Here is a 144,179-nt window from a genome sequence, read left to right as displayed (position 1 = left end):
TTCTGAGATATTGAGGTAGCATTATATGAGGTACTGAGGGAGCACTTTCTGAGGTATTGAGCGAGCGCTATCTAAGGTATGGGGAGCACGGAGGTATTGAGGGAGCATATTCTGAGGTATGGAAGACGCATTATCTGTGGTACTGAAGGAGCACTTTCTGCGGCACTGAGGGAGCACTTTCTGAGGTACTGAGGGAGCACTTTCTGAGGTTTTAATGGTGCACTTTCTGAGGTATTGAGGAAGCCCTATCTAAGGTATTAAGGGAGCAATTTTTGAGGATCTGAAGAAGCGTGATCTGAGATAGTGAGGAAGCACTATCTGAGCTGTTGAGGGAACATTATCTGAGATAATGAGGGAGCGCTTTCTAAGGTACTGAGGAAGCGCTATCTGAAGTACTGAGGGAACATTATCTGAGCTGCTGAGGGAGCACTTTCTGAAGTACTGAGGAAGCACTTTCTGAGGTATTGAGGGTGCACTATCTGAGGTATTGAGGGAGCACTTTCTGAGGTAATGAGGGAGCAATTACTGAGGTATTGAGGGAGCACTATCTGAGGTATTGGTGGACCTCCTTCTGAGGTATTGAGGAAGCACTGTCCGACGTTTTAAGGAAGCACTGTCCAATGTACTGAGGGAGCACTTTCTGAGCTACTGAGTGTGCACTATCTGAGGTATTGAGGGAGCACTGTCTGAGTACTGAGGAAGCACTGTCTGAAGTACAGAGTGTGCACTATCTGAGGTATTGAGGGAGCACTTTCTGAGGTACTTTGGAAGCACTATCTGAGGTATTGAGGGAGAACTTTCTGTGGTACTGAGGGTGTACTATCTGAGGTATTGATGGAGCATTTTCTGAGGTACTGAAGGTGCGCTGGCTAAGGTATTCAGGAAGCACTATCTGTGGTATTGAGAGAGCACTTACTGAGGTATTGAGGCACGTACTATCTGAGGTACTAAGAGAGCACTGTCTGAGGTATTGGGTGTTCACTAGCTTAGGAATTGAGGAAGCACTATCTGAGGTACTGAGGGAGTACTTTCTGAGGTATTGAGCGAGAACTATCTGAGGTACTGAGGAAGAACTATCTGAGGTATTGAGGGAGCACTTTCTGAAGTATTGAGGAAGCACTGTGTGATTTTCTGAGGAAGCACTATCTGAGGTACAGAGGGAGCACTTTCTGAGAAACTGAGGGACCACTTTATGAGGTATTGAGCAAGCACTATCTGATGTACTGAGGGAGCACTCTCTGAGGCATTGAGGAAGATCTATCTGAGGTATTGAGGGACACAATCTGAGGTATAGAGGGAACAATTTCTGAGATAGTGAGGGTGCACTTTCTGAGGTATGGAATGAGCTCTTTTTGAGGTATTGAGGGAGCACTATCTGAGGTACTGAGGGAGCACTATATGAGATATTGAGGGAGCACTTTCTGAGGTATTGAGAAAACAATTTTCTGAAGTACTGAAGGTGCACTTTATGAGGTATTGAGTGAACACTTATTGAGATATTGAGGTAGCATTATATGAGGTACTGAGGGAGCACTATCTGAGGTATTGAGGGAACATTATCTGAGATACTGAGGGAGCGCTCTCTAAGGTACTGAGGAAGCACTATCTGAGGTACAGAGGGAACATTATCTGAGCTGCTGAGGGAGCACTTTCTGAGGTACTGAGGAAGCAGTTTCTGAGGTATTGAGGGTGCACTATCTGAGGTATTGAGGGAGAACTTTCTGAGGTAATGAGGGAGCAATTACTGAGGTATTGAGAGAGCACTATCTGAGGTACTGAGGAAGCACTATCTGAGGTAATGAGGGAGCACTTTCTGAGATATTGAGGAAGAACTATCTGAGGTACTGAGGGAGCACTTTCTGAGATATTGAGGAAGAACTATCTGAGGTACTGAGGGAGTACTTTCTGAGGTATTGAGCAAGCACTATGTGAGATACTGAGGGAGCAATATCTCAGGTATTGAGGGAGCACTTTCTGAGGTATTGAGGAAGCACTATCTGATGTACTGAGGAAGCACTGCCTGAGGTACTGAGGAAGCATTATCTGACATACTGAGGGAGCACTCTCTGAGGTATTGAGGGAGATCTATCAGAGGAACTGTGGAAATACTATCTGAGGGACTGTGGGAACACTATCTGAGGTATTGAAGGAGCGCTTTCTGAGGTAGTGAGGAAGCACTATCTGAGGTACTGAGGGAACATTATCTGAGATAATGCGGGAATGCTTTCTAAGGTACTGTGGAAGCAAAATCTGAGGTACTGAGAACGCACTGTCAGAGGTATTGAGGGAGCACTCTCTGAGGTATTGAGGGAGCACTTTCTAAGGTACTGAGGAAGCATTATCTGACATACTGAGGGAGCAATATCTCAGGTATTGAGGGAGCACTTTCTGAGGTATAGAGGAAGAACTACCTGAGCTACTTATGGAGCAATATCTCAGGTATTGTGGGAGCACTTTCTGAGGTATTGAGGAAGCACTATCTGATGTACTGAGGAAGCACTCTCTGAGGTACTGAGGGAGCACTTTCTGAGGCATTGAGGAAGCATGACCTGAGGTACTGAGGGAGCACCCTCTGAGGTATTGTGGGAGATCTATCTGAGGTATTGAGGAACACTATCTGAGGTATTGAGGAACACTTTCTGAGGTATTGAGGGAGCAATTTCTGAAGGATGAAAGGAGCACTTTCTGAGGTATTGAGGGAGCACTATCTGAGGAATGGAGGGAGGACTTTCTGAGATATTGAGCAAGCACTATTTGAGCTACTGAGGGAGCAATATCTCAGGTTTTGAGGGAGATCAATCTGAGGTATTGAGGAACACTATCTGGGGTATTGAGCAAAACTTTCTGAGGTATTGAGGAGGCACTATCTGATGCACTGAGGAAGCACTCTGAGGTACTGAGGGAGCACTCTCTGAGGTATTGAGGGAGATCTATCTGTGATATTGAGGAACACATTCTGAAGTATTGAGTGAACACTTTCTGAGGTATTGTGGGAGCACTTTCTGAGGTACTGAGGGATCACTATCTGAGGTATTGAGGGAGCACTTTCTGAGGTATTGAGGAAGCAATTTTCTGATGTACTGAGGGAGCACTTTCTGAGGTATTGAGTGAACACTTTTGAGATATTGAGGGAGCATAATATGAGGTACTGAGGGAGCACTTTCTGAGGTATTGAGTGAACATTTTCTGAGGTATTGAGTGTGCACTGTCTGAGGTATTGAGGGAGCTCTATCTTAGGTATGGGGGAGCACTATCTTAGGTATTGAGGGAGCACATTCTGAGGTATTGAGGGAGTACCTTCTGAGGAATTGAGGAAGCAGTCTCTGAGATATTGAGGGAGCATTATCTGAGATACTGCGGGAACGCTTTCTAAGGTACTGTGGCAGCACTATCTGAGGTACTGAGAATGCACTATCTGAGGTATTGAGGGAGCATTACCTGAGGTACTGAGGGAGCACTTTCTAAGGTACTGAGGAAGCACTATCTGACATACTGAGGGAGCAATATCTCAGGTATTGAGGGAGGACTTTCTGAGGTATTGAGGAAGAACTACCTGAGCTACTTATGGAGCAATATCTCAGGTATTGAGGGAGCAATTTCTGAGGTATTGAGGAAGCACTATCTGATGTACTGAGCAAGCACTCTCTGATGTACTGAGGGAGCACTTTCTGAGGTATTGAGGAAGCACGACCTGAGGTACTGAGGGAGCACCCTCTGAGGTATTGAGGGAGATCTATCTGAGGTATTGAGGGAGATCTATCTGAGGTATTGACGAACATTTTCTGAGGTATTGAGGAGGCAAGATCTGATGCACTGAGGAAGCAGTCTGAGGTACCGAGGGAGCACTCTCTGAGGTGTTGAGGGAGATCTATCTGTGGTATTGAGGAACACTTTCTGAGGTATTGAGTGAACACTTTCTGAGGTATTGTGGGAGTACTTTCTGAGGTACTGAGGGATCACTATCTGAGGTAATGAGGGAGCACTTTCTGAGGTATTGAGGAAGCAATTTTCTGAGGTACTTAGGGAGCACTTTCTGAGGTATTAAGTGAACACTTCTGAGATATTGAGGGAGCATTATATGAGGTACTGAGGGAGCACTTTCTGAGGTATTGAGTGAACATTTTCTGAGGTATTGAGTGAGCACTATCTGAGGTATTGAGGGAGCACTATCTTAGGTATGGGGGAGCACTATCTTAGGTATTGAGGGAGCACATTCTGTGTTATTGAGGGAATACTTTCTGAAGAATTGAGGAAGCACTCTCTGAGATATTGAGGGAGCATTATCTGACATACTGCGGGAACGCTTTCTAAGGTACTGTGGAAGCACTATCTGAGGTACTGAGAATGCACTATCTGAGGTATTGAGGGAGCATTACCTGAGGTACTGAGGGAGCAGTTTCTAAGGTACTGAGGAAGCACTATCTGATGTACTGAGGAAGCATTATCTGACATACTGAGGGAGCAATATCTCAGGTATTGAGGGAGCACTTTCTGAGGTATTGAGGAAAAACTACCTGAGCTACTAATGGAGCAATATCTCAGGTATTGAGGGAGTACTTTCTGAGGTATTTAGGAAGCACTATCTGATGTACTGAGGAAGCACTCTCAGAGGTACTGAGGGAGCACTTTCTGACGTATTGAGGAAGCACGACCTGAGGTACTGAGGGAGCACTCTCTGAGGTATTGAGGGAGACCTATCTGAGGTATTGAGGGAGATCTATCTGTGGTATTGAGGAACACTTTCTGAGGTATTGAGTGAACACTTTCTGAGGTATTGAGAGTGATCCTTCTGATGTATATAGCGAGTGTTTCTGAGGTATTGAGGGAGCACTATCTGAGCTATTGAGGGTGCACTACCTGTGCTAACGAGGAAGCACTTTCTGATGTATTGAGGAAGCGCAATGAGAGTACTGAGGGAGCATTTGCTGAGGTACTGACGGTGCACTATCTGAGGTACTGAGGGAGCACTGAATGAGGTATTGAGTGAGTACTTTCTGAGGTATTGAGGGAGTACTTTCTGAGGTATTCAGGGAGTACTTTCTGAGGTATTGAGGGAGTACTTTCTGAGGTATTGAGGGAGTACTTTCTGAGGTATTGAGGGAGTACTTTCTGTGGCATTGAGCAAGCACTATCAGAGGTACTGAGGAAGTACTATCTGAGTTATTGAGGGAGCACTTTCTGAGTTATTGAGGAAGCACTATCTGAGGTATTGAGGGAGCACTTTCTGACGTATGAAGGAAGCACTGTCCGACGTATTGAGGGAGCAATTTCTGAGTTGTGAGGAACCACTGCCTGAAGTACAGAGTGTGCACTATCTGACGTATTGAGGGGGCACTTTCTAAGGTATTGAGTGAGAACTATCTGAGGTATTGAGGGAGCACTTTCTGAGGTATTGAGGAAGTAATTTTCTGAGGTATTGAGGGAGCACTTCCTGAGTTATTGAGGGATTACTATCTGAGGTATTGATGGAACACTATCTAGGTACTGAGGAAGCAGTTTCTGAGGTTTTGATTGAGCACATTCTGAGGTAATGAGGGAGCATTATCAGAGGTATTGAGGGAGCACATGCTGCAGTACTGCAGGAGCACCTTCTGAGGTACTTAGGAAGCACTATCTGAGGTACTGACGGTGCACTATGTAAGGTATTGAGGGAGCTTTTTCTGAGGTATTGAGGGAGCACTTTCTGAGGTATTGAGGAAGCACTATCTGAGGTACTGAGGGATCATTATCTGACATACTGAGGGAGCATTATCTGATGTACTGATGGAGCACTTTCCGTGGTACTGAGGAAGCACTTTCTGAGGTATTGATGGTGCACTATCGGAGGTATTGAGGGAGCATTTTCTGAGATATTTAGGGAGCACTATCTTGGGTATGGGGGAGCATTATCTGAGGTGTTGAGGGAGCACAATCTGAGGTATTGAGGAAGCACTTTCTGAGGTATTGAGGGAGCACTATCTTAGGTATGAGGGAGCACATTCTGAGGTATTGAGGGAGCACTTTGTGAGGTATTGAGGAAGCATGATCTGAGCTATTGAGGGAGCATTATCTGTGGTACTGAGGGAGCAGTTTCTGAGGTATTAAGGGTGCACTTTCTATGGTATTGAGGAAGCGTTATCTGAGGTAGTGATGAAGCACTCTCGAAGGTATTATCTGAGGTATGACGGAGCACTTTCTGAGGTACTGCGGAAGCATTTTCTGAGGTATTGAGGGTGCATTATCTGTGGTACTGAGGAAGCACTATCTGAGCTATGGAGGGTTCACGTTCTGACATATTGAGAAAGCACTATCTGAGGTACTGAGGAAGCACTTTCAGAGGTATTGATCAAGCAGTATCTGAGGTATTGAGGGAGCACTATCTGAGGCACTGAGGGAGCACTTCCTGACGTATTGAGGGTGTAATATCTGAGGTACTGTGGAAGTACTATCTGAGGTATTCAGGGCACACTTTCTGAGGTATTGAGGAAACACTGACGATGCACTACCTGAGGTACTGAGGAAGCACTATCTGTGGTATTGATTGAGCAATTTCAGAGGTACTGAGGGTGAACTGTCTGAGGTACTGAGGGTGCACTATCTGAGGTACTGAGGGTGCACTTTCTGTGGTACTGAGGGAGCACTTTCTGTGGTATTGAGGGAGCACTTTCTGTGGTACTGCGGAAGCACATCCTGAGCTATTGAGGAAGCATCATCTGAGTACTGAGGGAGCTCTATCTGAGGGACTGACGCAGCACTCTCTGAGGCATTGACGGAGCACTTCCTGCGGTCCCGAGAAAGCACTGCCTTCGGTACTGACGGAGCACTATCTGAGGTAATGAAGGAGCACATTCTCAGATATTGAGGATGCACTATCTGAGGTATTGAGGGAACACTCCCTGAGGTATTGGGGGAGCACTATCTGAGGTATTGAGGGAGCCATTTCTGAGGTATTTAGGGAGCTCCTTCGGAGGTATTGAACAAGTAGTTTCTGAGGTATTGAGGGAGCACTATCTGAGGTATTGAGGGAGCACTTTCTGAGGTATTGAGGGAGCACTATCTGAGGTATTGAGCCAGCCATTTCTGAGGTATTTAGGGAGCTCGTTCGGAGGTATTGATCAAGTAGTTTCTGAGGTATTGAGGGAGCACTATCTGCGATATTGAGGGTGCAGTATCTGTGGTACTGAGGAAGCACGATCTGAGGTATTGAGGGATCATGTTCTGAGGTATTGAGGGGGCAATTTCTGAGGTATTGAGCAAGCACCATCTGAGGTACTGAGGGAGCAATTTCTGACATAGAGTGTGCATTTTCTAAGCTATTGAGTGAGCACTCTCTGAGGTATTGAGGGAGCATTTTCTGTGGTATTGTGGGAGCATTATCTAAAGTATTGAGGGAGCACTTTCTGAGGTATTAAGGAAGCACAATCTGAGTTATTGAGGGCGCACCTTCTGAGGTATTGGGTGTGCACTATCTGAGGGACAGAGGAGGTATTATCTGAGGTATTGAGGGAGCACTTTCAGAGGTATTGAGGGTGCAATTTCTGATGTATGGAGGGAGCACTAACTGTGGTACTGAGGAAGTACAATCTGAGGTACTGAGGTAGCACTTTCTGAGGTATTGAGGAAGCACTGTCTGAGGTATTGAGGGATCACGGCTGAGGTATTGAGGGAGCACTATCTGAGGTATTGAGGAAACACTATCTGAAGTACTGAGAGAAAACTTTCTGAGGTATTGTGGGAACACTTTCTGTGGTACTGACAGAGCACTTTTTGAGGTATTGAGGGATCACTTTCTGATGTATTGAGGGAGCAGTTCCTGAGGTACTGAGGGAGCAATTTCTGATGTCTTGTGGGAAAACTTTCTGAGGTATTGAGGGAGCACCATCTGAGGTATTGAGGCAGCACATTCTGAGGCATTGAGGGAGCACATTCTGAGGCATTGAGGATGCACTATCTGAGATATTGAGGGAGCACTTTCTAAGGTATTGAGGGAACACTATCTGAGTTATTGAGGGTGCACTGTCTGAGGTATTGAGGGAGCATTTTCTGACGCACTGACGGTGCACTATCTGAGGTACTGAGGGAGCCATTTCTGAGGTATTATGTGTGCACTATCCGAGGAACTGAGGAAGCTCTAAATGAAGTATTGAGGGAGTACTTTCTGAGGTACTGAGGGAGTACTTTCTGTGGTATTGAGCAAGCATTATCTGAGGTACTGAGGATGTAATATCGGACGTATAAAGGCAGCACTTTCTGAGGTATTGAGGAAGCAATATCTGAGGGACTGAGGGAGCATTATCTGATATACTGAGGGAGCATTATCTGACATACTGAGGGAGCTTTATCTGATGTACAGAGGGAGCACTTTCTGTGGTACTGAGGAGGCACTTTCTGAGGTATTGAGGGTGCACTATCTGAGGTATTGAGGGAGCAATGTCTGAGTACTGAGGAAACACTGCCTGAAGTACAGAGTGTGCACTATCTGAAGTATCGAGCGAGCACTTTCTGAGGCATTGAGTGAGCATTTTCTAAAGTATTGAGGGAGCAATTTCTAACGTATTTAGTGAGAACCTTCTGAGGTACTTAGGAAGCACTATCTGAGTTATTGAGGGTGCACTATGTGAGGTATTGAGGGAGCCTTTTCTGAGGTATTGAGGGTGCACTACCTGAGGTATTGAGGGAGCAATTACTGAGGTATTGTGGAAGCATTTTCTAAAGTATTGAGGGAGCACTTTCTGACGTATTGAGGGAGAACCTTCTGAGGTACATAAGAAGCACTATCTGAGTTATTGAGGGTGCACTATGTGAGGTATTGAGTGAGCATTTTCTGAGGTATTGAGGGTGCACTACCTGAGGTATTGACAGAGCATTTTCTGAGGTTCTGAAGGTGCGCTGCTTAAGGTATTCACGGGGCACTATCTGAGGTATTGAGGGAGCACTTTCTGAGGTAATGAGGGACGGACTATCTGAGGTACTTAGGTAGCCCTTTCTGAGGTATTGGGTGTGCAGTATCTGAGGTACTGAGGAAGCACTATCTGAGGTATTGAGGGAGCACTTTCTGAGGTACTGAGGGAGCACTTTCTGAGGTTTTGAGGAAGCACTATGTGAGGTACTGAGGGAGCATTATCTGAGATACAGAGGGAGCACTTTCTGAGGTATTGAGGATGCACTTTCTGAGGTACTGATTGAGCAATTACTGAGGCACTAAGGGTACACTATCTGAGGTTTTGAGGGAAGTCCTTCTGTGGTATTGAGCGAGTATTTTCTGAGGTATTGTGGAAGCACGATCTGAGGTATTGAGGGAGCACTTTCTGAGGTATTGAGGGAGCACTTTCTGAGGTGTTGAGGAAGCACTATGTGAGGTACTGAGGGAGCATTATCTGAGGTACAGAGGGAGCACTTTCTGAGGTATGGAGGATGCACTTTCTGAGGTACTGATTGAGCAATTACTGAGGCACTAAGGGTACACTATCTGAGGTTTTGAGGGAAGTCCATCTGTGGTATTGAGCGAGTATTTTCTGAGGTATTGTGGAAGCACGATCTGAGGTATTGAGGGAGCACTTTCTGAGGTATTGAGGGAGCACTTTCTGAGGTGTTGAGGAAGCACTATGTGAGGTACTGAGGGAGCATTATCTGAGGTACAGAGGGAGCACTTTCTGAGGTATTGAGGATGCACTTTCTGAGCTACTGATTGAGCAATTACTGAGGCACTAAGGGTACACTATCTGAGGTTTTGAGGGAAGTCCTTCTGTGGTATTGAGCGAGTATTTTCTGAGGTATTGTGGAAGCACGATCTGAGGTACTGAGGGACCAGTTTCTGATGTATTGAGGAAGCACTGTCTGAGGTACTGAGCGAGCACTTTCTGAGGTACTGAGTGTGCACTATTTCAGGTACTGAGGGAGCATTTTCTGAGGTATTGTGAGACCATTATCTAAAGTTTTGAGGGAGCACTTCCTCAGGTATTGAGGGAGCACCTTCTGAGGTACGTGGGAAGCACTATCTGAGGTACGAAGGGAGAACTTGCTGAGATATTGAGGAAGCCTTTTCTGAGGTATTGAGGGTGCATTACCTGAGGTATTGAGGGAGCACATTCTGAGGTAGTGAGGGAACAATTTCTGATGTACCGGGGGTGTACAATCTGAGGTATTGATGGAGCATTTTCTAAAGTACTGAAGGTGCGCGAGCTAAAGTGCTCAGGTAGCACTATCTGTGGAATTGAGGGAGCACTTTCAGAGGTATTGTGGGAGCTATATCTAAAGTATTGAGGGAGCACTTTCTGAGGTATTGAGGGAGCACTTTCATCAGTACTGTGGGAGCACCTTCTGAGGTAATTAGGATGCCCTTTCTGATGTGTTGAGGAAGCACTATGTGAGAAATTTGGAGAACACTTTCTGAGGTAATGTGGGAGCACTATCTGAGGTATTGCAGGACCAGTTCAGTGGTACTGAGGCAGCGCGTTCTGAAGTATTTAGGGAGCACTTTCTGAGGAACTGAGGAAGCACTCTCTGAGTACTGAGGGAGCATTATCCAAGGTACTGAGGAAGCACTATCTGAGTACTGAGGGAGCACTTTCTGAGGTATTGAGGTTGTACTTTCTGAGGCACTGAGGCAGCACATTCTGAGGTATTGAGGAAGCACTTTCTGAGATATTGAGGTAGTACTATGTGAGGTATTGCTGGAGCACTACCTGAGGTACTGAGGAAGCACTTTCTGTGGTATTGAGGGAGCATTATCTGAGGTATTGAGTGACCACCTTCATCGGAACTGTGGGCGCACTTTCTGTGGTATTTAGGAAGCCTTTTCTGATGTGTTGAGGAAGCAATTTATGAGGAATTTTGGGAGCAATTTCTGAGGTAATGAGTGAGCACTTTCTGAGGTATTGAGGCAGCACATCATGAGGTATTGAGGGAGCACTTTCTGAGGTATTGAGGTCGTACTTTCTGAGGCACTGAGGCAACACATTCTGAGGTGTTGAGGAAGCACTTCCTGAGGTATTGAAGGAGTACTATGTGAGGTATTGATGGAGCACTATCTGAGGTACTGAGGAAGCATTTTCTGTGGTATTGGGGGAGCACTTACTGAGGTATTGAGGAAGCACTATCTGAGTCCTGAGGGAGCACTCTCTAAGGTACTGAGGAAGCACTATCTGAGTACTGAGGAAGCACTATCCGAGGTACTGAGGGAGCACTATCTGAGGTACTGCGGGAGCAATTTCTGAGGTACTGAGGGTGCACTATCTGAGCTATTGAGGAAGCAACACCTGAGTAGTGAGGGAGCACTATCTGAGGTATTGCGGGAGCACTTTCTGAGGGACTGAGGCAGCACATTCTGAAGCATTGAGGGAGCACTTTCTGACGTATTGAGGGAGCATTTTATGAGGTATTGAGGGATGGACTATCTCAGGATTGAGGGAGCAATTATAAAGTGTGTATTTTCTTAGGTATTAAGTGAGTACTATCTGAGGTATTGAGGGAGAACTTTCTGTGGTATTGTGCGAGCATTATCGAAAGTATTGAGGGAGCACTTTCTGAGGTATTGAGGGAGCACGTTCTGAGGTATTGGGTGTGCACTATCTGACAGACGTCGGAAGCACAATCTGAGGTACTGACAGAGCACTTTCTGAGGTATTGTGGGAGTACTTTCTGTAGTATCGAGCGAGAATTATCTGAGGTATTGAGGGAGCACTGTCTGAGGTAGTGGGGCAGCGCTTCCTGAGGTATTGGAGAAACAATATGTGAGGTATTGAGGGAGCAGTTTCTGAGGTACTGAGAGAGCACTTTCTGAGTTCCCGAGGGAGCACATTCTGAGAAATTGTGTTTGCACATCTGAGGTATTGAGGAAGCACTATCTAAGGTATTGTGGCAGCACTTTCTGAGATCCCTGACAGAGCACTTTCTGATTTATTGAGGAATCATTTCTGATGAATTGAGGGAGCCGTTTCTGAGGTGCTGAGAGAGCCCCTTCTGAGTTATTTAGGAAGCACATTCTGAGGTGTTGAGGAAGCACTATCTGATGAATTTGGGGAGAACTTTCTGAGGTAATGAGGGAGGACATTCTGAAGTATTGAGGCAGCACATTCTGATGTACTGAGGAAGCACAATCTGAGGTACTGAGGGAGCACTTTCTGACGTATTGAGGAAGCACTATCTGAGTAACTGAGGAAGCACTATCTGAGGTATGGAGGGAGATCTATCAGCGGTATTGAGAAAGCACTATCTGAGTTATTGTGGGAACATTTTCTGAGGTACTGACAGAGCACTTTCTGAGGTATTAAGTGATCACTTCCTGATGTATTGAGAGAGCAGTTTCTGAGGTACTGAGATAGCAGTTTCTGAGGTACTGAGAGAGAACTTTCCGAGGTACAGAGGGAATACTTTCTGAGGTATTGAAGAAGCACTATCTCAGGTATTGAGAGATCACGTCTGAGGTATTGAGGAAGCACTATCTGATGTGCTGAGGAAACACTATCTGAGGTAGTGAGAGAAAACGTTCTGAGGTATTGAGGGAGCACTTTCTGAGGTATTGAGGCAGCACTAACTGAGGTATTGAGGGAAAAATTTCTAAGGTATTGAGGGAACACTATCTGAGGAATTGAGGGAACACTTAGTGTGGTATTGAGGTACAATTTTGCAAGGCATTGAGGTAGCACATTCTGAGGTATTGAGGGAGCACCAGCTGACCTACTAAGCAAGCACTATCTGAGGTATTGAGGGAGTAACTTCAGAGGTATTGTGGTAGCTATATATAAAGTATTGAGGGAGCACTTTCTGAGGTATTGAGGGATCACGTTCTGAGGTGTTGAGGAAGCACAATCTGAGTTATTGAGGATGCACTATCTAAGGTAGTGAGGGAGCCTTTTCTGAGGTATTCAGGGAGTACTATCTGGGGTATTGATGGATCACTATCTGAGGCACTGAGGAAGCAGTTTCTGAGGTATTGAGTGTTCACTATCTGACGTATTGAGGGAGCACTATCTGAGGTATTCAGGGCACACTTTCTGAGGTATTGAGGAAACATTATCTGATGTACTGACAAAGCACTATCGGAGGTACTGAGGGACCACTAACTGATGTAATGAGGAAGCACTTTCAGAGGTACTCAGGCAGCACTTTCTGAGGTATTGAGGGAGCACTTTTTGAGGTACTGAGGGAGGACTTACTGAGGTATTGAGGGAGCACATTCTGAGGTATTGAGGAGGCACTATCTGAGTTATTAGGGAGCACATTCTGAGGTATTGAGGGAGCATTATCTGAGGTATGGAGGGAGCACTTTCTGAGGTATTGAGGAAGCACTATCTGATGTACTGAGGAAGCATTATTTGAGGTACAGAGGGAGCACTTTCTGAGGTATTGAGGAAGCACTATCTGATGTACTGAGGAAGCACTATTTGAGGTACAGAGGGAGCACTTTCTGAGGTATTGAGGAAGCACTATCTGAGCTCCTGAGGAAGCACTCTCTGAGGTATGGAGGCAGATCAATCTGAGTTATAGAGGGTGCACTATCTGACGTACTGAGGAAGCACTATCTGTGGTATTGAGGGAGCAATTTCTGACCTATAGAGTGTGCATTTACTAAGGTATTGAGTGAACACTATTTGAGGTATTGAGGGAGCACTTTCTGTGGTATTGTGGGAGCAATATGTAAAGTATTGAGGGAGCACTTTCTGAGGTATTGAGGGAGCACCTTCTGAGGTATTGGGTGTGCACTATCTGAGGGACAGAGGAGGCATTATCTGAGGTATCGAGGGAGCTCATTCTGAGGTAGTGAAGGAGCTCCGTCTGAGATATTGAGCAAGTAGTTTTTGAGGTATTGAGGGAGCACTATTTGAGGTACTGAGGGAGCACTTTCTGAGGTACGGAGGGAGCACTATTTGAGGGACTGAGGGAGCACTTTCTGAGGTATGGAGGGAGCACTATCTGTGGTACTGAGGAAGTACAATCTGAGGTACTGAGGGAGCACTATCTGAGGTATTGAAGGATCATGGCTGAGGTATTGAGGAAGCACTATATGAGGTACTGAGGGAGCACTTTCTGTGGTATGGAGGGAGCACTATCTGAGGTACTGAGGGAGCACTATCTGAGGTATTGAGGAAATACTGTCTGAAGTACTGAGAGAAAACTTTCTAAGGTATTGTGGGAACACTTTCTGAGGTACTGACAGAGTACTTTTTGAGGTATTGAGGGATCACTTTCTGATGTATTGAGGGAGCAGTTCCTGAGGTACTGAGAGAGAACTTTCTGAGGTATGGTGGGAACACTTTCTGAGGTATTGAGGGAGCACTATCTGAGGTACTGAGGGATCATTATCTGACATACTGAGGGAGCATTATCTGATGTACTGATGGAGCACTTTCCGTGGTTCTGAGGAAGCACTTTCTGAGGTATTGATGGTGCACTATCGTAGGTATTGAGGGAGTATTTTCTGAGGTATTGAGGGAGCACTATCTTAGGTATGGGGGAGCATTATCTGAGGTGTTGAGGGAGCACAATCTGAGGTATTGAGGAAGCACTTTCTGAGGTATTGAGGGAGCACTACCTTAGGTATGGCGAGCACTATCTGAGGTATGGTGGGAACACTTTCTGAGGTATAGAGGAAGCACTATCTCAGGTATTGAGAGTTCACGTCTGAGGTATTGTGGAAGCACTATCTGATGTGCTGAGGAAACACTATCTGAGGTAGTGAGAGAAAACGTTCTGAGGTATTGAGGGAGCACTTTCTGAGGTATTGAGGGAGCCCTAACTGAGGTATTGAGGGAAAAATTTCTAAGGTATTGAGGGAACACTATCTTAGGAATTGAGGGAACATTTAGTGTGGTATTGAGGTACAACTTTGCAAGGCATTGAGGTAGCACATTCTGAGGTATTGAGGGAGTACTTTCAGAGGTATTGTGGGAGCTATATCTAAAGTATTGAGGGAGCACTTTCTGAGGTATTGAGGGATCACGTTCTGAGGTATTGAGGAAGCACAATCTGAGTTATTGAGGATGCACTATCTAAGATATTGAGGGAAGCCTTTTCTGAGGTATTCAGGGAGTACTATCTGGGGTATTGATGGATCACTATTTGAGGTACTGATGAAGCAGTTTCTGAGGTATTGAGGGGGCACTATCTCAGGTATTGTGGAAGCACCATCCGTGTACTGAGAGAGCACTATCCGAGGTACTGAGGTGGCATTATCTGAGGTATTGACAGCGCACTTTCTGCGGTACTGAGGAAGCACTACCTGCGGTACTGAGGGAGTATTATCTGAGGTACTGAGGTATTGAGGAAGCACTTTCTGAGGTACTGAGGGAGCACTTTCTCAGGTACTGAGGGAGCACTTTCTGACTTATTGAGTTTGCACTATCTGTGGTACTGAGGAAGCACTCTCTGAGGTACTGAGGGATAACTTTCTGAGGTATTGAGGGAGCACTTCCTTAGGTTTGAGGGAGCACTTCCTGAGGTATTGAGGGAGCGCAATCTCTGGTACTGTGGAAGCACTATCTGAGGTACTGAGGAAGCACTATCTGAGGTATTCAGGGAGTACGTTCTGAGGAATTGAGGAAACACTGATGTACTGACGAAGCACTACCTTAAGTACTGAGGGAGCAATATCTGACGGACAGAGAGAGCACGTTCTAAGTTACTGAGGGACCATTTTCTGAGGTATTGACGTAGCATATCCGAGGTATTGAGGAAGCACAATCTGAGTTATTGTGGGGGCACGTTCTGAGGTACTGGGAGAACACTTTCTGAGGTATTGAGGAAGCAGTATCTGAGTTATTGAGGGTTCACTATCTGAGGCACTGAGGGAGCACGATCTGATGTCGTGAGGGTGTAATATCTGACGTACTGAGAAAGCACTATCTGAGGTATTCAGGGCACACTTTCTGAGGTATTGAGGAAACATTATCTGATGTACTGACAAAGCACTATCGGAGGTACTGAGGGACCACTAACTGAGGTATTGAGGAAGCACTTTCAGAGGTACTCAGGCAGCACTTTCTGAGGTATTGAGGGAGCACTTTTTGAGGTACTGAGGGAGGACTTTCTGAGGTATTGAGGGAGCACATTCTGAGGCATTGAGGAAGCACTATCTGAGTTATTAGGGAGCACTTTCTGAGGTATTGAGGGAGCATTATCTGAGGTATGGAGGGAGCACATTCTGAGGTATTGAGGAAGCACTATCTGACGTACTGAGGAAGCATTATTTGAGGTACAGAGGGAGCACTTTCTGAGGTATTGAGGAAGAACTATCTGATGTACTGAGGAAGCACTATTTGAGGTACAGAGGGAGCACTTTCTGACCTACTGAGGAAGCACTCTCTGAGGTATGGAGGCAGATCTATCTGAGTTATAGAGGGTGCACTATCTGACGTACTGAGGAAGCACTATCTGTGGTATTGAGGGAGCAATTTCTGACCTGTAGAGTGTGCATTTACTAAGGTATTGAGTGAACACTATTTGAGGTATTGAGGGAGCACTTTCTGTCGTATTGTGGGAGCAATATCTAAAGTATTGAGGGAGCACTTTCTGAGGTATTGAGGGATCACATTCTGAGGTATTGGGTGTGCACTATCTGAGGGACAGAGGAGGTATTATCTGAGGTATCGAGGGAGCACTTTCTGAGGTATTGAGGGAGCAATTTCTGATGTACTGAGGGTGCACTATCTGAGGTATTGAGAGAGCTCATTCTGAGGTATTGAGGGAGCTCCGTCTGCAGTATTGAGCAAGTAGTTTTTGAGGTTTTGAGGGAGCACTATTTGAGGTACAGAGGGAGCACTTTCTGATGTATGGAGGGAGCACTATTTGAGGTACTGAGGGAGCACTTTCTGAGGTATGGAGGGAGCACTATCTGTGGTACTGAGGAAGTACAATCTGAGGTACTGAGGGAGCACTATCTGAGGTATTGAAGGAGACCGGCTGAGGTATTGAGGAAGCACTATATGAGTTACTGAGGGAGCACTTACTGAGGTATGGAGGGTGCATTATCTGAGGTGTTGAGGGAGCAATTTCTGAGGTATTGAGGGAGCACTATCTTTGGTATGGAGAGCACTATCTGAGGTATGGTGGGAACACTTTCTGAGGTATTGAGGGAGCATTATCTGATGTATTGATGCAGCACTTTCTGAGGCATTGAGGGAGCACTTCCTGAGGAATGAGGATGCACTATCTGAGGTATTGAGGGAGCACTAACTAAGGTATTGAGGGATCACTATCTGAGGCACTAAGTGAGCACTTTCTGAGGTATTGAGGGAGCACGATCTGAGGAATTGAGGGAACACTTAGTATGGTATTGAGGTAGCACATTTTCAGGTATTGCGGGAGCTCTTTCTGTATTATTGAGGCAGAATTATCTGAGGTATTAAGGGAGCACTGTCTGAGGTAGTGGGGCAGAGCTTCCTAAGGTATTGGAGAAATACTATGTGAGGTATTGTCGGAGCAGTTTCTGAAGCACAGAGAGAGCATTTTCTGATTTCTGAGGGAGCACTTTCTGAGAAATTGTGTTTGCACATCTGAGGCATTGAGGAAGCACTATCTGAGTTATTGTGGCAGCATTTTCTGAGGTACTGACAGAGCACTATCTGAGGTATTGAGGGATCATTTCTGTTGTTTTGAGAGAGCAGTTTCTGAGGGACTGAGAGAGCACTTTCTGAGGTATTTAGGAATCACTTTCTAAGGTGTTGAGGAAGCACTATGTGAGGAATTTGGGGAGCACTTTCTGAGGTATTGAGGGAGATCTATCTGCGGTATTGAGGAAGCACTATCTGAGTTATTGTGGGAACAATTTCTGAGATACTGACAGAGCACCTTCTGAGGTATTAAGGGATCACTTTCTGATGTATTGAGAGAGCGGTTTCTGATGTACTCAGAGAGAACTTTGTGTGGTGAAGAGGGAGCACATTCTGAGGTATTGAGGAAGCCCTATCTCAGGTATTGAGGGATCATGTCTGAGGTATTGAGGAAGCACTATCTGAGGTACTGAGGAAACACTATCTGAGGTAGTGAGAGAAAATGTTCTGAGGTATTGAGGGAACACTTTCTGAGATACTGACAGAGCACTTTCTGATGTATTGAGGCATCACTTTCTGAAGTATTGAGGGAGTACTATCTGAGGTATTGAGGGAGCACTAACTGAGGTATTGAGGAAAAACTTTCTAAGGTATTGAGGGAACACTATCTGAGGAATTGAGGGAACACTGTCTGAGGTATTGTGGGAGAATGATCGAAAGTATTGAGGGATAAAGTTCTGAGGTATTGAGGAAGCACAATCTGAGTTATTGAGGATGCACTATCTCAGGTATGGAGGGAGCCTTTTCTGAGGTATTGAGGGAGCACTTCCTGAGGTACTGAGGAAGCAGTTACTGTGGTATTTAGGAAGCCCTTTCTGATGTGTTGAGGAAGCACTATCTGAGGAATTTTGGGAGCAATTTCTGAGGTAATGAGCGAGCACTTTCTGCGGTATTGAGGAAGCACATCATGAGGTATTGAGGGAGCACTTTCTGAGGTATTGAGGTTGTACTTTCTGAGGCACTGAGGCAGCACAATCTGAGGTATTGAGGAAGCACTTTCTGAGGTATTGAGGTAGTACTATGTGAGGTATTGATGGAGCACGATCTGAGGTACTGAGGAAGCACTTTCTGTGGTATTGGGGGAGCATTATCAGACGTATTGAGGGAGCACTTTCATCAGTACTGTGGGAGCACCTTCTGAGGTAATTAGGATGCCCTTTCTGATGTGTTGAGGAAGCACTATGTGAGAAATTTGGAGAACACTTTCTGAGGTAATGTGGTAGCACTATCTGAGGTATTGCAGGACCAGTTCAGTGGTACTGAGGCAGCGCGTTCTGAAGTATTTAGGGAGCACTTTCTGAGGAACTGAGGAAGCACTATCTGAGGTATTGAGGGAGCTCTTTCTGAGGTATTGAGGAAGCACTATCTGAGTACTGAGGGAGCATTATCCAAGGTACTGAGGAAGCACTGTCTGAGTACTGAGGGAGCACTATCTGAGGGTGGGCAGAAGCACTTTCTGAGGTACTGAGGATGCACTATCTGAGCTATTGAGGAAGCACTATCTGAGTACTGAGGGAGCACTTTCTGAGGTAATGAGGTAGTGCTTTCTGAAGTCCTGAGGCAGCACATTCTGAGGTATTGAGGGAGAACTTTCTGAGGTATTGAGGTAGAACTATCTGAGGTATTGTTGGAGCACTACCTGAGGTACTGAGGAAGCACTTTCTGTGGTATTGAGGGAGCATTATCTGAGGTATTGAGTGATCACTTTCATCGGTACTGTGGGCGCACTTTCTGTGGTATTTAGGAAGCCCTTTCTGATGTGTTGAGGGAGCACTATATGAGGAATTTTGGGAGCAATTTCTGAGGTATTGAGGGATCACGTTCTGAGGTATTGAGGAAGCACAATCTGAGTTATTGAGGATGCACTTTCTAAGGTATTGAGGGAGCCTTTTCCACGGTATTCAGGGAGTACTATCTGGGGTATTGATGGATCACTATCTGAGGTACTGAGGAAGCACTTTCTGAGGTATTGAGGGAGCACTTTCTCAGGTATTGTGGAAGCACCATCCGTGTACTGAGAGAGCACAATCCGAGGTACTGAGGCGGCATTATCTGAGGTATTGACAGCGCACTTTCTGCGCACTGAGGAAGCACTACCTGCGGTACTGAGGGAGCAATATCTGAGGTACTGAGGTATTGAGGAAGCACTTTCTGAGGTACTGAGGGAGCACTTTCTCAGGTACTGAGGGAGCACTTTCTGACTTATTGAGTTTGCACTATCTGTGGTACTGAGGAAGCACTCTCTGAGGTACTGAGGGATCACTTTCTGAGGTATTGAGGGAGCACTTCCTTAGGTTTGAGGGAGCAATTCCTGAGGTATTGAGGGAGCACAATCTCTGGTACTGTGGAAGCACTATCTGAGGTACTGAGGAAGCACTATCTGAGGTATTCAGGGAGTACGTTCTGAGGAATTGAGGAAACACTGATGTACTGACGAAGCACTACCTTAAGTACTGAGGGAGCAATATCTGAGGTACAAAGAGAGCACGTTCTAAGTTACTGAGGGAGCACTTTCTGAGGTATTGACGTAGCATATCCGAGGTATTGACGAAGTACAATCTGAGTTGTTGTGGGGGCACGTTCTGAGGCACTGGGAGAACACTTTCTGAGGTATTGACGAAGCAGTTTCTGAGGGACTGAGAGAGCACATTTTGAGTTGTTGAGGGAGCACTTTCTGAGGTATTGAGGGAGCACTATCTGAGTTATTGAGAGTTCACTATCTGAGGTATTGCGGGATCATTTTCTGAGGCATTGAGGAAGCAATTTCTGAGGTATTGAGGGAGCACTTTCTGAGGTATTGAGGAAGCACCATCTGTGTACTGAGGGAGAACTATCTGAGGTATTGATTGAGCACTATCTGAGGTATTGATGGAGCACAAGGTTCGGTACTGAGGGAGCTTTATCTATGGTACTGAGGGAGCACTTTCTCAGGTAGTGAAGAAGCACTTTCTGTGGTGTTGAGGTGCACCTTTGGAGGTATTGTGGGAACACATTCTGAGGTATTGAGGGAGCACTATCTGAGGTACTGAGGAAGCACTGTCTGAGGTACAGAGGAAGCACTATCTGAGATATTGAGGGAGCACCATCTGAGGTACTGAGGAAGCACAGTCTAAGTTACAGAGGAAGCACTGTCTGAGTTACAGAGGAAGCACTATCTGAGGTACTGAGGAAGCACTGTCTGAGGTACAGAGGAAGCACTATCTGAGGTACTGAGGAAGCACTGTCTGAGTTACAGAGGAAGCACATTCTGAGGTACAGAGGAAGCACTATCTGAGGTACTGAGGAAGCACTATCTGAGATACTGAGGAAGCACTGTCTGAGGTACAGAGGATGCACTGTCTGAGGTACAGAGGAAGCACTATCTGAGATACTGAGGAAGCACTGTCTGAGGTACAGAGGAAGCACTATCTGAGGTATTGAGGGAACACTATCTGAGGTACTGAGGAAGCACTGTCTGAGGTACAGAGGAAGTACTATCTGAGGTATTGAGGAAGCACTATCTGAGGTACAGAGGAAGCACTATTTGAGGTATTGACGGATCACGTTCTGAGATATTGAGGAAGCAATATCTGAGGTACTGAGGAAGCACTTTCTGAGTTAGAGAGCAAACACCATCTGAGGTACTGAGGGAGCAATTTCTGACATATAGAGAGTGAACTTTCTAAGGTATTGAGTGAGCAATATCTGGGGTATTGAGGGAGCACTTTCTGAGATATTGTGGGCGCATTATCTAAAGTATTGAGGGGGATCTTTCTGAGGTATTGAGGGACCATCTTCTGAGGTACTTAGGAAGCACTATCTGAGTTATTGTGGCAGCATGTTCTGAGGTACTGACAGAGCCCTATCTGAGGTATTGAGGGATCATTTCTGTTGTTTTGAGAGAGCAGTTTCTGAGGTACTGAGAGAGCACATCCTGAGGTATTTAGGAAGCACTTTCTGAGGTATTGAGGAAGCACTATCTGAGGAATTTGGGGAGCACTTTCTGAGGTATTGAGGCAGCTCGTTCTGACGAACTGAGGAAGCACTTTCTGAGGTATGGAGGGAGATCTATCTGCGGTATTGAGGAAACACTATCTGAGTTATTGTGGGAACAATTTCTGAGATACTGACAGAGCACCTTCTGAGGTATTAAGGGATCACTTTCTGATGTATTGAGAGAGCAGTTTCTGATGTACTGAGAGAGAACTTTGTGTGGTGTAGAGGGAGCACTTTCTGAGGTATTGAGGAAGCCCTATCTCAGGTATTGAGGGATCATGCCTGAGGTATTGAGGAAGCACTATCTGAGGTACTGAGGAAACAATATCTGAGGTAGTGAGAGAAAATGTTCTGTGGTATTGAGGGAACACTTTCTCAGATACTGACAGAGCACTTTCTGATGTATTGAGGCATCACTTTCTGAAGTATTGAGGGAGTACTATCTGAGGTATTGAGGGAGCACTAACTGAGGTATTGAGGAAAAACTTTCTAAGGTATTGAGGGAACACTATCTGAGGAATTGAGGGAACACTTAGTGTGGTATTGAGGGACAACTTTGCGTGGCATTGAGGTAGCACTTTCTGAGGTATTGAGGAAGCACCAGCTGAGCTACTGAGGAAGCGCTATCTGAGGTATTGAGGGAGCACTGTCTGAGGTATTGAGGTTGTACTTTCTGAGGCACTGAGGCAGCACAATCTGAGGTATTGAGTAAGCACTTTCTGAGGTATTGAGTTAGTACTATGTGAGGTATTGATGGAGCACTATCTGAGGTACTGAGGAAGTACTTTCTGTGGTATTGGGGGAGCATTATCAGACGTATTGAGGGAGCACTTTCATCAGTACTGTGGGGGCACCTTCTGAGGTAATTAGGATGCCCTTTCTGATGTGTTGAGGAAGCACTATGTGAGAAATTTGGAGAACACTTTCTGAGGTAATGTGGTAGCACTATCTGAGGTATTGCAGGACCAGTTTCTGTGGTACTGAGGCAGCGCGTTCTGAAGTAATTAGGGAGCACTTTCTGAGGAACTGAGGAAGCACTATCTGAGGTATTGAGGGAGCTCTTTCTGAAGTATTGAGGAAGCACTATCTGAATACTGAGGGAGCATTATCCAAGGTACTGAGGAAGCACTGTCTGAGTACTGAGGGAGCACTATCTGAGGGTGGGCAGAAGCACTTTCTGAGGTACTGAGGGTGCACTATCTGAGCTATTGAGGAAGCACTATCTGAGTACTGAGGGAGCACTTTCTGAGGTAATGAGGTAGTGCTTTCTGAAGTCCTGAGGCAGCACATTCTGAGGTATTGAGGGAGAACTTTCTGAGGTATTGAGGTAGAACTATCTGAGGTATTGTTGGAGCACTACCTGAGGTACTGAGAAAGCACTTTCTGAGGTATTGAGGGAGCATTATCTGAGGTATTGAGTGATCACTTTCATCGGTACTGTGGGCGCACTTTCTGTGGTATTTAGGAAGCCCTTTCTGATGTGTTGAGGGAGCACAATATGAGGAATTTTGGGAGCAATTTCTGAGGTAATGAGTGAGCACTTTCTGAGGTATTGAGGCAGCACATCATGAGGTTTTGAGGGAGCACTTTCTGAGGTATTGAGGTAGTACTTTCTGAGGTATTGAAGTAGTACTATGTGAGGTATTGATGGAGCACTATCTGAGGTACTGAGGAAGCACTTTCTGTGGTATTGGGGGAGCACTTTCTGAGGTATTGAGGAAGCACTATCTGAGTACTGAGGAAGCACTCTCTAAGGTACTGAGGAAGCACTAACTGAGTATTGAGGAAGCACTATCCGAGGTACTGAGGGAGCACTATCTGAGGTACTGCGGGAGCAATTTCTGAGGTACTGAGGGTCACTATCTGAGCTATTGAGGAAGCTCTACCTGAGTACTGAGGGAACACTATCTGAGGTATTGCGGGAGCACTTTCTGAGGTACTGAGGCAGCACATTCTGAAGCTTTGAGGGAGCACTTTCTGACGTATTGAGGGAGCATGTTATGAGGTATTGAGGGATGGACTATCCCAGGATTGAGGGAGCAATTATAAAGTGTTCATTTTCTAAGGTATTAAGTGAGCACTATCTGAGGTATTGAGGGAGCACTTTCTGTGGTATTGTGCGAGCATTATTGAAAGTATTGAGGGAGCACATTCTGAGGAATTGAGGGAGCACCTTCTGAGGTATTGGGTGTGCACTATCTGACAGACGGCGGAAGCACAATCTAAGGTACTGAGGGAGTACTTTCTGAGGTATTGAGGGAGTACTTTCTGTAGTATCGAGCGAGAATTATCTGAGGTATTGAGGGAGCACTGTCTGAGGTAGTGGGGCAGCGCTTCCTGAGGTATTGGAGAAACAATATGTGAGGTATTGAGGGAGCAGTTTCTGAGGTACTGAGAGAGCACTTTCTGAGAAATTGTGTTTGCACATCTGAGGTATTGAGGAAGCACTATCTAAGGTATTGTGGCAGCACTTTCTGAGATCCCTGACAGAGCACTTTCTGATTTATTGAGGAACCATTTCTGATGAATTGAGGGAGCAGTTTCTGAGGTGCTGAGAGAGCCCCTTCTGAGTTATTTAGGAGGCACTTTCTGAGGTGTTGAGGAAGCACTATCTGATGAATTTGGGGAGAACTTTCTGAGGTAATGAGGGAGGACATTCTGAAGTATTGAGGCAGCACATTCTGATGTACTGAGGAAGCACAATCTGAGGTACTGAGGGAGCACTTTCTGACGTATTGAGGAAGCACTATCTGAGTAACTGAGGAAGCACTATCTGAGGTATGGAGGGAGATCTATCGGCGGTATTGAGAAAACACTATCTGAGTTATTGTGGGAACATTTTCTGAGGTACTGACAGAGCACTTTCTGAGGTATTAAGTGATCACTTCCTGATGTATTGAGAGAGCAGTTTCTGAGGTACTGAGATAGCAGTTTCTGAGGTACTGAGAGAGAACTTTCCGAGGTACAGAGGGAATACTTTCTGAGGTATTGAAGAAGCACTATCTCAGGTATTGAGAGATCACCTTCTGACGTATTGAGGAAGCACTATCTGATGTGCTGAGGAAACACTATCTGAGGTAGTGAGAGAAAACGTTCTGAGGTATTGAGGGAGCACTTTCTAAGGTATTGAGGGAGCACTAACTGAGGTGTTGAGGGAAAAATTTCTCAGGTATTGAGGGAACACTATCTGAGGAATTGAGGGAACACTTAGTGTGGTATTGAGGGACAACTTTGCAAGGCATTGAGGTAGCACATTCTGAGGTATTGAGGGAGTACTTTCAGAGGTATTGTGGGAGCTATATCTAAAGTATTGAGGGAGCACTTTCTGAGGTATTGAGGGATCACGTTCTGAGGTATTGAGGAAGCACAATCTGAGTTGTTGAGGATGCACTATCTCAGGTATGGAGGGAGCCTTTTCTGAGGTATTCAGGGAGTACTATCTGGGGTATTGATGGATCACTATTTGACGTACTGAGGAAGCACTTTCTGAGGTATTGAGGGAGCACTTTCTCAGGTATTGTGGAAGCACCATCCGTGTACTGAGAGAGCACTATCCGAGGTACTGAGGTGGCATTATCTGAGGTATTGACAGCGCACTTTCTGCGGTACTGAGGAAGCACTACCTGCGGTACTGAGGGAGCATTATCTGAGGTACTGAGGTATTGAGGAAGCACTTTCTGAGGTACTGAGGGAGCACTTTCTCAGGTACTGAGGGAGCACTTTCTGACTTATTGAGTTTGCACTATCTGTGGTACTGAGGAAGCACTCTCTGAGGTACAGAGGGATCACTTTCTGAGGTATTGAGGGAGCACTTCCTTAGGTTTGAGGGAGCACTTCCTGAGGTATTGAGGGAGCACAATCTCTGGTACTGTGGAAGCACTATCTGAGGTACTGAGGAAGCACTATCTGAGGTATTCAGGGAGTACGTTCTGAGGAATTGAGGAAACACTGATGTACTGACAAAGCACTACCTTAAGTACTGAGGGAGCAATATCTGAGGTACAGAGAGAGCACGTTCTAAGTTACTGAGCGAGCACTTTCTGAGGTATTAACGTAGCATATCCGAGGTATTGAGGAAGCACAATCTGAGTTATTGTGGGGGCACGTTCTGAGGTACTGGGAGAACACTTTCTGAGGTATTGAGGAAGCAGTTTCTGAGGGACTGAGAGAGCACATTTTGAGTTGTTGAGGGAGCACGTTCTGAGGTATTGAGGGAGCACTATCTGAGTTATTGAGGGTTCACTATCTGAGGTATTGCGGGATCATGTTCTGAGGCATTGAGGAAGCATTCTCTGAGGTATTGTGGAAGAACTGTCTGAGGTATTGTGGAAGCATTATCTGAGGTATTGAGGGAGCAATTTCTGAGGTATTGAGGGAGCACTTTCTGAGGTATTGAGGAAGCACCATCTGTGTACTGAGGGAGAAGTATCTGAGGTATTGATTGAGCACTATCTGAGGTATTGATGGAGCACAAGGTTCGGTACTGAGGGAGCTTTATAAATTGTACTGAGGGAGCACTTTCTCAGGTAGTGAAGAAGCACTTTCTGTGGTGTTGAGGTGCACCTTTGGAGGTATTGTGGGAACACTTTCAGAGGTATTGAGGGAGCACTATCTGAGGTACTGAGGAAGCACTGTCTGAGGTACAGAGGAAGCACTATCTGAGATATTGAGGGAGCACTATCTGAGCTACTAAGGAAGCACTGTCTGAGGTACAGAGGAAGCACTATCTGAGGGATTGAGGAAGCACTATGTGAGGTACTGAGGAAGCACTGTCTGAGTTACAGAGGAAACACTATCTGAGGTACTGAGGAAGCACTGTCTGAGGTACAGAGGAAGCACTATCTGAGGTACTGAGGAAGCACTGACTGAGTTACAGAGGAAGCACTTTCTGAGGTACAGAGAAAACACTATCTGAGGTACTGAGGAAGCACTATTTGAGATACTGAGGAAGCACTGTCTGAGGTACAGAGGATGCACTGTCTGAGGTATTGAGGGAGCACTATCTGAGATATTGAGGGAACACTATCTGAGGTACTGAGGAAGCACTATCTGAGATACTGAGGAAGCACTGTCTGAGGTACAGAGGAAGCACTACCTGAGGTATTGAGGGAACACTATCTGAGTACTGAGGAAGCACTGTCTGAGGTACAGAGGAAGTAGTATCTGAGTTATTGAGGAAGCACTATCTGAGATACTGAGGAAGCACTATCTGAGGTACTGAGGAAGCACTATCTGAGATACTGAGGAAGCACTGTCTGAGGTACAGAGGAAGCACTACCTGAGGTATTGAGGGAACACTATCTGAGGTACTGAGGAAGCACTTTCTGAGGTACAGAGGAAGTACTATCTGAGGTATTGAAGAAGCACTATCTGAGGTACAGAGGAAGCACTATTTGAGGTATTGACGGATCACGTTCTGAGATATTGAGGAAGCAATATCTGAGGTACTGAGGAAGCACTTTCTGAGTTAGAGAGCAAGCACCATCTGAGGTACTGAGGGAGCAATTTCTGATATATAGAGAGTGAACATTCTAAGGTATTGAGTGAGCAATATCTGAGGTATTGAGGGAGCACTTTCTGAGATATTGTGGGCGCATTATCTAAAGTATTGATGGGGATCTTTCTGAGGTATTGAGGGACCATCTTCTGAGGTACTTAGGAAGCACTATCTGAGTTATTGAGATTGCACTATCTGAGGTATTGAGGGAGCTGTTTCGGAGGTATTGAGGGAGTACTAGCTGATGTATTGATGATGTCGTATCTGAGGTCCTAAGGAAGCAGTTTCTGAGGTACTGAGGAAGCAGTTTCTGAGGTATTGAGGGAGCATTGTCTGAGCTATTGAGGGAGCACCTTCTGCGGTACTGTGGGAGCACCTTCTGAGGTACTTAGCAAGCACTATCTGAGGTATTGAGGGTCTACTATCTGAGATATTGAAGGTGCACTATCTGAGGTATTGAGGGAGCACTTTCTGAGGTACTGATGTTGCCCTATCTGAGGTACTGAAGCAGAACTATCTGAGGTATTGTTGGAGCACTTTCTGCGGTCCTGAGGAAGTACTACCTGCGGTACTGGGTGAACATTATCTGTGGTACCTTGGGAGCGATTTCTGAAGTACTGAGGAAGCACTTTCTGTGGTATTGTTGGTGCACTTTCTGTGGCATTGAGGGTGCACCTTCTGAGGTATTGAGGGTGCACTACCTATGGTACTGAGGAAGCACTATCTCAGTTTTTAAAGGAGCAATTCCTCAGGTTTGAGACGGCGCTTTCTGTTGTACTGAGAGTGCACTTACTGTGGTATTGAGGAAGCTCTTTCTCAGTTATTCATCGACAATTTTCTGACGTATTGAGGAAGCACTATCTGACGTTTTGCGGGTGCATTATCTGTGATACTGAGAAAGCACTATCTGAGCGATGGAGGGTTCACGTTCTGAGGTACTGAGGTTGCACTATCTGAGGTATTGAGGGAGCACGATCTGAGATATTGAGGGAGCACTATCTGAGGTTTTGAGGGAGCACTATCTGACGTATTGAGGGAGCACTATCTGAGGCACTGAGGGAGCACGATCTGATGTACTGAGGGTGTAATATCTGATGTACTGAGGAAGCACTATCTGAGGTATTCAGGGCACACTTTCTGAGGTACTCAGGCAGCACTTTCTGAGGTATTGAGGGAGCACTTTTTGAGGTACTGAGGGAGGACTTTCTGACGTATTGAGGGAGCACATTCTGAGGTATTGAGGAAGCACTATCTGAGTTATTAGGGAGCACTTTCTGAGGTATTGAGGGAGCATTATCTGAGGTATGGAGTGAGCACTTTCTGAGGTATTGAGTGAGCAATTTCTGATGTACTGAGGGTGCACTATCTGAGGTATTGAGAGAGCTCATTCTGAGGTATTGAAGGAGCTCCGTCGGAGGTATTGAGCAAGTAGTTTTTGAGGTATTGAGGGAGCACTTTCTGAGGTATGGAGGGAGCACTATTTGAGGGACTGAGGGAGCACTTTCTGAGGTATGGAGGGAGCACTATGTGTGGTACTGAGGAAGTACTATCTGAGGTACTGAGGGAGCACTATCTGAGGTATTGAAGTATCACAGCTGAGGTATTGAGGAAGCACTATATGAGGTACTGAGGGAGCACTTTCTGAGGTATGGAGGGAGCACTATCTGAGGTACTGAGGGAGCACTATCTGAGGTATTGAGGAAACACTGTCTGAAGTACTGAGAGAAAACCTTCGAAGGTATTGTGGGAACAGTTTCTGAGGTACTGACAGAGCACTTTTTGAGGTATTGAGGGATCATTTCTGTTGTTTTGAGAGAGCAGTTTCTGAGGTACTGAGAGAGCACTTTCTGAGGAATTTAGGAAGCACTTTCGGAGGTGTTGAGGAAGCACTATGTGAGGAATTTGGGGAGCACTTTCTGAGGTATTGAGGCAGCACATTCTGACGAACTGAGGAAGCACTTTCTGAGGTATGGAGGGAGATCTATCTGCGGTATTGAGGAAGCACTATCTGAGTTATTGTGGGAACAATTTCTGAGGTACTGACAGAGCACCTTCTGAGGTATTAAGGGATCACTTTCTGATGTATTGAGAGAGCAGTTTCTGATTTACTGAGAGAGAACTTTGTGAGGTGAAGAGGGAGCACTTTCTGAGGTATTGAGGAAGCCCTATCTCAGGTATTGAGGGATCATGTCTGAGGTATTGAGGAAGCACTATCTGAGGTACTGAAGAAACACTATCTGAGGTAGTGAGAGAAAATGTTCTGAGGTATTGAGGGAACACTTTCTGAGATACTGACAGAGCACTTTCTGATGTATTGAGGCATCACTTTCTGAAGTATTGAGGGAGCACTAACTGAGGTATTGAGGGAGCACTAACTGAGGTATTGAGGAAAAACTTTCTAAGGTATTGAGGGAACACTATCTGAGGAATTGAGGGAACACTTAGTGTGGTGTTGAGGGACAACTTTGCGTGGCATTGAGGTAGCACTTTCTGAGGTATTGAGGAAGCACCAGCTGAGCTACTGAGGAAGCGCTATCTGAGGTATTGAGGGAGCACTGTCTGAGGTATTGTGGGTGAATGATCTAAAGTATTGAGGGATCAAGTTCTGAGGTATTGAGGAAGCACAATCAGAGTTATTGTGGATTCACTATCTAAGGTATTGAGGGAGCCTTTTCTGAGGTATTGAGGGAGCACTATCTGAGGTATTGATGAAGCACTTTCTGAGGTACTGAGGAAGCAGTTTCTGAGATATTTAGGAAGCCCTTTCTGATGTGTTGAGGAAGCACTATCTGAGGAATTTTGGGAGCAATTTCTGAGGTAATGAGCGAGCACTTTCTGAGGTATTGAGGCAACACATCATGAGGTATTGAGGGAGCACTTTCTGAGGTATTGAGGTAGTACTATGTGAGGTTTTGCTGGAGCACTATCTGAGGTACTGAGGAAGCACTTTCTGTGGTATTGGGGGAGCATTATCAGAGGTATTGAGGGAGCACTTTCATCAGTACTGTGGGAGCACCTTCTGAGGTAATTAGGATGCCCTTTCTGATGTGTTGAGGAAGCACTATGTGAGAAATTTGGAGTACACTTTCTGAGGTAATGTGGGAGCCCTATCTAAGGTATTGCAGGACCAGTTCAGTGGTACTGAGGCAGCGCGTTCTGAAGTATTTAGGGAGCACTTTCGAAGGAACTGAGGAAGCACTATCTGATGTATTGAGTGAGCACTTTTAGAGGTATTGAGGAAGCACTATCTGAGTACTGAGGGAGCATTATACAAGGTACTGAGGAAGCACTATCTGAGTACTGAGGGAACACTTTCTGAGGTACTGCAGAAGCACTATCTGAGGCATTGAGGGTGCTCTTTCTGATGTATTGAAGGAGTACATTCTGAGGTATTGAGGGAGCATTATCTGAGGTATTGAGGAAGCACTGTCTGAGTACTGAGGGAGCACTATCTGAGGGTGGGCAGAAGCACTTTCTGAGGTACTGAGGGTGCACTATCTGAGCTATTGAGGAAGCACTATCTGAGTACTGAGGGATCACTTCCTGAGGTAATGAGGTAGTACTTTCTGAAGTCCTGAGGCAGCACATTCTGAGGTATTGAGGGAGCACTTTCTGAGGTATTGAGGTAGAACTATCTGAGGTATTGTTGGAGCACTACCTGAGGTATTGAGGAAGCACTTTCTGTGGTATTGAGGGAGCATTATCTGAGGTATTGAGTGATCACTTTCATCGGTACTGTGGGCGCACTTTCTGTGGTATTTAGGAAGCCCTTTCTGATGTGTTGAGGGAGCACAATATGAGGAATTTTGGGAGCAATTTCTGAAGTAATGAGCGAGCATTTTCTGAGGTATTGAGGCAGCACATCATGAGGTATTGAGGGAGCACTTTCTGAGGTATTGAGGTAGTACTTTCTGAGGCACTGAGGCAGCACATTCTGACGTGTTGAGGAAGCACTTTCTGAGGTATTGAGTTAGTACTATGTGAGGTATTGATGGAGCAGTACCTGAGGTACTGAGGAAGCACTTCCTGTGGTATTGGGGGAGTACTTCCTGAGATATTGAGGAAGAACTATCTGAGTACTGAGGGAGCACTCTTTAAGGTACTGAGGAAGCACTATCTGAGTACTGAGGGAGCACTATCTGAGGTACTGCGGGAGCACTTTCTGAGGTACTGAGGGTGCACGATCTGAGCTATTGAGGAAGCACTACCTGAGTACTGAGGGAGCACTATCTGAGGTATTGCGGGAGCACTTTCTGAGGTACTGAGGCAGCACATTCTGAAGCATTGAGGGAACACTTTCTGACGTATTGAGGGAGCATTTTATGAGGTATTGAGGGATGGACTATCTCAGGATTGAGGGAGCAATTATAAAGTGTGCATTTTCTAAGTTATTAAGTGAGCACTATCTGAGGTATTGAGGGATCACTTTCTGTGGTATTGTGCGAGCATTATTGAAAGTATTGAGGGAGCACTTTCTGAGGTATTGAGGGTGCACCTTCTGAGGTATTGGGTGTGCACTATCTGACAGACGGCGGAAGCACAATCTGAGGTTCTGAGCGAGTACTTTCTGAGGTAGTGGGCAAACACCATCGGAGGTACTGATGGAAGCAGTATCTGAGGTATTGAGGGAGCACTTTCTCACGTATTCAGGGAGTACTATCTGAGGTATTGATGGAGCACTATCTGAGGTACTGAGGAAGCACTCTCTGTGGTATTGAGGAAGCAGTATCTGAGGTATTGAGGAAGCTCTTTCATCGGTACAGTGGGAGCACTTTCTGAGGTACTTAAGAATCACATTCTGAGGTGTTGAGGAAGCACTATATGAGAATTTGGGGAGCACATTCTAAGGTAATGAGGGAGCACTTTCTGACGTATTGAAGCAGTACATTGTGAGGTGTTGAGTGAGAACTTTCTGAGGTATTGAGGGAGTACTATCTGAATTATTGAGGGAGCACTTTCTGCGGTACTGTAGGAGCACTTCTGAGGTACTTAGGAAGCACTATCTGAGGTATTGCGGCAGCAGATTCTGAGGTATTGAGGCAGCACATTCTGAGGTATTGGGGAAACACTATGTGAGGTATTGAGGGAGACGTTTCTGGGGTACTGGGAGAGAACTTTCTGAGATACTGAGGAAACGATTTCTGAGGTATTGAGAGAGCATTTTCTGAGGTATTGAGGGAGCACTAACTGAGGTATTGAGGGAAAGTTTCAAAGGTATTGAGGGAACACTATCAGAGGAATTGAGGGAACACTTAATGTGGTATTGAGGGACAACTTTTACTGGCATTCAGGGAGAACTTTCCGAGGTATTGAGGAAGCACCAGCTGAGCTACTGAAGAAGCGCTATCTGAGGTATTGAGGGAGCACTTTCTGAGGTATTGTGGGAGAATGATCTAAAGTATTGCGGGAGCAATTTCTGAGGTATTGAGGAAGCACAATCTGAGTTATTGAGGATGCACTATCTGAGGTATTGAGGGAGCACTTTCTGAGGTACTGAGGAAGCAGTTTCTGAGATATTGAGGGATCACGGCTGAGGTATTGAGGAAGCACTATCTGAGGTACTGAGGAAACACTATCTGAAGTACTGAGAGAAAACGTACTGAGGTATTGTGGGAAAACTTTCTTACGTACTGACAGATCACTTTTTGAGGTATTGAGGGATCACTTTCGGACGTATTAAGGGAGCAGTTCCTGAGGTACTGAGGAAGCAATTTCTGAGGTATTGTGGGATCACTTTCTGAGGTACTGGCAGTGCACTTTTTGAGGTATTGAGGGAGCACGTTCTGAGGCATTGATTGAGCACTTCCTGAAGTATTGAGGATGCACTATCTGAGGTATTGAGGGAGCACCTTCTGAGGTATTGAGGAAGCACTATCTGAGGTACTGAGTAAACACTATCTGAGATAGTGAGAGAAAACGTTCTGAGGTATTGAGGGAACACTTTCTGAGATACTGACAATGCACTTTCTGAGGTATTGAGGCATCACTTTCTGATGTATTGAGGGAGCATTTTCTGAGTTTCTAAGGGAGCACTTACTGAGGTACTGAGGGAGCACTATCTGAGGTACTGAGGTAGCACTAACTGAGGTATTGAGGAAGCACTATCTGAGTTATTAGCTAGCACATCCTGAGGTATAGAGGGAGCACTTTCTGAGGTTTTGTGGGAGAATGATCTAAAGTATTGCGGGAGAGAACTTTATCTGAGGTATGGAGGGAGCACTTTCTGAGGTATTGAGGAAGCACTATCTGATGTACTGAGGAAGCATTATTTGAGGTACAGAGGGAGCACTTTCTGAGGTATTGAGGAAGCAGTATCTGATGTACTGAGGAAGCACTATTTGAAGTACAGAGGGAACACTTTCTGAGGTATTGAGGAAGCACTATCTGAGCTACTGAGGAAGCACTCTCTGAGGTATGTAGGCAGATCAATCTGAGTTATAGAGGGTGCACTATCTGACATACTGAGGAAGCACTATCTGTGGTATTGAGGGAGCAATTTCTGACATATAGAGTGTGCATTTACTAAGATATTGAGTGAGCACTATTTGAGGTATTGAGGGAGCACTTTCTGTCGTATTGTGGGAGCATTATCTAAAGTATTGAGGGAGCACTTTCTGAGGTATTGAGGGAGCACCTTCTGAGGGATTGGGTGTGCACTAAAAGAGGGACAAAGGAGGTATTTTCTGAGATATCGAGGGAGCACTTTCTGAGGTATTGAGGGAGCAATTTCTGATGTACTGAGGGTGCACTATCTGAGGTATTGAGAGAGCCCATTCTGAGGTATTGAGGGAGCTCTGTCTGAGGTATTGAGCAAGTAGTTTTTGAGGTATTGAGAGCGCACTATTTGAGGTACAGAGGGAGCACTTTCTGAGGTATGGAGGGAGCACTATCTGTGGTACTGAGGAAGCACTATCTGAGGTATTGAGGGATCACGGCTGAGGTATTGAGTAAGCACTATCTGATGTACTGAGGGAGCACTTTCTGAGGTATGGACGGAGCACGATCTGAGGTACTGAGGGAACACTATCTGAGGTATTGAGGAAACACTATCTGAAGTACTGAGAGAAAACTTTCTGAGGTATTGTGGGAACACTTTCTGAGGTACTGACAGAGCATTTTTTGAGGTATTGAGGGATCACTTTCTGATGTATTGAGGGAGCATTTTCTGAGTTTCTAAGGGAGCACTTACTGAGGTGCTGAGGGAGCACTATCTGAGGTACTGAGGTAGCACTAACTGAGGTATTGAGGAAGCACTATCTGAGTTATTAGCTAGCACATCCTGAGGTATAGAGGGAGCACTTTCTGAGGTTTTGTGGGAGAATGATCTAAAGTATTGCGGGAGAGAACTTTATCTGAGGTATGGAGGGAGCACTTTCTGAGGTATTGAGGAAGCACTATCTGATGTACTGAGGAAGCATTATTTGAGGTACAGAGGGAGCACTTTCTGAGGTATTGAGGAAGCAGTATCTGATGTACTGAGGAAGCACTATTTGAAGTACAGAGGGAACACTTTCTGAGGTATTGAGGAAGCACTATCTGAGCTACTGAGGAAGCACTCTCTGAGGTATGTAGGCAGATCAATCTGAGTTATAGAGGGTGCACTATCTGACATACTGAGGAAGCACTATCTGTGGTATTGAGGGAGCAATTTCTGACATATAGAGTGTGCATTTACTAAGATATTGAGTGAGCACTATTTGAGGTATTGAGGGAGCACTTTCTGTCGTATTGTGGGAGCATGATCTAAAGTATTGAGGGAGCACTTTCTGAGGTATTGAGGGAGCACCTTCTGAGGGATTGGGTGTGCACTAAAAGAGGGACAAAGGAGGTATTTTCTGAGATATCGAGGGAGCACTTTCTGAGGTATTGAGGGAGCAATTTCTGATGTACTGAGGGTGCACTATCTGAGGTATTGAGAGAGCCCATTCTGAGGTATTGAGGGAGCTCTGTCTGAGGTATTGAGCAAGTAGTTTTTGAGGTATTGAGAGCGCACTATTTGAGGTACAGAGGGAGCACTTTCTGAGGTATGGAGGGAGCACTATCTGTGGTACTGAGGAAGCACTATCTGAGGTATTGAGGGATCACGGCTGAGGTATTGAGTAAGCACTATCTGATGTACTGAGGGAGCACTTTCTGAGGTATGGACGGAGCACGATCTGAGGTACTGAGGGAACACTATCTGAGGTATTGAGGAAACACTATCTGAAGTACTGAGAGAAAACTTTCTGAGGTATTGTGGGAACACTTTCTGAGGTACTGACAGAGCATTTTTTGAGGTATTGAGGGATCACTTTCTGATGTATTGAGGGAGCAGTTCCTGAGGTACTGAGGGAGCAATTTCTGAGGTATTGAGGCAGCACTTTCTGAGGCATTGAGAGAGCACGTTCTGAGGCATATTGGGAGCACTTCCTGAGGAATTGAGGATGCACTATCTGAGGCACTAAGTGAGCACTATCTGAGGTATTGAGAGAGCACTTTCTAAGGTATTGAGGGAACTCGATCTGAGGCACTAAGTGACCACATTCTGAGGTATTGAGGAAGCACGATCTAAGGAATTGAGGGAACACTTAGTGTGGTATTCAGGTAGCACATTTTGCGGTATTGCGGGAGCACGATCTGTAGTATTGAGGCAGAATTATCTGAGGTATCGAGGGAGCACTGTCTGAGGTAGTGGGGCAGAGCTTCCCAAGGTATTGGAGAAATACTATGTGAGGTATTAACGGATCATTTTGTGAAGTACAGAGAGAGCACTTTCTGATTTCTGAGGGAGCACTTTCTGAGAAATTGTGTTTGCACATCTGAGGTATTGAGGAAGAACTATCTGAGTTATTGTGGCAGCACTTTCTGAGGTACAGACAGAGCACTTTCTGAGGTATTGAGGGATCATTTCTGATGTATTGAGATAGCAGTTTCTGAGGTACAGAGAGAGCACTTTCTGAGGGATTTAGGAAGCAATTTCTGAGGTGTTGCAGAAGCACTATCTGAGGAATTTGGGGAGCACTTTCTGAGGTATTGAGGCAGCACATTCTGAGGAACTGAGGTAGCACTATCTGAGGTACTGAGGGATCACTTTCTGAGGTATGGAGGGAGATCTATCTGCGGTATTGAGGAAGCACTACCTGAGTTATTGTGGGAACAATTTCTGAGGTACTGACAGAGCACCTTCTGAGGTATTAAGGGATCACTTTCTGATGTATTGAGAGAGCAGTTTCTGAGGTACTGAGTGAGAACTTTGTGAGGTGTAGAGGGAGCACTTTCTGAGGTATTGAGGAAGCCCTATCTCAAGTATTGAGAGATCATGTCTGAGGTATTGAGGAAGCACTATCTGAAGTACTGAGGAAACACTATCTGAGGTAATGAGAGAAAACGTTCTGAGGTATTGAGGGAACACTTTCTGAGATACTGACAGAGCACTTTCTGATGTATTGAGGCATCACTTTCTGAAGTATTGAGGGAGCACTATCTGAGGTATTGAGGGAGCACTAACTGAGGTATTGAGGAAAAACTTTCTAAGGTATTGAGGGAACACTATCTGAGGAATTGAGGGCACACTTAGTGTGGTATTGAGGGACAACTTTGCGTGGCATTGAGGTAGCACTTTCTGAGGTATTGAGGAAGCACCAGCTGAGCTACTGAGGAAGCGCTATCCGAGGTATTGAGGGAGCACTTTCTGAGGTATTGTGGGAGCACTTTCGGAGGTACTGCGGAAGCAGTTTCTGAGATTTTGAGGGTTCACGGCTGAGGTACTGAGGAAACACTATCTGAAGTACTGAGAGAAAACGTTCTGAGGTATTGTGGGAACAATTTCTAAGGTACAGACAGAGCACTTTCTGAGGTATTAAGGGATCACATTCTGATGTATTGAGAGGGCAGTTTCTGAGGTACTGAGAGAGAACTTTCTAAGGTGTAGAGGGAGCACTTTCTGAGGTATTGAGAAAGCCTTATCTCAGGTATTGAGGGATCATGTCTGAGGTATTGAGGAAGCACTATCTGAGGTACTGAGGAAACACTATCTGAGGTAGTGAGAGAAAATGTTCTGAGGTATTGTGGGAACACTTTCTGAGATACTGACAGAGCACTTTCTGAGGTATTGAGGGATTTCATTCTGATGTATTGAGGGAGCAGTTTCTGATTTTCTAAGGGAGCACTTACTGATGTACTGAGAGAGCACTAACTGAGGTATTGAGGGTGCAGTGTCTGAGGGATTGTGGGAGCACTATCTGAGTTATTAGGGAGCACTTTCTGAGGTATAGAAGGAGCACTTTCTGAGGTATGGAGGGAGCATTATCTGAGGTATTGAGGGATCACATTCTGATGTATTGATGGGGCAGTTCCTGAGGTACTGAGGGAGAAATTTCTGAGGTAGTGGGAGAACACTTTCTGAGGTATTGAGGGAGCACTATCTGTGGTATTGAGGCAGCACTTTCTGAGGCATTGAGGGAGCACTTCCTGAGGAATTGGAGATGCACTATCTGAGGTATTGAGGGAGCAGTAACTGAGGTATTGAGAGAGCACTTTCTAAGGTATTGAGGGAACTTTATCTGTGGCACTAAGTGAGCACTTTCTGAGGTATTGAGAACGCACGATCTGAGGAATTGAGGGAACACTTAGTGTGGAATTGAGGTAGCATATTTTGAGATATTGCGGGAGCACGTTCTGTAGTACTGAGGCAGAAGTATCTGAGGTATTGAGGGAGCACTGTCTGAGGTAGTGGGGCAGAGCTTCCTAAGGTATTGGAGAAACAATATGTGAGGTATTGTCGGAGCAGTTTCTGAGGTACTGAGAGAGCACTTTCTGATTTCTGAGGGAGCACTTTCTGAGAAATTGTGTTTGCACATCTGAGGTATTGAGGAAGCACTATCTGAGTTATTGTGGCAGCACTTTCTGAGGTACTGAGAGAGCACTTTCTGAGGAATTTAGGAAGCACTTTCTGAGGTGTTGAGGAAGCACTATCTGAGGAATTTGGGGAGCACTTTCTGAGGTATTGAGGCAGCACATTCTGAGGAACTGAGGAAGCACTATCTGAGGTATGGAGGGAGATCTATCTGCGGTATTGAGGAAGCCCTATCTCAGGTATTGAGGGATCATGTCTGAGGTATTGAGGAAGCACTATCTGAGATACTGAGGAAACACTATCTGAGGTAGTGAGAGAAAATGTTCTGTGGTATTGAGGGAACACTTTCTAAGATACTGACAGAGCACTTACTGAGGTATTGAGGGATCACTTTCTGATTTATTGAGAGAGCAGTTTCTGAGGTACTGAGAGAGAACATTCTGAGGTGTAGAGGGAGCACGTTTTGAGGTATTGAGGAAGCCCTATCTCTGGTATTGAGGGGTCATGTCTGAGGTATTGAGGAAGCACTATCTGAGGTACTGAGGAAACACTATCTGAGGTAGTGAGAGAAAATGTTCTGAGGTATTGAGGGAACACTTTCTAAGCTACTAGCAGAGCACTTTCTGAGGTATTGAGAGATCACTTTCTGATGTATTGAGGGAGCAGTTTCTAGGGTTCTGAGGGAGCACTTTCTGAGGTATTGAGGGAACACTACCTGAGGTATTGAGGGAAAAGTTTCTAAGGTATTGAGGGAACACTATCTGAGGAATTGAGGGAACACTTAGTGTGGTATTGAGGGACAATTTTGCGTGGTATTGAGGTCGTACTTTCTGAGGTATAGAGGAAGCACCAGCTGAGCTACTGAGGAAGCGCTATCTGAGGTATTGAGGGAGCAATATCTGAGGTATTATGGGAGAATGATCTAAAGTATTGAGGGTGCACTATCTGAGGTATTGAGCAAGCACTGTCTGAGGTACAGAGGAAGCACTATCTGAGATATTGAGGAATCATGGCTGAGGTATTGAGGAAGCATAATCTGTGGTACTGAGGAAACATTATCTGAAGTACTGAGAGAAAACGTTCTGAGGTATTGTTTGAACACTTTCTGAGGTACTGACAGAGCACTTTTTGAGGTATTGAGGGATCACTTTCTGATGTATTGAGGGAGCAGTCCTGAGGTACGGAGGGAGCAATATCTGAGGTATTGTGGGATCACTCTCTGAGATATTGAGGGAGCACTACCTGAGGTATTGAGGCAGCACTTTCCGAGGCATTGAGGGAGCACGTTCTGAGGCATTGAGGGAGCACTTCCTGAGGCATTGACGATGCACTATCTGAGTTTTTGGAAGCACTTTCTGAGGTATTGAGGAAGCCCTATCTCAGGTATTGAGGGATCATGTCTGAGGTATTGAGGAAGAACTATCTGAGGTACTGAGGAAACACTATCTGAGGTAATGAGAGAAAACGTTCTGAGGTATTGAGGGAACACTTTCTGATGTATTGAGGGAGCAGTTTCTGAGTTTGTATGGGAGCACTAACTGAGGTACTGAGGGAGCACTAACTGAGGTATTGAGGGTGCAGTGTCTGAGGTATTGAGGGAGCATTATCTGATGTATGCTGGAGCACTTTCTGAGGTGTTGAGGGAGCGTCTTCTGACGTATTGAGCAAGTACTTTCTGAGGTATTGAGGGAGCAATTTCTGAGGTATTGAGGGAGCACTTTCTCAGGTATTGTGGAAGTACTTTCTGATGTACTGAGGAAGGTCTATCTGAGGTAGAGAGGGAGCACTTTCTGAGGTAGTGAGGAAGCACCATCTGTGTACTGAGAGAGCACTACCTGAGGTCCTGAGGTAGCACTATCTGAGGTATTGACGGCGCACTTTCTGCGGTACTGAGGAAGCACTGTCTGACGTACTAAGGGAGCACTTTCTGAGGACCTTAGGAAGCACTATCTATGGTATTGAGGGTGCACCTTCTGAGTTATTGAGGGAACACTTCCCGAGGTACTGAAGGAACTCCTTCTGAGGTACTGAGGGAGTACTTTCTGAGATTTTGAGGGTGCTCTTCCTGAGGTTTGAGAGAGCACTTTCTGAGGTATTGAGGGAGTACATTCTGATGTATTGAGGGATCACAATCTGTGGTACTGTGGAAGCACTATCTGAGGTACTGGGTGAGCACTTTCTGAGGTATTGAGGGAGCACTTTCTGATGTATTGAGGGAGCTGTTTCTGTAGTACTGAGAGAGCGCTTTCTGAGGTATAGAGTGAGCACTTTCTGAGGTATTGAGGGAGCACTATCTGAGGAACTGAGGGTGCAATTTCTGAGGTACTGAGGAAGCACTATCTGATGTACTGAGGAAGCTCATTCTGAGGTATTGAGGGAGTACTATCTGAGGTACTGAGAATACACTATCTGAGCTGTTGAGGAAGCACTATCTGAGTACTAAGGGAGCACCATCTGAGGTATTGCGGAAGCACTTTCTGAGGTACTAAGGCAGCACATTCTGAAGTATTTAGAGAACACTTTCTGAAGTATTGAGGGAGCACTTTCTGAGGTATTCAGGGGCGGACTATCTGAGGTAGTGAGGAAGCACTATCTGAGGTATTGAGGGAGCACTTTCTGTGGTATTGTGGGAGCATTATCTAAAGTATTGAGGGAGCACTTTCTGAGGTATTGATGAAGCACCTTCTGAGGTATTGGGTGTGCACCATCTGAGGGAGAGAGGAAGCACAATCTGATGTACTGAGGCAGCAGATTCTGAGGTATTGAGGAAGCACTTTCTGAGGTATTGAGGTAGAACTATCTGAGGTATTGTTGGAGCACTATCTGAGTACTGAGGAAGCCCTTTCTGTGGTATTGAGGGAGCATTATCAGAGGTATTGTGTGATCACTTTCATCAGTACTGTGGTAGCAACTTCTGAGGTATTTAGAAAGCCCTTTCTGATGTGTTGAGGAAGCACTATCTGAGGAATTTGGGGAGCACTTTCTGAAGTAATGAGCGAGCACTTTCTGCGGTATTGAGGCAGCATATCCTGAGATATTGAGGGAGCACTTTCTGAGGTATTGAGTTAGTACTTTCTGAGGCACTGAGGCAGCACATTCTGAGGTATTGAGGTAGTACTATGTGAGGTATTGATGGAGCACTATCTGAGGTACTGAGGAAGCACTTTCTGTGGTATTGGGGGAGCATTATCAGAGATATTGAGGGAGCACTTTCATCAGTACTGTGGGAGCACCTTCTGAGGTATTTAGGATGCCCTTTCTGATGTGTTGAGGAAGCACTATGTGAGACATTTGGAGAACACTTTCTGAGGTAATGTGGGAGCACTATCTGAGGTATTGCAGGACCAGTTCAGTGGTACTGAGGCAGCCTGTTCTGAAGTATTTAGGGAGCACTTTGTGAGGAACTGAGGAAGCACTATCTGAGGTATTGAGGGAGCACTTTCTGAGGTATTGAGGAAGCACTATCTGAGTACTGAGGGAGCACTATCTAAGGTACGGAGGAAGCAATATCTGAGTACTGAGGGATCACTATCTGAGGTATTGCAGGAGCACTAACTGAGGTATTGAGGAAGCAAATCTGATGTACTGACGAAGCAGTCTCTGAGGTACTGAGGAAGCACTATTTGAGGTATTGAGCGAGCACTTTCTGAGGATTTGAGGGGGCACTATCTGAGGTGTTGAGGGAGCTCCTTCTGAGGTATTGGGCAAGTAGTTTCTGAGGTACTGAGGGTGCACTTTCTGAGGTATTGAGGGATCACTTTCTGATGTATTGAGTGAGCAGTTTCTGAGGTACTGAGGGAGCACTTTCTGATGTATTGAAGGAGCACTTCCTGTGGTATTGAGGAAGCACTATCTGAGGTATTGAGGGAGCACTATCTGAGATACCGAGGAAACACTATCTGATGTACTTCGGGAGCACTATGTGAGGTTTGGGGGGAGATCTATCTGCGGTATTGAAGAAGAACTATCTCCGGTCCTGAGGAAGCACTACCTGATGTATTGAGGGAGCACTTTCTGAGTTACTGAGGGACACTTTCTGAGGTAATGTGGTAGCATATCTGAGGTATTGAGGAAGCACTACTTGTGTTATTGTGGGAGCAATTTATGAGGTACTGAGAGCAATTTCTGAGATACTGAGGGAGCACATTCTCAGGTATTGAGGAAGCACTATCTGATGTACTGAGGCAGCACATTCTGAAGTATTGAGGGAACACTTTTTGAGGTATTGAGGGAAGGAATATCTGAGGTATTGAGGGAGCACTTTATGAGGTATAGAGGGTGCGCTATCTGACGTACTGAGGAAGCACTATCTGAGGTACTGAGGGAGTAATTTCTGACATATAGAGTGTGCACTTTCTAAGGTATTGAGGGAGCACTTTCTGAGATATTGTGCGAGCATTATCTAAAGTATTGAGGGAGCACTTTCTGAGGTATTGAGGGAAGGACTATCTGAGGTATTGAGGGAGCACTTTCTGAGGTATAGAAGGAGCTCTTTCTGAGGTCTCTCTTGTCGTCCCCGGTGTCTCTCACCCCTGGTCTCTCAGGTGCCCCCAGTCTCTCTCGCCCCCCGGTATCTCTCTCCCCCGTGCTCTCTAGTCCCCAGTCTCTCGCCCCCGGTCTCTCTCACCCGCAGTCTCTCTCTCGCCCCCGGTCTCTCTCGCACCCAATCTCTCTCGCCACTCCCCTCTCTATCACCCCTGGTCTCTCTCTCTCGCCATGGTCTCTCTCTTGTCCCCGGTCTGTCTCGCCTCCCCAGTCTCTCTTGTCAACCCCTCTCTCTCACCCTCAGTCTCTCTCGCCCCCAGTCTCTCTGAACCCCCCCACCCCCGTCTCCCTTGCCTTCGGTCTCTCACCCCCCCCAGTCTCTCTCGCACCCGGTCTCTCTCATCATCCCCTCTCTCTCGACCCCGGTCTCTCTCGTCACCCCATGTCTCTCTCGCACACAGGCTCTCTCATTGCCCCTGGTCTCTCTTGCACCCGGTCTCTCTCATCCCTCATCTGTCTCGTTGCCTCTGGTCTCTCTTGCCCCTGGTCTCTTTCACACCTGGTCTATCTCGCCCCCCAGTCTCTCATCACCCCCGGTCACTCTCACCCCCAGTCTCTCCCTCGCCCCCGGTCTCTCTCTCACCCCCGGTATCTCTCTCGCCCTCAGTCTCTCTCTCGCCCCCGGTCTCTCTATTGCCCCCAGTCTCTCTCTCGCCCCCTGGTTTCTCTCTCACCCTCAGTCTCTCTCTCTCCCCCCCCGGTATCTCTCTCGCCCCCGGTCTCTCTCACCCCCGGTATCTCTCTCGCCCCGGTATCTCTCTCCCCCGCAGTATCTCACTCCCCCCCGGTATCTCTCTCCCCCCCGGTATCTCTCTCCCCCCCAGTATCTCACTCCCCCCCGGTCACTCTCACCCCCAGTCTCTCCCTCGCCCCCGGTCTCTCTCTCACCCCCGGTATCTCTCTCGCCCTCAGTCTCTCTCTCGCCCCCGGTCTCTCTATTGCCCCCAGTCTCTCTCTCGCCCCCTGGTTTCTCTCTCACCCTCAGTCTCTCTCTCTCCCCCCCCGGTATCTCTCTCGCCCCCGGTCTCTCTCACCCCCGGTATCTCTCTCGCCCCGGTATCTCTCTACCCCGCAGTATCTCACTCCCGCCCGGTATCTCTCTCCCCCCCGGTACCTCTCTCCCCCCCCAGTATCTCTCTCCCCCCCGGTATCTCTCTCCCCCCCAGTATCTCTCTCCGCCCCAGTATCTCACTCTTCCCCAGTATCTCTCTCCACCCCGGTATCTCTCTCGCACCCCCGGTCTCTCTCGCCCCTGGTATCTCCCATCGCCCCCGGTATCTCTCTCACCCCCGGTTTATCTCTTGCCCTCAGTCTCTCTCTCGCCCCCGGTCTGTCTCGTCACTCCTGGTCTATCGTCACCCCAGTCTCTCATCAACCCCGGTCTCCCTCGCTCCCGGTCTCCCTCGCCCTGAGTCTCTATCATCCCGGGCCTCTCTCTTCACCATTGGTCTCTCTTGTCCCCGGTCCCTCTTGTCACCCCCGGTGTCTCGGTCCTTCTTGTCACCCCCGGTGTCTCGGTCCCTCTTGTCACCCCCGGTGTCTCAGTCCCTCTTGTCACCCCCGGTGTCTCAGTCCCTCTTGTCACCCCCGGTGTCTCGGTCTCTCTTGTCACCCCCGGTGTCTCCGTCCCTCTTGTCACCCCCGGTGTCTCAGTCTCTCTTGTCACCCCCGGTGTCTCGGTCCTTCTTGTCACCCCCGGTGTCTCGGTCCCTCTTGTCACCCCCGGTGTCTCAGTCCCTCTTGTCACCCCCGGTGTCTCGGTCCCTCTTGTCACCCCCGGTGTCTCAGTCTCTCTTGTCACCCCCGGTGTCTCGGTCCCTCTTGTCACCCCCGGTGTCTCAGTCTCTCTTGTCACCCCCGGTGTCTCGGTCCCTCTTGTCACCCCCGGTGTCTCGGTCCCTCTTGTCACCCCCGGTGTCTCGGTCCCTCTTGTCACCCCCGGTGTCTCAGTCCCTCTTGTCACCCCCGGTGTCTCTCGCCCCTGGTCACTCGTCAAACCCGGTCTCTCTCACTCACAGTTTCTCTTGCCTCCGGTCTCTCTCGTCACCCCCTGTCTCTCTCATCCCCGATCTCTCAGGTGCCCCCAGTCTCTCTCACCCCCGGTCCCTTGTCACCCCCCGGTCTCTCTTGTCACTTCCTCTCTCTCGCCCTCGGTATCTCTCATCGCCCCCCGATCTTTCTCGTCCCCGGTCTCTCTCACCCCATCAGGTCTCTCTCAATCCCAGACTCTCTCGGCCCGGCCTCTCTCACCATCCCCGGTCTCACGTCCCCCCCTCTCGGTTTCTCTCGCACACCCCATCTCGCTTGCCTCCAGTCTCTCTCTCTTGCCCCCGATCTCTCTCTCTTACTCCCGGTCTCTCTATCGCCCCCAGTCTGTCTCATCGTCCCCGGTCGCTCGTGCCCACAGTCTCTCTTGTCACCCCCTGGTCTCTCGTCACCCCCGGGCACTCTCGCCCCTCCGTCTCTATCATCGACCCCGGTCTCTCGTCGCCCCTGGTCTCTCGTCGCCCCTGGTCTCTCTCGCCTCCTGTCTCTCTCATCATCCCCGGTCTCTCTCTCACCCCCAGGCTCTCTCGCCCCCGGTCTCTCGCACCCCCCCCAAGTCTCTCTCGCCCCGCTCTCTCTCTTCACCCCCGGTCTCTCTTGCCCCTGTTCTCTCATCGCCCCCAGTCTCTCTCTCGCCCCTGGTCTCTCTTATCTCTCCTGGTCTCTCTTGCCCCCCAGTCTCCCTCGCCCCTGACCTCTCTCACCCCCGGTCTCTCTCACCCCCGGTCTCTCTCGCCCCCGGTCTCTCTCGCCCCCGGTCTCTCTCACCCCTGGTCTCTCTCTCCCCCGGTTTATCTCGCCCCTGGTATCTCTCGTCGACCCCGGTCTGTCTCGTCGCCTGTCTCTATCAACCCCCGGTCTCTCGTCGCCCCTGGTCTCTCGTCGCCCCTGGTCTCTCTCATCGTCCCCGGTCTCTCTCGCCTCCTGTCTCTCTCATCGTCCCCGGTCTCTCTCGCCCCCTGGTATCTCTCGTCGACCCCGGTCTGTCTCATCGCCTGTCTCTATCAATCCCCGGTCTCTCATCGCCCCTGGTCTCTCGTCGCCCCTGGTCTCTCTCATCGTCCCCGGTCTCTCTCGCCTCCTGTCTCTCTCATTGTCCCCGGTCTCTCTCACCCCCTGGTATCTCTCGCCGACCCCGGTCTGTCTCGTCGCCTGTCTCTATCAACCCCCGGTCTCTCGTCGGCCCCGGTCACTCGTCACCCTTGGTCTCCTGCCCGTGGTCTCACTCGTCCCTGATCTGTCTTGCACTCCCACCCCCCCAGTCTCTCTCCCCTCCCCAGTCTCTCTTACCCCTGGTCTCTCTCGCCCCCCCGTCTGTCTCGTCACCCCCAATATCTCTCACCCCCCGGTCTCTCTCATCCCCCACTCTCTCTCGCCTCCGGGCTGTCTCGCCCCAGGTCCCTCACCCCTGGTCTCTTTCGCCACTCCCCCTCCGGTCTCTCTCACCCCATTATCACTCCCAGTCTCTCGTCGTCCCCGGTCTCTCGCCCATGGTCTCCCTGGCCCCTGGTCTCTCTTGCCCCCGGTCTCTCTCGCCCCCGGTATCTCTCGCCCCCGGTATCTCTCTCTCACCCCCGGTCTCTCTCTCGCCCCCGGTCTCTCTCTCACCCCCTCCGTCTCTCTCACCCCCAGTATCTCTCTCACCCCTGGTCTCTCTTGCCCCTGGTCTCTCTTGCCCCCGGTCTCTCTTGCCCCCGGTATCTCTCTCTCATCCCTGGTCTCACTCGTCGACCCCGGTCTGTCTCGTCGCCTGTCTCTATCAAACCCTGGTATCTCTCTCGCCCCCGGTCTCTCTCGCCACCGGTATCTCTCTCGTCGACCCCGGTGTGTCTTGTCGCCTGTCTCTATCAACCCCCGGTCTCTTGTCGGCCCCAGTCACTCATCAACTCTGGTCTCACGCCCGTGGTCTCTCTCGACCCTGGTCTGCCTCCCCCCCACCCCCAGTCTCTCTCCAACCCCCCCATTCTCTCCCCCCCGGTATCTCTCTTCCCCCCGGTATCTCACTCCCCCCCCGGTATCTCTCTCCCCCCCGGTATCTCTCTCCCCCCCGGTATCTCACTCCCCCCCGGTATCTCTCTCCCCCCCGGTATCTCTCTCCCACCCAGTATCTCTCTCCCCCCCAGTATCTCACTCTCCCCCAGTATCTCTCTCCACCCCGGTATCTCTCTCGCCCCCCGGTCTCTCTCGCCCCTGGTATCTCCCATCGCCCCCGGTATCTCTCTCACCCCCGGTTTATCTCTTGCCCTCAGTCTCTCTCTCGCCCCCGGTCTGTCTCGTCACTCCTGGTCTATCGTCACCCCAGTCTCTCATCAACCCCGGTCTCCCTCGCTCCCGGTCTCCCTCGCCCTGAGTCTCTATCATCCCAGGTCTCTCTCTTCACCATTGGTCTCTCTTGTCCCCGGTCCCTCTTGTCACCCCCGGTGTCTCGGTCCTTCTTGTCACCCCCGGTGTCTCGGTCCCTCTTGTCACCCCCGGTGTCTCAGTCCCTCTTGTCACCCCCGGTGTCTCGGTCCCTCTTGTCACCCCCGGTGTCTCGGTCCCTCTTGTCACCCCCGGTGTCTCGGTCACTCTTGTCACCCCCGGTGTCTCAGTCTCTCATGTCACCCCCGGTGTCTCGGTCCCTCTTGTCACCCCCGGTGTCTCAGTCCCTCTTGTCACCCCCGGTGTCTCTCGCCCCTGGTCACTCGTCAAACCCGGTCTCTCTCACTCACAGTTTCTCTTGCCTCCGGTCTCTCTTGTCACCACCTGTCTCTCTCATCCCCGATCTCTCAGGTGCCCCCTGTCTCTCTCACCCCCGGTCCCTTGTCACCCCCCGGTCTCTCTTGTCACTTCCTCTCTCTCGTCCTCGGTATCTCTCATCGCCCCCCGATCTTTCTCGTCCCCGGTCTCTCTCACCCCATCAGGTCTCTCTCAATCCCAGACTCTCTCGGCCCGGCCTCTCTCACCATCCCCGGTCTCACGTCCCCCCCTCTCGGTTTCTCTCGCACACCCCATCTCGCTTGCCTCCAGTCTCTCTCTCTTGCCCCCGATATCTCTCTCTTACTCCCGGTCTCTCTATCGCCCCCAGTCTGTCTCATCGTCCCCGGTCGCTCGTGCCCACAGTCTCTCTTGTCACCCCCTGGTCTCTCGTCACCCCCGGGGACTCTCGCCCCTCCGTCTCTATCATCGACCCCGGTCTCTCGTCGCCCCTGGTCTCTCGTCGCCCCTGGTCTCTCTCGCCTCCTGTCTCTCTCATCATCCCCGGTCTCTCTCTCACCCCCAGGGACTCTCGCCCCCGGTCTCTCGCACCCCCCCCAAGTCTCTCTCGCCCCACTCTCTCTCTTCACCCCCGGTCTCTCTTGCCCCTGTTCTCTCATCGCCCCCAGTCTCTCTCTCGCCCCTGGTCTCTCTTATCTCTCCAGGTCTCTCTTGCCCCCCAGTCTCCCTCGCCCCTGACCTCTCTCACCCCCGGTCTCTCTCACCCCCGGTCTCTCTCGCCCCCGTTCTCTCTCGCCCCCGGTCTCTCTCACCCCTGGTCTCTCTCTCCCCCGGTTTATCTCGCCCCTGGTATCTCTCGTCGACCCCGGTCTCTCTCGCCTCCTGTCTCTCTCATCGTCCCCGGTCTCTCTCACCCCCTGGTATCTCTCGCCGACCCCGGTCTGTCTCGTCGCCTGTCTCTATCAACCCCCGGTCTCTCGTCGGCCCCGGTCACTCGTCACCCTTGGTCTCCTGCCCGTGGTCTCACTTGTCCCTGATCTGTCTTGCACTCCCACCCCCCCAGTCTCTCTCCCCTCCCCAGTCTCTCTTACCCCTGGTCTCTCTCGACCCCCGTCTGTCTCGTCACCCCCAATATCTCTCACCCTCCGGTTTCTCTCATCCCCCACTCTCTCTCGCCTCCGGGCTGTCTCGCCCCAGGTCCCTCACCCCTGGTCTCTTTCGCCACTCCCCCTCCGGTCTCTCTCACCCCATTATCACTCCCAGTCTCTCGTCGTCCCCGGTCTCTCGCCCATGGTCTCCCTGGCCCCTGGTCTCTCTTGCCCCTGGTCTCTCTCGCCCCCGGTATCTCCCGCCCCCGGTATCTCTCTCTCACCCCCGGTCTCTCTCTCGCCCCCGGTCTCTCTCTCACCCCCTCCGTCTCTCTCACCCCCAGTATCTCTCTCACCCCTGGTCTCTCTTGCCCCTGGTCTCTCTTGCCCCCGGTCTCTCTTGCCCCCGGTATCTCTCTCTCATCCCTGGTCTCACTCGTCGACCCCGGTCTGTCTCGTCGCCTGTCTCTATCAAACCCTGGTATCTCTCTCGCCCCCAGTCTCTCTCGCCACCGGTATCTCTCTCGTCGACCCCGGTGTGTCTTGTCGCCTGTCTCTATCAACCCCCGGTCTCTTGTCGGCCCCAGTCACTCATCAACTCTGGTCTCACGCCCGTGGTCTCTCTCGACCCTGGTCTGCCTCCCCCCCACCCCCAGTCTCTCTCCAAACCCCCCATTCTCTCCCCCCCCCCGGTCTCTCTTACCCCTGGTCTCTCTCACCCCCGGTCTCTCTCGACCCCACTCTCTCTCGCCCCCCGGTCTCTTGCCCACGGTCTCCCTGGCCCCCAGTCTCTCTCGTCACTCCCTCTCTCTCACACCCAGTCTCTCTCATTCCCGGTCTCTCTTGGCGCCCCCGGTTTCTCTTTGCCCCCGGTCTCTCTTGCCCCTGGTCTCTCTCGCCCCTGGTATCTCTCTCTCACCCCCGGTCTCTCTCCTCGCCCCCGGTCTCTCCCTCGCCCCCTACCTCTATTGCCCCTGTCTCTCTTTCGCCACGGTCTCTCTCTCACCCCCGGTCTCTTTCGCCCCACGGTTCCTCTCGCCACCCTGGTCTCTCTTCGCCCCGGTCTCTCACTCGTCCCCAGTGTCTCTCACCCCTGGTCTCTCTTGTCACCCTTAACGCTTGCCCCCAGTCTTTCTTGTCGCCCCCGGTCTCTTGTCACTCCCTGTGTCTCACCCCCGGTCTCTCTCATACGTGGCCTCTCTTGCTCCCAAATTGTCTCGTCGCCCCCAGTCTCTCTTGTCAACCCCTCTCTCTCTCACCCCCCTGGTCTCTCTCGCCCCGGTCTCTCTCGCCTCCGGTCTCTCTCGCCCACGGTCTCTCACCCCCCCCCCGGTCTCTCTCGTAAACCCCAGTCTCTCTCGCCCACGGTCTCTCTCGCCCCCCCCCGAACTCTGTCACCTCTGGTCTCCCTCACCCTCTCGGTCTCTCTCGTCACCGCCATTCTCTCTCATCCCAGTCTCTCTCATCCCAGTCTCTCTCATGACCGCCGGTCTTTCCCATCGCCCCCTGTCTCTCACATCGCCCCCGGTCTCTCTCGCCCCCGGTCTCTCTCGCCCCCAATCTCTATCGCCCCCGATCTCTCTCGCCCCCGGTCTCTCTCGCCCCCGATCTCTCTCGCCCCCGATCTCTCTCGCCCCCGGTCTCTCTCGCCCCCGATCTCTCTCGCCCCCGATCTCTCTCGCCCCCGGTCTCTCTCGCCCCCGATCTCTCTCGCCCCCGGTCTCTCTCGCCCCCGGTCTCTCTCGCCCCCGGTCTCTCTCGCCCCCGGTCTCTCTCGCCCCCGGTCTTTCCCATCGCCCCCGGTCTCTCTCGCGCCCGATCTCTCTAGCCCCCGATCTCTCTCGCTCCCGATCTCTCTCGCCCCCCCGATCTCACTCACCCCCGGTCTCTCTCGCCCCCGATCTCTCTCACCCCCGATCTCACTCACCCCCGGTCTCTCTCGTCCCCGGTCTCTCTCGCCCCTGATCTCTCTCGCCCCTGGTCTCACTCGCCCCCGATCTCTCACGCCCCCGATCTCTCTCGCCCCCCGGTCTCTCGCCAACGGTCTCCCTGGCCCCCGGTCTCTCTCGTCACTCCCTCTCTCTCACACCCAGTCTCTCTCATTTCCGGTCTCTCTTGGCGCCCCCGGTTTCTCGTTGCCCCCGGTCTCTCTTGCCCCTGGTCTCTCTCGCCCCTGGTATCTCTCTCTCACCCCCGGTCTCTCCCTCGCCCCCTACCTCTATTGCCCCTGTCTCTCTTTCGCCACGGTCACTCTCTCACTCCCGGTCTCTTTCGCCCCACGGTTCCTCTCGCCACCCTGGTCTCTCTTCGCCCCGGTCTCTCACTCGTCCCCAGTCTCTCTCACCCCTGGTCTCTGTTGTCACCCTGAACCCTTGCCCCCAGTCTTTCTTGTCGCCCCCAGTCTCTTGTCACTCCCTGTGTCTCACCGCCGGACTCTCTCACACGTGGCCTCTCTTGCTCCCAATTTGTCTCGTCGCCCCCAGTCTCTCTTGTCAACCCCTCTCTCTCTCACCCCCCTGGTCTCTCTCGCCCCGGTCTCTCTCGCCTCCGGTCTCTCTCGCCCACGGTCTCTCACCCCCCCGGTCTCTCTCGACCCCGGTCTCTCTCGCCTCCGGTCTCTCTCACCCCCGGTCTCTCTCATCCCGGTGTCTCTCGTCATCCCCTTTCTCTTGCCCCCGGTCTCTTGTCACCTCCGGTGTCTCGCCCATGGTCTCTCTCACCTCCGGTCTCCCTCACCCTCCCGGTCTCTCTCGTAAACCCCAGTCTCTCTCGCCCACGGTCTCTCTCGTTTCCCCCCCCCCCGGTCTCTGTCACCTCTGGTCTCTCTCACCCTCTCGGTCTCTCTCGTCACCCCCATTCTCTCTCATCCCAGTCTCTCTCATCCCAGTCTCTCTCATCACCGCCGGTCTTTCCCATCGCCCACTGTCTCTCACATCGCCCCCGGTCTCTCTCGCCCCCGGTCTCTCTCGCCCCCAATCTCTATCGCCCCCGATCTCTCTCGCCCCCGGTCTCTCTCGCCCCCAATCTCTATCACCCCCGATCTCTCTCGCCCCCAGTCTCTCTCGCCCCCGATCTCTCTCACCCCCGATCTCTCTCGCCCCCGGTCTCTCTCACCCCCGATCTCTCTCGCCCCCGGTCTCTCTTGCCCCCGGTCTCTCTCGCCCCCGATCTCTCTCGCCCCCGGTCTCTCTCACCCCCGATCTCTCTCGCCCCCGGTCTCTCTCGTCCCCGATCTCTCTCGCCCCCCCGGTCTTTCCCATCGCCCCCAGTCTCTCTCGCCCCCGGTCTCTCTCGTCCCCGATCTCTCTCGCCCCCGGTCTCTCTCGCCCTCGGTCTCTCTCGCCCCTGGTCTCGCTCGTCCCCGATCTCTCTCGCCCCCCTGGTCTTTCCCATCGCCCCCAGTCTCTCTCGCCCCCGGTCTCTCTAGCCCCCGATCTCTCTCATCCCCGGTCTTTCCCATCGCCCCCAGTCTCTCTCGCCCCCGATCTCTCTCACCCCCAGTCTCTCTCGCCCCCGGTCTCTCACATCGCCCCCAATCTCTCTCGTCCCCGGACTCTCACGTTGCCCCCGTTCTCTCACGTCGCCCCCGGTCTCACTCCACCCCCGGTCTCTCTCTCCACCCCCCAGCTTTCTCACCCTCGGTCTCTCTCGCCCCCGGTCTCTCTCCACCCCCGGTCTCTCTCTCCACCCCCCAGCTTTCTCACCCTCGGTCTCTCTCGCCCCCGGTCTCTCTCGCCCCTGGTCTCTCTCGTCCCCCCGTCTTTCTCACCCTCGGTCTCTCACACCCCGGTCTCTCTTGCGCCACGGTCTCTCTCGTCACCCCCGGTCTGTCTCGTCTCCCCCCCCCGTCACTCTCTTCACCCCCTGTATCTCTCTTCACCCCATGTGTCTCTCACTCCCGGTCTCTCTCTCTTGCCCCGGTCTCTCTAGTCACCACCAGTCTTTCCCGTCGCCCCCGTTCGCTCTCGTCGCTCCCGGTCTCTCTCGCCCCCGATTTCTCTCGCTCCCCGGACTCTCACGTCACCCCCAGTCTCTGTCTCTCTCAGCTCCGGTCGCTTGCGTCGCCCCCCTCTGTACCTCTCGTTGCCCACGGTCTCTCTCGCACCACCAGGTCTCTCTCGCCACACGGTGTCTCTCGCCCTGGTCTCTCTCGTTGCCCCTGGTCTCTCGTCACCCCTGGTCTCTCTTGCCCTCGGTCTCTTACACCCTCCGGTCTCTAATCGGTCCCGGACTCACGACACCCCTGGTCTCTCACCCCCAATCTCTCTCGCCCACGGTCTCTCTCGTCACTCCCTCTCTTTCGTCCCCAGTCTTTCTTGCCCCCGGCCACTCTCACACACCCCGGTCTGTCTCGCACTTAGTCTCTCTCGCACCCCCCATCTCTCTCGCCCCCGGTCTCTCGTAACCTCTGGTGTCTTGCCCTAGGTCTCACTCGCACCTCGACTCTCTTGCTCCCTGGTGTCTCTCGGCTCCGGTCTCTCTCGCTCCCGGTCCCCCTCAGCCTCCCAGCCTCTGTCATCACTCCAGGCCACTCTCGTCACGCCCAGACTCTCTCTTTACCCCATATCTCTCTTGCCCCCGGTCTCCCTTGCCCCCGTCTCTCTCGCCCCTGTTCTCTCTCTCACCCCCGTTCTCTCTCATCCCCGGTCTCTCTCTCACCCCCGGTCTCTCTCTCACCCCCGGTCTCTCTTGCCCCCGGTCTCTCTCACCCCTGGTCTCTCTCACCCCCGGTCTCTCTCTCACCCCCGGTCTCTCTTGCCCCCGGGCTCTCTCGCCCCCGGTCTCTCTCACCCCCAGTCTTTCTCTCACCCCCGGTCTCTCTCACCCCCGGTGTCTCTCTCACCCCCGTCTGTCTCGTCGCCTGTCTCTATCAACCCCCGGTCTCTCGTCGGCCCCGATCACTCATCACCCCTGGTATCATGCCAGTGGTCTCTCTCGTCCCTGGTCTGTCTTGCACCTCCACCCCCCCCCAGTCTCTCTCCCCCCCCCCGGTCTCTCTTACCCCTGGTCTCTCTCACCCCCGGTATGTCTCGTCACCCCAAATATCTCTCACCCCCCGGTCTCTCTCGTCCCCCACCCTCTCTTGCCTCCGGGCTGTCTTGCCCTTGTTCCCTCACCCCCCGGTCTCTCTCTCGCCCCCCGCCCCGGTCTCTCTCGTCCCATTATTACTCCCGGTCTCTTGTCGTCCCCGGTCTCTCTCACCCCCGGTATCTCTCTAGCCCCCGTTCTGTCTCGTTGCCTGTCTCTATCAACCCCCGGTCTCTCGTCGGCCCCGATCACTCATCACCCCTGGTCTCATGCCCATGGTCTCTCTCGTCCCTGGTCTGTCTTGCACTCCCACCCCCCCAGTCTCTGTCGCCCCCAGTCTCTCTTACCCCTGGTCTCTCTCGCCCCTGGTCTGTCTCATCACCCCCAATATCTCTCACCCCTCGGTCTATCTCGTCCCCCACTCTCTCTCACCTCCGGGCTGTCTCGCCCCATATCCCTCACCCACCCCGGTCTCTCTTGCCCCCAGTCTCTCTCTCTCCCCCGGTATCTCTCATCGACCCCGGTCTGACTTGTCGCCTGTCTCTATCAACCCCCGGTCTCTCGTCGGCCCCGGTCACTTTCACCCCCTGTCTTTCTCACCCCCGATCAGTCTCAGGCCCCGGCATCTCTCACCCCCGGTCACTCTCACCCCCGGTCTTTCTCACCCCCGATCACTCTCTTTGCCCCCCCAGTCTCTCTCGCCCCCGGTCTCTCTCTTTGCCCCCCCAGTCTCTCTCGCCCCCTGTCTTTCTCTTTGCCCCCCGTTCTCTTTTGCCCCTGGTCTCTCTCATTGCCCCCCCGGTCTCTCTCTTTGCCCCCCCGGTCTCTCTCTTTGCCCCCAGTTTCTCTCGCCGCCCCCGGTCTCTCTCGCCCGCAGTCTCTCCTGCCCCCGGTCTCTCCTGCCCCAGGTCTCTCTCGCCCCCAGTCTCTCTCGCCCCCGGTCTCTCTCGCCGCCCCCCCTCTCTCTTGTCCCCGGTCTCTCTCTTTGCCCCCCCAGTCTCTCTCGCCCCCAGTCTCTCTCGCCCCTGGTCTCTCTTGCCGCCCCCCCCTCTCTCTTGTCCCCGGTCTCTCTCTTTGCCCCCCCAGATCTCTCTCACCCCCGGTCTCTCTCTTTGCCCCCCCGGTCTCTCTCTTTGCACCCCCCCGGTCTCTCTCGCCGCCCCCAGTCTCTGTCTCTCTCAGCTCCGGTCTCTTGCGTCGCCCCCCCCTGTACCTCTCGTTGACCACGGTCTCTCTTGCACTACCAGGTCTCTCTCGCCACATGGTGTCTCTCGCCCTGGTCTCTCTCATTGCCGCCGGTCTCTCGTCACCCCTGGTCTCTCTTGCCCTCGGTCTCTTACACCCTCCGGTCTCTAATCGGTCCCGGTCTCGCGTCACCCATGGTCTCTCACCCCCGATCTCTCTCGCCCACGGTCTCTCTCACCCTCGGTCTCTCTCTCACCCCCGGTCTCTCTCACCCCTGGTCTCTCTCTCACCCCCGGTATCTCTCACCCCGGTCTCTCTCTCACCCCCGGTATCTCTCACCCCCGGTCTCTCTCTCATCCCCGGTCTCTCTCTCCCCCCCCCCGGTCTCTCTCACCCCCGGTCTCTCTCGCACCCCCGGTCTCTCTCGCCCCTGGTCTCTCTCTCACCCCCGGTCTCTCTCTCACCCCCGGTCTCTCTCACCCCCGGTCTCCCTCTCACCCCCGGTCTCTCTCTCACCCCCGGTCACTCTCGCCCCTGGTCTCTCTCTCACCCCCGGTCTCTCTCTCACCCCCGGTCTCGCTCTCACCCCCGGTCTCTCTCACCCCCGGTCTCTCTCTCACCCCTGGTCTCTCTCTCGCCCCCGGTCTCTCTCATCCCTGGTCTCTCTCGCCCTCGGTATCTCTCTCTCACCCCCGGTCTCCCTCTCACCCCCGGTCTCTCTCTCACCCCCGGTCACTCTCGCCCCTGGTCTCTCTCTCACCCCCGGTCTCTCTCTCACCCCCGGTCTCGCTCTCACCCCCGGTCTCTCTCACCCCCGGTCTCTCTCTCACCCCTGGTCTCTCTCTCGCCCCCGGTCTCTCTCATCCCTGGTCTCTCTCGCCCTCGGTATCTCTCTCTCACCCCTGGTCTCTCTCTCGTCCCCGGTCTCTCTCTCACCCCCGGTCTCTCTCCCCCCCGGTCTCTCTCCCCCCCGGTCTCTCTCACCCCCGGTCTCTCTCACACCCGGTCTCTCTCTCACCCCCGGTCTCTCTCACCCCTGGTCTCTCTCGCCCCTGGTATTGCTCTCTCACCCCTGGTCTCTCTCTCGCCCCCGGTCTCTCTCTCGCCCCCGGTCTCTCTCACACCCGGTCTCTCTCACCCCCGGTCTCTCTCACACCCGGTCTCTCTCTCACCCCCGGTCTCTCTCACCCCCGGTCTCTCTCACACCCGGTCTCTCTCTCACCCCCGGTCTCTCTCACCCCTGATCTCTCTCACCCCCGGTCTCTCTCACCCCTGGTCTCTCTCGCCCCTGGTATTGCTCTCTCACCCCTGGTCTCTCTCTCGCCCCCGGTCTCTCTCTCGCCCCCGGTCTCTCTCACCCCCGGTCTCTCTCACCCCCGGTCTCTCTCTCGCCCCCGGTTTCTCTCGCTCCCGGACTCTCTCACACCCTGTCTCTCTCACCCCCGGTCTCTCTCACACCCGGTCTCTCTCTCACCCCCGGTCTCTCTCACCCCTGATCTCTCTCACCCCCGGTCTCTCTCACCCCTGGTCTCTCTCGCCCCTGGTATTGCTCTCTCACCCCTGGTCTCTCTCTCGCCCCCGGTCTCTCTCTCACCCCTGGTCTCTCTCGTCCCCGGTCTCTCTCGCCCCCGGTCTCTCTTGTCCCCGGTCTCTCTTGCCCCTGGTATCTCTCTCGCCCCCGGTCTGTCTCGTCACCTGTCTCTATCAACCCCCGGTCTCTTGTCGGCCCCGATCACTCATCACCCCTGGTCTCATGCCCGTGGACTCTCTCGTCCCTGGTCTGTCTTGCACCCCCACCCCCCCAGTCTCTCTCCCCCCCCGGTCTCTCTTACCCCTGATCTCTCTCACCCCCGGTATGTCTCGTCGCCCCCAATATCTCTCAGCCCCCGGTCTCTCTCGTCCCCCACTCTCTCTCGCCTCCGGGCTGTCTTGCCCCAGTTCCCTCACCCCCCCGATCTCTCTCTCTCTCCTCCGGTCTCTCTCTCTCCCCCCGCCCCAGTCTCTCTCGTCCCATTATCACTCTGGTCTCTCGTCGGCCCCAGTCTCTCTTACCCCTGGTCTCTCTCGCCCCTGGTCTGTCTCGTCACCCCCAATATCTCTCACCCCTCGGTCTATCGCGTCCCCCACTCTCTCTCGCCTCCGGGCTGTCTCGCCCCATATCCCTCACCCCCCCGGTCTCTCTCTCCCCCAGTCTCTCTCTCGCCCCCCGCCCCGTTCTCTCTCGCCCCATTATCACTCCCGGTCTCTCGTCATCCCCGGTCTCTCGCCCCTGGTCTCTCTCACCCCCGGTCTGACTTGTCGCCTGTCTCTCTCAACCCCCGGTCTCTCATTGGCCCCGGTCACTCTCACCCCCGGTCACTCTCACCCCCCAGTCTTTCTAACCCCCGGCCTCTCTCTCACCCCTGGTCTCTCTCACCCCCGATCTCCCTCACCCCCGGTCTCTCTCACCCCCGGTCACTCTCACACCCCGGCCTCTCTCACCCCCGGTCACTCTCACCCCCGGCCTCTCTCACCCCTGGTCACTCTCACCCAAGGCTTCTCTCACCCCCTGCTTCTCTCGCCCCCGGTCTTTCTCACCGCTGGTCACTCTCACCCCCGGTCTCTCTCTCATCCCCGGCCTCTCTCGCCCCCGGCCTCTCTCGCCTCCGGTCTCTCTCACCCCTGGTCACTCTCACCCCAGCCTCTCTCACTCCCGGTCACTCTCACACCCTGTCTTTCTTACCCCCGACCTCTCTCACCCCCTGCCTCTCTCACGCCCGGTCTCTCTCTCACCCCTGGCCTCTCTTGTCCCCGGTCACTCTCACCCCCGGTCGCTCTCTCGCCCCCGGTCTCTCTCTCACCCCAGTCACTCTCACCCCCGGTCTCTCTCACCCCCGGTCTCTCTCTCACCCCGGTCTCTCTCACCCCCGGTCTCTCTCTCGCCCCCAGTCACTCTTACCCCCCCGGTCTCTCTCGCCCCCAGTCACTCTTACCCCCCGGTCTCTCTCTCGCCCCCGGTCTCTTTCTCACCCCCGGTCTCTCTCGCCCCCAGTCACTCTTACCCCCCCGGTCTCTCTCTCGCCCCCGGTCACTCTTACTCCCATTCTTTCTCATCCCCGGCCTCTCTCACCCCCAGTCACTCTTACCCCCCTGTCTCTCTCTTGCCCCCGGTCACTCTCACCCCCAGTCTCTCTCTCGCCCCCGGTCTCTCTCTCACCCCCGGTATCTTCCTCGCCCTCGGTCTCTCTCTCACCCCCGGTCTCTATCTCGCCCCCGGTCTCTCTCTCGCCCCAGGTCACTCTCAACCCCGGCCTTTCTCACCCCCAGTCTCTCTCGCCCCCGGTCTCTCTCTCGCTCCCGGTCACTCTCACCCCCGGTCTTTCTCACCCCGGTCTCTCTCACCCCTAGTCACTCTTACCTCCCAGTCTCTCTCTCACCCCCGGTCACTCTCACCCCTGGTCTTTCTCACCCCCAGTCTCTCTCACCCCTAGTCACTCTTACCCCCCAGTCTCTCTCTCACCCCTGGTCACTCTCACCCCCGGTCTTTCTCACCCCCGGTCACTCTCATCCCCAGTCACTCTTACCCCCCCCGGTCTCTCTCTCTCACTCCCCGGTCTCTCTCTCACCCCCGGTCTTTCTCACCCCCGGTCACTCTTACCCCCCGGTCTCTCTCTCAACCCCCGGTCTCTCTCTCACCCCCGGTCTTTCTCACCCCCGGTCACTCTCACCCCCAATTTTTCTCACCCCCGGTCTCTCATCATCCCCGGTCTCTCTCAACCCCTGGTCTCTCTCTCACCCCCCGGTCTCTCTCTCAACCCCGGTCTTTCTCACCCCCGGTCACTCTTACCCCCCGGTCTCTCTCTCAACCCCCGGTCTCTCTCTCACCCCCGGTCTTTCTCAACCCCGGTCACTCTCACCCCCAATTTTTCTCACCCCCGGTCTCTCATCATTCCCGGTCTCTCTCAACCCCTGGTCTCTCTCTCACCCCCCGGTCTCTCTCTCACCCCCGGTCTTTCTCACCCCCGGTCACTCTCACCCCCAATTTTTCTCACCCCCAGTCTCTCGTCACCCCCGGTCTCTCTCGCCCCCAGTCACTCTTACGCCCCGGTCTCTCTCTCGCCCCCGGTCACTCTTACCCCCGGTCTTTCTCACTCCCGGTCTCTCTCTCGCCCCTGGTCACTCTCAGCCCCGGTCTTTCTCACCCCCGGTCTCTCTCTCGCCCCCGGTCCGTCTCACACTCGGTCTCTCTCGCCCACAGTCTCTCTTGTCACCCCCGGTCTCTCTCACCCCTGATCTCTCTCACCCCCGGTCTCTCTCACCCCTGGTCTCTCTCGCCCCTGGTATTGCTCTCTCACCCCTGGTCTCTCTCTCACCCCCGGTCTCTCTCTCACCCCTGGTCTCTCTCGTCCCCGGTCTCTCTCGCCCCCGGTCTCTCTCGTCCCCGGTCTCTCTCGCCCCCGGTCTCTCTCTCACCCCTGGTCTCTCTCGTCCCCGGTCTCTCTCGCCCCCGGTCTCTCTCGTCCCCAGTCTCTCTCACCCCCGGTATCTCTCTCACCCCCGGTCTGTCTCGTCACCTGTCTCTATCAACCCTCGGTCTCTTGTCGGCCCCGATCACTCATCACCCCTGGTCTCATGCCCGTGGTCTCTCTCGTCCCTGGTCTGTCTTGCACCCCCACCCCCCCAGTCTCTCTCCCCCCCCGGTCTCTCTTGCCCCTGATCTCTCTCACCCCCGGTATGTCTCGTCGCCCCCAATATCTCTCAGCCCCCGGTCTCTCTCGTCCCCCACTCTCTCTCGCCTCCGGGCTGTCTTGCCCCAGTTCCCTCACCCCCCCGATCTCTCTCTCTCTCCTCCGGTCTCTCTCTCTCCCCCCGCCCCGGTCTCTCTCGTCCCATTATCACTCTGGTCTCTCGTCGGCCCCAGTCTCTCTTACCCCTGGTCTCTCTCGCCCCTGGTCTGTCTCGTCACCCCCAATATCTCTCACCCCTCGGTCTATCGCGTCCCCCACTCTCTCTCGCCTCCGGGCTGTCTCGCCCCATATCCCTCACCCCCCCGGTCTCTCTCTCCCCCAGTCTCTCTCTCGCCCCCCGCCCCGTTCTCTCTCGCCCCATTATCACTCCCGGTCTCTCGTCATCCCCGGTCTCTCGCCCCTGGTCTCTCTCACCCCCGGTCTGACTTGTCGCCTGTCTCTCTCAACCCCCGGTCTCTCATTGGCCCCGGTCACTCTCACCCCCGGTCACTCTCACCCCCCAGTCTTTCTAACCCCCGGCCTCTCTCTCACCCCTGGTCTCTCTCACCCCCGATCTCCCTCACCCCCGGTCTCTCTCACCCCCGGTCACTCTCACACCCCGGCCTCTCTCACCCCCGGTCACTCTCTCGCCCCCGGTCACTCTTACTCCCATTCTTTCGCACCCCCGGCCTCTCTCACCCCTGGTCACTCTCACCCAAGGCTTCTCTCACCCCCTGCTTCTCTCGCCCCCGGTCTTTCTCACCGCTGGTCACTCTCACCCCCGGTATCTCTCTCATCCCCGGCCTCTCTCGCCCCCGGCCTCTCTCGCCTTCGGTCTCTCTCACCCCTGGTCACTCTCACCCCAGCCTCTCTCACTCCCGGTCACTCTCACACCCTGTCTTTCTTACCCCCGACCTCTCTCACCCCCTGCCTCTCTCACGCCCGGTCTCTCTCTCACCCCTGGCCTCTCTTGTCCCCGGTCACTCTCACCCCCGGTCGCTCTCTCGCCCCCGGTCTCTCTCTCACCCCGGTCTCTCTCACCCCCGGTCTCTCTCTCGCCCCCAGTCACTCTTACCCCCCCGGTCTCTCTCGCCCCCAGTCACTCTTACCCCCCGGTCTCTCTCTCGCCCCCGGTCTCTTTCTCACCCCCGGTCTCTCTCGCCCCCAGTCACTCTTACCCCCCGGTCTCTCTCTCGCCCCCGGTCACTCTTACTCCCATTCTTTCTCACCCCCGGCCTCTCTCACCCCCAGTCACTCTTACCCCCCGGTCTCTCTCATGCCCCCGGTCACTCTCACCCCCAGTCTCTCTCTCGCCCCCGGTCTCTCTCTCACCCCCGGTATCTTCCTCGCCCTCGGTCTCTCTCTCACCCCCGGTCTCTATCTCGCCCCCGGTCTCTCTCTCGCCCCCGGTCACTCTCAACCCCGGCCTTTCTCACCCCCAGTCTCTCTCGCCCCCGGTCTCTCTCTCGCTCCCGGTCGCTCTCACCCCCGGTCTTTCTCACCCCGGTCTCTCTCACCCCTAGTCACTCTTACCTCCCAGTCTCTCTCTCACCCCCGGTCACTCTCACCCCTGGTCTTTCTCACCCCCGGTCTCTCTCACCCCTAGTCACTCTTACCCCCCAGTCTCTCTCTCACCCCTGGTCACTCTCACCCCCGGTCTTTCTCACCCCCGGTCACTCTCATCCCCAGTCACTCTTATCCCCCCGGTCTCTCTCTCTCACCCCCGGTCTTTCTCACCCCCGGTCACTCTTACCCCCTGGTCTCTCTCTCAACCCCCGGTCTCTCTCTCACCCCCGGTCTTTCTCACCCCCGGTCACTCTCATCCCCAGTCACTCTTACCCCCCCGGTCTCTCTCTCTCACCCCCGGTCTTTCTCACCCCCGGTCACTCTTACCCCCTGGTCTCTCTCTCAACCCCCGGTCTCTCTCTCACCCCCGGTCTTTCTCACCCCCGGTCACTCTCACCCCCAATTTTTCTCACCCCCGGTCTCTCATCATCCCCGGTCTCTCTCAACCCCTGGTCTCTCTCTCACCCCCCGGTCTCTCTCTCAACCCCGGTCTTTCTCACCCCCGGTCACTCTTACCCCCCGGTCTCTCTCTCAACCCCCGGTCTCTCTCTCACCCCCGGTCTTTCTCAACCCCGGTCACTCTCACCCCCAATTTTTCTCACCCCCGGTCTCTCATCATTCCCGGTCTCTCTCAACCCCTGGTCTCTCTCTCACCCCCCGGTCTCTCTCTCACCCCCGGTCTTTCTCACCCCCGGTCACTCTCACCCCCAATTTTTCTCACCCCCAGTCTCTCGTCACCCCCGGTCTCTCTCGCCCCCAGTCACTCTTACGCCCCGGTCTCTCTCTCGCCCCCGGTCACTCTTACCCCCGGTCTTTCTCACTCCCGGTCTCTCTCTCGCCCCTGGTCACTCTCAGCCCCGGTCTTTCTCACCCCCGGTCTCTCTCTCGCCCCCGGTCCGTCTCACCCTCGGTCTCTCTCGCCCACAGTCTCTCTTGTCGCCCCCGGTCTCTCTCACCCCCGGATTCTCTCGCCCCGGTCTCTCTCGCCCCCAGACTCTCTCGCCCCCATCTGTCTTTGCCCCCGATCTCTCTCGTCCCCGGTCTCTCACGTCGCCCCCGTCTCTTACGACGCCCCCGATCTCTCTCACCCCCGGATTCTCTCGCCCCGGTCTCTCTCGCCCCCAGACTCTCTCCCCCCCATCTCTCTTTGCCCCCGATCTCTCTCGTCCCCGGTCTCTCACGTCTCCCCCGGTCTCTCACGTCGCCCCCGATCTCTCTCGCCCCCGGATTCTCTCGCCCCAGTCTCTCACGTCACCCCCGGTCTCTCTTTCGCCCCGGACTCTCTCGCCCCCAGACTCTCCAGTCCCCGGTCTCTCTCGTCGCTCCCGGTCTCTCTCACCCCCGGATTCTCTCGGCCCGGGCTCTCACGTCACCCCTGGTCTCTCTCTCGGCTCTGGTCTCTCTCATCCCTCCCGTAGGTACCTCTCATTGCCCACGGTCTCTACCGTCACCCCTGGTCTCTCTTATCTCCCCTGGTCTCTCTCGCCCCCCTGTCTCTCGTCCCCACCGGTCTCTAGTGCCCCCGTTCTCTCTCACCCCCTGGTCTCTCATCGCCCCCGGTGCCTCGTCACCCCTGGTCTCCCATCATACCTGGTCACTCTCGCCCCCGGTCTCTCTCGCCCCCGGTCTCTCTTGTCTCCCCGGTCTCTCTTGTCTCCCTTCGGTCTCTCATCCCGATCTCTCTCGATCCGGTCTATATCTCCCCCAGTCTCTCTCACCACCCCCAGTTTCGCTTTTACCTCCTGCACTCTCTCATGGCCCCCCGGTCTCTTTCGCCCCCTGGTCTCTCTCACCCCCGGTCTCCCTCTCGCCATGGTCTCTCTCGCGCCTGGTCTGTCTTGTTGCCAACAGTCTCTCTTGTCAATCTCTCTCTCTCGACACCCCGGTCTCTCTCGTCCCCGGTCTCTCTCGTCCCTGGTCTCTCTCGCCCCCGATCTCTCTCGTCCCCGGTCTCTCTCGCCCCCTGGTCTCTCTCGCCCCCTGTCTCCCTCTCGCCATGGTTTCTCTCTCACTCCCGGTCTGTCTTGTTGCCAACAGTCTCTCTGGTCAATCTCTCTCTCTCGACACCCCGGTCTCTCTCGTCCCCGGTCTTTCTTGTCCCCGGTCTTTCTCGTCGCCGGTCTCTCTCCCCCACCGGTCTCTCATCAGCCCCGGTCTCTCGGTACCCCTGGTCACTCTCACCCCCGATGTCTCTCGTCACCCCCTTTCTCTCACCACCATGGTCTCTCTTGACCCCGGTCTCTCGCGCCCCCCCGGTCTCTCTCGCTGCCCCCGGTCTCTCTCGTCCGTGGTCTCTCTCGCCCCCGGTCTCTCTCGCCCCCCGTCTCTCTTGCTGCCCCCGGTCTCTCTCGCCCCCGGTCTCTCTCACTGCCCCCGGTGTCTCTTGCCCCCGGTCTCTCTCGCCCCCAGTCTCTCTCGCCACCCCGGTCTCTCTTGTTGGCCCTGGTCTCTCTTGTCCCCGGTCTATCATCGTCCCCCCGGTCTCTCACTCAACCCCAATCTTTCTCGTCGCCAGTCTCTCGCCCCCACCAGTCTCTTGTTGGCCCTGGTCTCTCGCTCGCCCACGGTCTCTCTCATCCCTGGTCTCTCTCGCCCCCGGTCTCTCTCGTCCCCGGTCTCTCTCGCCCCCAGTCTCTCTCACCCCCAGTCTCTCTCTCACCCCCGTCTCTCTCTCACCCCCGGTCTCTCTCGCCCCCGGTCTCTCTCGCCCCCGGTCTCTCTCACCCCCGGTCTCTCTCGCTCCCGGTCTCTCTCTCACTCCCGGTCTCTCTCTCACCCCCGGCCTCTCTCACCCCCGGTCTCTCTCGCCCCCGGTCTCTCTCTCACCCCCGGCCTCTCTCACCCCCGGTCTCTCTCGCTCCCGGTCTCTCTCTCACCCCCGGCCTCTTTCACCCCCGATCTCTCTCGCCGCCGGTCTCTCTCTCGCCCCCGGTCTCTCTCATCCCCGGTCTCTCTCGCCACCGGTCTCTCTCTTTGCTCCCCTCGGTCTCTCTTGCCCCTGGTCTCTCTCGTCCCCAGTTTCTCTCGCCCCCAGTCTCTCTTGCCCCCGGTCTCTCTCACCCCCGGTCTCTCTCGTCCCCAGTCTCTATCGCCCCCGGTCTCTCTCTTTGCCCCCCCCGGTCTCTCTCGCCCCCAGTCTCTCTTGTCACCGGTCTCTCTCTTTGCCCCCCGCCCCCGGTCTCTCTCTCCCCGGTCTCTCTCGCGCCCGGTCTTTTTTTTCGCCCCCGGGTCTCTCTTGCCCCCGGTCTCTCTCTTTGCCCCCCGGTCTCTATTGTCCCTGGTCTCTCTTGCCCCTGGTCTCTCTCTCGCCACCCCCAGTCTCTCTCACCCCCGGTCTGTCTCTTTGCCCCCCCGGTCTCTCTCTCGCCACCCCCGGTCTCTCTTGCCCCTGGTCTCTCTCACCCCCAGTCTCTTTCTCGCCCCCGGTCTCTCTCACCCCCGGTCTCTCTCACCCCCGGTCTCTCTCGCCCCTGGTCTCTCTCGCCCCTGGTCTCTCTTGCTCCGAGCCGTTCTCGCCGCCCTCGACCCTGGTCTGTCTCTTTGCCCCCCTGGTCTCTCTCGCCCCCGGTCTCTCTGTTTGCCCCCCTGGTCTCTCTCGCCCCCGGTCTCTCTCTTTGCCCCCCTGGTCTCTCTCGCCCCCGGTCTCTCTCTTTGCCCCCCCCCCGGTCTCTCTCGCCTCCAATCTCTCTCTTTGCTCCCTTGGTCTCTCCCGACCCCGGTCTCTCTCTTTGCCCCATTGGTCTCTCTCGCCCCCAGTCTCTCTCTTTGCCCCCCCCGGTCTCTCTTGCCTCCAATCTCTCTCTTTGCCCCCTTGTTCTCTCTCGCCCCGGTCTCTCTCTTTTCCCCCCCACCCCAGTCTCTCTCACTCCCGGTCTCTCTCTTTGCCCCCCATGGTCACTCTCGCCGCCGGTCTCTCTCTTGCGCCTGGTCTCTCTCTTTGCTCCCCCCCAAGTCTCTCTCACCCCCAGTCTCTCTTGCTGCCCCCGTTCTCTCTCACCTCTCTCTTTGCCCCCCCCCCCGGTCTCTCTCACCCCCGGTCTCTCTCTTTGCCCCCCCGGTCTCTCTCGCCCCTGGTCTCTCTTGCCCCAGGTCTCTCTCGCCCCCAGTCTCTCTCGCACCCCCCCGTTCTCTCTCGCCCCCCGGTCTCTCTCGCACCCCCCGGTCTCTCTCGACCCCGGTCTCTCTCTTTGCACCCCCTGGTCTCTCTCACCCCCGGTCTCTCTCGCCCCCCACCCCCGGTCTCTCTCTCGCCCCCGGTCTCTCTCTCACCCCCGGCCTCTCTCATCCCCGGTCTCTCTCACCCCCGGTCTCTCTCTTTGCCCCTCCGGTCTCTCCTGCCCCCAGTCTCTCGCCGCCCTCGCTTCTCTTGTCCCAGGTCTCTCTCTTTGCCCCCCCGGTCTCTCTTACCACCCCCGGTTTCTCTCGCCCCCGGTCTCTCTCTTTGCCCCCCCCCGATCTCTCTCGCCCCCGTTCACTCTCTTTGCCCCCCTGGTCTCTTTCGCCCCCAGTCTCTCTCGCTGCCCCCGGTCTCTCTCGCCCCCTGGCTCTCTCTTTGCCCCCCCGGTCTCTCTCTTTGACCCGCCCCGGTCTCTCTCGCCCCAGGTCTCTCTCTTTGCACCCCCCCCCGGTCTCTCTCGCCCCCTGGCTCTCTCTTTGCCCCCCCGGTCTCTCTTACCACCCCCGGTCTCTCTCGCCCCAGGTCTCTCTCTTTGCTCCCCCAGTCTCTCTCACCCCCGGTTTCTCTCTTTGCCCTCCCGGTCTCTCTGTTTGCCCCCCCTGGTCTCTCTCGCCCTCTGTCTTTCTCTTTGCCCCCCCGGTCTCGTTCTTTGCCCCCCCGGTCTCTCTCGCCCCAGGTCTCTCTCTTTGCTCCCCCAGTCTCTCTCACCCCCGGTTTCTCTCTTCCCCCCCCCCGGTCTCTCTCACCCCCGGTCTCTCTTGTCCCCGGTCTCTCTCTCACCGCCCCCGGTCTCTCTCACCCCCTGTCTCTCTCACCCCCTGTCTCTCTCCCCCCCGGTCTCTCTCACCACCGATCTCTATCTCGCCGCCCCCAGTCTCTCTCGCCGCCCCTGGTCTCTCTCGGCCCCAGTCTCTCTCTTTGCCACCCCGGTCTCTCTCGCCGCCCCCGGTCTCTCTTGCCCCCAGTCTCTCTCTCGCCCCAGTCTCTCTCGCCCCGGTCTCACTCGCCCCCGGTCTCTCTCGCTGCCCCCAGTCTCTCTGGCCGCCCCCCCCAGTCTCTCTCGCCCCCGGTCTCACTCGCCCCCAGTCTGTCTCGCTGCCCCCGGTCTCTCTGGCCGCCCCCGCTCGCTGCCCCCAGTCTCTCTCGCCGCCCCCCCAGTCTCTCTCGCCCCCAGTCTCTCTTGTCCCCGGTCTCTCTCGGCATCCCCAGTCTCTCCTGCCTCCGGTCTCTCTCTCGCGCCCGGTCTCTATCTCGCCACCCCCAGTCTCTCTCTTTGCCCCCCCCCCGGTCTCTCTCGCCCCCGGTCTTTCTCTTTGCTCCCCCCGGTCTCTCTTGCCCCCGGTCTCTCTCTTTGCCCCCCCCCGGTATCTCTCGCCCCCGGTCTCTCTCTTTGCCCCCCACTCCTGGTCTCTCTCACCCCTGGTCACTTTCTTTGCCCCCCCCCCCCGTTTCTCTCGCCCCCGGTCTCTCTTTGCCCCCCCACAGTTTCTCTCGCCCCCAGTCTCTCCCTTTGCCCCCCCGGTCTCTCTCTTTGCCCCCCGGTCTCTCTCGCCCCCGGTCTCTCTCTTTGCCCCCAAGTCTCTCTCGCTCACGGTCTCTCTCTTTGCCCCCCGGTCTCTCTCGCCCTCGGTCTCTCTCTTTGCCCCCCGGTCTCTCTCGCCCCTGGTCTCTCTCTTTGCCCCCCCGGTCTCTCTCGCCCCCGGTCTCTCTCTTTGCCCCCCAGTCTCTCTCGCCCCCAGTCTCTCCCTTTGCCCCCCGGTCTCTCTCTTTGCCCCCCCCAGTCTCTCTCGCCCCCAGTCTCTCCCTTTGCCCCCCCGGTCTCTCTCACCCCCGGTGTCTCTCTTTGCCACTCGGGTCTGTCTCACCCCCGGTCTCTCTCTTTGCCCCCCCTGGTCTCCCTCTCAGCCCCGGTCTCTCTCTTTGCCCCCCGGTCTCTCTCACCCCCAGTCTCTCTCTTTGCCCCCCAGTTCTGTCTCACCCCCGGGCTGACTCGCCCCAGGTCTCTCGCACCACAACCCCCCAGTCTCTCTCTTCCACGGTCTCTTTCGCCCCCCTGGTCTCTGTCACCCCCGGTCTCTTTTGTCGCCCCCCTGTCTCTCGTCAATCCCGGTGTCTCGTCCCCACCTGTCTCTCTCGCCCCGGTCTCTCGCTTCCCAGTCTCTCTCGTCACTCCCTCTCTCTCGTCCCCAGTGTCTCTTGCCCCAGGTCTCTCTGTTAAACCCTGGTCTGTATCGCCCCGATCTCTCTTGCCCCCCCCACTCTCTCTCCCCCACGGTCTCTCTCACCCCCGTCTCTCTCGTCCCCGGTCTCTCTCCTCGCCCCCAGTCTCTCTCTCGTCCCCTATCAACCCCACGTCTCTCTTTCGCCACGGTCTCTCTCTCTCTCTCGACCCCCAGTCTCTCTCTTTGCACCCCCGGTCTCTCTCTTTGCCCCCCCCGGTCTCCCTCACCCCAAGTCTCTCTTGCCCCCCACCGGTCTCTCTCGCTGGCCCCCCGGTTTCTCTCACCCCCTCTCTCTCTCTCTCCCACGCTCTCTCTTGCCCCTGCTCTCTCTCGCCCCCTCTGGTCTGTCTTGCCCCCTGTCTCCCTTTGCCCTCGTCTCTCTCTCTTGCCCCCAGTCTCTCTCACCCTCTGTCTCTCTCATCACACCCTCTCTCTCACTCCCGGTCTCCCTTGCCCCCGGTCTCTCATCACCCCCGGTGTCTCGTCCCGGTGTCTCTCACCCACAGTCTCTCTCGCCCCCGGTCTCTCTCACCCACAGTCTCTCTCGCCCCCGGTCTCTCTCACCCACAGTCTCTCTCGCCCCCAGTCTGTCTCATTGCTCCCTGTCTCTCTTGCACCCGGCCTCTCTTGCTTCCCGGCCTCTCGCCCCGATCACTCACCCCCAGTCTTTCTTACCCCCGTTTCTCATCACCCCAGGTGTCTCACTCACAGTCTCTCTCGCCCCCGGTCTGTCTCATCGCTCCCTGTCTCTTTAGCACCTGGCCTCTCACACTTCCCAGCCTCTCTTGCTCCTGGTCTCTCTCTTGCCCCCGGTCTTTCTAGCCCCCTGGTCTCTCTCGCAAACCCGTTTCTCTCGCTCCTCGGTTTCTCTCGCTCCCCGGTCTCTCTCGCCCCCGATCTCTCTCGCCCTCCGGGTCTCTCTCTCTCTCTTGCCCCTTGTCTCTCCCATCGTCCCTTGTCTCTCTGGTCGCCCCCGGTCTCTAGCCTGTGGTCACTCTCACCCCCAGTCTCCCATCATTTCTGGTCTCTCTTGGCTCCCCCCTTCCGTGTCTATCGTCAACCCCGGGCTCTCTCGCCTCTGGTCTCACTCGCTCCTGGTCTCTCAGGCGTCCCCTCTCTGTCTCGCCTCCAGTCTCTCTCTTCCCCGGTCTCTCAGGCATCCCTGGTCTCTCTCGCCTCCCACTCTCTCTCGCCCCCCGGTCTCTCTCACCCCCGTTATCATCCGCCCCCCCGGTCTCTAATCGGCCCCAGTCTCTCATCATCCCCGGTCTCTCGCCTCTGGTCTCTCTCGCCCCCGGTCTCTCTCGCCCCCTGTCTCTCTTGTTGCCCACGGTCTCTCGTCCGACCCGGTGCCTTGCCCCCAGTCTCTCTTCCCCCCATCTCTCTCTTGCCCACAGTCTCTCTTGTCACCCCCTCTCTCTTGCCTGCGTCTCTCTCACCCCCCATTCTCTGTCGCTGCCCCCGGTGTCTTGCCCCCGATCTCTCTTCACCCCCACCCTCCCCGTCTCTCTCACCCCCAGTCTCTCTCTCACCCCCGGCCTCTCTCACCCCCGGTCTCTCTCTCGCCCCTGGTCTCTCTCTCACCCCCGCTCTCTCTCACCCCCGGTCTCTCTCACCAATGGCCTCTCTTGCCCCCGGTCTCTCTCTCGCCCCTGGTCTCTCTCTCTCGTCCCCGCTCTGTCTCACTCCCGGTCTCTCTCACCCCTGGTCTCTCTCACCCCCCGGTCTCTCTCGCCCCCGGTCTCTCTCGCCCCCGGTCTCTCTCACCCCGGTCTCATTCACCCCCATCTCTCTCTCTTACCCCCGGCCTCTCTCACCCCGGTCTCTCTCTCGCCCCTGGTCTCTCTCTCACCCCCACTCTCTCTCACCCCCGGTCTCTCTCACCCCCGGCCTCTCTCGCCCCCGGTCTCTCTCGTCCCCGGTCTCTCTCTTGCCCCCAGTCTCTCTTGCCCCCGGTCTCTCTCGCCCACGGTCTCTCTCTCACCCCCAGTCTCTCTCTCACCCCCTCTCTCTCACCCCCTGTCTCTCTCACCCCCCGGTCTCTCTCACCCCCGGTCTCTCTCTCACCTCCGGCCTCTCTTACCCCCGGGTCTCTCTCGCCCCCGGTCTCTCTCTCACCCCCGGCCTCTCTCACCCACCGGTCTCTCTCACCCCCGGTCTCTCTCACCCCCGGTCTCTCTCACCCCCGGTCTCTCTCTCACCTCCGGCCTCTCTCACCCCCGGTCTCTCTCTCACCTCCGGCCTCTCTCACCCCCGGCCTCTCTCACCCCCCGTTCTCTCTCGCCCCCGGTCTCTCTCACCCCCGGTCTCTCTCTCACCCCCGGTCTCTCTCGTCCCCGGTCTCTCTCACCCCCAGTCTCTATCACCCCCGGTCTCTCTTGCCCCCCCGGTCTCTCTAACCCCCCGGGCTCTCTCTCGCCCCCGGTCTCTCTCACCCCCGGTCTCTCTCTCACCCCCGGTCTCTCTCGTCCCCGGTCTCTCTCACCTCCGGTCTCTCTCGCCCCCCCGTCTTTCTCACCCTCGGTCTCTCACACCCCGGTCTCTCTTGCGCCACGGTCTCTCTCGTCACCCCCGGTCTGTCTCGTCTCCCCCCCCCCGTCTCTCTCTTCACCCCCTGTATCTCTCTTCACCCCATGTCTCTCTCACTCCCGGTCTCTCTCTCTCGCCCCGGTCTCTCGAGTCACCACCAGTCTTTCCCGTCGCCCCCAGTCGCTCTCGTCGCTCCCGGTCTCTCTCGCCCCCGATTTCTCTCGCTCCCCGGACTCTCACGTCACCCCCAGTCTCTGTCTCTCTCAGCTCCGGTCTCTTGCGTCGCCCCCCTCTGTAACTTTCGTTGCCCCCGGTCTCTCTCGCGCCACCAGGTCTCCTTCGCCAAACGGTATCTCTCGCCCTGGTTTCTCTCGTTGCCCCCGGTCTCTCGTCACCCCTGGTCTCTCTTGCACTCGGTGTCTTACACCCTCCGGTCTCTAATCGGTCCCGGTCTCGCGTCACCCGTGGTCTCTCACCCCCGATCTCCCTTGCCCCCGGTCTCTCTCACCCCTGGTCTCTCTCGCCCCCGGTATCTCTCTCCCGACCTGGTCTCTCTCTCACCCCCGGTCTCTCTCACCCCTGGTCTCTCTCACCCCCGGTCTCTCTCACCCCTGGTCTCTCTCGCCCCCGGTCTCGCTCTCACCCGCAGTCTCTCTCACCCCCGGTCTTTCTCACCCCTGGTCTCTCTCGCCAATGGTCTCTCTCTCACCCCCGGTCTCTCTCTCACCCCCAGTCTCTCTCTCACCCCCGGTCTCTCTCACCCCCGGTCTCTCTCTCACCCCCAGTCTCTCTCAACCCCGGTCTCTCTCATCTTCGATCTCTCTCTCACCCCCAGTCTCTCTCACCCACGGTCTCTCTCGTCCCCGGTCTCTCTCACCCCCAATCTCTCTCACCCCCAGTCTCTCTCACCTCCGGTCTCTCTCCTTGCCCTCGGTCTCTCGCCCCCTGGTCACTCTCGCCCCCGGTCTCTCTTGTTGCTCCCGGTCTCTCTCGCCCCCCGTCTCTCTCTTGTTGCCCCCGGTCTCTCTCTCTTGTCTCCGGTCTCTCTTCCATTCCCGGTCTCTCTCTCCCTAGGTCTCTCTCGTCCCCCGTCTCTCTTGTCACCCCCCTCTCTCGCCCCCGGTCTCTCTCGCTCCAGTTTCTCTGACCCCCCGTGTCTCTCTCCCCCCCGGTCTCTCTCTCACCCCTGGTCTCTCTCACCCCTGGGGTCTCATCGCCGTCAGCCTCTCATCGACCCAGTCTCTCATCACACGCAGGCTCTCGCCCTCGGTCTCTCGACCCGGTCTATCTCGCCCCCGATCTCTCTCACCACCCTCGGTGTCTCTCTTGCCCCCCTGTCTCTCTCTCTCCCCTGGTCTCTAACTCTCCCGGTCTCTCTCGCCCCCGGTCTCTAAATCTCCCCAGTGTCTCTCACCCCTGGTCTCTAATTCTCCCCGGTCTCTAACTCTCCCCGGTGTCTCTCGCCCCCGGTCTCTAACTCTCCCCGGTCTCTCTTGTCCCCGGTCTCTAAATCTCCCCAGTGTCTCTCGCCCCTGGTCTCTAATTCTCCCCGGTCTCTAACTCTCCCCGGTCTCTCTCGCCCCCGGTCTCTAACTCTCCCCGGTCTCTCTCTGGCCCCCGGTCTCTAACTCTCCACGGTCTCTCTCGCCCCCGGTCTCTAAATCTCCCCAGTGTCTCTCGCCCATGGTCTCTAATTCTCCCCGGTCTCTAACTCTCCCCGGTCTCTCTCGCCCCCGGTCTCTAACTCTCCCCGGTCTCTCTCGCCCCCGGTCTCTAACTCTCCCCGGTTTCTCCTCGCCCCCTGTCTCTAACTCTCCCCGGTCTCTCTAGCCCCGGTCTCTAACTCTCCCTGGTCTCTCTCGTCACCGGTCTCTCTCTCAGCCCCGGTCTCGCATTGCCCCCGGATTCTCTCCCGCCCCTGGTCTCACATCCCCACCCCCGGTGTCTGTCTGCCCCGTTCTCTCTCGTCGCGCTCGGTTTCTCGTTGCCCACGGTCTCTCTCATCCCCCGGTCTCCCTCGGTCCTGGTCTCTCTCGTCGTCTCCTGTCTTGCTCACCTCCCGTCTCTTTTGTCGCCCCCGGTCTCTAACTCTCCTCGGTCTCTCTTGCCCCCGGTCTTTAACTCTCCCCAGTCTCTCTCGCCCCCTTTCTTGAACTCTCCCCAGTCTCTCTCGCCACCTGTCTCTAACTCTCTCCGGTCTCTCATCGCCCCGGTCTCTCTCTCCCCTCGATATCTCTCACCCCCAGGGTCTCTCTTGTCCCTGTTCTCTCTCGCCCCCAGTCTCTCTCACCCCCAGTCTCTCTTGTCATCCCCGGTCACTCATCAGCCCCTATCTCTTGCCCCCAGTCTCTCTCGCCCCGGACTCTCTCGCTCCTTGTCTGTCTCGTCGGCTCCTGTCTTGCTCACCCCCCGGTCTCTCTCGTCACCCCCTCTCTCTTGCCCCAGGTCTCTCTCACTCCCGGTCTCTTTAATCGCCTCTGGTCTGTCTCGCCCCAGTCTCTCTCACCCCCCCCGCCCCTGGTCTCTCTCGCCCCCTCCCCTCCCCGCTCTCGCCCCCCCCGTGTCTCTCGCCCCAGCCTTGCCCACCCCGGTCTCTCTCTGCCCCTTCTCTCTCTCGTCACCCCCCGTCTCTCTCATCATCCCTGGTCTCTCTCGTCGCCTCCAGTCTCTCGTCACCCCCTCCATCTCGCCCCCAGTTGCTCTCATCCCCCGAGTCTCTCATGTTCCTGGTTTCTCACGTCACCCTCGGTCTCTCTCGCCTCTGGTCTCGCATGTCCCCGGTTTCTCTCGTCGTCCCCAGTCTCTCTCTCGTCCCCGTCTGTCTCGCCCCCCCTCACTCAGTCGGCCCCCTCTCTCTCTCGCACCCGCTCCCTCTCTTCCCCCCTCTATCGGCCCCTTTTTTTTCGCACCCCACCTCGCCCCCCTCTCTCTCTAACTGCCTCTCTCTCTCTCACTGCCTCTCTCTCTCATCACCCCCTCTCTCTCGCCCCTGGTCTCTTTTGCCCCCACCCCCACCCCCAGTCTCTCACGGCCCTGGTTTCTCTCGTCGCCCCGGTCTCTCTCGTCCCCAGTCTCTTTCATCACCTCCAGTCTCTCGTCACCCCCCTCTCTCTCTCACCCCTCTGTCTCGCTAGCGCCCCTCTCTCTCTTGCCCCTCTCTCTCATCCCCCCTCTCTCGCACCCCTGTCTCTCTTGCCTCGCCTCTCTCCCCCTCCCCCTCTCGGCCTCCCCTCCCTTGCCCTCCTCTCTGTCGCAACCCCCGTTTCTCCCACCCCTTTTGTCCGTCCCCTCTCTCTCTCGCCTGCCTCCTCTCTCTCTCTTGCCCCTCTCTCTCACCCCCCTGTCTCTTGTCCCCCCACCCTGTCTCTCCCTGCTCTTTCACACTCTCTCGAATCACTGTCGCCTCATCTCCCTTTCTCTCCTCCCTCTCTCTCATTCTCGCCTCTGTCTCTCTCTCTCTCTTTCTCTTGCTGCTATCTCCCTCCCTCTCTTGCCCCCTCTGTTTGCCCCTCTCTCGTTCCCTCTCTCAACTCCATCCCTATCTCCTCTCTCTCTCTCAGGGAGGGAGAGAGGGAAGAGTGGAGGCAGGTGGAGAAACCGGGACTGGGGGTGTGTGAGATAGAGACGGGGGAATGAGTGAGAGTGAAAAGGAGAGGTGTTGAGAAGGAAAGAGTAAGCAGAGATAGAGAGGGAGAGCAATGAGGAGAAAGGGTAGGGGAGAGGAAATGGGGAGTCCAGGTTGAAGTGGGGGGGGGAACAGAGGGAGTTAAACCCAGCTCCTGAACTCAGGGCGCGATGCCCTCCCCTTCCCTGAGGACCAGGACCTGGGGCTGAGTCTGTCTCTCTCCAGCTCAGCTTCTCCAACACAAAGACACACAACAACATCGGTCACTCTGCTGCTCGGCACGCTTTAATCAACATTTTTATTGTTTACAAATGGAAGTGATGGATACAGTCAGTGGGATGGTGCCTTTTCTCACTGGCCCCTGAGTTGTGAGAAACATTGAAATGTTTCCCTGTAACCCCCCTGGGGGATAAGGATGGACAAACCAGCGCTACCCTCAGTCTGTTACCATAGCGACAGGCTACTCCATCGCTGAAACACTGAACTGAAATGAGAAAATCCCGGATGTATTGATTAATGAGGGAATTTGATGGATGGATGGATTTGGGTGAAGGGATATTTCAGCACATTCTTCAGCTGCTGCCTGAACTTAGTCTGGGTCACGGCATAAATCGCGGTGTTTGTGCAGCAACTGAGGAGCTGCAGCATGAAGCCCAATTCCTGCACAAAGGGATCGAGATACACAGGGGTATCCACAATCCACGACATCCGGTACCATATAGAAAACAGCATGAACGTTGACCATAACAGGATGAAATTGGCCGAGATCACAAACAGTAAAATGATGGATTTTTTTCGGTTTCTCATTTCTGTGTCAGACTGAGCGTCCCCATTGGTGTGAGCGCGGAGTCTCCTGCGGGCTCTGCTGGTCACTAAAATGTGTCTGACGGTGAGAACATTGAGCAGCAGAATCAGGAGACATGGGACACACGGGGTTAGAATGTGGTGGAGGAACACGATCGTGACCCAGGCACTGGAGAATAGAACAGCGACTGTTACATCACAAAACCAGGGGAGGTTGTGCAGCAAATACTGAGTCGTGAACATAAAATACCACAAAATGTTCTTTAAACAGCTCAGCACAGTCACTGCTCCCAGAACCACAGCCGCCGTTTTCTCACTGCAATATTTACTTTTCAGCTTCTGGCAACAAATGGCCACAAACCGATCAAAGGTGAAAGTGACGGTGAACCAGACAGAGCAGTCAGTGGCTGCATAAAGCAGGACGGCGTGGATATTACACACGGGGACGGAGTCCCTCAGGAAATAAAACTGTTCCCGATAAACAATGGGAATGTGTCTCAGGATCAGGTCGAGGATAATGACCAGGAGATCCGCCGCTGCCATGGCCCCCAGGTAACGTCTGACACATGGAGACAATCCACAATCTTCATAAAGCAGGATGTAGATGGTCACTACGTTAACTGTGAGGAAGGAAAACAAACCCATTATCCATCAGCCTGGAGGCAAAGGTACCCGTTTGATCGGGGACCCAGTGAGATTTTCTAATGTGTCCCTGTATTCAGGGATTTATTAAAATAATTGGAGCTGGAATAACAAATGGGAAGGTCGGAATTACTGACAAAAATGTGACATAAACCACAAGAAACCCTCCCTCCCCAAACACACAGAGACACATCCATAAGGACAGATGGTTTCTAGAACATTCCCACACACTCGACCACTCGAGAGCAGACACAGGTCACTCCTTCCCAGTTCCTAATACGGAGGGTGGGAACGTTGCTGTCCTGAAGGATTCTCTCCCAGTTTCCTGAAGACATACGGAGTTTGGGAATTCCTGTATTTTGGTCTAAATTGTGGTCGATCCTGTGTCGTGGAGAAATGTAAACGCAGGGAAAACGTATCCACCCCTTTAACTGCCTGAGGGTCCTTCGGAACAGTGTCTCCTTCTCCCTGGAAAGGGATCTCTTCCCTCGGGATCTTATCATTTGTTCAATTCACTGACGTCCGGCCGTTCACAAACAATGTCAGGGACAGAACGTTCTGGGGAATGTCAGTTATAGAATGTCGGGGACAGAACGTTCCGGGGAATGTCAGTTAAATAATGTCGGGGACAGAATGTTCCCGGGAACTCCTTGACCTGTCCATGACCTTCCCCCACATCCACCCGACCCTCCTTTCTGACCTATCACCTCTCCCCCTGTAAACCGGAAGCCATTCCCCCCCCCCCCCACCACGCAGCATGTAGGACTGAGTACAACGACACAGTACGTTGATCTGTAAACCAGGAGCAGTTACCCTCCCAGCATGTAGGACTGTGTACACAACCGCCCCCCCAGTGCATTGATCTGCAAACCAGGATAAGTTACCCTCCCAGCATGTAGGGCTATGTACCCCACCCCAGTGCATTGATCTGTAACCCAGGAGCAGTTACCCTCCCTGCATGTAGGTCTGTGTACCCCACCCCAGTGCATTGATCTGTAACCCAGGAGCAGTTACCCTCCCAGCATGTAGGACTGTGTACCCCACCCCAGTGCATTGATGTGTAACCCAGACGCAGTTACCCTCCCAGCATGTAGGACTGTGTACACCACCCCAGTGCATTGATGTGTAACCCAGGTGCAGTTACCCTCCCAGCATGTAGGAACGTATCTGTCCCCCCAGTGCATTGCTCAGTAACACTGTGTTAGATCCCTGTCCAGTGTGGGGAAACTTGCAGCCCATGTTGGAACTGACAGTATGTACAGCTCCTACCCATTTACAGCTCCATAGCTCCATTGTTGCCCTGACAAGGGGGTGCCGTGGGTGTGAACATCACTTCCAGAGAGAGATAGCGGGGGAATCAGTTTAAATATCACCACATGGGGCGGGGTTTGGGGTATAGACAGAGGGGGAGACTGCGAGACAGTGTCATGGAAGGATGTGTTCCCAGGTTTCAGAATGCAGAAATGTAGACACTTTGATTGCATCCTGTAACATGAGCCAGTCTTCCCAGGAAAGATGGGAAAATGGGATAGTTGAGCATTTGCACTACAGCTTTGTAAATGGGAGTTGTTTCAACAGAATCTATGATTCACTAGGCTGAATCAATAAAAAAAAACTGTCTCAGTGACATTTTCCCTTAGTCTGACAGAACGATTATCTGCACAATGCTGAGCTAGTTTCCTGGTGCTATCGGATCAAACTCACCTCATTAACAACCCAGCCCACCCCATGGTGTCCCTTTCATTCAATGCCAGCCCGATTCTCCCACCCATCATGGCTGGAGGTACTCACCATCTCCCGGTTGACCCTGGATATTCATTGTTCTCTGACACTGGGGCAATCTATAAAAGGCCAATGAGCACACGGTTGCACTTTCTCAGTGAGGAGCTGCCCTGCGCAGTTTACCCTGAGCATGGGGGATAAGGGGCAATTACACTGCGGTTTGTCGACAGGGGCACGGAGGTCCTGGTGGATGGGCTAGTACAGAGGGGGACCATTCTCTTCCCAGAGGGTCCACACCACCAGACCCACTGATCATGCAATCTTCTTCCTGACCTCTCCGCCCCCACCCCATTCCGGCCTATCACCCTCACCTTGACCTCCCTCCAAATCTCGCATTCCCAACGCCACTCCCCCAAGTCCCTCCTCCCTACCTTTTATCTTAGCCTGCTGGACACACTTTCCTCATTCCCGAAGAAAGGCTTATGCCTGAAACGTGGATTCTCCTGTTCCTTTGATGCCTCCTGACCTGCTGCGCTTTTCCAGCAACACATTTTCAGCTCTGATCTCCAGCATCTGCAGTCCTCACTTTCTCCTCGGATAATAAGCAGTTAAGTGAAAGAGGGTCCCAGAGTTTGTGAAGTTTTGATGTAAAGTGTTCACTTTCAGAGTGAAAAAATAAATTGATGTTTTTATTTAAACAGTGGAATTTTGGAGTTCTCTGTCCCTCATATTTTAACAGTTTACGAGGCGAATTGAGCATTTCTTTATATTTAGTTTAAGTTACCAGATGAGCTTCATGCCGTGTCCTAACAATTCCTGTCAGTATATGTGTGTGTCTCTGTGTGGGGCACGTCTGGCTGTCCCTGTGGTGCTTAAAGTGATGCAATGCCACCCTCTGCTGGCCTCCCCACGCCACTGCACAGGCATTAGCAGAGGGTGAAAACCAACAGGGATTATTTCAGAGATGAGGAGACTGTGTGTGGAGTACTAAATGATCTGGATGGGTCCTAAATGGGTTCAGGCAACTGCTCACAGCACCATCCAAACTGATGTCTGATCCATGTACTGATCTAAATGTCCTTTAAACGATGTAACTGTCCCTGCTTTCACCGCTTGCTCTGCAAGTTTATTCCACACACAAGCCAGATTCTGTCTAAAATAATTAACTCTTATGGCTTTTGTAAATCTTTTTCCTCGCACCTTAAAATGTACCTCAGTTTTGAATCCCCAACTCTAGGGAAAAGACATCAGCCCTTCAGCTTATCTGTACTACTCATTATTTTGTAAACTTCTGTGAAGTTGCCCCTTAACCTCATCCTCTCCAGTGAAAAAAGTCCCAGCATACCCAGCCTCTCGTTATCGCTCACTCCCTGCATTCCCAACAACATCCAGGTTCATCTGTTCTCAATCCTCTCCAGCTTAATAATATCAAGGTCAATAATATCAAAGTGAATAGTCAAGGTATTTTCTAAGGGTAGGGGAGACCAAAACTGGCGGGCATAGGTTTAAGGTGAGAGGGGAAACATTAAAGCGACCTAAAGGGCAGCTTTTTCACCCAGAGGGTGGTGTGCCTATGGAATGAGTGGGCAGGATGACCAGACTGGACACAGTATTCCAGAAGAGGTCTCACCAATGTCCTGTACAACCTGAACATGACATCCCCATTCCGATACTCAAAGGATCTGACCAATGAAGACACGTGTGTTTATCACCTTCTTAACCGCACTATCTATATGAGATGCAAATTTTAAAGAATTAAACCTGACGGAATAGGTGTTTATTCTACAACACTGCCAAAGGCTCCAGTTTTAATTGTATAGGTCCTGCTCTTTTTTGATTTACCAACTCCAGTACTTCGCATTAATCCAAACTAAACTCCATCAGCCACCCCTCAGCCCAGTGTGTGATATTACTGCCACCTTCCCTCCCCCTTCAATTTTAAAACGCCCATCCCTCTCCAGACGGCCTGCACACTGCGGGCTTGATTTTCACAAAGAACCTGAGCTTGGTTTGCCTTGTGCGGTTAGGGGGAGGAGAGACAGATTGCAGACACAGTCAGTGGGGAGGAGAGGCTGGACAGTAATCAGCGGCCAGGAAGAGGGGAGTCGCACATTAGAGTTGGGTAAGAGTGATCGGTGTTTTGTGACCAGAAATTAAGCTCTTCTTTCGTCTCTGCTGTTCAGTAATAAATATCCATTTGAGACCCTTCATTGGGCAGAGTGTGTCTGCAGGATTTCTTTCCGAAATATTGCAGACCACAGATAATAGCGATTAATCAATGGTATAGCACGTCACTCAATATCCTACAGTTGAGACAAATATCTTGCATTTGTTTCACAATACAAAGTGTTTTGTGTAGTTCAGTAATGGGAACCTGATTATAATAAATCCACACCGAGCTGAAAGTGGGCACTAAAATATGACCCAAAATCTGGGTATAGTAATGTAGTGGGTAGTGTCCCTGTCTCTGAGCCAGAACTCTGGATTTGATTCCAATTCCTGAACTTGTGTGGTAGTGTTCCTAGCTCTGGGCTAGAAGGCCTGGATTTAAGTCCTGCATGTTGCAGAGGTATGTCACATCATGTCAGGACAGGCTGATGAACAAACACACAGGAGAATACTGTGACAGCTTTATGGGTATTGCTGAGTGACGCTAGTCCCTCCCTCTGGGCACAAAGGTCTCGGTGTAAATCCCACAGAAGTTTCTCATGATACATCTGAACAAACTGATTAAAATGGATTTAGAATTGTGACTTGATGGATAAGGGAGCGGTGTCAGTATTGAGTTTCAGAATTTAGGCCCAGGATGACTGAACGTACAGCTAATCGTGTTGATTGGAGTCACATTTCGCAGCAGTAGTGGTTTATAAAATCAGAATGGTCATGGATAGGGTGAGTAGTCAGGGTTTATCCCCAGGTTAGGGGCGTCCAAAACTAGAGGGCATTGTTTGAAAGTGAGAGGGGAAAGATTTTGATGAGGCCGAAAGGACACCTTTTCACACAGAGAATAGTGTGTGTATGGAATGAGCTCCCAGAGGAAGTGGTGGAGGCTGGTACAACTACAGCATGTAAAAGGCATCTGGATGCTGACAGACCTGCCGAGCTTTTCCAGCAATTTCTGCATGTGTTAAAAAATGCACAGGTATTTTAACATTTTAACACAGGTATTCTGAATAAATTAAATATTTTATTTTTTTTAATGACGCAGGGCCATGTAAACATATTTGAAATCAGTCGAGACCATTGTCTGCGAAGGGTATGGCTCTGTGTATGACAGCAGCAATGATGCACCTACATGGAACAGGGAATGTGATGGAGACATAGTTTGGACAATGTACAAGGAGACCTCACATGGTCCAGTTTGGGAGAGAATGACATTATTGTGTGATTCAACTCAGAGAGGGAGAAAATGTAATCTGCCTGAGAAGGAATGTCCGATTACACTCTCTCTCCTTCATTGTTCCTCATCACAACAATGTTTGCAAGCTAAAAAAAAAATCTACAGTCATCGTTACTTTTAAAGAATCACTGCAGTGTTGAAACAGGCCCTTCGGCCCAACAAGACCATACCAACTTTCCCAACCCATTTCCCTATATTTGCCCCTGACTAATGCACTTAACCAAGAATTCCCCGAACACTACAGACAATTTAGCATGACCAATCCACCTAACCTACACAGTTTGAGCAGTGGTAGGAAACTGGATCACCCATTAAAAGCTCACACGGTCAAGGGGAAAATTGCAATTTTCACACAGTCACCCAAGGCTGGAATCGAACCCAAGTCCCTGGTGCTGGGAGGCAGCAGTGCTAACGACCGTGCTGCCATTTGGGTGATCCTGACCAGAATTCACTGGAATCTCCTCAGTGCCTAAAGCAAAGGGAATTCAACCAAATCCAACTCTTCCAGGATGAAATCCCATTGCTAGCAGCTGTGTGCGTACAATATCTTAAGAAGCAGAATAACGTTTTGGAAAATCTCAATTTTTACTTTTGTCATGAGTTCCAATAATATTTGGACAAAATTCTTTCAAATTAATTTGCAGAAATTTTGTTAATCTGTGTTGTGTTTGTGTGTGTGTGTGTATGTGTGTGCATTTGTTTATGTGTTTGTGTGTGTGTGTGTGTTTAGAATGGGAAATATTAGACCATAAGATATAGGAGTGGAAGTAAGGCCATTAGGCCCATCGAGCTCACTCTGCCATTTAATCATGGCAAATGGGCATTTCAACTCCACTTACCCGCATTCTCCCCGTAGCCCTTAATTCCTTGTGACATCAAGAATTTATCAATCTCTGCCTTGAAGACATTTACCGTCCCAGCCTCCACTGCACTCTGCGCCAATGAATTCCACAGGCCCACCACTCTCTGGCTGAAGAAATGTTTCCGCATTTCTGTTCTGAATTGACCCCTTCTAATTCTAAGGTGTAACGGAAACAATTTCTTAGCATCCACCCTTTCCAAACCATTGATTATATAATTGCAATACCCAAACAGTTTGCCATTCAGCTTTCCACAATAGTTTGAGTAACATTGCTCTGGATCATAAACGTGTTGTTTTATCAGATTAAAGAAACTCGCCTGACTTATTCCTAAAACTGACCCTGACCCAGTCTGAGACCGATATCATCGGCCATATCACTAACTTGGTTACATTTAACATTTGTTGTGAGCAGTGGAGCAGTCGGACTAGAAAAGGAAACAGTGACCCAAAAAAGCTGGGGAACTATAGACCCGTGAGCCTGATGTCAGTCGTGGGTAAGTTGTTGGAGGGGATTCTGAGGGACAGGATTTACATACATTTGGGAAGGCAAGGGCTGATCGGGGTAGACAATGTGTCTTTCTGCATGGGAAATCATGTCTCATTAATTTGATTGAGTTTTTTGAAGAGGGGACAAAGAAGATTGATGAAGGCAGTTTGGTAGACATTGTCTATATGGACTTCAGCAAGGTGTTCATTTAAAGAACAAAGACCAAAGAAAATTGACAGCCCAGGAACAGGCCCTTCGCCCTCCAAGCCTGAGCCAATCCAAACGTACTGTCTAAATCAGTCGCCCAATTCCTAAGCATCTGTATCCCTGTACTCCCCACCTACTCATGTATCTGTCCAGACGCATCTTAAATGAATCTACCGTGCCTACCTTTACCACCTCTGCTGGCAACACGCTCCAAATGCCCACCACCCTCTGTGTGAAGTACTTACCGCGTGTATCCCCCTTAAACATTCCACCTCTCACTTTGAAAGCACGACCTCTCGTTATTGAATCCTTCACCCTGGGAAAAAGCTTGTCTCTGTCCATCCTGTCTATACCCTTCATGATTTTGTAAACCTCAATCTGGTGCCCCCTCAATCTCCTTTTATCTAGTGAAATTAAACTGAACTTACTCAGCCTCTCTTCATAGCTGGTATTTCATTCTGATTGTTAGACAGATGAGTAAGGTTCGGTCACAACGGATACAGAGGAAGCTCGTCACAATTGGCTTGAAGGAAGAGGGGTATTTTTCAGCCTGGAGGCTTGTCAGCAGCAGTGTGCTGTAAGAATAAGTACTGAGGTCACTGCATTTCATCATTTATGTAAAGGATTTAGATGTGAATATTGGGGCAATAGTTAGTAAGGTTACAGATGACATCTGAAAGGTGGTGTAGTAGATTATCTCAGAGTACAACAAGACCACAATTAGATGGGACAAAGGGGCAAGGAGTGACAGATGAAGTTTAATTTAGAAATTTTACGAGGTTTTGTATTTTGTGAACGCACACCTGGACAGGAATTATACACTTAATGATAAGGTCCTGGGGCGTGTTGTAGGACAAAGGGACATAGTACTGCAGGAAAAATGTTCCTTGAATGTGCACTCGCAGGTAGACAGAGTGGTGCAGAACACATTTGGCACATTTGCCTTAATCAGTCAGAGCATTGAGTATAGGAGTTGTGGTGGGATGTTGTATCTGTACAGGACGTTGTGAGGCCACTTTAAGAATACTGCGTACAACTCGGTTTTCTGCAGAAATAACTTACCCGGATGTTCCAGGACTGGAGGTTTGAGCTTTAGTGAGAGGTTGATTACGTTAAGGTGCTTTCTCCTGGAGTGTCAGAGGCTGAAGGGTGACATTATAGAGGTTTATAAAACCATCAGGGGCATGGACATTCTGAACAGCCACGTTCTGTTCTCCAGGATAGCGGAGTCCAGTACAAGAGGGCATAGGTTGGAGGGGAGAGGGTGAATGACTTAGAAGGGACCTGAAGGTAAATATTCCACACAGAGAGTAGTGTGTGTACAGAAAGTGCTGTCAGAGGAAGTGCTGAAGGCGGTTACAATCGAACATTTAAAAAGTATCTGAAAGAGGAGAGATATTTACCAAATGCTGGCAAATGGGACTGGATCAGATTTGATATCTGATCGGAATGAACAGATTGGACTAACGGGTCTGTTTCCATTCTGAATGACTCTCGGATTCTATAAGAAAGATGTTGAATAATTCTGAAAGGACCTTCCAAGTGGGAATTCGCTTCAGTGGAAGGTTATCGTGCCTCTATGTTCACATTGATTGAAAGCTGCATTAGTTAAATATTTGACAGGGAAGTGAGTCACGGATAATGGGATATAGACAGGAAAGTGGGGCTGAGACCACAACCTGATCAGCCACAATTTTACTGCCTGGTGGAGAAGGCTCAAAGTATCTAATGACCCACTCCTGATCCTCACTCCCATGTTTCTGTGTTCCATTCAGCCCCTCAAACCTGTTAGACAGGAGCAGTTGGAGGCCACTTACTCCTATAATCTGGTGCACAGAAACAGAGGAGACCATTCAGTCCCTCAATACTGTCACACATGCTTTGAAGTGATTTGGGAAATGTAATTGCAAAATCCAGGCACAGGTATGAAAGAGGCTCCTCATCTCTCTTTAAAGAGCTTCCCCTCTCTGCAACTTGTGATTCATTTGTTGGTCATGTTGTAGACCCAGATTCACTGAGAATACAGCCCCCATACCTCAACCAGAGTTGGCTCACAAAATCCTCTGGTCTCCCTGTCTGCAACATTCAGTAATTGCACATTCATGAAAATAACACCCACTAACTCTCCACTAACAGAATGGGAGAACATCAGGAACAGGGACAGGTCATTCACCCCCCCCCCCCCCCCCCCAAGCCTGCCTTGCCCTTCACTAAGATCATTACTGATCTGCTCTTGGTCTCAAATCCTCTTTCAAACCCAATTCTTCATCGCCCTCACCTCTCTGTCAGGTCAATATCCATCTAGCTCCTCTTCAAATACTTTCAGCCATCTAGCTTCCCGAACACTCTTGAGAACAGAAATCCTGACATTCAATCCCACCTGTTTGAAGAAAACACTTGCTGCTCCTATATCATGGTTTATTGATATGAACAAAAGAGATTGACTCAAGGGTTCAGGTAAAAATGACCGACCCTGATATCAAGGCAGTGGTTGACGTCTGTTGACATCAAGGATCTTAACAAATCTTAACTTAATGGGAATCAGAGTAACCTCTCCAGTGTTTGGGGTCAAACATGGAACAAAGGAAGATGTTCATCATCTCAGTCCTGGGTCACCTCTGTGGGAGATCCTCAGGGTAGCTTCATCTTCACAAACATCTTCAGCTGCTTCATCAATGTCTCCCCACCCTCACCCTCCCTACCATAAGATCAGAAGTGGGGATGGTCACCGAAGATGCCACAATGTTCAGAACATTTAGTTCCCCCGTCAGCTCCTGAACTAGTCTGTGTCCGTGTGCAGCAAGACCCAGACACCATTGAGACTTGTGCTGTTAAATGGTCCGTAACATTCATCTACCAGCGCTGCCTGTCACTGCACATTGCCACAGTAAAATAAGAGTTCATTCAGTACCTCATGCTGGTTTCACAGGAATATGAGGAAGTCATTCAGCCCATTGACACTATTGGAGAAGAACAGGGACAGCCTATTCAGTGCCTCCAGCCTATTACTCAGGAAGAGAAGGAGTCTAGTGTGATGGACCACATGAGAGCCCCTCGAAAATATTTGAAGGCGGTCACCTAGACTCTATATTTTTTTTATTTTAAAGGGAATATAAAGTGACTGTTCCAGATGCAATGTGACAGGTCAAACTACTTGGTGTGAAGCTAAACACTATTTATTGAAACGGGAAAGATAAAATGAAAGCAAAGAAAGAGGAATTTAGAAAATCATAATTCCATTAGACAAGTTAACAGAATAACAAATCTAGGAACTATTACTAATGAACTGTACCCATATAGGAAAATCCCCAAAACACCGCCCCTGGCAGAAAGGAAAATTCAGACACAGATCGTCACAAACATTTCTCTAATCCGGGAATTAAAAACAGTACCAAGAGAAAATTCAGAGAGAGTAGCACCCAGGAGATAGTCACTGAAGATTCCAACTCTGTGCAGACCCCAATAGTTTCTGATGTTACTGAGAAAGCAAAACCCAGAGATCCTAATCTGTGAGAGCTGGCCACACCCATTCAGGCTGCATTAAAATAACCCCAAGACCTCCCTAGCTGTTTACTCAGTGTCCTTAACTAACCAGTTTGGTAACGATCATTCAATCTCTCTCTGAAAAGAAACCAGGACAAAATAACCTCTCAAAGCCTGCAGCATCATCACACTTGTGAGTACATCGAGCTGTCAAACAGGAACCAGGGGCAACCCAATCAGGCCTTGGTCCTGTCCAATCGGAAGAGCAAGAAGCCATTCAAACCATTGAGTCTCTTACACAGGAACAGGAGGAGGCCATTCAGCCTCTAAAGCCACTTCCACAGCAACAGGATGAGGCCATTCAGCTCCTTCAGTCTCTTAAACAGGAACAGGAGGAGGCCATTCCCCCCTCAACGCACTTGCAAAGGGACAGAATGAGGTAATTGATGCTGATTCCTGATGAATGACTTATGCCCAAAACGTGGATTCTCCTGCTCCTCGGAGCTGCCTGACCTTCTGTGCTTTTCCAGCAATCTACTGTCTACTACAATCTCCAGCATCGGCATTCCTCACTGTCTCCAGATTGATGCTCCAACATGATGAACAAGTGGAGCAGATGCACATTAGTGCACAGACAGACTGCTCCACGTTGTTCCTCCTGGCTCTGTTGCTCATGATAAACACGTGGGACTTTAACGTGGTTTTCTAGTGTTGAGGAGGGAAGCCATATGACTTGTGTGAAGTCTCAAGAAGGCACCTTCCATCTCTGAGAAGCCAGCCTTTCTCTATGCAGGGTGGAAGCTGGTGGGAATGGTTACCTGTTTCAGATCGAAGGTATTATGGCTGATGTTGGGGATTGTGAACAACATGGCGTTCAGTACGGGTTCACATGCCAACAGCACAATAACATGGGGAGAGTTAATTTAGGCATATAAACTATTAGAAAAGTCACTTTAGACTGATGAATCGACTCTCTGTGTTCAAATAATGCTGATCTTGCTCATGTTGATCTTTAAGAGTGCTTGTCTTGTGCAGTGTATCCTGTATGCCTTACTCTGTCCAAGTCTATTTCTACCCTATGATCTGTCTGGCCATGCTTACTATGATCTGCCTCCACTGCTCATAAATAAAGTGTTTCCCTGTACTGAGGTACACGTGACAATAAATCAGATCAATCAATCCTGAGTAAAGTATGGAATGTCTCACCCTATCAATGTGTCTTTTGGAAATATACCTGCTACACCTCGTGTTTCAGCGTCACCATTTCAGATTTTACAGCTCTGCAGATTAAACTCTCAGGTTCTTCACTCTACCCTCATGATACTGCCATCTGTATCTGTGGTAAGGAGATCATTCCTTACAAAAGAGATCAAATCTGTAGAGAGTGCCCCAAATGCTTTCTCAGCAAGGCTCTACAACAGCAGGAAGATGGCTTTACTCATGTACTCGAATCATCTTACAATGAATGACAGCATACCATTGACTGCACCCATTACGTACACAGGGTTTGATTCGGAGCAGTCATCATAGACTTGTGAGTGGGAGATCATGCTTCCCAACTTTGTTAGAGTTCTTTGATGAAGTGACCAAGAAGGTTTACGAGGACAAAGCTGTAAATTTAGTCTCTATGGATTTCAGTAAGGCCTTTGATAAGGTTCCACATGACAGGCTGCTCAGGAAGGTTACATCACGTGGAATGCTGGGGGAACTGTCCAATCGGATACACAGTTGGGTTGATGGTCAGAAGCAGAGGGTTTAGTGGAAGGATGATGGTCAGACTGAAGGTTGTGTCCTTTGCTGTTTGTTATCTATGATTTGGTTGAGAATGTACAGGGCATGATTAGTAAGTTTGCAGATGATACTAAAATAAGTGGTAGCGTGATCAGTGAGGAAGTTTATCAGAAATTGCAGCAGGACCTTAATCAGGTGGGGAAGTGGGCCGAGAAATGGCAAATGGAATTTAATATAGATGTGTGAGGTCTTGCATTTTGGAAAATCAAATCAAGGTAGGAGTTTCACGGTGAATGGGAGGGTCTTAAGGGGTGCAGTGGGCAGAGAGACCTTGATTTTCACGTGCATGGTTCTCTAAGAGTAGAGTCACAGGTAGACAGGGCAGTGAAGAAGGCTTTTGGCACATTGGCCTTCATCAGGCAGGACATTGAGGATAGAAGTTGGGAAGTTATGTTGCAGTTAAACAGGACTTTGGTAATGCCGCACTTGGAGTATTGTATTCAGTTTTTATAACGTTGTTATAGGGAGGATGTTATGAAATTAGAAAGAGTGCAGAAGAAATTTACAAAGACGTTGCCAGGCCCCAATGGTCTAAGTTATAGGGAGAGGTTGGACAAGCTAGGACCTTTTCTTTCGCGTGTAAGAGACTGAGGGAGTCCTTATAGAGCTGTATAAAATCATGAGGGGTATGGATAGGGTTAATGCCCTCAGTCTTTTTCCAAGGTGTAGAGAATCGAGGATTAGAGGGGATCAGTTTAAGGTTAGAGGGGAAGGAATAAAAGGAAACCTGAGGGGCCACTTCTTTACACAGAGGGCTGGTACATGGATGAGCTGCCAGCAGATGTGGTTGGTAGTGGGGCGGGGGGGGGGGGGGTTACATTAACAACATTTCAAAGCATTTGGATAAATATGTGGATAGGAAAGGACTGGAAGGATATGGGCCAACTGCAGGGGAAATGGGGCTAACGTGGATGGACATTTACAAGGTGAAGATGAACCCCTCTGTTAATTAAAACCAAACACCCAGAAAAGCTCGCCTCACCTCGTAATCAGTTAAAACATGAGTGACACCGATCTCCACTATTCCACTATTTAAACAAAAATTAACAAGTTTGTTTCTTAACTTTAATAGTGAACACTAAACAACAACTATTGACAAATACAAGCCCCTCTTGTCTTAGCTACTTACTATCTGACTCCAACTCTGTAAGTATATGCTGTTCCAACAGCCCACATATAAAACATTACAATCTCAAGAGCACACGGTCTCCATCTTCCCCACTGTGTTCACTCTTCCAGCTGCTGATCTCCCTGGGTCATTTTTTTTTTATTGCAAGTAGGTTTAGATGAACATGTGTCTTTGATAGAGAGTGTTTGAGATGGCCAGTTAGCACTCCTGCTCTACAGCAATTGCTCTGCTGTTGGATGGCAGCAGCTCTCCCACCAGTGTTCAAAATGCTGGGTATGCATACTCCCCATGATATAGTAATTCTCATAATTTGATGGCTTACCAGGTGTCCAAACAATAATATTCAAATTCCATTGGCTTCTGGTTTACTGAGCGTTATTTAAACTCTTTGGTTGCAGTTGAATGGCTGTCAAAACAGCAACCAAAACTCAGGTATCCATTTCTCAGCTAATGGTGACATGTGGAACAGTTTGACCTTTAGCTGGCATCTGTGGCTTTAATTTCTATTCGGCAAAACCCGTTCTGTTTTAAAGTACTCTCCATGTTTTTGGCTTCACAACATCTCCCCGCTTCAGAAAATAAAGTGAACCAGCAGAATGAAAAGATGACTACATTTCTTCTCCTCTAATTTTAAATCCCAATTTTATGAAATACAAAAGTATTTATCTCAGTTATATCATTCATATTAATTCTGCACACCATTATAACACTGGAATAACACTAAATCTTATCTACACTTTTTCCTTTAAATCCGCGATAACACATCTGCTAGCACATTGTAGGAGCCGCAGGATGTACCTTTTGTAAGTTTAAAGTCAGGAAGGTAAAACTCCAATGAAATAGTCCCATATTCTGGTCTTTAACTATTCCAAAAAATGCAAGAGATTTGTCATTGTCCAAAACCATCTCCGACAATTTGTTTGTCATATACACGTTAAAATATCGTCAGGCCAGTGCGAAACATAATCATTCTTGTTCAATAATGGAGATTTTGTATCTTCGTTCTGGTGGATATTGAGTTTTTTCGACAAGGAGCCAATTAGCCATTCAGTTCCATCATCATCTTTCTGCATCAATACATCTCCGACCCCGATATCCCGAGCATCAAACACAATTTTCAAAGGGTTTCAGAATATTTGGTTTAGCTAAAATGGGTGCGGTGATTAATCCTGCCTTAAAATTCTCAAATGCCTCCTGGCATTTTTCTGTCCACCACAATTCTGTGTTCTCATTTAATAAATCCATCAGTGGTGCCAATACGCTGCTGAAGTTTGGAACAAACTTCTGATAGAATCTACTCAGTTCCAAAAATTGAAGCATCTCTTTCTTCGAGGATGGTTGTGAAAATTCCTCAAAGCCCTTTGTCTTTGTGTTCCATGGGGCCAACCTTCCATGTCCAATGTAATATCCCAAGAACGTCCCCTCTGCCTTCCCGAATTCTGTTTTCTTTATGTTTATTACCAAGTTTGCTTCTTGTTCAACATGATCTGTCAACTGTAACATGTGAGCTTTTAATAACTTGCTAAAGATCACCACATCATACAGATAAACTACACAATATGTTCATCTGGCCACAGCTCTGTTCCTGAGTCATAAATGTGTCCGGAGCATTATTCATCCATATAAAATACTCGATAAAATTTTTTGTCATCTCCAGTATCTTTACTAGATAGCTGCACTGACTCCACATTTTTTTTTAATTTGAAAGGGGCCACTAAACCTGGCTTTGAAGGGATTACCTACCACTGGTGGTTATACTAATACGTCATCCCCACGGGATATCCTCAAAGTTTCAGAGTTTTTATCTGCCACCTGCTTCACTCTATGTTGTGCTCTTCAGATACTATTCAGATATAGTAGTTAGCAAACTCACCTACTCCATCTACTCTCTCCTTCACCTCACACACAGAACCCAAGTGTGAGATTTCCGACTTCGGTCCTGTCAATTTATATTTAATTAATTTCAAAGGACCTCTCAATTCATGTATGAATATTAACTCAAAGGAAGTAAAGTGAGTAGATTTATTTGGGGCATCTCTAATTGCAAACAATATAATGGGACACCTTTATTCCAATCATTCGGGTAATCATAACAGTACGCTGTGAACATGGTCTTCAGCGTCTGATGCTAACTTTCCAAGGCTCCCTGGGATTCAGGATGGGACGCACTTGATTTAAACTGCTGCATGCCGAAGCTATCCATGACTTCCTTAAACAGCTGAGCGGTAAAATGAGATCTTTGGTCTGACTCAATCTTACTGCCTAGCCCACAGCGAGTAAAGAAAGCTACGAACCCCTCCACCTCCCTTTTTATCTTAACATTCCGTAATGGAATTGCCTCTGGAAATCTGGTAGATATATTCATTATGGTCAGCAAATATAGTTTTCCACTTCTATGTTAGGAAGCGGAGCTACACAATTAATCACAACCCACGTGAAATGTTCTTCGAATGCAGTAATTGGCAAGAAAGGTGCTGGTTTTATTCCTGCCTGTTACTCACCTACCATTTGGTATGTATATCATGTGCAAAAAAAACCCACGTCCTTGTGCATTCCAGGCCAGTGGAAATGCTTCTGAACCTTAGCCTGAGTCTTCTGTACACCTAAGGGACCGCCTGCAGTTAGTATATGAGCTAGCCATAACATTGTGTGCTACAGGTAACACAATGTGGTGTATTTCAGCCCATGTCCCTTCTGCAGTAACCTATCGGGGTCTCCATTTTAATGTTATGATACTATCTTTAGGTTTTAACGTTCAACAATATATTCTGATTCCTTTTCTGTGTGTGTGCATGTGTATGTGTGTGTGAATGTGTGTGTATATATCTGTTGTAAGTCCATTAGCCTTTCTGGACTAAACCCCTCTGCCTGATGCTCTGCCTGTTCAGGTTTTTCCTGCACCGTTACATCAAACAGGGGGTCAGTTCACTGAGCATCAATTCATTTGTCTTTTTCTTTCTTCCTGCTGTAACTTATGACAGTGGGATCTTGTTACTACACACTCTGGAAAGATTCCTCGGTATTTTTCTTTTAACACCCCAATTCCCTAGTCTTCCTTTGGCTTCTCCACCATAAGGGGTGAGTCTCCAACCTCGCCTCCTGCTAAATTGTTCCCAAGAACAAACTGTATTCCTGGAACTGACACTCTGTTACTCACTGTCACTATTACTTCCCTAATCTTGATTTGGCATTCCATCCTGATGTTACACAAGGGAATGCTTAATTTCTGTCCCCATTCCACAACGTAACACGCTCTTGATTAACATGCCAGAAAGAGTGAAAAAAAATTTCATCTCTTACAATTAGAGGGTGAGAGAAAGTGAGGGGCGCAGATGCTGGAGATAAGAGTTGTAAAGTGTGGGGCTGGAAAAGCACAACACGTCGGCAGCATCCGAGGGGCAGGAGAGACAACGTTTCAGGTATAAATCCTTCATCAGGAAAGTGGGGGGTAAGGGAGGGGGAAGGAGGTTGAGAAATAAATAGGAGGGTGGGGTGGAGCTGGGTGGAAGGGAGCTTGGAAGGCAATAGGTAGATGCAGGTGGGGTGTGATGGTGACAGGTCGGACAGGAGGGTGATAGGACTCCTATCGGTGGTAGGACAGCTGGAACCCTCAAACTGTACAGCATCAAAGTTGACTTCACCAAATTCCAAATCTCCCCTCCACCAACCTCTCCCAGATTCAACCGTTCAACCTAGCACTGCCCTCTTGGACTGCCCTAACTAGCCATATTCCTTTCCACCTATCTACTCCACCCTACCCTCCGACATATCACTATCACTCCCACCTACATCTTCTTATTGCCTTCCCAATGACCCTCCCACCAGCACAGCTACTCCCCTCGTATTTATCTTTCAGCCCCATTGTCCCCCCACCATGTTCCTGACGATGGGTTTCTGCCTGATATTCGATTGTCCTGCTGTTTGGATGCTGCCTGATCTGTTGTGCTCTTCTGACGCCTCACTTCTCAACTATTAGAGAGTGAGCAGATCCCATATCTCACAAAATTATAACTTCTTGTCCTTCTCCCCTGTTCTTTCTGAGTAAACTTTATCTACAGAGGTGAATTCTTCAGAGAGATCAGGCACTGCCTCCATTCCCAGCCCTTGCCTAGGCTGTGCAATTTCCTGCAGGTCCTCGGCTCCAAATGGGATCTCCTTTACCAGTTTCACTAATGTCACTGGGCTTAGCCTCTTCTACCACATCTTTCCCCAAAGTGTCTTCCTTTAACGCCCAGCATGGTGTGTCCCAGCTTACTGCAGTGAAAACAACGTTTTCCCTCTGCCCTTCTTAAACTACCAGCACTGTCATTTTATGTGTTCCACTCCCTTATAGTGAGAGCACCTGAGGCCTTTCACCACCTTTCAACCCTCCTTGGGATTCTTTCTTCACCTGTGGTAAACTATTGTGCGCTACTGTTTGTTTGTAATGTGTGATCTTCCCTTCTCCCAATTTCTATCCCTCACAGGATGAAACTACTGCCAGAAGCTAAATATCATCCATTCCCCAGTGCATATTTACCTGCCCTTTCTGCCGTGCTTCTCACTTCTTGAACTTTCGGTACATTCACATGAATTCTTACTATCTCTGGAAGTGAGTCTTTTAACTTCTCCAGCAAATTAATCTCCCTTCAAGACTCATAGGTCTTATCCATTTTTAAGGCCAGCACCCATTTATCAAAATGACTGTGGTTTCAAACTCAATATAAGTCTGACCTGGTTCCGTCTCTATTTTTCTGAACATCTGTCCATATGCTTCTAGTATCAATTCATAACCAATCAATATAGCCAATTTGACATCTTGATAATCTCTTGATCCCTCATCTGATAGCGCTGCACATACCTCACCAGCTGTGCCCATCATCTTAGTCTGAACTAGCATTACCCACAAGTTCACTGGACACGTCATCTGACTAGCCATTTTTTCAAATGAAATAAAAAAGGTTTTGACATTTTTGTCACCGAAATATGGCAAGTTATTAACATAGTTGTATACATCCCTATGTTCTCCCTTCATCTCCATCCTGTTAACTTAACTTTCTTGTCTAATTCCCAACTTCTGCATTTCAAATCCTCTCTCTCTTTCTTTTTCCTCTTTCTCTTTCTTCTCTCTCTATTTCCTTCCCTTTAGTTATCTTCTATCTCCAGTTGCCACATTTGCAATTTAAGTTTTTTCTAACTTCACTGCAGTTGCCTATTTCTCTCTTACATCAAAGTGCTTGACCAACTCCATAGCAATTTCAGCTTCTCTTTTCTCCCTGGTTAAACTCAATTCCAACCTATTTGCTAATTCTAAAAAAATGTCCTCCTTCTGTCCTTTTAAACTTCCTTGGAAAATTTGGGAATCTCTTTAGTAATGTTAAAAGCCATTTCCCTCACTTTTGATTTAATCAACCACAAGTAACAAAATTAAACGAATTTTCCCACTGGTTTTATTTGAAGATCAAAGTCACTAATTGCAATGAGTAGGAATTTGCTGGGACCTGTTGTATCTCAAATCTGTTCAAGTCGGTCCAAGTGCCACACGGCAAGGCCCCAAACGATTATGACATCAATGTCGAATTCCTCTGTTAATTAAAACCACACACCTAGAAAAGCTCACCTCACATCATAATCTGTTAAAACGTGAGCGACAGAGTACTCCTAAATTCCACTAATGAACAAAAATTAACAATTAATATGTGTGCAAGTTAGCTCGTTGAGCTTGAAGGTTTGTTTTCAGAAGTTTCGACACCATGACTAGGTGACATCATCAGTGAGAGTCTCCGCTGAAGCTCTGGTAGTATGTCCCACCTCTCTATTTATAGGTCTTGGTTTCTTAAAATGGGTGATGTCATTTCCGGTTATTTTAACAAGACAATGTAGACAGGATCTAAATTGATCCGTTTATTGATGGACTTCTGGTTAGAACGCCATTCCTCTAAGAAGGTCCTTGCATGCCTTAGCATGTGTGTGTGTTTTGTCCCAGTCAAAGTGATGCCCTTCTTTGTCTGTATGTATGGAACATAGTGATAGTGCGTCATGTCTTTTGGTGGCCAGTTGGTGTTCATGTATCCTCATAACACAACAACAGGACAGTTTCAACGGTCGAAAAGTGATTTTATACACACTGTTTAATCAATGTTTGTGTGCAGTTAAGTAGCATTTTTCACACGTGCACAACACATTGTAAATGAACAACAGAGACACAGTTAACGAAAAATGATGCACATGATTTATAAAATTGATAAAACATTAAAACATGATTTGATCCTCTCGACGTTCCCTCCTTTTCTGGAATTCCCTACTCTACGCTATCATTCTTACCAGGATGAGTGCTCCAAATTCTTGATTCTCGTGTCCCAAATTATTCCAGTTAACACCCTTCTATATATTGGCCTGTTGTGTTCTTCACAAAAGCTAGTCTCTGTCATATAATCGGAGATAAATGTTCTGGCATCAGACTCAGCATTTGAACATATTACTCTGTTGTACATGCACTGTACCAAGGACCACAGCACACAGGCGTTGCCAAACCATTGGGGAATGTTCATCTACTTCTTTTGATCATATAGTTTTCTCATTTTCCACATCTCCAGATCTATATCCTCTCTCTCGTTCTCCCTTTGCATCTAGTTAAGAAATCCACCAATTATTCTTCGTGTCCCATCTCCCAAAACTCCTTCTTTCAGTTTATATCTAATGCTCTCTTCAAGATGTAATGTGGTTATAACTAAGCAATGTAACATCCAAGACATGCGGGAGGAGCTGGCCAGAGTTAATTGGAAGGGGAGCTGAAGAGGAAAGACCATGGAGCAGCATTGGGAGGAGGTTCTGGGGATAATTCGGAAGATAATACCAGAAATGCAACCCCAAGAAGATGAAACATACTCATGGGAGGACAAGGCAGCCATGAGTGATAAGGCATCAAACCAAAAGAGAAAACATACAATGAGGTGAAGATGATTGGGAATCCAGAGAATTCATTGGCTCTGAAACTACATAAGGCTGGCATTACTGACACTATGGAGCTCTTAATCATGATCAGGGAAAGAAACAGAGGAAACACATTCACTTTAAACACAGAAGATGGTATTTCTCAAGGAGAAAGATTCAGGTGAATTAAGATCAGTTAAATGCTTTTGCGGAATGGGTCAGATTGGAAGCAAGACCCGGGAAGACAGATCCTCAGCAGAATGAGAGTTTGAAAATGGAAGTATTTCCACATCAGAAACCAGGTCAGGTCACTGAGTGCAGGGCTGATGGGTGAATGGGTCTCAGTGAGAATTGGGGAACAGACAGCAGAATTGCATTGCAGATATTGCAGCTCGAAACTGCGTATTCATGTAGTGCTGTAGACCGCAGCAGCAGGAGAGGCAGACCTGCATTCAACCACAACCTGTAACTTTTTGCCAGGGTAACACCTCAGTCTGTCATCACCATCAACACCATCTATGGCTTAGCGACGAGTGTGGGTGAACATGTCAGAGTCAGAACCACATGAACCTTAACCTGATGCTAACTCATTAAAGCTACCAGACTTGACCAACAGATCTGGTCGAAGCCCTGCAGTCCTGTCACGTTCAGTCATAAATGGTGATGGACGATTAAACAAACGACTGGAGGCGAGGGCTCCACAAACATTCCCATCCTAAATAATGGAGCTTACCTGCACATCAGTGTAAAAGAGAAGGATGTTTCATCTGCAGCATCCTCTGCCAGAAGTGTTGTGTCGATGATACACCTCACCCTCATCACGATGCCCACAGAATCACATATGTCAGTCTTCAACCAATTTCAATTGCTGAACGTGACATGAAGAAACAGCTGAGCAGAGTAGATATGACACAGGCAATGAGTCCTGACACCATTTCTGCAATAGGACTGAAGACTTGTGCGGCACAACAAGCTGTGTCCCTGGGGAAGCTGTTTCATTCCAGCTCCAACTCCGACATCTCCCTGGCAGTGTGGAAAATTACTCAGCTATGTCCCGCTCCCTAAGAGGGGAATAATTACAATCTGAACAATTACCACCCCCTCAGTCCCATCTCGACAGTCAAATTGGTGGGAGTTCTTTTTGACAGATGGCAAACAGCAGAGAAATAACCAGCTCAGTGTGGTTTCCAATAGGTCCCCAAGTGGAGATGGTGCTGTTGTGGAAATGTCACTGGATTACTAATCCAGACCAGGCTAATGATCTGCCAGCGGGTGCAAGTTAAAGACAATTAATAAAATATCGAGATCTGAAATCTGGGGTTAGGAATAGTGACTGTGAAGCCAATATCGATGTAAACAGAATTTCCTTCTCCAATGTACTTTTAGGAAGTGAATCTCCAATGATTTCCTGGGCTGGACTAAAACTGACTCCAAAGACCCTGACATGTGATAAACATTTCAATGGTCTCTGAAATTGCCAAGCAAGGGCACTCATTTGTATCAAACTTCTCCGAGGACTGAAAGGATGAAACCGGACAGAACACCCGGCCTCTGCATCAATGTCGGAAAAGGGAATCGGAACACAGTCCTGTCGACTCTGCAGAAACCTCCTTCCTAACATCTGAGAGCTTGTGACAGCATTTGCAGAGCTTTCCCACAGACTGCACAGAAACAGCGGGAAAGGAGTACGTCATTCAACACATTGAGCTTTCCCCATGGTAGTTCATGGAAAAAATCTCCTCAATGCACTTACCCCACACGAGATACATATCCGTTAATGTGAGTAACCTTGGGAAGCTATAAAATAGGAAGTGCAGTAGTACATTTGGTCTATCGAGTTTGCTACCCAATTCATTGTAATGATGGTTGGCCCTTCATTTCCACACCGTACTCCTGCTCTCCCACCATCCCTTTACTGTCTCTAAATCCTTATCTATAATGAATGTCTGGGTTTCCAGGTGCGAGCGAATTCTCCAGGTTCACCAGTCAGTGAGTGCAGACATTTATTCTCATCTCAATGCAGAGTGACCTGCTTCCAATCTGACTCACCCTGTCAGAGTTTTGTATATTTCACTGAGATCTCCACTCATTTCCTAAACACCGTGGAATACTTATCCAGTCTCCCCAATCTCTGCTCCCACAACAAGCCCGTCATCCCAGAGATCAGTCTGGTCATCCTTCACTGCTCTCCATCAATGTCAGGTTTGCCCTTTATTAGGGAAGGAGACCAAAACTACATACAATACTGCACAATGTTCGGGATGATATCTCACCAGGCCCTGTACAGCTGCAGTAAGACACCCTTACTTCTGGACTCACATCCCCCTGAAATGAAGGTCAACACTCCATTTATCTTCCTCACTGCTTTCTGTTTCTGCAAAATTACTTTCAGCGACTGGTGTACAGGGAGATGCGGATCCTTTTTAATGTTACAGCTCCCCACTTGGTGGGTCTGTATACATTGGTCAGCATGCCAATGCCATGCCCAGTATTGACTTCTGGTTACAGAACTCATTGCACTGCAGGGGACTCAGAGGTTTATGCAGAAGGAAACAACAAACAGGAACATACGCCCCTTTGTAGATCAACATGTTTCAACCAATCCCTTTCAAATGGTAGGCTGCCAATTTATCGTTTCCACCAAAGAGCACACCGTCACCTCTATCCACATTGTTCTCCATCTGTCACGTATTTACCCATTCACTCCACTTGTCTTAGTCTTCTCGGTGCTTTTTTATAACCTCCTCACCCACTCACAATCCCACATCCGTTAGTGCTGTCAGCAGGCTGGGATATATTGTATCTGATTCCAGTAACCAAATGTTTAAAGGGCATTGTGAACAGCTGGGCCTCAAGCATCGATCCCTGCCACACCTCAGCAAACTTCCTCTGTTAATTTCTATTTATTTATTTCGTGAATCTGGGAGTCACTGGCTGGGCCAGCATTTATTTCCTGTCCCTAATTACCCTTGAGAAGGTGGTGGTGAGCTGCCTTGTTGAACGCTGCAGTCCACCTGCTGCAGTTGACCTCCAATGTCATTAGGGAGGGAATCCCAGGATTCTGACCCAGTGACTGTGAAGGAGCGGTGATATATTTCCAAGTCAGGATGGAGAATGGCTTGGAGTGGAACCTGAAGATGATGGTATTCCCATAAATCTGTAGCCCTTGTCCTTCTACATAGATATGGTCGTGAGTTGTGAATGTGGTCTCTGAGGATCTTTGGTGAATCATTTCATTGCAGCATGTAGATAGGAAAACACTGCTGCTGCTGCTGAGCGTTGATGGTGGAGCATTGTGGATGATGCGACAGCCACATTGGCTGCTTTGTCCTCGATGGTATTAAGGTTCTTGAGTGTTGTTGGGGCTGCACTCAACCAGGCAAATTGGGAGTCTCCTATTACACTTCTGACCTATGCATTGTAGACGATGGACAGACTTTTGGAAGTCAGGATGTGAGTTATTCGCCGCAGTATTCCTAGCTTTGGACCTGCTCTGATAGTTACTGTGTTCATGTGGCGAGACCAGTGAGTTTCTGAGCAATGATTACCCACCAGGAATTTGATACTGGGGATTCAGTGATAGCAACACCATTGAATGGCAAGGGGCAGGTTAGATTGTATTTTATTGGTGATGGTCATGGTCTGGCATTCGTGTGGCCTGAATATTACTTGCCACTTGCCAGCCTGGATACTGTTCAGATCTTGTCGTGTTTGAACATGGACTGCTTCAGTATCTGAGGAGCCACAAATGTTGCAGAACATTGTACAAACATTGGTGAACATCCCCACTTCTGACCTTAAAATGGAGGGAAGGTCATTGATGAAGCAGCCCTGAAGAAGTTTTCGGTCAATGATCGAGGGACTCCTACAGATTCGGAGCTGACTTGACTGACCTTCATCAACCATGACCATCTTCCTACGTGTCAGGTATGATTCTAACCAGTGGGGAGTTTGCCCCTGATTCCCATTGATTCCAGTGTTGCTAAGGCCCCTTGATACCACACAGGGTCGAATACAGCCTTGACTTAAAGGGCTGTAACTCTCACCCTACCTCTGGAATTCAGCTCTTTTGTCCATGTTTGAACCATGGTAATGAGGTCAGGAGCTGAGTGGCCCTGGTGGAGCCCAAACTGGGCGTCATTGACCAGGGTATTGCTGAGCAGATGCTGCTTAAAAGCAGTGAGACCTTCCACCACTTTACTGATGATCGAGAGTAGACTGATGGGGTGGTAATTGGCCGGATTGGATTTGTTCTGCTTTTTATATACTGGAGATACTTGGGGTAATTTTCCACAAAATCAGGAAAAGCCATTGTTGTAACTGTATTGAAACAGTTTGGCTCGGGGAATGGCAAGTTATGGAGAACAAATGTTCAGTACTATTGCCAGAATGTTGTCAGATTATGTACCCTATGGGGTATCCAGTATATCCAATCGTTTCTGAATATCGTGTGGACTGAACCAAATTTGTTGATGACTGGTAACTGAATTGCTGACGACCACTGGAGGAGGCTGAAATGGATCATCCACTCAGCATTTCTGACTGAAGATTGTTGCGAATGCATCAGCCTTATCTTCTACACTGAAGTGCTGGGCCCTTCCATCATGGAGGAAGGGGTTATTTGTGGAATCTCTGCGTCCAGTGAATTGTTTAATTGTCCCCAACGTTTCTCGACAAGATGAAGAAGGGCTGCAGAGCTTAGATCTGAACCGTTGCTTGTGGGATCACTTAGCTGTGTCTATCACTTACTGCTTATGCTGTTTGGTGCACAAGTAGTCCTGATTGGTGGCTTCACCAGGCTGACACCTCATTGTCAGGTATGGCTGGTGCTGCTCCTGCCATCCTGCACACTCCACTGAACCAATGTTGATCCTCTAGATTGATGGCAGTTGTTGCGAGGGGTATATGCCAGGCCATGAAGTTATGCGGGAGTACAATTCCACTGCAATTGATGACCCACAACACGTAATGGACATCCAGATTTGAGCTGCTAGGTCTGTTCGAAGTCTGCCCTATTAAACACCGTGATAGTACCACCCAAAATGGTGGAGGATATTCTCAATATGCAGGTGTGACTTTGTCTCCATAATGACTATGCGGTGGTCACTCTTACTGATAATGTCATGGACAGATACTTCTGCAACTGGCAGATTAGTAAGGCTGTGGTCAAGTATATATTTTCCTCTTGTTGGTTCCTTCACCACCTGCCGCCAGTTATATCCTTTAGGACCCGGCCAGCTCGATCTGTAATGCTGTAGCTGAGATACTGTTGGTGGTGAACATTGAATTTCCCCAGCCAGAGTCCATCTTGCGTACGTGCTACCCTCAGTGCTTCCTCCAAGTGTTGGTCAGCTTGGAGGAGTACTGACTCATCAGTTGGGAGAGGCTGGTACATGGTAATCAGCAGGAGGTTTCATTTCCCATGTGTAAACTAATGCCATGAGACTTCATGGGATGCAGAGTCACTGTTGAAGACTCCAAGAGCAATTCCTTTCCAACTATATCCCATTCTACCGCCACTTCTGCTGTGTCCGTCCTGCTGATGAGACAGGAGATATCTGGGGAAGGTAATGGGGAGTCTGGGACACAGTCATACTCACAGCATCATACCTTACAGACAATGTCAGGCTGTTGCTTGATGAGTCTGTTTATTTATATTCACCGTTTCCTGCCAGCTGTCCCATTCTAGAAACATGTCCATATATTCACCCCAATCCACTCAGATTTGATTTTACAAATTGAGCTTGGTGCTTTACCAACATTTTTCTAAAAATCATAATGTCTTACATCATTGCTTCTCTTTCATTTGTCTCCCAGTTTGTTTCTCAAACATAATTCCCATTTCATAAATCTATGTTAGTGTTGTCTATGACCATTACTTTCAGCCACAATAATTTCTGCTAAACCATTTACCTACTATGTTCTATGTTTCATGTACTCTATCATTTTCCCACACCAGACTCGGTTTTCCTTGTTTTATTAGAAAGTTTTGTGAAGACAGAACAGAAGTAGTGGCTTCATAGTTCTGCCATTTCCCTGATCCCCATTTTCCATTCTCTGGTTTCAAACAGTAAGGAAACTGTACTTGTTTTCTCATATTTCTAACATTGACGTAATTTAACAAGCAAATACAGTTCACTCATATAACCCTTTTGAATATAACTCTTCAGAAACTCATCAATTCCTGCCTTAAACTGCTCAATAATTGACCTTCCACACCATGCACTCACAGGGGCATAGACTCTGTGCCGACAGAAATACAGCACGATTTATACTAGTCCCGCTTTCCTACACCAGGCCCATAGCCTGGAATGTTATGACACTTCCAATTGCTCGTCCAAGTGCTTTTTAACGATTGTGAGGTGATCATTCCCCTCTCAGGAAGTAATCCCTGAACCCCACACCTCGAGGTGAAAAAATGTTTAAATCATCTCTGAACCGCAAACTCTTCACTTTAAAAGTGTGCTCCTTTATTCTTGACCCTCTCACTAAAAGGAACAGCTGCTGTCTATCCACCCTGTCCATGTCCCTTATAATCTTCTCCTTCTGAATCACTGACTCCTCAGCTTTCTCTGATCCAAAGGAAACAACCCAAGCTTATCCAGCCTCTCTCCATAGCTGATATGCTCCATCCCAGGGAACATCCTGGTGAATCACCTCTGCACCCTCTCCAGTACAATCACATCCTTCCTGGAACGTGGTTCCCGGAGCTACATACAGTATTCCATTTTGTCCGAACCAAAGCCCTGTATTGCTCTTATACTCTACAAGGAGAAAGTGAGGACTGCAGATGCTGGAGATCAGACCTTTAAAAATGTGTTGCTGGAAAAGTGCAGCAGGTCAGGCAGCATCAAAGGAGCAGCAGAATCAACGTTTCGGGCATAAGCCTTCTTCAGGAATCTGCCCGAAACATCGATCTCCCCCTCCTTTGATGTTGCCTGACCTGCTGCGCTTTTCCAGCAACACATTTTTAAGCATTAACCTGTCTAGTCACATTCAGGGATGTGTGGAGAAGCACAATCTGACCTTCCCAGCGTGCTGCCATTCATTGAGTCCTCCCCTGCCTGGTTCCTTTTCCCAAAGTGCATCACCTCATATTTATCAGGGTTACATTCCATCTGCCATTGATCTGCCCATCTGACCATTCCATCTGCATCTTCCTGTAACTTAAGGCCTTCCTCCTCACTGCGAACCACCCAGCCAATCTTTATGTCAAACATACACTAACTTATCACACCTCCCCCACCACTCCACCTAGCTCCCTCCACATTCACATCTATATTTTGTTATGAATAACACAAACAATAAGGGACACAGCACTGAACCTTGTGGTACACCAGGGGACACTGGTCTCCAGTCACACAAACAGCCTTCTCCCACCACCCTCTGTCACCTGCCACTAAGACAATTTTCGTTGTAACCTGTCCAGGTATCCTTCATATTGTGAGATTTTACATTATTTCTCAGTTTCCCAGCTGGAAATTTGTCAAAGGCCTTCCTACAAAACTAAATAATCAACCTCCTCAAACTAATTCAATCAAATACATTGGATGTGACTTCCTTCTGATAAAGTCATGATAATTATCCCTGATCAAACCTTGCAACTCTGATTGGAGTTCAATTTTCTCCTTCCCTATTTTATCCAGAAGTTTCCTTAACAGTGATCTAATACTCACTCGTCTATAGAACCCTGATCTATCTCTCCCACCCTTACTGTGAAGTGGAATCATATTAGCAGTTCTCCAGTTCTCTGGCACCTCCCCTATGGTCAGATTCTAATTAAAATATTCAGTCAGGGTCTTTCATCCTTCGACCCCAACAGCCGCCTGTGATACAACTCATTCAGACATGGAGATTGGTCCAAGTTTATACAGAACAAAGCCTCAAATCCTTTCTCATGTTTTACATCAATCTGTTCAAGAGCTTCCCAGTCCATCTTCTTGAATTCTTTAACTGCCTCCTCCTTCTTCCAAGTAAAATAGTTGTGAAAGTCTCATGTAACAATCCATCAATGTTCTGCAGCTTGACACACAGATTGCCACTTGGTTTCTAATGGACACTAACTGTTTGCTGATTATTCTATTATACTTGCCATGTGGAATATCGTGGGATTCTCCCTTATCTCGTCTACTTGTACTTCTTCATGTCCCTCTGTTATTCAGTCATTTCAAAGTTTCTAAGATTCACCACAATCAACTTTCATGTTTTGAAACTCGAGATTACAGGCTGAGGTTCCCCATCAGACAATCTTGCCATTTTACGGATAAATCTGGATAATATCTTTTGCAGTTCCTCTGTAGTCAGTATATTCTTTCTTAGATTGGGACTCTGAACGATCCACAATATTCTACCTTTAGTCTCACCAACGCTCGATGCAACTGGTGCATGACATCCTCTATCTTCCAATTACATTCACATGAATGTAAACCTAATTTTTACTTTCCCATTTGCATATGTTCTTCCCAATATCTGTCGCTTTAATCTTTCTTATGAACTTGCTATGTGAGTTATTTTAAAAAAAGATCATGAATATCCAACTATACGTGATCCAATGGTTCCTCATTGCCTATGTCCACAAGAATCATCTTCAAACCACTCCAAATAATGGTTGACACTTCTGGTTTTCCTTCCATTGGTACATTCTCACACTCCTCAGTTATGTTATTACCTTCTAAATATATAGTAGCATGTTCTTTGTAATCGAGTCCAAGAGATACCTGACTGCGGATGACAAGATAACTGGTCTGTAGTTCACCATTCTCCAAATTAATCCTTTCTTAAACTATTGGACAATATTTATAAGCTTTGCCTTATCCAGATTGGCTAAATGCCTTTCGGGAATGTGTCGGAAAATAAAGTGAAAATCCGCGATGCAATCAATATGTCTATTGCTGCTTCCTCTGATATTCTTGTATGAAGTACATCTAGTCTGTCAGATTTATAAATACTCAATCCAGCTTTCTTTGCAAAAATAACCCCAACACTGATAAGAATGATCTTAGACGTTACTTACACAAGTCCCATGGTCACTTGGTATTTCTGGAAGAATTTCTGGACATTCTTCCATGAAGATAGATGCAAAGAAACTGTTTCTTTTCCCTGCGATTTCTCTGTTCTTTGCAATAAATTATCCTGAACACGCACCAACTGCTCCACATTTGGCCTTGTTTTTATCTTTTTCATACATCGATAGACGCTTTTTAGCAGTCTTTCTGTTTTTCTTTCGTTTGCACGCTTTTTCTCTTTTTGATTTTCTTCTCAGTCTCTTGGTCATCCTTTGCTGGGTCCTACATCTCTCTGAATCCACTGGCTCACTGCAACACTTGGCATTTTTCTAAGCTGCCTCCTTTCATCTAATAGGAATATGAAGGTGGGGTTGAAAGTGATAGTCAGAGAAGAAGGAGGGTGGAACAGACTGATGGGGAGGAAGGTGGACACATAGGAATGTTCAAAAGGGCGGTGCTGATTTGGAAGTTTGGAGTAGGATAAGGTGGGATTAGGGAAAATGGGGAAATCCATTATGATCCCCTGTGGTTGGAGGGTCCCAAGGCAGAAGAGGAGGCTTTCTTCCTCCAGGCTTCTGGTGGCGTGGATTTGACGATGGAGCAGGCCCAGGATCCTCATGTACTTGTCAGATTGGGAAGGGGAGTTAAAGTGCTCAGCCACAAGATGATGGATTTATTCAATGTGGCTGTCCTAGAGATATTCTCTGAAATGATCCAAAAGTTGACCTCCTGCAATACCAAAGTAGAGAAGACCACATTGGGTTTAATGGATGCAGTAGATGAGGCATTCTGTCTCCCTTCGTCACCAATCACTTTCAACCCCACCTTCATCTACATATCACAATCCCAGCTACCTCCCCCCTGCTGCACCCCTTTCCCATTTATCTCTCAGCCCCCTTGGCCCAGAAGCTTCATTCCTGATGAAGGGCTTATGCCCGAAAAATCGATTTATCTACTCTTAGTATGCTGCCTGACTGTGCCTTTCCAGCACCACACTCTTCGACTCTGATCTCCAGCATCTGTAGGCCCCACATTCTCCTCACACCTTCATGGCTGGCATGACTCAGATTTATAACGGTTACTTCAAATAAAACAAAAACTGTCGTGTACTCAAACAGCATAAAAGAAAACCAATACATTGTGGTCATTGTTCCCAAAATGTCCTCTACAGCAAAATTTACAATTAGCTCTTCTGATCACTCAACACCAATTCCTAAATAACCTGATCTCGAGCTCAGTGCTCGACATAATGTTAATGTAAACCTTCCACACGTGGTTATGAAATCCAGTTTTCCCAGCGTTAGCATTCAATTGGGTTAACACAGATTAGATATAATTTAAACAGTACATTATTACTGAAGTACGCACAAATGTGTATATCATTTCCTGTTTTATAACATGTCCAATATTTGTATTGCAGCTTTCACTTTGATATATAACTCCCATTAATGTTTGCTCCTCCTTGCTGTTTTTGCGCTCCACCTTACTAGATTCTGTGGAATCTGAGCGACATGGGCTCTGGGTAGATTAATAGTAGAGATCATCTCGCCACATCATTTTTGATCTTCTCAGACTTTAATTTCTCCAGAGCTCTCATTATACTGATGGAGTAGAGAAGGACAATGATAGTCCAGCAATGCTTTGTTTCCCCCAGAGAGCTGAGACAGCTCTAACCTGGGTGGGAACCTTACAAAAGGCTGGTAAAGTGTTGCTGCTGCTGTACAGGTTCTTAGTGAGATGACATCTGGAGTAGTGTGTACAGATGTAATCTCTTCAATGAAGAAATGATGTTGTTATATTGGAAGCAGCTCAGAGATGGTTCCCTCAACTGATTCCTGCAATGAAGGTGCTAGCTTATAACGAAAGGATGATCAGGTTGACCCAGTAGACATTGGAGTTTACAAAAATTAAAGGTGATCTTATTTGAACATAGACGACAGAAGGAGTCAACAAATGAAGCGAATTACGCAGATAGTGGACGAATCCATTCCGTTCTCCAGCCTGTTACACAGGAACAACAGGAGAATATTCAGGCCTTCGAGCCTGTTACATCAAAACAGGACGAAGCTATTCAGCCCCTGGAGCCTGATATACATTTACAGAAGGAGGTCAATCAGCCACTCGAGCCTATAACAGTAGTCCATGATGCGCCAGTATCCTGGTAAACAGCAACAGGATCAGTCCATTCAGCCGCCTCAAGTCTGTAACATAGGAACTGGAAGAGGTCACACAGTGACTGGAGATTGTTACACAGGGATAATAGGAGGCCATTCAGACCTACCTAGCGTATTGCAAGGGAATTGGATAAGGATAAAAAACTATCTGAGAGTTCTTTCATGAGAAAGGAAGAGGTAATTTAGACACGTGTCTGTTGTATGGGAACAAGAGGAGACCAATCAATCCCTCGGTCCCATCTCTGGGATACATGAGGAGACCGTTTAGTATATCCACCTGTTATGGAGAAGTATGAGAAGACCCATCAGCCTCTCAAAATGTTACACAGCAACAGGAAGATTCCATAATCTCCCAATCTTCTAAAGCATCAACTTGTGGAGGTCATTCTGGCCTTGCAGATGACAAAATGGGAATTCCAGAAAGATGTCAGCCCATCGATATTGTACACCAGCAGGATGATGAGTCCATTCAGCCACACATGGCTCTTTCACAGCAATTGGAGCAGACCTTTTAAAGCCTTGTGCCTGTTAAACAGGATTTCAAAGAAAACGTAAAGGCTGAGGAAAGGGAAGAACTTATAATAATGGTATACATTAGGGACTAAAGTGTAACAATAAACTATTGTAATTTAAGGCTAATTGTTAGAGTCCATTGTTCAGGACATTTGCAAAGTTAAACTACAATCCGTCAGTCAACATGGTTTTACAAAGGTTTTACAAGTTTGAATTGTTTGCTTGAGTTATTTGAAGATGTCACAAACAAGGTGGATCGTGGGAGATGGAACATATCTGGTCTTCCTGAAGGCATCGGATATGTCCCTTCTCCAAAGAGTAAATGGTAAGATCAGACAACATGGGTTTAGTGGTAACTTATTAGCTTGGATGGAGGATTGGTTAACTAACAAAATGCAGTCACATGGAATAAATGTGTCCTTTTATTTTGCCAAATGCAATTTGTGGGATGCCATTGATTTCAGTACTCATGCTTCAACCATTTGCGATCGATGGTATTACTGTACTCGGTTGATGGGATAGAAAATACGATGCCACATTTTCAGATGACACTAACATTGGTAGGAAATTACATCGAAATGATGATGCAAGAGATTTAAAACTATATGGATGGGTTGGGGGAATGGGCCGACATTTAGCAAGGAAAATTAAAGTGAATAAATATGGGGCTATTCAAGTTGGCCAGTATAACAGAAAGACAAGTTATTATCTAAATGGAGAGAAAGTTCAAAGTGCTTAGGTGCAGAGGGATCTGGGTGTCTGCTTGCATATTACAGAAAACCTGCCTGCGGGTACTTCAAGTAATGAGAAATGCAAGGGTAATTTCAGTGTTTATTTATAAAAGGATAGAGTAGAAAGGTAGGGAGTGTTGGTGTAGCTATGCAAGGCATTAGTGAGGCTGTAACTGGAGTACAGTTTAGGTGTCCTGCAGAATGAGGTATTTCCATTGGAGGCAATTCAGAAGAGCTTCATCAGATTGATTCCTTATTTGAAGTGTTTGTCTTATGAAGAGAAATTGAGCAGTTTAGGGCTATACTCTCCAGTTTATAAGAATGAAAGGAGATCTCATTGAGGTCTGTAAAATTCTAAAAGTAATTGAATGTGTAGATATGGAGTGGATTTTTTTTCATGTGGCACAATCTACAACAAGAGACCAGAGGTTTAGGATAGAGAGATGGCAAGAATGTCGAACAGAGGGCGCGTTGACATCAGCCTCAATGAGGGGTTGGATTCCTCACAGATGCTCCTTGTTCTTTTTCAACCCTTCGACTGTGTTGCATATGAATGGGGAAGGAGAGGGTATCATGCAGGAGCAGGCACTCAGGATAAATCAGTCTCAATCAGTGAGACAGAACGTAACCAGTAGGGTCACAGAGTAACCAGTACTTGGTTCTCAACTATTTACAGTCTTTATTAATGATCAGGAGGATGGAACAGATATACAGATGCTGAGTTTGGTGATGTCGCTGTGGTAAGCAAGAGATTAAATTATCAAGAGAAGGTGGACAGTCTGCAAATAGATTCAGAGAGGTAAAGGCAATAGATAATAGTTTGGCAGATGGAATTCAACATGATATAACCTGTCATTTCAGTTACAGGAATAATGGAAGGCAGTATGTTACTGAAATGGAGAGGGATTTTAGGACTTATTGATACTGTGTACTAGGGGGTTCACTCAGACCCGTTCAGACATGGGAGGTATTGCTCCATCCCTGATCATCTGCTCCCAGACACTCCAAGTGACCCAATTGCTCTCCGTACACATGGAATACTTTGATGTGGTTGATTGGTGGTGGGGATGATATTTTGAAATGTGCATCTAGGGGACGGCCTTTATCTGAGATATATTCATTTCTTTCTACGTGGAGACCCAATGACGATGGGAATGGCTGACTGCTTCTGAATGAAGAGACCATGACTGCTGCCAGGACAGTGGGTATTCACCAACATGATGTACTGTGCATGGGCATACTGTAACATTAACAGAGAGAGAGAGAGAGAGATCCTTCGGTTCCACTACCTCTCCCCATTGACATGGGTATTCTGCAGATGCCATGCACACCATCGGGAATACCACTATACTGAATACACCCGGCAGCTCCCTGCTGTGGGAGAAACAATGTATTTACCTCATCCAACATATATATACCCTCCATCACCGAATGGTGACATCAATGTTGAGATACTGGGAAATTATGGATATGTCACCTAGTTCTGCCTAGAAAATTATGGATCATAGAAGCTGAATGAAACAGTGACCCGAACAGCCATTGACAGCACCACCCGCTCCCTGGTGTGATGCTGCAGGACGTGTTGAAGGAGGTGACACCGCTCTGTGACCAGCTCCTTGTTCAGTCAGGGTCCCCTCACTATCTGCTCCTGGGTTAAGTGTAGCTTGGGAAGCTGTTCATGGAAGACTTGGGGTGGATACAGCAGATCCTTTTCCCCACACACACTCACTCCGTGGTTTCAGAATTTCCCTTCTCTGCAGCCTCTGCTTCATTTGTTGTTCATGTTGCAGGCTCAGATGCTGTAACTACAGTCCCCATGCTCCATCCAGAGTTGGCTCACCAAATCCTCAGGTCTCCCTGAATGTCTGAGGCAGCTCATGGCACATCCTCCAGCAAACCATCCCCAGCCCCTCCACTAAATTTTCAATTACAGGAGTCAGTCAGAAACCCCTCGGCTACAAGTGTTGTGGACCAGACCAGATCCCCGCAAAATATTTTAAGAAGGCCGCTTAGACCCAAACCTATTCTTATTTTAAACATACATGTGAAGTGTGCGTTCCAGATATGTTGTGACTGGTAAAACCTCTCGACATGAAGCAAAATATAATCTACTCAAACGTTTTGTTTAAAATCCAATCGAAGAAAAGAACATTTTGGGATAGCTTATATATTGGAACACTTACACAAACAATAGATACCGTACCTTCTTGGTATACACTGCTTGGCACAAAGATATATTCAAATACAGATTCTTACATGCAATTTTCTGATCCAGGAGGAAACAACAGAGATCTCAGAGAGAAAAGCAGCTGGGGATCATGTATTGGTACTTCCAACCCTTCGAGGATCCCCAAAAGCTTCTGAATGCTGCAAATAAAAACAAAACGAGAAAACCTGGTCTGGGAGAGCTGGCAACTGCCCTTCGATTGTTCCCACCATTTAATAAAACCTAAAGGCCTCCTCAGTTATTTACTTAAACTGTGTTCAGACAGCAGTTCTGCACCTCTGCCTTTATAACCTCTCTTCAAAAACAACCTAAGAGAACATAACCTCTTTAAAGTGATAGTAAACTCACAACTCACCTTTAATAAAATGATCCATCAATATACAAAAATGGATTAATTTTAGACCTGCTAATCTTCCTCTATTAGTAGACTGAAATGCATATATATTACATTGACTCTGAGCATACAAATGTTCACAACTCGATTCGATTTCAGTCATTTTACTCCTGCCACAGAATGCTTTTGTCATTCGTCATCCAAGTCTCAACAAAGTGTCAAATCTTAGGTTTCTCTACCTATCACCGGTATAATTTCAAATTGAATGGCAGCAATAATCAGCTCAATCGAAACAGACTGGTATTCGTCACACTAAACTTCTTCAATAACTTTAAGGGGTCACAATCAGTGATAAAGATTTGTCTCAGGTATGTTATTCGCAATTTAAATGCTGAAATGTTGTAACGCCAACACCAAGCTCAAGGCCTCCTTCCTCATTGTGCAATAAATCTGTTGATGTTTCCACTGGACACTCCAACCACACATTACATAATGGAGCACTTCTCATCTCTCCAATAGTCCTTCTGAATGACATAGCTACTCATGTTTCAGCATCAAAGAATTACATGCTCCTGTGCCTCTTAATGTTGTAACCCCTTTACCTACTGCTCCTGGCCTATGCCAATAAACCTTACTCTCACAGAGATATGTTTTAAGAAGATCTCGCACATTCTTCTCAATCCCTCACAGAAACCAGCCTTTGATTTCTGAACCAAATCATTATCATCAGCCATTTCAGCTTCTAATCTTGCCATTGTAACTCTCTGCTCTTCCACACGAGTTGTCATGACTGCAGGAAGTGAATTGTTGAACTTCTCCAAAACAAGAATCTCTCTAACAGTGCTATAGCTTTGCTCTTTTGTTAATACCCTTCCCCACTTTTCAAAATTACTTTGTTTGATTCTTTCAAACTCAATGTGCATTTAACCATGGACGCTATTTTAGATTCCTGAAACACTGTCTGTCGGCTTCTGGCACAAGCTCATATGCACTTCAGATGGCTTTCTTCACCTCCTCCTCCTCCTCAGATACCACCTCCGATAGGGATGCAAATATCGATCAGCTTTGTTTGAATCAACTAAATCCACATGGTCACTGGGCACTGCATTTGTTTAGCCACTTTCTCAAATGAAATTAAAAAGGCTCCCCCATTCTTCTCATCAAATTTAGATAATGCCTGGGTTTATTTAAACAGATCTCCATCAGGCCTTTGGCTACTATGGGGTTGCTCATCCTCACTATCCTCCTTATCCAGCCTACCATCTACCTTCATCTCGATCCTATATGTCAACTTTCCTCTCTAATTACTAACTTTTGAAGTTGAAACTCTCTTCTTTTCTTCTCTCTTTTTCTTTCTTTCTTCTTCATTTCCTTTTCTTTTATTTCTACTTTTCATCATAATTCAAACAGTTTCAATTTCTTCTCATGTTCAAGGCGCCTCATTTGAAATTGAATTCTTGCCATTTCCAAATACTCTGATGGCGTTTCCACCAAATGCAATTGCCAAGCTCTAGCTGTAATTATCTCTCATTTTCTCACAGACAAACACAATTCCAACTCCAGCTTGTCTGCCAATTCCTACAGCTTTGCCTTCATTAACTTTTGTAAAACCCCCAACTTCATTTCTTCCACACTCAGAGAACTCTTATTCACTGAACGAATGTTTATACATAAAACACTGTTTAAACCATCCGAATTCAACATCCAGAACCAAAGACATGAACAACTATCATACACGACCTTTGAACCCAATAGCCTCCCGGCGCATACTCTCCAGTGTCTGCATGAGCTTATTCTGGATGCTCTGGTTTCCTCCCACAACCCAAAGATGTGCATGTCAGGTGAATTGGTCATGGTTAGTTGTTCAAATTTTTCAGGGATGTGTGGGTTAGGTGCCTTAGTTGAGGTAAATGTGTAATAATAGGGTAGAGGAATGGGTCTGGGTAGGTTACTTCTCGGAGGGTCGGTGTGGACTTGTTGGGTCGAATAGCCTGTTTGCACACTGTAGGGATTGTAATTCTAAACCCAATTTGATATTATCGGTTTAGACCCAGACAAGAGTCCCCAGTTTGCTATAGTCTAACCAGACTACCTCAAACTAGTTTAATGAGGTAGCTTGGATGCCAAACCTTTCCTTATTTTAAAGGTAGATGTGAAGTGGGAGTTCCAGATATGATGCTGCTAGTCAAACCACTCACCATTAAGCAAAACACAACATACTTAAAGACTCTAATGAAAAGCCATACAAAATGAAGAGGAATTTAGAATAATTTAACTATTGGAAACCATAACCGAATAATGGATACAGCACCTTCTACAAATGAACTGTTCCAATCTACCAACATCCCATAAACACATCTCTTGGAAAAATGGAACTTTCAGACATACATTCTCGCATACAGTTCTCCATTTCAGGAGGAAACAGCTTCAGGTCAGGTTTCAGAGAGAGTAGCAGCTGGGGATAAGTTACTAGGCCGTTGTTACTGCTATTTATTATAAACCCTAAAAGTGTCGTAAGTTATTTACTTAAGACGTTTTTAGTAGGCAGTTTAGTAGGCAAATCTCTTATTTAAAGAAAGGAGAAAATAATCTTTTTTTAAAAGTGACAGCATTGTCACACAATTTAGATCCCTGGCCCTTTATTTGAGGGGCTTCCTCGATCGGAAGATCACCTGAGAGGGACAAATACAGGTACAGACCAAGTTACAAGGATGTATCTCATAACTTCTGAAACACCCCTGTCCGTGGACCATCACGTGGGACATACCAGGAAGTGAACAACAGCCTGACACACACTTTCCCTGTTTCTGAGCTTCACAATGATTGCACTCGATACACTAGAGAGCCATAAACAAAGGCCAGGGAAAGAAACAGAGGGACAGAAAGATTCACATTAAAGACAGAAAGAGACAGTTAATTAACTGAAAAGATGTTGTGGAAATATGGGGAAAAAGACAGGGCAGTGGGGCTAACTGGAGTAGTGAGAATCTTCGAGAGTAAACTTAAAAGAATGAGAACATTGAATAAAGGCATTGTCAGATCAGCTGGAATGGTTTGTTACATCAAATTCTGAATCTGCTTCACAGAACATTCCAAACAACATAAACTGGGACAAGATGACAGCCCAGCATGGAGGGCTGTGCAGACCATGCTAGTGTGTTGCTCAGTAAACTGCACTATCTGCCCAGCATAGACAGTATTGCAAACTTTACTGTCATATGCTAACTATACTCGCATCAAATTACTGCAATGTCAACAATGAGAAGGTTTGCTGTGTGTGTGTTCATCAGAGACTGAGAGAGAGCGTGAGTGCGCGATTGGCATGGTTGAATGCTAAACTCATTGTTTGAGAAGGAACGCACATGGAGGAAACTATTTTAAATAAGAATAACTAGCAGGTTTTTTGTTAATCAACAGAGAGAGAACGAGAGAAGTTTCATGGACAGATACGGTAAAGTGTTTGAGAATGTCAAAATAAAGGTATTGCCAGAAAAAACAGCAATATACATCGGCGTGCACATGAATGACAGATGGATGGGTGTTTGGTGTGAGTTCGAATCAGATTTGTTTTGGCAGGTTTGAAGCCGGGAGCATCAGCAGCAGATTATTGGCTTCATTAAGACTGTACTTCATAGCTCAAGTATCAAACAGCAGATGGACTAAACCAGTGAGATATATTCTGGAGTGGTGAGTATTTCAAGTTAGAAATGGTCAGGATAAGGTGTCATGAATCAGCTCATGGTCAAAGGGATCTCCCACAGTTGTGACTTGTCTGCTTCAGTCGTAGATATTGGCCAGGGATGGGATGGAAACAGTGGCAGCAAGTAACCAGAACAGTAGACAGTGACCTCCCTGCTCTCAATATTTAAATAACAATGGCAATTATACAATAAATTGTAGTTCTCCGCTGGAACTGAGTAGGTCAACATAGAGAGTAACACTGCCAGAGCAGAGAGGGAGACAGTCATTGAACACATGCATTGATGTAGTTAGTAGTGGTCTGTAGAGTAAATATCTGGAATGAGAGTTTCAACAGTAAAATAATAGTGACAAGAAGTGTAGACGATATAAAAAAACAGTAATACAGTCATAATCGGTTTTTAGAACAAAAATATCTGGACGTTGACACTTACCAGGAACACCAACGATAGCCACGAAAGGATAATAAAAATATTGAATAATGAGAAGAGCATAATAGATCCGCCATGATAATGACGACCAATAAAATGCAGAAAGATGCCAAACATAAATGTATAAACTCCTGTCTATTGTTGGAACTTGCCAGTCTAATGTTTCCAGATTCTGATACATTTTTGGAACATTCCAGTCTCATGTTCTCAGATACTGATCTCTCCTCCCCCTCTCTCTGGGTCTGCTGTTCCCTCCCTGTCAGTGCTGTCGGTGATGCTCCCACTCATGTTATGGGATACCACATTGAACAGCGCCCATTTATCATTAAAAGATGGAAACTCTCCACTGAGATAATTAGAATCCATGGAGATTGGTATTAAGCACAGTCACTGAACAAACACTGGGAAAAATTAGCAAAGGCTACAACAACGGATGAATGGGCACTGCCCAACAATCAACAGACAGGAGGGTTCCCTCCCAGGTGGGGAACACTTCAGTGGTCCCGGACATTCAGCCTCGGACCTTCTGGTGACCATCCTTCAAGGCAGATTTCAGGACAGGCAGCAGCGAAAAGTGGCCGAGCAGAGGCTGATTACAAATTTCGGTTCCCATAGGGAGGGCCTCAACTGGGGTCTTGGGTTCATGTCACATTACAGGTGATCACCATTGTACTACAAACACACACACACACACACACACACACACACACACACACACACACACACACACACACACAGAGGCACTCCTATACACACACATATGTACGGACACATATGTACACAGACACGTACACTGACACACACACACCCTTACAGACACACACACTCTCACAGGCATCCGCTCAGAGACTTAGACCACTCTACACTCATGCATACACATATACACACTCTCTCACTGATACTCAAGCCCCCACCCCAGACACACACACACTCCCACACTCACACATGCACCCCCACACAGACTTAAGACACTCTACATCGCTACACACACATATACACTACCTCTCACACTCACAACCCCCACCTAAGAGAAACACACACATACAAACAGACAAAGACCCACAGACGCACATATATTTTGTGGGGTGAATTTGTACTTGCAGAGATACATTTTACTTTGCTCAAAAACTGCATGCATTCATGTAGACATCTGAGCTCAAAAACGGCATGAATTTATGTAAAACTCTGTTATCTCACTTTTTAGATTAGAATCAATCTAAACATTATGGCAGAGACAAAGAACACAGGGGCTAACACCTTCAAAATATTGTCTAACTAGCACTCGTTGTTACTGCTAACCTGAGAATGAAACTTTAAAAGAAATAGGTTTTGTAATTTACACATGAAAGAAAAGAAACTATCATGATATTCGAACAGATGAAAGACTCAACAGAAAATCAAGGTATTTTTCAATGGAGAATTTCAGTTACATCACACTGTAAATTTTTGCGATATATTCTGTGCCTTAGAAGTGTGTCCTCCACTATCACCTGATGAAGGAGTGGCGCTCTGAAAGCTAGTGTGCTTCCAATTAAACCAGTTGGACGAAAACCTGGTGTTGTGTGATTTTTAACTTTGTACACCCCAGGCCAACACCTGCAATCACCAAATCATGACTAAACAAACAGGCTCAGTTAACCAGTTCCACACATCATTTTTCATATCACTATAAAAGGGAACATTTACTGGGTTTGGATGGAATGGATGAGGGTTGCTGAGGGATGGACCAAAAATCTTTAAATGTTTGAATCTTTTTTTAAACCTTGTATATGAGAGTGTTAAAAGGCACTGCAGTGGTCTATATGTATTCTAGTCTGTTTATGAAATGAGGCAGTTATAAAATAACAAATTGGCTGCATAAAAAAAGTCAGGTTGGCAAGTTTCTAGATACCTTAACCCAAAGTATAATCCTTATTGACCAGTATGAGGCTCCTCCGGGTTTTAAGTGCCCTGTTATCAAATCCTTTCATAACCTTGAGACAGAGCATTGAGATTGCTGCTCAGCAACAGGCCAAAGCAATTCTGTCCCTATGGGCCTCTTACAGAGGGATAAGAGAAGGCCATTCAGCCCATATTAGTTTGTTGATACTTAAAAAGGTGGAAATCTAAAATATTGGCACATTTTGCCAACAGAACCATTCAAAACAAAGAGATGTGTCACTGCAGCTGTATGAGGTGTTACTGAGAGGGCACCTGGAGTACATTGTGCTGTTTGTGTTTCTGTAACTGAGAAAGGGATGGACCTTCATCAGATACAGTTTAACGGCTGCTCGTAATCCACGGGTTGCTGTGCGATTTAATGTCTCGGGTCTGTTACACAAGGACAGGAGGAGGCCATTCAGCCTTTCCAGTCTATTACAGAAGGCCACGAGGAGCCCATTCAGCCTCTCGAGCCTGTTACAGAGAGGCAGGATGTGTTTATTTAACTTTCTGTTGCGCATAAATATTAGTTTTAAATTAGTTGTGGAATAGGAAAGACCTGATGTCAACATTAAAGTTCTAACTTTGAACAAGGCCAATTTTGAAAGTGTTAGGCGAGCCCTGTGAAAGGCTGATTGGAATACCCTATTCACAGATAAAGGGATGGTTGGTAAATGCAAGGCCATCAAAACATGGTTTCAGAGAGTCCAGAGCCAACGTGTTCCTATTAGTGAGAGGGGCAAGACTGGCGGGTGCAGGGAGTGCTGGATGGCTAGATATATTGATGTTATGGTCAAGGAAAGGAAGGAGGCATATGTCAGGTAAACAGAGCTGAGATCCTGTAAATCCCGAGAGGTGTGTAAGGGCAACAAGTGGACAGTCAATGGGGAAATCGGGCCAGAAAAATGTGAACAAGAGATGGCTTTAGAAATACGGTTAACGAGGTATTGAAGAAATTATACAAATCCTTTAATGTTAAAAGATTAACTAGGGGGAGAACAGGGCCCTTAAAGATCAGTAAAGCTACCTGTGTATGGAACCACAGGAGATTGGAGGGATACGAAACATGTATTTCTTCTCAGTATTTAATGTGGAGGAGGTTACAAGAGCGAGAGAATGAAGAAATACCTTGAAAGTGTCTATAATACAAGGAGGTGTTGGATATTTTAAAACACATAAAGGTGAACAAATCCATGGGATCTGAGCAGTTGTATCCCAGATGTTTGTGGGAAGCTAGGAAAGAGATTGCTCAGCCTTTTGCTGATATATTTGTAACATTGATTTCCACAGGTGAGGTGTCAAAAGACTGGAGGGCTGCTAATACAGTGTCATTATTTAATAAATTAAGGAAAAAACAGGTAACTATAGATCGGTGAGCCTGACATCAATGGCAACTAAATTGTTGGAGGGGATTTCGAGGAAAAAGATCGATATGCATTTGGAAAGACAAGGACTGAAGAGGGCTTTGTATATTGGAGATCACATCCGACTGACTGGGTGGAATTTTTTGAGGAAGTGATGAAGATGATTGTTGATGGCAGGACAGTGGATGTTGTCTTCATGGAATTCAGTAAGAAAACCAAAATGTTCTACGTGGTAGACTGGTTAATAAGGTTCGACTGCCTGCGATCCAGGGAGAGTTCGCCACTTAGATCCAAATTTTTCTTAAATATTGGATACAGGCCGTGACAGTGACATTTGTTCATTAAACTTGGAGACCTGTGACCAGTGGCGTGCCGCAAAGATCAATAGTGAGTCCACTGCCTTTTGTCACTGATACAAATCATTTACATTTGAGTATATGAAGTATGGTCAGAAAGTTTGTAGATAATTCCAGATTTGATGGTGTAGTCGACAGTGAAGAATGATCTCTCAGACTATAATGGGACTTTGTTTAGGTGAGCTGAGGGGTGGCAGATGGAGTTTATTTTAGATAAATGTTAACTATTGCATTTTAGCAAGATAAATTAAGGCAAGACATACAGGTAGGGTTCTGTCGAAAGCTGCCAATCAAGGAGAACTCCATCGAAATTATCGAATTCCTTCAGTTAGGAAACACGCTTTTCAGCCCATCGAGGCCACACCGAACCTCTAAACAGTATCCCACTGGACAAACCCCTCCCCTATCCCTCTCAGCCTGCATTTCCCATGGCTAATCCACCTCGCCTACCCATCCCTGGGTACTTTACGCAATTTAGCATGGCCAATCTACCCTTATCTGTATATCTTTATACTGCCGGAGGAAAACATAACATCCGGAGGAAACTCATGCAGACACGGGGAGAATGTGCAAACTCCACACAGGCAGTCATTCAAGGATGGAATTAATCCCACATCGCTGCGCTCTGAAGCAGCAATTCTAGTCACTGAGCTACTGCGTCACCTGGTGGTGCAGGTTCTCCGTTCCTTGAAAGTGCCGTCAGAGGAAAACAGTGCAGTGAAGAAGGCACTTGGCGACCTGCCCTTTATTGGTACGTGGTTTGAGTCTAAACATTTGCATGACATGTTGCATCTGTACAGGACATTGGTTTGGCCAGTTTTGTAATATTGCCCTTAATTCTGGACTCCCTGCTGTCGGAAAGATGTTGTCAAACTTGAAAGGGTACAGAAGAGAGTTAAAATAATGTTGCAGGTGTTGGAGGGTTAGAACCACAGGGAGAGTTTGAATAGGGTGGGACTATTTTCAAATATTGAGGCTGAGGGGTGACCTGAAAGACGTTTATAAAAGCATGAGGGGCATAGATAAGGTAAACAGTCAACATCTTTTACCCAGGATAGGCGAGTCCAAAACTAGAAGACAAAGGTTTAAGGTGAGAGAAGAAAGCCTTAAAAAGGAACATGAGGGACAAGATTTTCACACAGAGACTGCTTTTTGTATGGATTGAACAGCCAAAAGAGGTGATGGAGGCAGGTACAGTTACACCATTTAAAAGGCATGTGGATGGATACATGCATGGGAAGTGTTTAGAGAGAGATGGGCCAAGTGTTGGCAAGGGGGACGAGATTTATTTAGGATATTTGGTCAGAATGGGCGATCAGACCGAAAGGTATTTTTCCGTGCTGAACATCTCTGAAACTCTATTGCCTCTTGAGTGTATAACACAGGAACAGGAGGAGACTATTCAGCTTCTGAATTCTGTCGGTCAACTTGTTTGTTCAATTGCTGAGAGTAAAATACAAAAATACATCATTCAGATTTTGATGGTGTTTTACAGAAACAGTGGAAAGGCCTTCAGTCAAGAAAAGCTGTAAGTAATGTGAAGAGGCCATTCAGGCCCTCGACTCCATTCCACAGGAGCAGCAGATGAGGACAGTGCTATTGGAACCTGTCAGTCAGTAGCAGGAGGGAGACATCTACAATCACAAACCTTGGATCAGGTGGCAGTCACTCACTGCTCAAGACTGGGACACATAACATGATGCAGTCATTGGACTGCTTGAGACTGTGACACAGGGACAGGAGGGAGTCATTCAGAGCTCGGAACTGGGGCACATGGAAATCTGGAGGTAAGTGAGGCCCCAGCATCCTGTTATGCAAGGACAGCAGGAGGTGACTCACTCCCCATCAGTATGGGACACTGGGAGAGAAGGGGAGTTTGCTTGGAACAAACAGAAGTATATGAATAGGTTGCATTAGTGGTCCATTCAATCCTGCCTCAACATTCACTAAGGCCATGGCTGATCTGATTGTGATTCCCTCATTCCATTTTACGGAGACTCCCCTCTCTGCAGCTCCATTTGTTGGTCATGTTGCAGACTCAGATGCTGCAACAACACCCACCATGACTCATCCAGAAGGATGGGTCTAACAGGATAAGTCAGGATTTGAGGGGTCCAATGTCAAGAATGAAAACACAACATAAAGGTATTGTCAGATGTTTCGTACTCTCACATTCGCAATCCAACTCGCATAACCAGCCCATCCATTACATATTTAGGATGGAGCACTGTGTCGATCTGGAAAGTGTACAGCTGTATGTAACGCAGCAATGTCCAGAGTGAAACACTATGCAGCCCACACCAATGCTTAATCTATAATCCTGGACTAAATGTTCAGCAACGGGAGCTGTGCAGTCTGCACCGGGTCATTCATATACAAACACAGGCTGTTGCATTGTTAGGTAACACTGTATTAGATCACTGCCCAGTGTGGAGAAACATGTAACCAATGCTGGAATGACAGAATGTTCAGTTCTCATCCATTTCCAGCTCCATATCTGCACTCTACCTTGACAAGGGGTGCTGCGAATTTGAAAATCAATGTGAGGAAGAGATATAAATGGAAACAATTTAAATACCAATAGTTCTGATTAAGGTGCATATCACTCTATTATTTAAAGTTGAAATAACTGAGATAATATCCAATGAGGTCTTGTGAACGGAGCAAAGGATTAAGAGGAGGATGGTGATGTTATAGTGGTTGCACTATAAGCCTCCAAATAATCAATGGAAATTAGAGAAACAAATATTCAGGGAGACTGGCGAGACTTGCAGGAGCAATAGGGTTGTCAAAATAGGTGATTTTAATTATACTAACATCGACTGGGACTTCCAGAGGGTTAAGAACTTAGATGGAACGTAATTTGTTAAGTGTGTTCGGGAAAGCTTCCACAAGCAATATAGAGAGGTTCATATTGGGGAAGGGACAACCTCGACCTACTGTTGGGAAATAAGTTCGGATAGGTGACAGAGGTAAAGTGGGGGAGCATTTTGGGAATAGTGACTAGAGCTTATTAGTTTTAAAATAGTAATGGTAGGGACAAAATTGGTCCACAGAATCAAGTTCTAAATTGGGGAACATCATATGTTGTTGGAATTAGACAGGGAATTGCAGGGGATGATTGTAGCAGTTTGTTTCGAGGTAAAATGATCCTGGGCAAGTGGGAGGGTTTCAAAAGTAAGATAGCTCGAGTTCAAGGTCTATATGTTCCTGTGAGGGTGAAGGGAAAGTGAGACTGGAAGAGACAACCCTGGATAACAAGAGATATTGAGGCTCTGATCAGCAAAAAAATGAGGCATGGCTCAGGTACAGGGAGCTGGGACAAAGGGAATCCCTGGACGTACACGGGGGATACAGGAGTTTACTGAAGAAGGAAAGCAGCAGGGCTAAAGTGGGGTATGAGATAGACTTGGCTGAGCAGATTAGGGTGAATCTAAATTCAGTCTAGTAAAGAAAAAGAACAACCAGAGAGAGAATACTACGCCTTACAATCCAAAATAGGCATGCATGTGTAAAACGTCAAGAGATGGGTGAGGTCCTCAATTCCCCTTCTGTGTTTATTATGAAGAAAGACATGAAGATCTCTGACTTTTGGGACGTTAGTTGTGATATCTTGGTACAGTCCATATCACAGTAGAGGTGCTGATGGACATATTAGAAATAATAAAGTCAGTTAAATTTCTTGGTCCTGAGGCAAGAGAAAACAGTTCAGGGATCAAGGACCCGGAAGACTGGGCGGTGACAAATGTGCCCTTATTCAAGAAGGGTTGCAAAGAAAAGTCTGGGAAAGATAGACCAGTAAGCTTCATATCTGTTTTCGGTTATCCATTTGAGAAGGTACAGAGATATAAGATATGTATGCATTTGGAAATACAGAGTTTGACTTGGAGCAGTCAGCATAGCTTTGTTCGTGGCAAATCATGCCTTAGAATTTTTGTTAGAGTTTTTGAGGAAGTGATCATAAAGGTTGACAAGGGCAGGGTGGTGGACACAGTCTTAATGGATTTCAGTAAGGCCTTTGATAAGGTTCCACATGGTAGGCCGCTCTGGAAGGTTAGATCGCATGGACTCCAATGTAAACTGGCAAATTGGCGACACAGTTGCCTTGACGTTATGGAGCAAATGGCTGTGGTGGTGGTATGCTTGTCGGACTGGAGGCCTGTGACTAGTGGAACGCCTCAGTGGTCGCTCCTGGGCCCATTGCTGTTCGTTGTCTTAAACAAATGATTTGGACCAGAGTGCACAACGCAAGGTTAGTAAGTTTGCACATGACCCGAAATTAGGAGGCATCATTTACAGTGAGAAACATTATCAGAAATTGCAGCAGTACCTTGGTCAGCTGAGGAAGTGGTCTCAGAAATAGGAATTTGAGTTTAATACAGATAAGTGTGATGTCTTGCATTTTGGAAAGTTAAATTCTGGTAGGAGTTAAATGATGAGTGAGAGGGCCTTAAGGAGTGTAGTGGAACAAAAGGACGTTGGAGATCAAGTGCACGTTGCCTGAAATTTGAGTCACAGATACATAGGACAGTGAAGAAGGTTGTTGGTACACTGGTCTTCATCAGCACATTGAGTATAGAAGTTGGGACGTTATGTTTCAGTTGCACAGGATGTTGGTAAGGCTGCAGTTGGTGTATTGGGTTCAGTTTTGTTCATCTTGCTCTAGATAGGATATTATTGAATGAGAAGGAGTGTAGAACAAATTTACAACGATTTTTCCTGGGCTAAAGGCTCGAAGTAATAGGCAGATTTGGGACAGGTTAGAACTTATTTCTTTACAGCGTAGGAATCTGAGAGGGTTCTTATAGAAGTGTAGCTCTTATAAAATCGTGAGAGGTGTGCATGTGGTGAATACTTCAATTTTTGTCCCTAAGGTTGGGGAATCGAGGACGAGAGGACATCCATTATTGTTTGGAAAGGAAAAAAGTATATAAAAAGGAACCTGAGGGTCAACGTTTTTACACAGAGTGTGGCATGCATACAGACTGAGCTGCCAGTGGAAGTGATTGAGGTGGGTACAATAACAACATTGAAAAGGCATTAGGACAAATACACAGATAGGAAAGGATTATAGGGATACAGAGCAAGGGCATGGAAATGGGGTGAGTGTGGATGGATATTTTTGTTGGTATAGACCAGCTGGGCCAAATGGCCAGTCATATTGGCAGTCTCGTGCAATATGACTGTGAATGAGTGGAGGCAGAGTAGGGGAGACTGAGAAAAAAAATGTCATGGAAGGATATGTTCACAGGTTTCAGAATGCTGAAATGAAGACATTTCGATAGTATCATGCAACACGGGTCAGTATTGTAAAGAATTATGAGTGAAAGGCGATGGAGAGTTTTGGATGAGCATTTGTTCTGCAGCTTTGTAACTGGGAGTGAGGACAGCAGAGTCTTCGCCTCACTGGGCTGAATCTAACAAGAAACTGTCTCAGTGACATTTTCATTGAGTGTGACAGAGGGATTGTCTGCAGGAGGCTGAGCTAGTTTCATGGTGCTATCTTACCAATCTCATGTCATTACACACCCCACTCCATGGTGTCCCTCTCATACAATACCAGCCCGCTTCTCCCACCCATCATGACTGGAGGTACTCAAAATCGCCCGGATGCCCCGGATATTCCATGACCCCTGGAGAATGCCAATTATGGGATTTTCCAGATCATTTTCCAACTTATTCCCAGTTTCAGTAAAGCGGCAGTGCCCCAGTGTGTGACATGTGAGAGGATGGAGTAGAGTTTTACGTTTTTCAAATCAGACAATTAAAATCCATCATGAGGCCATTCAGTACTTCAAACATGCTCCAACATTCAATACGTTTGGAGGTGAAATGATGGTTTTGTCAGCTCCACCTTACAGGAACTTTCAGTCATTCAACCCCCAGCTTCCTGTTACCGAGCAGACGATTCTCAGAAACATTTTACCCAGTGTTTCTTCCTGCATGTGTTCCGAAGGCATTTCCAATGAGGACAGACTCTCCTAACAATATATTTCATCTGCTTTATAAATTCATGCAACAGTCAGCATGCTTTCCACAGACCAATCAAAAACATGCACTTATTTTATGGTTATCGATATACAATCACTATTAGTCATTCTGGTTATTTCACTTGTCTCACCTTATTGTATTCAGCCAAAGACACCTCCCAAACACTTGTCTCAATGTAAAATACAATTTCTAGCAGAGAACGCCTTTATCCTCAGCCGTTATCATGACCGTTATCTCAAATATACCTTTTACTTTGTCATGAATGTTTCTCTTGCCCTTTGTCTGTCACTGATTCTGTGTGTAACAGTTGCACAGTCTGCCACACAGTTGGCTGGATGGTTGGTTTGTGATGCTGAGGGAGGCCACCAGCACACGTTCAATTCCCCTCACTGACAGAGGTTACCATGAAGGGGATGCTCTCTCAACCTCACCCCATCACCCAAGGTGTGGTGACATTCAGTATAAACCACCATGAGTGGTCTATCTAAGGAGAGCTCTTTGGGACTCCATTCTATCAATGTTTTCAATTTAATTTCTTTTAACAATTTTTTTTACTGAAAAATAGATTTTTATTATTATATTCAACCAATAACAAAACAACTCAAAAATAACTGAACAGAATTACACCCATGTGCATGTACAGATAAAACAAGTTAAAGTCTCTTAACGGACAGAAGAAAAACAAAAATAAACAATAAATAATAAATAAATAATATGACTCAGAATAACAAAACGTTAGCTCTTGTTCTTCGAGAGCATTAACTGATACACAATCATATGTTCACAATTCTTCAAATGTGATTCATTAGACAATATCGTCATTTCTATATAAAAACCCTTTTTACAGTGGCAGATAAGCTTAATCGTGGTAATCCAAAAGGTTGCTATATCTTAAATAAATCTCTGCTTTCTGGTGCACTATACAGGTGAAAACGTCCAAAGAGATATTCTCCATGACGAGCTTATGATGAGCCAATAGACCAGGGGTGGAGGTGGTTGGGGTGGGGGGGGAGTAATTCAGACATCCAACACAACAGAATACTTTTCCTAGCACAGGAAGTGTGGGGGAGATACTCAACGAGTATTGTGCATCAGTATTTACTGTGGAAAAGGATATGGATTTTATAACATGTAGTGAAATAGATGGTGACACCTTGCAATATGTCCATATGGCAAGTGCTGGGTATATTAAAACGGTTGAAGGTGGATAAATCCCCAAGACCTGATGAGGTGTACCCTAAAACTTTGTGGGAAGCTAGAGAAGTGTTTGCTGGGCCTCTTGCTGAGATAGTTGTAATATGGATAGTCACTGGTGAAGTGCTGGAAGACTGGAGGTGGCGAACGTGGTGCCACTGTTTAAGAAGGGTGGTAAGGACAAGCCAGGGAACTAGAGACCAATGAGCCTGACGTTGTTGGTGGTCAAGTTATTGGAGGGAATCCTGAGGGACAGGATGTGCATGTATTTGGAAAGGCAAGAACTGATTAAGGATAGTCAACATGGCTTTGTGCATGGGCAATCATGTCTCACAAACATGATTGAGTTTTTTGAGGAAGTATCAAAGAGGATTGATAAGGGCAGAGGGATAGATGCGATCCACATGGACTTCAGTAAGGGTTTCGACAAGGTTCCCCTTGGGAGGCTGATTAGCCAGTATAGGTCTCATGTAATACAGGGAGAACTAGCCATTTGGATACAGAACTGGGTCAAAGGTAGAAGACAGAGGGTGGTGGTGGAGGGTTGTTTTTTAGACTGGAGGCCTGTGACCAGTGGAATGCCACAAGGATTGGTGCTGGATTCACTACTTTTTGTCATTTACATAAATGACTTGGATGCGAACATAAGAGGTGCAGTTAGTAAGTTTGCTGATGACACCAAAATTGGAGGTACAGTGAACAGTGAAGAGGTCACCTCAGATTACAACAGGATCTTGACAAGATGGGCCAATGGACTGAGAAGTGACAGATGGAGTTTAATTCAGATAAATGCGAGGTGCTGCATTTTGGGAAAGCAAATCTTAGCAGGACTTATACACTTAATAGTAAGGTCCCAGTGAGTTTTGCTGAACAAAGAGACCTTGGAGTGGAGGTTCATAGCTCCTTGAAAGTGGAGTCGCAAATAGATACGATAGTGAAGAAGGCGTTTGGTATGCTTTCCTTTATTGGTCAGAGTATTGAGTACAGGAGTTGGGAGGTCATGTTGCAGCTGTACAGGATATTGGTTCGGCCAATGTTGGAGTATTGCGTGCAATTCTGCTCTCCTTCCTATTGGAAAAATTTTGAGAAACTTGAAAGGGTTCAGAAAAGATTTATAAGGATTGGAGGAATTGACCTATAGAGAGAGGCTGAATAGGCTGAGGCTGTTTTCGCTGGAGCTTCGGATACTGAGGGATGACACAGTGGTTTTCAAAAGTAAGGGGCATGGATAGGGTATATAGGGAAAGTCTTTTCCCTGGGGTCAGGGAGTCCAGAAGTGGAGGGCATAATTTTAAGGTGAGAGGAGTAAGATATAAAAGAGACCTACAGGGCAACTATTTCTCACAGAGGGTGGTGCATGTATGTAATGAGCTGCCAGGTGAAGTGGGGGAGGCTGGTACAATTGCAACATTTAAGAGGCATTTGGATGAATATATTAAATAGGAAGGGTTTGGAGGGTTATGGGCCGGGTGCTGGCAGGTGGGACTAGATTGTATTGGGATATGTGGTCGGAATGGACGGGTTGGACCGAAGGGTCTGTTTCCATGCTGTACATCTCTATCAGTCTATGACTTATATTAATCTCTGTTTTTTTGGTGCACCATACTGGTGAGAAAGTCCAAAGGGATATTCTCCATGATGAGCTTACAAAGACCCAACACATCCTGGGAGTTTCAGACATCCAACACAACAGAATATTATTTCATAGCACAGAAAGTAAGGATATTTTTTCCAATGTGCATCTGTGTAAGATTCTCTGGGCAGGCGCAGGAAAAGAGAAACCGTGTCCATCTCCAATTCGGTCCCCAAGACCCACTCTACCGCACCGAACACAGTGATCCAATATATACGAAACCTGCAGCAGGACCACATGCAATGAGTCAGAGTGCCTGTAGTCATTCTGTTTTTAGGACATGCTGAAGATAATCCCACATTGAATTTTGAGAGAACATCTGGTGTCAGATAGACCCTATGAAGAATTTGCAACTGCATGGAATAGGTCCTATTACAGATCAAACTCCTTCGAGCAATTCCACAAATATCCTCCCACGTCTCCAAAGAGACCTAAACCCCCCAACTCTCTCGCACAGACGTCACGAAGCTGCACAGTTTTGTCAAGGGGACACTCTCCAACCAATGATAAAGGGTACTGACAGAGAGTATATTCTTAGCAATAAGCACCCACTTCTCTGTATCAGATCTGTAAGAGTCTGTTAAAAATGTGTGTTTTTAAAAGCAAATCTCTGACCTGGGAAAAAAAAACAGAAGAAATCTCCACTAGGTAGTCCATACTTAGGAGTTATTTGATCAAATGATATCATTGTTTCTCCCTCAAGTAACACGTGGTGGCTCAGTGGTTTGTGCTGGTGACTCACAGCACCAGGGTCACGGGTTTGGTTCCAGTCTTGGGTGACTGGCTGTGTGGAGTTAGTATGTTCTCAACTGTGACAGCGTAGGTTTCCTCCTACGGTCACAAAGATGTGCAGGTTACATGACTTGGCCATTGCTAAATCTCTCAAAGTGTTCAAGGATTTGTAAGTTCAGACATTAGTCAGGATAAATACAGAATGGTAGGAGAATGGGTCTGGGTGGGTTACTCTTCAGAGGGTCGAAGTGGACATGCCCAAGGACCTGTTTCCACACTGTAGGGATTCTACTAATTCTTAATCACCCAAGCAATGTATCCCCCTCGCTGCTCACAGTTTAAACCTGGAATCCATTATCCCCGGTTGACAACCCGGTATACCAATTAAAGGGATAAGAAACATGGTTTTGGCTGTATTGCCCTCAATCTGACGGATTGTTCTTCAAGGTTTAACAGTATTGATAATCATTAGTTTTTGGTAATACTCCATAAATGTTGTCATTTTATCTAAGAACAACAGACTAATAAGGGTTCACTTTGTCTGAGAGGGCTCAATTTCTAGCCATATTGACACCGAGTCCCCAGCGGCCCAGGCACGAACATAGGATGATTAAAACAAACTTAATTCATTGCTTTTAATCTGGGAGATCTAACACCTCGCCCCCCCCCCCCTCCCCAGCCGCCCACAATCTGTGGGTCAATTTGTTAGCTTGATAAGGAATCGCTTATGGTGTCAAATAAAAGAGCTAAACCAGTCATTCTGTTTCCGAAGTATCTGTCTGGGAAACATCAAAGAAAACATTCACATGGGGTCTAGGAAATGAGGAAGGACATTCATTTTAATAACAGCTATCCGACCTAGCCAGGATATTTGAAATGCCTCCCATCATTGAAGGTCTTGTTTAATTTTTTCAAACAAATGGTCACATTTCACGTTAAATAAATGATCAAAGACAGATATAGTGAATATACTCAATCAGGGAAACCCGCGACCAGTTAAAAGGAAACCAGGATTTAGCCTCAGTATCAGGTGTTTCCCTAAGACCTCCCATAGTCAAGGCCTCCAACTTTGTAAAATTAATCTTATCGCCCAGAAAGGCAACAAGTGAATTTATGCATTGCATCACATGAACAACCGAAATTGGGGGATTTGACAAAAAAAAAGAGACCCTCATATGCATACAATGTAATCTTACGTGACTTCTATCCCACTTCTGGGTCAGATATGTTGACATCCCTACGGATGGCCTCCTCCAGTGGCTCAATCACCAAAGTAAAAAACAATGGTGAAAGGTGTCAACCTTGTCGGCTGCCTGGAGAAATATTAATATTACTGGTTGGCCACACCATTAGTGAGAACCACAGCCAGAGGATCGCGGTAAAGGACCCTCACCCACTTGATAAAAACTTTGCATAGTCAAACCATTCTAATGTACAGAAGAGATCCGGCCACTCAACCCAATGAAATGCCTTCTCTCATCTAAAGAGATCAATAATCCCTGGACAGATTGTTGTTGAGACTCTTGGATCATATTGAGTAAACTCTTAACATTGTCGGAAGATCTGGGGCCCTTTATAAAGCCTGTTTGGTCCTCTTTGGCAACGGAAGGCAGCAAAGTTTCTAGCCTTAATGCACGGGTTTCAGACAAGATTTTGAATCAAACATTTAAAAGTGAGATTGGCGTGTAAGAAGCACAATCCTCCAGGGTCTTCCTTTCTGCAGCATCAGAGAGATATGAGCCTCTTAAGGATGGAGAGAGGGGTTTGTGACTGTATGAGTGACAGAACATGTTAAACATTAGCCCTGACAATAGGTTTATAAATTATTTATAAAATTCATGAGGAAATCTGTCAGGAACGTGCACGCTTACATTCTGAAGCTGCTTCACACCCTCCTGCGCTGACAATGGTGCATTAAGGCACACCACTTATTCAGGGGTTACTCCTGAAAAATGAAAAATGACTCCATCTTAATCCATCTATCCACATAATGCTCAGTCTGAAATAATTCGGAGAAAAATCTCGTCCAGGAGGCATTAATCTTTTTGGAATTGAAGGTAAGGATCCCAGTACCTTCCTAATTGAGGTAATGGCTTGAGAGGGGCGCTAGTTTTCCTGGCAAGATAGAATAAATACCTGCCAGGCTTATCACCATGTTCAAACAGCCTTTGTTTTGCAAAAGTAAGTTCCTTCTTGGCTGTCTGTGTGAGCGTGGAATTCACCGTAGACCGAAGCGTTGTGATCCTCTGCAGCTTAGCCACTGAGGGTCTATCACAGTATGCCCTCTCGGCTGCCCTCAGCTGTGCCTCAAACCAGCGATCCTGCTCCCCTTTCTGCTGCATCCTAAAGGATAATTATTCCCTTGGCATAAGACTCAGCAATTTCCCATAGAATGGATGAGTTACTGGTTGAATCTGAATTAATGGCTAAGAAATATCTGAATTCATTACAGAAATACTCAATGAACTAACTAGTCTTAACAATAAAGGGATACATTCGCCAGTGTCTCGAATCTGTTATATTTCCCTGAATCTTTCTCAATAAGTATGGTCAGAAATGGTAATAAGTATGGTCAGAAATGGTAACTGTGCAGGATGCCACCGACTCTAAGATTGTTGCAGGGATAGGGAAGAAATCAAACCTTGTGTGGCATTTCGGCGGGTTAAAGAAGATATTAAAAGCCCTACTTGTGAGGTAGATGTACCTCCAGACATCCACCAGCTCTAGTTCAGGACACAAATCCACCAATTGGTTACATTATAACGAGGGTATTGAGGGACCTTCGGACATTCTGTCCAGCGTTGGTTCCATAAGACAGTTGAAATCTCCTTCTACGATAATGTTCCACGATGCAAGATAACTGAATTTGGAAAATGCATCTACCAGGATTTTAAGAGGGTGCACCGGGGTGGGGGTGGGGGTCGCAATTTCTTTTCAAAATATTAGATTATTTACCATAGTTCAAGACTTGGGGGATTATGATCCTTCCGTGAGTATCACATACAATCTAGTAATTTAAATGGAAGATTCTTCTTATCCAATATGGCTTCTCCCCTACTCCTAGTATTAAAAAATGAAAATAAAAACCCGTTCAAACCCGCCCTGTTGTAACGTCAAATGTCCCTTGTCATCGAGGTGCATCTCCTGCATTCGGGCAAAATCCATCCTTTCTGTTTTAAGACTGGAAAGTAAGTTTTCCTCTTAACTGGGCAATGGCGTCCCTTAATGTTCCAGGTGCACCATTTAAGCATATCATTTTCCAGAACACACTGTAGCAACATTTGAACTCGAGAGAGGAAGAACTCGAATTACTGGTCATTAATAAACAAATTCTCATAGAGCTTAAAAACTACACAATCTAAAACTATTACAACTGACAAGCTCTCAAAACTTTCCAAAACTAAACATTCCAAACTTTCGAAACTTTCCAAAAAAACAAAAAAACTAAAATAATCAATAGGAGAATTTAAAATTTCCACAAAGTATTCGCTTTCTCTGCAGAGTCAGATGAGTTCTTGGATCCATTAAATGCAGTATGGCGAATCGTTGGGTACCAGAGGGAATACTGATTCCCGAGTTCCCTTACTCTTCTCTTGGAAGCAGGTGAGCACTTTGGTGATAGCGATCACAATTCTGTTACGTTTACTTTAGTGATAGCAAGGAATAGGTGTATACCACTGTGCAAGAGTTACAGCTGGGGAAAAGGCAATTACGATGCGATTCGGCACGATATAGGAACCATAGGAGGGAGAAGGAAACTGAAGGGGATAGGCACATAAGAAATGTGGAGCTACCGTGTGTCTCCTAGATAGGTATGTGCCTGTTAGGCAGGGAGGAAGCTGTAGAGTGAGGGAGCCATAGTTTATGAAGGAAATGGAATCTCTGGTCAAGAGGAAGAAGAAGGCTTATTTTAGGATGAGATGTGAAGGCTCACTTAGGGCGCTTGAGGGTTACAAGGTAGCCAGGAAAGGCCTAAAGGGAGAGCACAGAAGAGCCAGGAGAAGACATGAGAAGTTGTTGGCGGATAGAATCAGGATAAACCCTAAGGCTTTCTACAGGTATTTAAGGAATAAAAGAATGACCAGAGTAAGATTAGGGCCAATCAAGGATAGTAGTGGGAAGTTGTATGTGGAGTCAGATGGGCTAGGGGAAGCACTAAATGAATATTTTTCAACAATATTCACTCTAGAAAATGACAATGTTGTCAAGGAGATTACTGAGATACAGGCTATTCGACTAGTTGGGATTGAGGTTCACAAGGAGGAGGTATTAGAAATCCTGCAGAGTGTGAAAGTCTGGAAGTCCCCTGGGCCGGATGGGATTTATCCTAGGATCCTCTGGGAAGCCAGGGAGGACATTGCCGAGCCTTTGGCATTGATCTTTAAATCATCACTCTCTAATGGAATAGTGCCAGAAGATTGGAGGATAGCAAATGTGTTTCCCCTGTTCAAGAAGGGGAGTAGAGACAACCCGGGTAGTTATAGACCAGTGAACCTTACTTTAGTTGTTGGTAAATTTTTGGAAAAGATTATAAGAGATAGGATTTATAATCATCTATGACAGAATAAATTTATTCGGGATAGTCAGCACGGTTTTGTGAAGGGTAGGTCGTACTCACGAACCTTATTGAGTTCTTTGTGAAGGTGACCAAACAGGTAGATGAAAGTAAACCGGTTGATGTGGTGTGTATGGATTTCAGCAAGGCGTTCGATAAGGTTCCCCACAGTAGGGTATTGTACAAATTGTGGAGTAATGGGATTGTGGGAGATATAGCAGTTCGGATCAGTAATTAGCTTGCTGAAAGAAGACAGAGGGTCGTAGTTGATGAGAAATGTTCATCCTGAAGTCAAGTTAGTAGTGGGTCGGTGTTGGGTCCACTGCTGTTCGTCATTTTTATAAACGTCCTGGATGTGTGTACAAGGGTGGGTTAGTAAATTTGCAGATAACACGAAAGTCGGTGGAGTTGTGGACAGTGACGAAGGATGTTATAGGTTACAGAGAGACATAGATAAACTGCAGAGCTGAGCTGAGAGGTGGCAAATGGAGTTTAATGTGGACAAGTGTGAGGTGATTCACTTTGGTCAGAGTAACCGTAATGCAAAGTACTGAGCTAATGTTAAGATCCTTGGTAGTGTAAAGGTGAGCAGAGAGATCTCGGTGTCCAGGCACACAGATGCTTGAAAGTTTCCACCCAGGCTGACAGGGTGCACTTGGAGTATTGTGTACAGTTCTGGTCACCACACAAAAAGAAGGATGTGGAAGCTTTGGAAATGGTGCAGAGGAGATTTACTAGGATGTTGCCTGGTGTGGAGGGAAGGTTTTACGAGGAAAGGCTGAGGGACTTGAGGCTGTTTACGTTAGAGAGCAGAAGGTTGGGAGGTGAATTAATAGAGACATATAAGATAATCAGAGGGCCAGATAGGGTGAGCCTTTGCCCAAGAATGGTCACGGCGAAGATGAGGGGGCATAGCTTTAAATTGAGGGGTGATAGATATGGGACAGATGTCAGAGTTAGTTTCTTTACTCAGAGAGTATTAAAGGTATGGAATGCTTTGCCTGCAACGGTAGTAGATTTGCCAACTTTAAGTACATTTAATTCGTAATTGGACAAGCATATGGACTTACTTGGAACACTGTAGGTTAGGTGGGTTTCAGATTGGCATGACAGGTCAGCACAATATCGAGGGCCGAAGGGCCTGTCCTGCGCTTTAATTTTCTGAATCACCACCGCCGAAACGTTCCGAAAGCACATAATCCTGGAGCCCGTGAATTAAAGGCATTGGATCTTTCCCCTGGGTTCTGGAAACTTCCACTCGTCTTTGTTTATCCCCATAACTATGTAACCACACGCGGACAGGGCGAGAGCGCTGGTCTGAGCCTGACCTGTGCACTGTAACCCGATGAACTGTCTCAGTCTTCACCCGTCTCTCTTCAGTTTCGAAGTGAAGGAATCACTGCAGCCAGTTCTCAAAAAATACGCACTGGCTGACCACGTGCTGTCTGGGCCAGCAGACCGACGATGTGAACATTCTTCATCCTGCCCCTGTTCTCAAGGTCGTCATCATGTTCAATTAAGATCCTGTCTTGTGAGGAATTGATCGCAGACTCTGTCATGCAGTTCGGCGCTTGACATCGTCCATTTTGTTTCCAAGGCTGTCAAGTTGCTGCTCATGTTTTTGGAGTGCGTCTGAGAATGGTAGTGGTTCTAGCCACTGCTGAACCCTTCTTCAATCATAGATTCAATCATTCACATAACTTGGTGAACTCAGTGACGAAAGCCTGGTGAGTAACTGGGTCCATGGAACGAGCAGAGTGGGTTGCAGCTACAGCCTCAGGCATGCTCGATGCTTCTGATGGATGCCCCACTTGTTGGGACTGACTCGATCCTTTCCCATGATTTGTCATTACCACTTGACTAACCGGGATCAGTAATGATTCTATCACTCTTTTAGGGTTGAATTTTAAGTAAATTGCTGGGATGGAGTGGGTTTGCCCGTGCTGTGATGCAGAGCCCAACAAAGCAGACCTTCTGGATCACCATTATCTTGGATTCCCCCTTAACATTTTATCAATATTATCATTTTGATTTGCATTATATTCCTGGATGTTCTGGAGCAGTGTGATTTTGTATCACTGTCTACATTTTCCCCTACACTTCAAATCGCTGCCCATTCCTCGATAATCCTTGACTCTGTTGTTAATTATAAACCTTCTGTCTGTGCCACAAAAATATTCAATATCTCTTCTTCCAAAGCTCTGCGGGGAAGAGAGTTCCAAATACTCTCACCACTGAGAAAACAAAAGTTAACCTCAACTGTGTGTGAGGTCATTTTTGTCTCCTTACCTGAGAAAGGATATAATTAAATTGGAAGCAGTTCGGAGATGTTTCACTACATGTATTCCAGGGATGAGGGTCTAAAATTATGGAGGCTTTAACAGGTTACTGATGGAATCAGAGGTGATGTTATTGAAACATACAAAACCTAGAGGAGAGTGGATCAGATAGATACCCACTGGGTGTTTGTATCATCCAAATTTCTTGTCATTTTTATAGAATCTCTACAGTGTGGAAGCAGGACATTCCGTCCATCAAGTGCACATTGACTCTCGGAACAGTATCCCCCCCTGGACCTGCTCCCCTACTCTATCCATGTATCCCTGCATTTCCCATCACTAACCAATCTAAATTATACATCCCTGGGCACTATGGGAAATTTAGCATGGCTCATCCACTCTTAGCTGCATATCTTTGGACTGTGGGAGGAAACTGGAACACTGGGAGGAAATCCACATAGACATCTGGAGAATGTTCAAAATCCAAATAGAGGATTTCTAGAGGTTGGAACTGAACGCAACTCCTTGGCGATGAGAGGTAGCAGATAACCCCCACTCAGGGGTTAAAACAAAAAATCCTCTGCTCTCCCTGAATGCAACATTTTATAACACAATTTCCATGAAAATAACCCGTTACTTTCCAAAAGCATAATATATGAAATTAATAAATAGGAACAGGAGTAGGTCAATCGGCCCCTCAAGCTGACCCTGTCATTTAATAAGAACATGGTTGATCTACTCCAGGGCTCAACTCCACTCTCTTGCCGACTCCTTGTATCCCTCCACACCTCTCTGGATTGTGGAATTCCAGACATTCACTACCTTCTGAGAGAAGACATTAATCTGCATCTCAGATTTAAATCGATGTTCCTTATTCGGTATCTATATCATCGAGTTCGACACTTTGCTCAAGAATGGAAAAAACTTCTCAACCTCTACCTTCTCCAACCCCTTCTGTGTCTTGTAGGTTTCAGCAGTATGACTCCTCATTCATGTAAACCCCAATGAATTATCGCCTCACCATTTTAGAGATTCTCAATAACACAACCGTTCCTACCCAGGAAACCGTCTAATGTACCAACCGAGTTACTTGCTGCACCAGCATGCTGACTTTATGTTTCAGACACAGGAAGACTCCAATGCCTTTTCTGTTCCTTTTCTGGAAGTCCTCCCCATTAAATAACAGCCTGCCTTTTGATTGTCAGTGTCATCCTCAAACTCGGATGTATATTGCACTCAATTCCCTCCTTCAGGCTGTCAGTATAGATTGTAATTAACTGATGACATCAGACTGATATTTGTGGTACTCCAGCAGATAAACCTTGACCATAAAGATCCATTAATCCTGACTCTCCGATTTCTGTGTTAAACAATCATCATCCCATGTTAATACAGTATCCGACATCCTGGAGCTTCTGTTTTGTGTAAGAACTTTTGTTTTGTAATACCTTGTGGAAAATCTCTGGAAAGCCTCGTGTCCACCAGATCCCCTTTATCAAGTCCACTTGTTACATTTACAGGCATCTCCAGAAATACTTTGCATCATTTTACAGGGCAAAATATCATTTCCCTTTCACAAAACCACCCTGACTCTGGGTGAAGCTTTTCTAAATGTCCATGCTGGCCAAGTTTTCCAAACGATACTAGTCCCATCTGTTTTCATTAGGTCCATGTGCGTCTAAATGTTTCCCATTCATATGTTTGTCCAAATGAGTTTTAAAAATTGTAGCTGTCCTTGCATCTCCCACTCTTCCTTTGGAAGCTCATTCCATACCCAAACCGCCCTCTGTGTAAAAAAGCTGCCCTTTAGTCCCTTTTAAATCTACCCTCTTTCACCTTAAACCTATTCCCTCTATGTTTGGATTCCACTACCCTTTGGAAAAGACCTTGACTATTCACCCTATCCATACCTCTCTTCATCTTATAAGTTTCTATAATGTCATTCCTCAACATCCCACACTGTATCTGATACTAACTTGAAGAACAAGCGTTTAAAGATAAGCACTGCAAAATTAAGCAATATTAAAAATGACAGGTAACCAACACTCGGCACAAAAGTCAAACTGTGATTTGTTTTTCACCATGTTACAATACAAAGGCAGCATGAAACGCTTACTAGTGCCAATAAGAAGTCAAGCACCTGAATTCCTTTATCTATAGGGGGTGATGATCACGACAGTGAAAACTTATCTGTGGCCAGATGTATATACCACATGGTCAACATTCTCCCTCCATGCCGCCGTATAGCTTTGTGTGGTTGTGTCTTTTTTTATCTTGCATTCAATAGAGAGAACCCCTTTCCCCCATTCACACCTTAAATTCGACCCGTTATACAGAATCTTTCCTTTCACCACTACTAAAAGCCCGTTTTTCTTTTGCCACACCCTCTTTTTCCTGCAACCCATCCTCTACATCTGGCAAGGGACTAAACGACCATTTTGCAATTATATTCAGTTTTGAAGAATTGTCACACTGGACTGGAAACGCTAACTCTGTTTCTCTTTCTCTGCAGATGTTGACAAACCATCTGAGTTTCTCCAGAATTGAATAGTCGCAGAACAATTTTTCAATTAAATAAATAATTATGGATAATAGAAATAAAAATAAAAAGCCTTTATAGAAGGTTCACTGGACCTGAAAGTTTAACTCTGCATTCACTCTAAAACATTCTTCAACATCTTTCGCAATTTCTTCAGCAATGTCTGTTTTTGAACAATTTCCAACGACATATTATCAAAGATGCTCAAACATCCTGTCCAACATGGAGTGCCATACACTGGGAACTGAACAGTAACGCATGGTGACAAGTTCCTTGACTCTGAAACTGCATAAGGCTGGCATCACTGATACTGCAGAGCTCTGATTCGTGGTCAGGGAGAAAAACAGAAGGAAACACATTCACTTCAAATACAGAAGATGGCATTACTGAAAGGAAAATATTCAGATTATTACCTTAAATGGATAATGTTTATGTAACAAATTGGATGCGTGACACCAAGAAAAGAATTTCAGCAGAAAGAGAATATGAAAATGGAAGTATTTCCGCAATAGAAACCAGATTAGGTCACTGAATACAGGGCTGATGGGTGAATGGGTCTCGGTGTGAACTGGGGAGCAGTCAGTAGAATTCAATTGTAGATATTGCAGCTAAAACTGGGTTATCATCTGGTGCGGAAGATTTCAATGACAATCTGTAACCTTTCCCCCAGGATAGTCCATCCATCTACCATTTCCATCAAGCCGATTCATGGATCAGTGACGAGTGTGGGTGAACTCAGGCGACTGACTGTGTGGAGTTTGCACGTTCTCCCCGTGTCTGCGTGGGTTTCCTCCGGGTGCTCCGGTTTCCTCCCACAGTCCAAAGATGTGCAGGTCAGGTGAATTAGCCATGCTAAATTGCCCGTAGTGTAAGGTAAGGGGTAGATGTAGATGTAGGGGTATGGGTGGGTTACGCTTCGGCGGGGCGGTGTGGACTTGTTGGGCCGAAGGGCCTGTTTCCACACTGTAAGTAATCTAGTCTAATCTAGTCTAAAAAAAAAAACATGGTCGGGTCGGAATCACGTGCACCTAAACCAGATGACAATCCATTAAAGCTACCGCACTTAACTGGTTACACTACGAACAGCAGGACTAACATCTGATACAGAGAGAGGGAGATGATTCCAAGACTAACAAATCAGATATAAGCTCTGTCGTCCTGTCAAATCCATGCCTAAAAGTCAATGGAAGATTAAGCAATTTACTGGAGGAGAGGACTCCACAAATATCCCCATCCCAAATAATGGAACAGCCCTGTGCATCCATGTAAAATATGCAGTATCTGCACCATCCTCAGCAAGAAGTGTTGAGTCACCCTCACCCTCAATATGATACCCTCAGAAGCACAGATGCCCGTCTTAACCAATTCAATTCACTGCACGTGATATGAAGCAACAGCTGGACATTGTCGATATGACAAAGGCATTTGGCCCTGATGCCATTCCTGCAATAGGACTGAGGACTTTTGCTACAAAACAAGCCGTGTTCCTGAGGAAGCTGTTTCATTCCAGCTCCAACTCTGACAACTCCCTGGCAATGTGGGTAATTACTCAACAATGTCCCATCCCCTAAGAAGGGAATAATTACAATCGGAACAATTACCACGCCCTCAGTCCCATCACGATTGTCAAATTGGTTGGGGTTATTTTTGACAGAGCTGTCAAACAGCTCAGAAATAATCGGTTCAATGTGGTTTCCGATAGGCCCCCATGTGGAGATGGTGCTGTTGGGGAATTGTCATTGGATTGATAATCCAGACCAGGATAATTCTCTGGCAACTGGTGCAAGTTAAAAACAATTAATAAAATATCGAGATCTATTATCTGGTGTCAGTAACAATAATCTTGTGTTCAATGTCGATTATAGATGTCAATCTCCTTACCCAATATACTTTCAGGAAGTCAATCTCCCGTGCTGTCCTGCTCTGGCCTAAACGTGTGTCCAGACACACAGACATGTGATACACTCTTCAATGGTCTCTGAAACGGCCAAGCAAGGCACTCAATTATATCAAACTGCTCCGAGGTCTTAAAGGATAAACCGGAGAGAACAGCCGGCACCAGCCTCGTTAGAAGAAAAGGGAATGGGAAACAGAATCCTGTCGACCCTGCAGAAACATCCTTCCTAAAAGCTGAGAGCTTGTAACAATATTTACGGAGCTTTCCCACACACTGCACAGAAGCATTGGGAAAGGAGTACATCATACAATTCATTTAGCTTTCCCTATTACATTTAATGGCCGAACATCTCCTCAAAGCAGTTTCCCCATACAATATACATATCCCTGAATATGTGTAAACATTGTGAACCATAAAATGAGAACTGCTGTAATCCATTCAGCCCATCAGTTGTGCGCCTCCATTCTATGTACAGGCAGTTCACCATTAACACGTGCCGATTAAATACAATTCGGCTGCAAGGCAATTCATGAACCTTTTTCTATAAAGTGAACTGGCGTTTACTGTGACGCGATTCCTTGTCGGGCACCAGCTGAACAGCAAACCCAGCCTCAGAAACCCTCTATCTACAAAAGGTACAACAGGAATTCAATCGAATCTGCAGGCCTTGAAACTGAGCCTGAAACTGAGAATTGTAGTCTATATTTACAAAGAACTATTTCAAACTGTGGGGAGAATCTTGGGGAAAACTGGAATTCGGCATTGGCATCGCATGGTCGGTCAGCTCCCGCGTGTTTTCTGGTGAAGATTGTGGTGAAAGGTACAGTGCACCAGTGAGTGACTGTCGCGTGAAAGTGTTACATTTACAGCATTGTTCCATTACAACATGTAATTTAAAGATTTATTTAGACTGTCCTATTGTGTATTAGACTAAATTTAAATTTTGATTTTTACTGATATTTTTGGGAGTTCGCCACTTACCCTCTTTTTTCCATAGACCCCATTATTAATATCGCACGATTTTCTACAACACAGTGTTGTACAGGAACACAGTTATTGTATTATTGGAGAACAACCTGGAAAAATAGCTGATCTTCTATCTTCACACTATACTCCTGCTCTCTCCCTATCCCTTTAGTTTCCAGAAATCCTTATTATATTCAGCCACTTGATTTCCACAGCCTGATCTGGGAGAGAGTACCCCTGGTTCGCCACTCTCCGAGTGCTGTCATTTATTCTCATCTCAATGCAAAGTGGCCTGTCTGTACCTAATATTGTGGCCCCTTGTTTTAGACGTTCCAGCCAGGTGATTTACTGATCTGCTTCTAATCTGTCTCTCCCTGTCAGAGTGTTATATATTTCACTGTGATTTTCACTCATTTTCCTGAAGCCCATGGAATACAGGCCCAGTCGCCCCAAACTCTGCTCCCACAAAAACTCTGCCATCCCAGAGATCAGTCTGGTCATCCTTTGCTACTCTCCCTCAATGTCAGGTTTGTCGTCTGTCAGGAAAAGAGACCAAAACTGCACACAATACTGCACAATGTTCGAGATGGGGTCTCGCCAAGGCCCTGTACAGCTGCAGTGAGATACATTTACTCCTATACTCAAATCCCCCTGAAATGAAGGTGAATAAAGCATTTATCTTCCTTCCTGCTTTCTACTCCTGCAATATTGCTTTCAGTGACTGGTGCACAGGGAGATCCAGATTCCTTTCAAAGTTACAGTTCCCCACTTGCTGGGCCTATATTCAATTGTCAGCGTGCCAATGCCATTCCCACTATTGACTTCTGGCTTCACAACTCACTGCCCTACATGGACTCTGAGGGCTACGCAGAAATAAACAAAAATGCAGCTTAAGTTCATTTATAGAGCAACATTTTTCAAACACTCATTTTTCAAATGGGAGGCTGCCATTCTATTGTTCCCATCAAAGTACACAACATCTCATCTCCCCATTACTCTCCATCTTCCACGTATTTGCCCAATCACTCGACTTGTCTCAATCACCTTGGAACCTTTTTACATCCTCCTCATCCACTCACAAGCTGACATCGTTTAGTGCTGTCAGCAGACTTGGGAATATTGCATTTGCGCCCCTCACCCAAAGATATTGGGAATAGCTGGAGCCCAAGACACGATCCTTATAATATCCTCCAAGCTTATCATATAAAAATAAAACATTATTTTATTCCTACTCACTATTTCCTGCCAGCTCTCCCATTCTAAATCTATGACCATATATTAGTCCGAGTCCCATGGGATTCGAATTTGCACAATACGCTTGGGGCTTTTTCAAAAATCTTTCTGAGATTCCACTCGCAGGGCATTGATACCTCCGACATAATTTTACTAAAAGCCACTTTCTCAAATATGATTCCCATGTCATAAATCTTGATTGACTATGTCTATGCCCATTAATTTCAGTCCAATACTTTCTCTAAACTGTTTAGTTGCTGTTTTCATTCTATTCCCTTTTTCTCACAAGAGTGAAATTCCCTAGTATTGTTAGGAAGTTTTCTTTTTTATTTTGTTTTCTTCTGTGAAGGCATAACTAAGGTATTTGCTCCAAAGTTCTGCTATTTCCCGGTCCTCAATTATCTGGCATCAGACTGTAAGAAATCTGCAATTTTTTTCTCTTAATTTTGCCATTGACATATTTCCAGAAAATATTACAAGTTCTCTATTGACAATTTTGTTAAGATAATCTTCAGAAACCCATCAATTCCTACCTTAAGCTACTCAATCATTGACCTTCCACAGCCATACAATCACAGGAGCTCAGACTCTATACTACCAGAACTACAGCACGGTCGACTTTAGGCCCACTTTCCGACACAAGATAGGAGCCGTGAATCTTAAAGCATTTGAAGTGCACAACCATGTGGTTTCTAATGGTTTGAGGTTACCATGACAACTCCACTCTCAAGAAGTGCATTCCAGACCCCAACACCCTCTGGTTGAAAAACAATTCCCAAATCTTCACTAAACCGCAAAGCCTTCACTTTAAGAGTGTGGCCCTCTGAGTCAAAGCAACAGCTGGTGTCTATCCACACTGTCCATGTACCTCGTAATCCTATCCCTCTGAATCACAGACCTCTCAGCCTTCTCTCCTCCAAACTAAACAACCTATGGGGGCCCTCAGTCTCTCTCCATAGCTGATATGCTCCATCCCAGGGAACATCCTGGTGAATCTGCTCTGCACCTCCTCCACTATAATCACATCCTTCTTGTAATGTTGTTCCCAGACCCACACACAATATTCCATCTTGCCCTCACCACAGTTCTGCATAGTTCTTATAATCTATGCCTCGATGAATAAAGGCTATGTTTACATTCCCCTAGCCTTTCCCAGATTGTGTATTAACCTGTGCAGACACATTCAGCCATGTGTGGAGAAGCACCCTCTGAGCTTTCTAGTGTGTGTGCCATTCATTGAGTACTCCCCTGTCTGGTTCCTTCTTCCAAAGTTGCATCACCTCATATTTATCAGGGTTACATTCCATCTGACATTGATCCACCCATCTGACCATTCCATCAGTATCGATCCGTAACATAAGGCCTTCCTCCTCACTGCCAACCACCCGGCCAATATTTGTATCAAATACAAACTTATTTATTACACACCCCACCCCTCGTCCATATTCACAGCTGCATCATTTATGAATACCACAAATAATAAGGTTAAAAATCTCTCAACATCAGTTATATCACGTGGTTGTGCACGTTGATGAAGAAGCTACGTTTCGAAAGCTAGTGCTGCCGAATAAACCTGTTAGACTATGGTCTGGTGTTACGTTATTTTTAGATTTTCCACCCCAGCCCAACACTTGCACCTCCGAATCACAAATAATAAGGGACCCAGTACTGATGCCTGTGGTACACCATTGGACACTAGCCTCCAGTCACACAAACAGCCTTTCACCACTCCCCTCTTTCTCTTACGACTAAAGTTGATTTATATGCAACTTGGCAAGTCACTAATGAGTCCTACGTGTTCATTGGTTATTCTGCTCCACATGACACACTGGTAGGTTATCTGGGGATTCTCCGTAATCTCGCCTTGCCTTGCCCCTGTGTTAGTAAGTCCCTTCCACGCACAGACTTTCCTCCTTGTTGCAGTCTTAAATGGTCTGTCCCTTATCCTGGTATTATTTGCCTTGAATGTGGATTAGACAGCTAGATAAACATCCTGTTAATTTCCAACTTGTCGTATGTTTTGTCAGTTTGATAAAGTTCACAGTGACCCACCGCTGGTTCTTTGAACCTCAAGAGAACATAGGCCGAGTTTCCTCATCACGCAATCTTGCCACCTGAGGGATTTGTCTAGATAATGTCCATTGCACTTTCTCTGAGGCCAGTATATTCTTTCTCAGATTCGGTCACCAAAACTGTGCACAATACTCCAGGTACAGTCTCACCAACACACTGCTTCAACGTGTCTTTACATCTATATTCTTACTCCCTTAAAGGAAGGCAACCAAACTTTAGGTTTCCACTTACATATATTCCTCCAAATACCCTTCACATCATTGCATTTTCGAACTCACTGTGTGAGTTCTTATAGAAAGCCTTCTGATAATATAAAATATGCCAATTCTACTGGATCCCCATTATCTATGCTATAAGAATCAACTACAAACAATTCCAAAGTTTGTAAAGTATGATTTCCCTTTCAGAAATGCATCCTGAGTCTCTGCAATGTTGCTGTTCATGTCTAAGTATCCAATATCACATCCTATATAATAGATTCCAACAGTTTCCCGAGAAATATCAAGTAAATTTGTCAACAGTTCTCCACACTGTCTCTTCTTCCCTTTGTAGATGCTTGGATCCATACCATTCATCTATAGTGCTTGGATCACGTTTACGAATGTACATTTTTCCACATCAGCTTCTGGACTCTGCAGAATGTACTGGAAAATAGAACGCAGTCATCGACAATGCAATCAATACTTCTATTTGTGATTTATTTCTGAAGATTTTGGTATGAAGTACATCTGGTTTGTCAAGCTTAGCAATGCTCAATCCGGCTGCATGTTCAATATTGCCTTGTTACTGATATGAATTGACTTTATGGCTTTACTTCCACAAGTCCTATACAATCACTTCGTATTTCTGGGTGATTTTCTGGATCTTACTCCATTAAGACAGATGTGTAGTAACTGGTCATTTGCTTTCCCATTTCCCTATTATTCACCATAAACTCGTCTCTCCCGATTGCAAATTTCCACATTTGACAATGTATTTTTTCTTTTGAAATATAGATCATAGGTTTTTGCAGTCTTTGTGTTCCTGTTTGTTTGCATGCATGTTCGCTTTTTGATTTCCTGATCAGTTTCATGGCCCTCCTTTTCTGGATTGCAATTTTCTGAGAATTCTTAGGATTCCACAATGTCTGGAATTCTTCTGAAGTCACTCCCTATGATTAATTTATTCTTTAATTTGTTATGTTAATCATCATTGAGTCACTTACTCACTCTTTGGTGTTTTCATCTGAAATAAGTAGACATATCTTTCAGACTATGCAGTATTTCTAAAAATCTCCTGGTCCTGACCAGATATATTCAGGAACACTGCAGGAGGACAGAAGAGTAATAGTGGGGGCCCTGGTTGGTAGCCAAAGGGTGACGTCCCGGAGGACTGGAGAATAGCAAAGCTGTTCCCTTATTCAAGAAGAGCTACAAAGAAAAACCTGGGACCTATAGACCAGCAAACCTGATATCTCTTGTTGACAAGTTTCTTGAGAAGATTCTGAGAGAGACGATATACATGCTTTTGGAAAGGCAGGGTGTGAGTATGAGCAGTCAGCATGTCTTTGTGCATGGGGGATCATGGCTCAATAATTTGTCAGAGTGCTTTGGTGAAATGACCTGTAACTTTGACAAGTGCATGGTGGAATTTGTAGTAAATATGGA

This window comes from Chiloscyllium punctatum, chromosome 14 (genome assembly GCF_047496795.1).
Source record: "Chiloscyllium punctatum isolate Juve2018m chromosome 14, sChiPun1.3, whole genome shotgun sequence".
NCBI classification, from domain to species: domain Eukaryota; kingdom Metazoa; phylum Chordata; class Chondrichthyes; order Orectolobiformes; family Hemiscylliidae; genus Chiloscyllium; species Chiloscyllium punctatum.
The sequence above is the reverse complement of the archived record's forward strand: the minus strand, read 5'-3'. Positions refer to the sequence as shown.